We start from the raw sequence: 144,179 nt of genomic DNA on the forward strand, positions 1-144,179 counted from the left end.
TTTCTCAGTGTGTATGTGCCCTTCCTATCAAAATGGAACATGTTTCAAGACACACATCGATCTAAAAATGTAATGCCCGTATACATAAAAAAGAAACTAAGTGCTGATTGTTATTGATATTTCAATTATTAGTCTATGTTAAACATTTAATCTAGTTAACTTGAGTCAACAGAGAAAATATGTTGTTCAATTGACATCCTATGATATAGTTATAATTTGAGGAAGTATCAATAACAGCCACAGACAATTCATAGTGAATAATTGGAATTTAAGCAAATATTGTCATGAGTCAACTGTAAACATTGTGACATTTCATAGCGAAACTGGTTTTGAAACCCCCTGATGAAACGTAGTCCCCTTTAGGAAATCCACCAACTACTTCAATCAATCAATCAAATGTATTTATAGAGCCCTTTTTACATCAGCCGATGTCACAAAGTGCTGTACAGAAACCCAGCCTAAAACCCCAAACAGCAAGCAATGCACATGTAGAAGCACGGTGGCTAGGAAAAACTTCTTACGTATTGCTCTTCTGGACTCCCAGGCTTCCTATAAATTATTTACACTTTGAAAATCTCATAAAAATGCGGAGAAATTCTTTAACATTGGAATGTTATAATTGTGACAGGTAAAGACCTACTGAAGCCAGTCAATCTGACGGTGGACATATGGGACGGGGAGGCGACGTTGCTCTGGGACTCCCCTGAAGGGGCCCCACCACTGGCTCAGTACCAGGTGCAGATGTCCAGGTATACCCCACACTCCTTACTTCCGCCTAATTTACTCATCCCTTCGTTCTCCGACCTGTCACTTAGCTACCGCACTTGGCTACCGCATCCATTTCAGAGTACTCCCTGTCCACTCTATCCCCTTTACCCTCTTCAATCATTCTTCCATACCACCCTCTCCTTGTCTTTGAAGAAAGAATTATAATTAATCTAGCTACTTTCATGTGTCTTTCCTCAGGTATGTCAATAATAATTGGGCCAATGTGACCAGCTGTGACAGGACCCAGCTGACATATTGTGACCTGTCCTACCTTATCGCTGACTTCTTCATGGTCTACAAGGTCCGGGTTCGACTGGTCACTGAGAACAGCATCTCTGCATGGTCACGGTGGAAGAAGGTTAACCCCAGAGAAAGTAGGTCAAGTACAGCTAAGTTTTAGTGGCCGAGTTGAATAGGTTTTGCTCATTTCTTTCTAGTTTATCGTGACACAATGCCAAACGCTTGTCCATTGCTTACCTTTCTCCTCTACCCCCGTTCTCCCAGGTAAACTGCAGCATCCCTCCAGTACGCTGTTGGCCACCTCCAGTTCAGTAACAGTCAGAGTTCACAGGAAGCCATTACTAAAAAAAATCTTCCCATTTGGCCTGACTTATACTATCTACCTACGGGAAAGTGGGCAGGACAACAAGGTACTGATCATACGTGGTTTAAAAACAGTACTTCTAATATAATAAAATAAATAATGACGTGGTTCATCCAAGGTCATATTCAGGTTACTGTATTGACTGACATTTTCATTTATTTGGCTTGCAGACCGTTGCCATTCAATTGAAGGATGATGACGACGAGGACAATTCGGAAGTTCGGTTTACGTCGCTTCATTGGGGACAGGAGTACTGTGTCAGCCTCAAAGTTGCAGGCAACGGAGGAGAATTCACCAGTGAGGTCTCCCCTGAACAGTGCCTCCTGCTGCCAGAGCAAGGTAATACAACTCAGACTACACAGCTCTATACGGCCATATTCTGATATGTCATATACCAGCCTAATGTCTAGTCTTATTAACTAAACTCATTCGGCTAAACACAAGTTATTTTCTCATCAGAGTGGTATATCCTTGCTGTGGTGTCCTTCTCCATCCTAAGCGTGATGGGGGTCCTGGTCATGCTTGCCCTTTGCGTCTTCCTGAGGCGTCCTGAGAAAGTGCCTGTTGCACTGGTATGTTTCTTTGAACAGTCTCACTAATGCAGAACTGACTATGTCAATCACTTCAGGGAAAGGACACTTCTGAGAAAGGACAAAAACGCTTTATTCTAAAAGTGCAAAAAAAGAAGCACCACAATAGATAGAAGTTTCAAGTTTTATTAGTCCATATTTATGGGATACGCATGGTATACATCGTCCAATGAAATTCTTACTTGCAGGTTCCTTCTCGACAATTCAACAACAGTAAGAAATAATACAATATAAGGAGTACGAAAATAAAGTAAATGGCTCAGTAGAGGAATTCAGTGGTGCTCTGTTCGACAACATACATATACATTAATTTCCTGTAACTTCACCGATAGGGAAACACCATGCTTTTCAGAAGTCTCTGTTTAACTCTGATTATCTTAATCAAAACTAAAGGCCTATTCTATTTCCTGTTATTGATCACTTCCTCATTCTAGGAGTTGTTTATTTATAGATTAATGTTTTTTTTTGTCCTCTTTTACCTCAGAAATCCACAGGCAGTGGCTGGCAGCCTCTCTGTGTGGGAGATGTCCCAGTGGAGATCGTCACAGACAAAGGCTGGTTCATGAGCACCGCCAGAACTGATGCCATGGTCTGGTTGGCCGATGAAAGGACTTCTCTAGCAGGCAAGGGAGAGCAGGAAGAAGGAGAGGACAGACGGACGAGTCTGGACAGTGGGGCTTGCACTAAATCACACATTTCCGGGAATGGAAACGGAAGAAGTCCGGAAAAGCAAGAAGACAGTGGCTGTGGAAGCCTGGGAGCACCAGAGAGTGCCGTCAGCAGCAGGAGTGGAACTGGAGAGCCCCCCCTACTGGATAGGAGGATAAACATAGACATCAGCCTGAAAGAGGACAGTGGGGTGGGGCTGGGCTGCCAGTTAGGGTGTGCTGGGAGTCTACAGGGGGACGACTGTGGAATCTTGCCTGAGATGGTAATGGTCACAGGGGATGGCTACCGGAGCCAGAGTCCCTCTTCGGTGGACGCCCATTTTACTGAGACAGAGCAGAGTCTTCAACAAATCTCATGCGAAACAGTTATGGCTGATCCTGTTGTGGGATACAGGTCAGGTCACATGGCATGTGTTTGTTTGGGGGCAAGCCAATGTGTTTGGTGCCAGACAAGAAGACACTATGAGGTGAGTTTCGACGGACAGTCTGTAGCCCTGTTTAGTTTGACAGAGGAGCAACTAAACTTGGGCAGTCTCACAGGTGACATATGTGAGATGAAGTCGACATGCTCCAGCTATAAAAAGAACAATCTCCACATAGAAACGGTGGTAAACTTGGAGGACTCAGTAACCTTTTCCCACCTGCCTACATGCATCGGTGAATCCTTTCCACTCCTGACGGCTTTATCAGAGATGCCCCTAGTGGAGGGAGGACTGAACTGCAGTGTGAACACTATGCTTCCTTCTCTGGGTGATTTGGAAGTGACATTTGGTTGACATGGTCCACAAACTGAGGACACTGTGTGACACACAGAAGGGTTTGTTTAACAATGCAGATTGTGGGGAGTCATGCGATATGTCTACAAACCCTTTGTATGCCATTTCAAGTAAACAGTCCTTCCTAACTGAAAAAAAAATCAGCAACCATCATTCTAATTGTAGCTATTTAAGTAATTTTTTGGAGCCTTTTGTGAATAAATGACCATGTTTCTTCACTTCAGTTAACTCTGAGGAGTCACTTAAAGCAGTCACTGACATTGTCAACTGTTATTGACAAAGTTCTGTGAGGCAGAAAGAAAATTTGGGTTGAGCTTATTTTCATAACAGCACACAGCTGTTGGCTGTTGCTACTTGGTGGGTCTTTAGAGATTTGAGCAGGAGATGGGAAACCCCCTTTCTGACACCCCTTCACCCATTTCAACTGACAAGAAGCATTTCACCAGAAGTGAAACAAGTGTGGGAGGAAAAAAGGAGGGAAACGGTTTTGACTTGCTAGATGGGGCGACAGGGTGGATTATAACAGCATTGCAAAGTTCGTCGTTATAAAAGATCCTACGAGCACTCTGTGAAAACGCGTTTTACAAGTTATAATGTTGAGATATTTATCAATGTTGGTCAGACTCATCTGATGAGTTTTCCACAGAAAAGGCTCACATTTGACCACATAACCCCCACTATAGGTAGCTACAGCGTAGAAGAGGGAGTCAACACTGTGTGCACCACAAGCGAGAGATCATTTTAGCAATTGACAAACGAACAACCACATCTCTTTCTATCGTGTGTTTTGTAGGTCAATTATTACTAATAACTGCAGCTACGGAAAGTAAAACAGAATGTAGTTTGGATGTAGACTACATATGGGGTAGTCAGTAAATGTTTTTACTGACTACCCCATATGTGACTGGGTTTTCCTATATTTACTGGCCTTTGGACTTCCCAGCCATGTGTTCATTACACTTTCTACATGTGCACTTACACAAATATGTATTTATGAACTGTGTTAATCTGAAGTCATGTTGTATTTTGTCTCTTTTTTTCTTTTATCTTTTTGAAGTAGCACTCAATATCTGTATAATATACAGCGGAGTGAAAGTGTCAGTCAGTCAAAATGCTGAAAAAGGACAGAGTGGGACAGAAGATTAAACATCCTCCAGCATGACATGGCACATCACAGAGATACAGGAGGAATTCCACACATGCAAAAATAATGATACTGGGGAAATTCTGAATTAGTTGAGCGGTTTTCCAAATTAGATTCTCAACTAGATCAGCGGTTGCACAGAATAGATAGACACTTCCTCTTTCGGTCTCCCCCTAAGTCTCTAACACTACTCATAACATTTTTATCAGGGGAACACCTTATCAAATGACAAGCAGACAACTCCAACTATATTAATTAACCAACATACAACATGCAAATGTCATTTACACATTATATCCTTGTTTTATTGAAATTGAAAAGATCAGAATTGGGTACAGGTATTTGTAAGATATATTTCAGTTGAAGGCATTCAGTTGTACAACTGACTAGGTATCCCCCTTTCCTATTTGCACTTTCTCACTAAAATCAAGAGGATCACCCCCCAAAAAGACACTTGACATGAACAGAATTAATGTCGTCTTCACATGCTGAATTTTAACTGTCATTTCACATGTATCAAACACATGGAATATAATTTCTACATACTGTGAACCATCGCCCTGGTGGTAGGCCTATAGGCCCTATCTGTGACCTGTAGAGCAGCCATGAGGGTGAGGAGCTATTGTCTGCTCTAAAAGGGAGCAGAGATTATTATTTTTTAAATCTCCTCCTTAGATTACCTGGTATATCACCCGTGGCAGCATGCCCTGCTCTCAACCCACAGGGCAGTGTCACCTGTAATGCAAAACACACCGCCTTAAACTCTCACCATCACAAGAATATCCCTCCAACTCGCTCAACCACAGATAAAGAAAAGCCTAAGTTTTCTTTTCCATGTCTTATAAGGTTCTTTGAAACTCCCACAACACCTCGGTCAGGTTTCCCAATTGCCATGGGTTTCACAGAAAACAGCAGGGCGGAGGGGGAAATAGGCAGATGAAAATACATCGTGCTGTATGGCATTGGGACAGACCATTAGTATGTAAATGTATTGGTGACACGTACAGTAGTGCAAACAAGAAAAGTTGCTGTATATCAGAGACCATCTCTCTCGTCAGAGCAAACTGATGATCTGCCTACTGTGAATACATTAACCCTGATTATCAATATAGATCCAGTGTTCCACGGAGTTCTGTGCATGTAATGCGCTAGTCGGTCCCTGTTCTGTCACACACAGGGGAAAGGCCACAAGATGTTGGAGGAAGATAGCCAGTCAATATTAGAAAGGGAAATATTTTCAATAAAAATGTCAACTACACATACTGTACAAGAAACCAAGGCTTCAACGAAATATGTTTTTTTTTTTTTAAATATTACTTTACCCACACACAGTCACACATTTATTTACAAATGAGCGTTATCTGTCATGAACAAATACACTTGATACCATAACAGAACGGGCATGGAAACATATGAGAGAGATACGTGGGTGTAAGGGCTGTTGTCCTCCTCTTCCTCAGATGAGGAGAGGAGAGAAGGATCAGTGGACCAATACGCAGCATTAGGGAAATATGCCATCTCTTTATTTGACACGACGGCACACGAAAACAAAACACTTACAAAATTACAAAACAAGAAAACGACGTAGACGAAAACCTGAACATGAACTTACATAACTAAAACGTAAAACTCACGGACAGGAACAGACTACATCAAAACGAACGAACAACCAAACAGTCCCGTATGGTACATACATCGACGACACAGGAGACAATCACCCACAAACAAACAGTGAGAACACCCTACCTAAATATGACTCTTAATTAGAGGAGAATGCAAAACACCTGCCTCTAATTAAGAGCCATACCAGGCAACCACAACCAACATAGAAACAGATAACATAGACTGCCCACCCAAAACACATGCCCTGACCTAAACACATACAAAAACAACATAAAACAGGTCAGGACCGTTACAGAACCCCCCCCTCAAGGTGCGAACGCCGGGCGCACCAGCACAAAGTCCAGGGGAGGGTCCGGGTGGGCAGTTGACCACGGTGGTGGCTCCGGCTCTGGACGCTGTCCCCACACCACCATAGTCACTCCCCGCTTCTGTCTTCCCCTCCCAATGACCACCCTAAAACTAACATCCCCTAAATGAACGGCCAGCACCGGGAGAAGGGGCAGCACCGGGACAAGGGGCAGCACCGGGACAAGGGGCAGCACCGGGACAAGGGGCAGCACCGGGACAAGGGGCAGCACCGGGACAAGGGGCAGCACCGGGACAAGGGGCAGCACCGGGACAAGGGGCAGCACCCGGATAAGGGGCAGCACCCGGATAAGGGGCAGCACCCGGATAAGGGGCAGCACCCGGATAAGGACCAGCACCGGGATAAGGGGCAGCACCGGGACAACGGGCAGCACCGGGACAATGGGCAGCACCGGGACAAGGGGCAGCACCGGGACAAGGGGCAGGTCCCGGCTGAGGGACTCTGGCAGATCCCGGCTGAGGGACTCTGGCAGGTCCCGGCTGAGGGACTCTGGCAGGTCCCGGCTGAGGGACTCTGGCAGGTCCCGGCTGAGGGACTCTGGCAGGTCCCGGCTGAGGGACTCTGGCAGGTCCCGGCTGAGGGACTCTGGCAGATCCCGGCTGAGGGACTCTGGCAGGTCCCGGCTGAGGGACTCTGGCAGGTCCCGGCTGAGGGACTCTGGCAGGTCCCGGCTGAGGGACTCTGGCAGGTCCCGGCTGGACGGCTCTGGCAGGTCCCGGCTGGACGGCTCTGGCAGGTCCCGGCTGGACGGCTCTGGCAGGTCCCGGCTGGACGGCTCTGGCAGGTCCCGGCTGGACGGCTCTGGCAGGTCCTGGCTGGACGGCTCTGGCAGGTCCTGGCTGGACGGCTCTGGCAGGTCATAGCAGGACGGCTCTGGCAGGTCATAGCAGGACGGCTCTGGCAGGTCATGGCAGGACGGCTCTGGCAGGTCATGGCAGGACGGCTCTGGCAGGTCATGGCAGGACGGCTCTGGCTGGTCATGGCAGGACGGCTCTGGCTGGTCATGGCAGGACGGCTCTGGCTGATCATGGCAGGACGGCTCTGGCTGATCATGGCAGGACGGCTCTGGCTGGTCATGGCAGGACGGCTCTGTAGGGAGGAGAAGGAGAGACAGCCTGGTGCGTGGTCTAGGCACTGGCTGCGCTGGAGAGGAGGAAACAGCTGGAGAGAGAACCCGGAGAGACAGCCTGGTACGGGGGGCTGCCACCGGAGGACTGGTACATGGAGGTGGCACCGGGTATACCGGACCGTGAAGGAGGACACGTGCTCTTGAGCACCGAGCCTCCCCAACCCTACCAAGTTGAATGGTCCCCGTAGCCCTGCCAGTGCGGCGAGGTGGAATAGCCCGCACTGGGCTATGCAGGCGAACCGGGGACACCACCTGTAAGGCTGGTGCCATGTACGCCGGCCCGAGGAGACGTACTGGAGACCAGATACGTTGGGCCGGCTTCATGGCACTCGGCTCGATGCCCAACTTAGCCCTCCCAGTGCGGCAAAGTGGAATAGCCCGCACTGGGCTAAGCACGCGTACTGGGGACACCGTGCGCTTTACCGCATAACACGGTGTCTTACCAGTACGACGCCTTCTACCTCCACGGTAAGCACGGGGAGTTGGCTCGGGTATCCTACCCGGCTTTGCCACACTCCTCGTGTGCCCCCCCCCAAGAAATTTTTGGGTCTGACTCACGGGCTCCCAACCGCGTCGACGCGCTGCCTCCTCATACCAGCGCCTCTCAGCCTTCGCTGCTTCCAACTCCTCCTTGGGACGGCGATATTCCCCTGGCTGAGCCCAAGGTCCTCTACCATCCAGGATCTCCTCCCAAGTCCAGGAGTCCTTGTTGCTCTGTTGAGCATTCCCTTGCCGCTTGGTCTTAGCGTGGTGGGTGATTCTGTAAGGGCTGTCGCTCTCCTCATCCTCGGACGAGGAGAGGAGAGAAGGATCAGTGGACCAATACGCAGCATTAGGGAAATATGCCATCTCTTTATTTGACACGACGGCACACGAAAACAAAACACTTACAAAATTACAAAACAAGAAAACGACGTAGACGAAAACCTGAACATGAACTTACATAACTAAAACGTAAAACTCACGGACAGGAACAGACTACATCAAAACGAACGAACAACCAAACAGTCCCGTATGGTACATACATCGACGACACAGGAGACAATCACCCACAAACAAACAGTGAGAACACCCTACCTAAATATGACTCTTAATTAGAGGAGAATGCAAAACACCTGCCTCTAATTAAGAGCCATACCAGGCAACCACAACCAACATAGAAACAGATAACATAGACTGCCCACCCAAAACACATGCCCTGACCTAAACACATACAAAAACAACATAAAACAGGTCAGGACCGTTACAGTGGGACAAAGACAAAGAATATCATGTTTAAACGATCAAACTGATCTAAAATTAGACTTCAGAGGAACTTTAGCTCCAGCTTATAAGAAAGATGATGTGTGAGTTTCTGTGGTTAGCTTGTTGACTAGCCGCCAAGGCACCATTCTCCTTTTCGTCATCAGTACTCTTTCCTCCACAACCATCCAACCAACCAGAAGTCTCACACTTCTCCGTGTTTTCCGCAATCAATAGAGACACCCTAACACACCATTTTTTCTTCATCCAGAGAGGACAAAGCGTGACAGTTGAACAGTGGTTACATTTCTTATTTAATTTTCTATTATGAAAGAAACAAAATGTGGTTTTACAACAATGTTCAAATCAACTCCCCTGTCTGTATTAACTCTGTTTAAACGTGGGCCGGAAGAGAGAGTAAGTTGTTTGAGGTTTGTGTGGTGAGATATGAGTGAGAGAGAGAGAGAGAGAGAGCGTTAGAAACTTTGAAATAACTGATATGCTCCATCTTATGTGAGCGTACCAGAGCCATACTTTCAAACACACGCTCCTCCATTACTCTGCATCAGCCTACAGTGACATACTCATGGGACACAAAGGCTATGCTAAGTAAGTATAAGATAAGATACATTTTATTGGTCCACACGAGATGGACATTTGTCTTCTGCTTTTTATCCAACCCCTTGATATACAGTGGCTTCGGAAAGTATTCAGACCCCTTGAATTACAATTTCTTGGGGGGGGAGTACTTCTAACCCTTTTTTCTCCTCAATTTCATGATATCGAATTGGTAGTTACAGTCTTGTCCTATTGCTGCAACTCCCGTAGTGCTCGCTTCACCCGGAAGCCAGCCGCACCAATGAGTTGGAGGAAATACGTACAGCTTGCGACCGAAGTCAGCATGCATGCGCCCGGCTAGAGCGCGATGGGACAAGGACATCCCATTACTGGGCCAATTTTGCTCCGCCTCATGGGTCTCCCGGTCGCGGCCTGCTGCGACACAGCCCGGGATCAAACCCGGACCTGTAGTGATGCCTCTAGCACTGCGATGCAGTGCCTTAGACCGCTGCACCACTCGGGAGGTCAGACCTCTTGACTTTTTTATAGCCTTATTCTAAAATGTATAAAAATGTTAAAAAATCCTCAGCAAAATAAAAATCGGAAATACCTTCTTTACATAAGTATTCAGACCCTTTGCTATGAGTCTCGAAATTGAGCTCAGGTGCATCCTGTTTCCATTGATCATCCTTGAGGTGTTAAGGATTGAAGTCGACTTGTGGTAAATTCAATTGCTTGGACATGATTTGGAAAGGCACACACCTGTCTATATAAGGTCCCACAGTTGACAGTGAATGTCAGAGCAAAAAACAAGCCATGAGGTCGAAGGAATTGTCTGTAGAGCTCCGAGACAGGATGGTGTCAACGCACAGATCTGGGGAAGGGTACCAAAAAATGTCTGCAGCATTGAAGGTCCCCAAGAACACAGTGGCCTCCATCATTCTTAAATGGAAGAAGATTGGAACTACCAAGGCTTTTCCTAGAGCTGGCAGCCCAACCAAACTGAGCGATCTGGGGAGAAGGGCTATGGTCAGGGAGGTGACCAAGAACCCAATGGTCACCCAATGGTCACAGAACTCTAGAGTTCCTCTGTGGAGATGGGAGAAACTTCCAGATGGACATCCCGTCTCTGCAGCACTCCACCAATCAGGCCTTTATGGTAGAGTGGCCAGACAAAAGCCACATGACAGCCCGCTTAAGACTCTCAGATCATGAGAAACAAGATTATCTGGTCTGATGAAACCAAGATTGAGCTCTTTGGCCTGAATGCCAAGTGTCACGTTTGAAGGAAACCTGGCACCATCCCTACGGTGAAGCATGGTGGTGGCAGCATCATGCTGTGGGGATGTTTTTCAGCAGCAGGGACTAGGGGACTAGTCAGGATCGAGGCAAAGATTAACGGAGCAAAGTACAGCGAGATCCTTGATGAAAACCTGCTCCAGAGCGCTCAGGATCTCAGACTGGGGCAAAGGTTCACCTTCCAATAGGACAATGACTCAAAGCACACAGCCAAGCCAATAGGAGTGGCTTCGGGACAAGTCTCAGAATGTCCTTGAGTGGCCCTGCCAGAGCCCAGACTTGAACCCGATCAAAACATCTCTGGAGAGACCTGAAAAATGCATCAACGCTCCCCATCCAACATGACAGAGCTTGAGAGGATCTGCAGAGAAGAATGGGAGAAACTCCCCAAATACAGGTGTGCCAAGCTTGTAGCATCATACCAAAGACTCAATGCTGTAATTGCTGCCAAAGGTGCTTCAACAAAGTACTGTGTAAAGGGTCTGAATACTTATGTAAATGGGATATTTCAGTTTTTTATTTGTAATAAAATATTATTTTTTTCTCCATTAAAAACCAGTTTTTGCTTTGTCATTATGGGGTGTTGTGTGTAGATTGATGAGTAAAAAACCCCGAATGAAAACATTTTTGAATAAGGCTGTAACGTAACAAAATGTGGAGTCAAGTGGTCTGAATACTTTCCGAAGTCATTGAATATACACACGGTTGGAGAGGCTGGAGCAGAGGGCACCGACAGTGCATAGCCCAAAATAACTGTTTAGGGGGTTAAGTCCCAAAGGAACATTAGCAGTACGTGGCACCCCTCCGGTTGCTGGCCCGCTTCTCTAACCTCGAGGCTACTGCTGCCCCCTCTACAGAGACATACTGCACTATATTCACAGGAGACAGAGTATTACGTTCAAATACATGACTGTTAGATCAATATCAGAGAGCGAGAGAGGGAGAAAGAAAGAGAGACTCTAATCAACAGAGATGTTCTCCTGTGTGATGCAGGTCCTCTACTTCATAAAGCCACTGATGGAGAAGGGAGGGGGAGACTTCTTTTGGCCAAACTTCCTGTAAACACACACATCAGGTAATTGAATAAACAACACAGGTCTCACACACAGCTCACACAGAGGGAGTGCAGTTCTGTAGAGGAATGATTTACCACCATTACCATCCCCATTAGTAAACTGGTTGTCAACACACTCACTTAAGCACTTTGTCTTTCAGTGATGCCTCTGGAGAGAGAGAGAGAGAGAGCAAGAGAGAGAGCGAGAGAGAGAGAGAGAGAGAGAGAGAGAGAGAGAGAGAGAGGGTTGTGATTCTTTTGGGCAATGTGACGGCTCAGGTTCTTGATGCAGTCAATCATTGCAACAGATAAGCTACAGGTGCCAGCTAGCCAGCCAATTACTGGCCTTTGTATGTGATATTATAGGTACACACAGGAACAATAGATTCACACTAGATTGCTACATGACAGGTGTGTGAGGTCACCAGACAATGCCCAGACAGTGTGGCAGGCAGTTGTCATATCTTTTAAAGGGCAGGTGTCTTGGGGGATGATAGAGGTCCCAGGTAAAGCTCAGGTACAGCCCTGTGAGTGACGTAGACGTACCATTTTTCTTGCAGTGTTTCCTGCATTTCTTGCAGGATTGACTGCAGCAGAACTGCACAATGCCGATCATGATGAGGAGAGCGAGGAAGGTGCATCCCACAGCCACCCCGATCGCCACAGAGCTTACTTTGGCCTCTGTAACGCGGCCAGAAGAAACAGTATGGCCACAATGAGGCAGGGTCACAATGAGGTTACAGTCAGTACCGCAAGGCCAAGGTCAGGAGGATGTGGTAAATCTCACATGGTTATGACATGCTCGTGGAGATGGTCAGAGCCAAAGAGTCTCATGGAGGATGTTAAAGTTACAGTCAATAATACTGTATTATTATCATGGATCATTTTTTCCTGACCATCCAAATCGTCACCTGCTATCTTATTGATTCAGTACTAGCGGTCTGATGAAGTTGCAATGGAAAATCAATCATTTGCAATGTGTTGAGCAGACACACACACACACACACACACACACACACACACACACACACACACACACACACACACACACACACACACACACACACACACACACACACACACACACACACACACACACACACACACACACACACACACACACACACACACACACACACACACACACACACACACACACACACACACACAGCCCGCTCTCGTTTAGATCTGGTTGGAATTATTTGGTTAGGAAGACCAGCAAATTGACTCCCAAACACAACCATCTTCGTAGCTCCCATCAGTGTCTGAGGGGAGAAACACTGGACAGATAATACATTAACCACCCAACAAATTCATTATCTCCACATCAACAACTGTAGATGGGGAAGGACTCGAAGGTGCACTCTGAGTTACACTTTACTTACACTGTTCACTCACTGTACCTCCCAGGAGTCCCTCAAGGTTTCCCTATTGACTTTTAGATGAAGAGTTGAATGAGCTAGAGTTACAGAAGTGTTACATTAGCCGACGGTAGCTAAGCGTTTATGTTAGCGTTAGCAGTTAGCTCGAGACTGAGTAGCTTCTAAGGCTAACGCGTCACAGACACGATAGCAGCAGCTCAACTAATGGCTGTGTAATCCAGGAGACCTGGCAAACACAGGTAAAGCTCCTGTGCTCAAGCGATAAAGAACAATGAGCCAACAATCTCTCATTAAAAGTGCAAAAACTTGTGCGGTTTTAGGTCTCTCTGCTACTCTACAGGTATTACTAAACATGTGTAGAGTTGACAATTCAAAAGCAGTAAATCACCAACAGTATCCAACAGTCTTAGAACACAATGAGCTCAAAGTTTTGAGAGTGGCAAAGCTAATGTTAAATATAGTGGGCACTTTAGGCTACATACTGCAGTACAGGAAGTGAACACACACCACAGTCAACATTTGAACCATAATGTTCCTTTAGTAGAAGCAGCGGTTTAGTTTTTCTTACCTTCCATCGCTGAATTGCCAGGCTTTAAGTTTGGATGTCCGCCTCTCTCCCCTCCTCTTCTCCTTCTTCGTGAATGTTCTGTCAGTCACTTGATTCGTGTCGGCATGTCTGTCCCTTCTTTAAATCATTGTCATCAGATGTTCGCCACCAGAAACGTCTCCACTCTCACTAATGTTCTATCATGTGTCTTTCAATATCTTCCCAGGGCTGCATAGCTAGGATTCCTCTGGAAACTGGTCCATCTTCATTCTTTTAGCTGTTTATTCTCTGTGATGTTATTTAGCACCACATTCAGACGTTCTCTCTTCTCTCTTTCACTCTCGTTATTTTACGTCTTCTCTCAGTGAATGGGTAAGCAATGGCTATGGCATTCATTACCATACTATAAAAGTTCAGTTCACTTTAATCGGTCATTTACACACATTTCATTTTTATTGCTTGAGCACCACAAATTCACGTCACAGATCATCGCTGAAACAGAAGTTTTGACATGGCAAAAGCCTTGCAGCCATCTTAGAGCCTTGAGTAGCCTTCGGACTTAGGCCAGAAACACCTTACCTACTCTAATTTGAACATTACACTGTGCCTTGAAAATTCCCTATGCATGTATTCTCTCAACATAGTGACATCCTCTTCACATATACTATTTGTCTTAAGCAGGGGCGCAACTTTGGTTTTAGAAGTGGGGGGGGGCATAATTATATATATTTTTTTTTATCCGGTCGGGAAAACACTTCCAACAGCCTACCCGATCGCTCGGAGGCGTCCACATGGTCCTAAAGCACATCGTTGCCTCGTTTTGTATCACATTCCAATGATAAAACGGGGGGGGTGAAATGTCCCCTCCGTCCCCAGTGAAAGTTGTGCCCCTGGTCTTAAGGGCAGAGCAGAATTATGTGTCGTTCATTTCCCACTGTTGACAACAGGCTTCAATGGTTGGCCTGACACTCAGCTCTATACCTTCCACCGGTAAGCGGGGACTCCCAGTCTGCTGATAGTGAAACTGCGTGTTGTGCACGTTCATCTGTGATTTGATGTTGGAATTTCCATGATGGCATCCCAATAATCTCTCCTTTCTCCTGAAGTGTGCACTTGTTCACTACGCCCCACAGAGTTAAAAGCTTTGCATTGACGTAAGCCTGGGCTAGAGGGAGTTTCCATATGCCTGTCATTTCCTGTCAAACCCACGAAGGGGAGAAAGGAGAGATTACGAAGGGGAGAAAGGAGAGAGTGTTTTCCCAAGGAGGATAGGGTTTTAAGTTCCAATGCTGAACAAACACACACATGCATTTTGGGCCTCCCAAATACATTTCATACATTTGTTTATGAGCTTGGTTTTTAACTAAGATGTTGTTGTTTTTTAAACTCTGAGTTATGTCTTCACAGAACCTTTGTGTCACAAACCCCGACTCACCAAACCCATTAAGCTCTTGAGAATCAGCCTCTATGCTGTGTAATCGTCACCTTCTTCCTTCTGCATGTGAATCACTAGTCACGAACAGACACGGCCCAAATGATTGAGTAATCCTTGCACAACATCGTTGGAAAGAGTTGAAAAAAAATGTATTCATATTATTTGATGTTTATTGCCTTTGTGTATCTGTTTTATCCTTTACAGTCAGTGCTTGTAACAGCTGTCTCTACCAAAATGAGCTGCTTAGATGGGCACAGGAGGAACATAGATGTAGAAAAGAGGTATTGAAGGGTGAAGAGATGAGCTTGAGAACGAGGGAAGAGTTCCCCTCAGGAAGAAGCTTGTGCTACATGTTAATCGTCAGAGCATTTCCCCTTCTGCCTCATTTCTGGGTAAGGCTGCCAGTAAGGAACAATAGTGATTGACATCACACCAGGAAGGAAAACTTTTGGTAAGATGTACAATAACAAATGGAGAAAGGTGGGTTGAAAGACACATGAAACCTAGGTCGTATGATGAATGATTTCTATGAACTGGTTCCCGTCAACAATTAAAGAAATGTAAGTTAAAAAACACACAATATACAGTGCATTTGGAAAGTATTCAGATCCCTAGACTTTTTCCACATTTTGTTACGTTACAGCCTTATTCTAAAATGGATTAAATAGTTTCCCCCCCTCATCAGTCTACACACAATACCCCATAATGAAAAATCAAAAACAGGTTTGTGGAAATTTTTGCAAATGTATAAAAAAAAAATACTGAAAAATTACATTTACATAAGTATTGACCCTTCACTCAGTACTTTTTGAAGCATCTTTGGCAGCGATTACATCCTCAAGTCTTCTTGGGTATGACGCTACAAGCTTGGCACACCTGTATTTGGTGAGTTTCTCAACGCTGGGGCCCCTCAGGGGAGTGTACTTAATCCCCTCCTGTACTCCTTGTTCACCCAAGACTGCATGGCCAAACACGACTCCAACACCATCATTAAGTTTGCTGACAACACAACAGTGGTAAGCCTGATCACCAGCAACGACGAGACAGCCTATAGGGAGGAGTTTAGAGAACTGGCAGTGTGGTGCAAGGACAACAACCTCTCCCTCAATGTGAGCAAGACAAAGGAGCTGATCATGGACTACAGGAAAAAGAGGGCTGAACAGGCCCCCATTAGCATCAACGGGGCTGTAGTGGAGCGGGTCGAAAGTTTCAAGTTCCTTTGAGTCCACATCACCGACAAATGATCATGGTCCAAACACACCAAGACAGTCGTGAAGAGGGCACGACAAAACCTTTTCCCCCTCAGGAGACTGAAAAGATTTGGAATGGGTCCCCGGGTCCTCAAAACGTTCTACAGCTGTTCCATCGAGAGCATTCTGACCGGTTGCATTTCCGCCTGGTATTTCAACGGCTCGACATCCGACCGTAAGGCACAACAGATGGTAGTGCGTACGGCCCAGTACATCACTGTACCTATATAATAGGCGGTGTCAGAGGAAAGCCCATAAAATCGTCAGAGACTCCAGTCACCCAAGTCATAGACTGTTTACTTTGCTACCACATGGCATGCGGAACCGGAGCGCCAAGTCTAGGACCAAAAGGTCCCTTAACAGCTTCTACACCCAACCAATAAGACTGCTGAACAATTCATTAAATGGCCACCGGACTATTTACATTGACCCCCCCATTTGTTTTGCACACTGCTGCTACTCGCTGTTTATTATCTACAAATAGTCACTTCACCCCTACCTACATGTAGAAATTACCTCGACTAACCTGTACCCCCGCACACTGACTTGGTACCGGTACCCCCTGTATATAGCCTCATTATTGTTATTTTATTGCGTTACTTTTTAGTATTATTTTTTACTTTAGTCTATTTAGTAAATATTTTCTTACTCTGCTTGAACTGCACTGTTGGTTAAGTGCATGTAAATAAGCATTTCACAGTAAGGGCTACACTTGATGTATTCGGTGCATGTGACAAAGTTTGATTTGATTTGATTTCTCCCATCCTTTCAAGCTCTGTAAGGTTGGATGAAAAGTGTCACTACACAGCTATTTTCAGGTCTCTCCAGAGATATTCGAATGGGTTCAAGTCCGGCCTCTGGCTGGGCCATTCAAGGACATTCAGAGACTTGTCCCAAAGCCACTCCTGCGTTTTCTTGGGTGTGTGCTTAGGGCTGTTGCCCTGTTGGAAGGTGAACCTTCACCCCAGTCTGAGGTCCTGAGCGCTCTGGAGCTGGTTTTCATGAAGGATCTCACTGTACTTTGCTCTATTCATCTTTCCATCGATCCTGACTAGTCTCCCAGTCTCCCAGAAAAACATCCCCACATCATGATGCTGCCACCACCATGCTTCACCGTAGGGACAGTGCCAGGTTTCCTTCAGACGTCGCTCTTGGCATTCAGGCCAAAGAGTTCAATATTGGTTTCATCAGACCAGAGACCTTGTTTCTCATGGTCCTTTAGGTGCCTTTTGGCAAACTCCAATGGGCTGTCATGTGACACAATCCTGTCTCGGAGCTCTACGGACAAATAATTCAACCTCATGGCTTGGTTTTTGCTCTGACATGCACTGTCAACTATGGGACCTTATATAGACAGGTGTGTGCCTTACCAAATCATCCAATCAATTGAATTTACCACAGGTTGACTCCAATCAAGTTGTAGAAACATCTCAAGGATGATCAATGGAAACAGGATGCACCTGAGCTCATTTTCGAGTCTCATAGCAAAGGGTCTGAATACTTATGTAAATAAGGCGTTTCTGTTTTTTATTTTCAATAAATGTGCAAAAATGTCTAAAAAACATTATGGTTTGTCATTATGGGAAATTGTGTATAGATTGATGAGCAAAAAAAAGTATTTTATCAATTTTAGAACAAGGCTGTAGCGTAAGAAAATGTGGAAAAGGGGAAGGGGTCTGAATACTTTCCGAATGCACTGTATATAACACACAAAGTCCTATGTTATCTATTTTAGCCTTGATGTTAAATAATGTGAATAACATCATTACAGGGCATCATTTTCCCTGAACTGTTCCCTTACATCGAATAACTCTAGCACACAGACACAGGTGGTGCGTAATGTGAGAGTGAGGCAACACAACACACTGACCAGAAACTCGTCTGAATATGTTAATCATTTCCCTGGACTCATTCTCATTCAACCAAGCCAAAAGAAATCTAAAATTAACACAGAGGGAGAGAGAAGTGGGATCACATAAAAGGAATACTTTGAAGGCTGCTCCCGAGGGAGGCAGGCTCGAGCAACACTTCAAACAGAGAGAGAGGGAAGGAAGCAAGCGGAGAGGCTAGACTATGAGATCGAAAACGTGTGTATTTAACAGTGTAGGGACAGAGGGAAAGGCAACCATACTCAAAGCTCACACCTAGCTCCGCAGTCTTATTATAAGCATCCAGGTTGATCGCTGAAGACCACCAGGCAAACGCTGACCCCAACAACCAGAGACCACCAGGCAATCACTGACCCCAACCAGAGACCACCTGATCAGGACTGAGGGTACAGGACTGACAGGCAACAGGGACTGGTTAACCTCATGTAAGTGACACATTTTGGTCATGTCAATGTTGTCACATCGTCTATTGTTGAGTATGCTGGTGTCATGAAATCATTGTGGGGGGGGGGGGGGGGGGGGGGGCACCGTTGCTAGTGCAGACTAGACCTTCTTTCCACATGACAGTCTTGCGATTGAACGAGCTGTTACACAGCATCCAAGGGGTTAAACGGTTGTTGAACCTCACCAAGTTTGGTGTGTCTGTTCAACAGAAGCCAGGCCAGGTCGCTAATATTATCCGCAGTAATAGGTTTGTCAATGCCTCCGTTCAAAATGAGCTCGCAATGAGATCTAAGATACTGTTGGTGAGATACTCAAGGTTAGACATTGTGTTTCTTGGGATACAACAATAAACAACTCCACAGATCTAACTAGAGCAGCGAGGGTAACATTAGCTCAGCTGTATCAGTATGGTTAATATTTAACCCATCTCAGACTGTTCAGCACAGACTATGTGTGCATAGTGTACATGAAAAATGCACCCCGACGCCCCACGAATCGACCTCGTGGAAAGTGTGTCTGTTGTGATGGAGAGGAGGGGATGTTTGACACGGTCAGATTGTGTCATTGCTGTGGTTCAAATCTCTATTTTCTTCCTTCACATGTTTTACGAATCCCTAACTCACTATCTCGGTCTCCCTCCTTCCCTCTTTTTCAGCGTCTGAACATGTTAATCACATAGGTGGGTGACAATAACATGGACAATTAATGGTGATATGTTGATTACACTGTACTGTGTATCACCCATTTGTTATCTATTTCTGACAATTGGCCCAGTGTCGTCCGGGTTGGGGTTCGGCCGGGTTAGGCCGTCATTGTAAATAAGAATTTGTTCTTAACTGACTTGTCTAGTTAAATAAATGTTAAATAAAAATAATATTATGAATGTATTATTCAATAGACATCTTGACAGGGAGTCAGGCTCATTAAAGGAGGCCATGCCCTAGTGAACTTTAAAACCAATAGACATCTCGGCAACTGCATTACTTCCTCGTTCTGAAGAGGGAAGAAGTAGTGTGGTGAGAGGGTCAGGGGTCACAGCTCTTAACAGGTTGGGTCATCATAGATTACAATCAGCTTCTGTTCTCAACAGAGGACCAATCTCTTTTATCCTCTCATTTATCATCTCATCTCTCTCTCTCTCTCTCTCTCTCTCTCTCTCTCTCTCTCTCTCTCTCTCTCTCTCTCTCTCTCTCTCGTGCTCGGACAATACGAAACCACATAGGTCTGCAAAGTGGCTCATAGGAAATTAGGTTATTGAGTTATGAATCACTTACAGTATGTAATGGAGCCGTTAGTTGAAATCAAAGAGAAGTGGACCTACTGTATTGTTGACCATTGACTGGAAAGAAGGAAATGTTGAGAATCCAGTACAAGGAAACTGCCCGATCCTTTACTCCACTGGCACAATTCAAACATTTACAGGAAGTTCCCCCATGTACCACATATAGCCTGAGGGGTGGGGGGATATTGTATCAAGCTTTTAGCAATATGACTGTCAAATCCCCTAGTGAGAAGGGTTTCAAAAAAGAGGAGTTACAGTATAAACACGTTTCTGTCCCAAAATATTATTGTGATCACGTGTCCATTTCTGGGTTAAGAAGCATATGTCCTCTGGCTCAGAGAGCAACGCCAGACTGGAGCTCCAACTGATACCAACATGACAGGACTGGCCCACGACCTGACCTGAAGGCATCTCACTACACAAACTGGTGTTTGTGTTTGAAGGTGTGTGTGTGCGAGCGTGCGTGCGTGCGTGCGTGCGTGCTTGTTTGTCAGTCTGTGCTCGTGTGACTGTTCCTGTGTGTGTGTGTTTTTTTCTCATACATTCATGAACGAGAGGGAGAAGAACAGAAAAGGACAGAGCTAGAGCTACAAAGATCCACCGAATCAGGAAAGGCTTTTTGTGGGAGGAGAGAGAGAGAGAGGAAGTATGCAGGTAGAGAGACCAAGGCATTAGGTGTCCTATTACAGATACTAGTTGGGTGTCGTTTTGTCAGCAGGGGCTGGGTCATCCACAACAAATCCATGTGGATTTCAGCAGCACGGACACACACAGAAACACACCGGCAGTCACTAATACAGCAGCAGATTTTTACAGCAGCAGGACAAGTTAGGCGGCCTGCATGATTAGGCGGCTTGCAAGTTTCACTGCCTGTGAATTGAGGGACAACGAATAGGGTACGAGAAGGACGAGAGAGAAAGATAGGGAGACAGAATAACCATACGGACCGGCACAGAGTTGTGAGAGGTCGAACTTCTGAAGTAGAGGGAGAGAAGGCACAAGACAAGGGGAAGGGAGAGACTGTTGAAGGGAGTTTTACTTGATCCAGAGACCGAAGGACAGTGAATCCTCTATACCCTGTGATCTGGGCCAGCTGAGAGGGGACTTCTACACCATGAATGTGAGTAGAGATGGAGACTACAGTCTGGGAAAATAGGGGATCAGGCTATTCACTTGTGGAGTAGTATTGATCACCTGTCACTCAGCTCTTACTGTGGACGCGCACAGCGGTGGTTTACAGGTTCACAGTGATGGAACTTTAGGGAAAGCATATGGGATAACATGCCCATGTTTACCTGTGTATAAACGTACGGTCTGTGTGTTTTAGTGAACAATTGTTATACATGCAAATAGTCCCTTGCAAAGCAAGCGATCCTCAAGTGCATTTTAAAGTATTACCATGTTAAAGTATTACTGTGTCTCTGCTGACAATATCACATTTTTGTGAGTTCTACACTATCGGTCAAAGGTGTTATAACACCTTCTCATTCAAAGGTTTTATAACACCTTCTCATTCAAAGGTTTTACATTGTAGAATAATAGTGAAGACATCAAAACTATGAAATAACACATATGGAATCATGTAGTAACCAAAATATTGTTAAAAGTTCATTTGTAGAATTACTTTCCTTCTTAATGCGTTTGAGCCAATCAGTTGTGTTGTGACAAGGTAACGGGGTATACAGAAGATAGCCCTATCTGGTAAAAGACTATGTCCATATTATGGCACGGACATCTCAAATAAGCAAAGAGAAACGACAGTCCATCATTACTTTAAGACATGAAGGTCAGTCAATATGGAAAATGTGATGTTTTGATGTCTTCACTATTATTCTATAATGTAGAAAATAGCAACAACAAAAAAAGAAAAACCCTTGAATGAGTAGATGTTCTAAACTTTTGACCGGTAGTGTAAAAGTGTGAAATAGACATAGATTAGGGTTCTTGTGATTGTACACATCTGTCGTTGGTGGCAGAAATGCTAAGTGACCAGTGATCAGTTTGTGTAGGAAACTCGTGTGAAACTGGGTGCTCATGCAAATCTGTGTTGTTGGAGATCCATGCCTTTGATTACAACTCACGTGTAGCTTCTATAAAGGTCTTTGTTGCTTAATTATTATTATTATATATATTTTTTCCATTTACCAGGTAAGTTGACTGAGAACACATTCTCATTTTAGCAACAACCTGGGGAATAGTTACAGGGGAGAGGAGAGGGATGAATGAGACAATTGTAAACTGGGGATGATTAGGTGACCGTATGAGGGCCAGATTGGGAATTTAGCCAGAACACCCGTTTCACATCCCATCCAAAAGACGGCACCCTGCACAGGGCAATGTCCCCAATCACTGCCCTGGAGCGTTGGGCAATTTTTTTTTAGACCAGAGGAAAGGGTGCATCCTTCTGGCCCTCCAACAGTACTTCCAGCAGCATCTGGTCTCCCATCCAGGGTACAACCAGGACCGACCCTGCTAAGCTTCAGAAGCAAGCCAGCAGTGGTGTGTAGGGTGGTAAGCTGCTGGCACTTTAAAATACAATCCACAATGAAGAGAGAGCACCTTTTTATACACTAAAGCGAAACATGCCAATTGATTTTATCGGTTAAACCTTCTGTGACCCAGTTCTGCTTCCACAGATGCTTTCTCAATGCAAACTGGGTCTAGTCCCATTGTTCACTATCCGGCATGGTCCAAACGACCTGAACACACCTCTGTCTCGCTCCCTCACATATACATTTGCATACCCCCCCTCGCTCTCTCTCTCTCTGTGATTTTATTCAACCCGTGTTGTAAATTTATGCCAACTGTCTGTCAAAGTGAATTCTTGCACTGAGGTCATCATTGACATGGATTGTGTGATTCCAGTTCGGGTTGTGTCTCTGCCATTATATCATGTTGTTTTTAGATATCTTGTTGCAGAGTAGGCGATCCTCAAATAATATATTTCAGCAAATGAATGTGTGCGGCCTGCAGTTAGTGACCTATAGTTCATATGTGGTCTACAAATCACTAGGAGTCCCTATTTTCGATAGTTTGCTATGTACTGTATATTGCTGGTCAACTTTGATGAAACAATGCAGGTATTTTGGTTCTGTTTGGTACTGGTCAGTCAGCTGTCGGCTCCGAGATGTGTATAGTCACATTTTATGTTGAACTGGCTGACCTTCCTCTTCTCCCACCTCTGTACTCTAACATCCATTCTTTCTTTCTCTCCTTCTCTCTTTGTAACCATATTTCCTTTTCTCATAACCTGCTCATATTGACCTAGATTAGTTCCTGTCTACAGTACATCTACGTGGAGAGTTCCACCAACGTCTCCATGACTCATGCAAATCATACAGGAGCTTTCTCTGTCTGTCTGTCTGTCTGTGTGTGTATGTGTGTGTGTCATTCAAATTATCACTTACATACAGTGAGCACTGTTCCCTCTAAATTGCGCGCGTTCGCGGCCGCGCACCTCCTGCAGGACTACCTTACAGAAGAAATGCCATGCAGCGCAGAGACAGACCCAAGCGATTGAACTTCACTGAGTTCACCCTGTTAGTTTGCACTATATTATAGATCAACTTTTTTTCGGTGATCGAATCAACATTACATCAGACACTTTTCAATACACCAAACTAGAACAAATCTAACTTTGCAAGATTGATTCTTTGATTTTGTTGCAGGCAGAGCCAGAGCGCAATGGGGAAGATTTATACTGGTGGGTGTAGCCCCCGAGCGGTTTTTCAATCACCGGCGAGTGAACGCGTTTTTCAGATCAGACCGCAAAGCAGCAGTTAGCGAGTTATCGACCCATGCCTAGGTACAAATAAGTCAGCAATGGGGAGTTACTGCTTCCGACAAAAAGTTTTAGGCTACATGTCAAGCCGTATTTGAAAAGCCAGTCAGGTAAAAAGCTTACAGTATGTCTTGTTTTTTGTTGCTTTAACACTATACAGCTGATTCAAAAAAGACAAAGGCTTGATGATGAGTTGGTTATTTGAATCAGCTGTGTAGTGCTAGGGCAAACAACATGTTCCCCAGGGAATGTCTTCAACTGTTTAGGATTGTAGTCAGTTAAATGAACAGTATATGTATATCTCACTTCCCCTTTTCTCTCCAAGTTGAGGTTGTTTTGCTATTCTTCTCCTCTGTGTTTCTAGAACCCTCTGTTTTAGGTACCAATATTAGACCAGACTGTCTCCATGGAGAATAGACAGGAAGACTTCATGCGATGAAAGGATTTCACTCGCAACTGAATTGTAAAAGTGAAATTACGGGACACATATATATTTTACAATACCATTTGAGAATGGCTCACTATCGTATTGCTTCATGTCAACACATACAGACAAGGCTTTGATTTTGGGTTATATTTAACAAACTTGAACCCGTTTTGTTTCTGTAATGGTAAATCTGTGAACAAAAGCACTGACAACTCTAACTACAGAAGACCAACAGCAGTTAAGCACTGTTTTTACCCAGCCACCTGTCCCTCACTATAGCCACCACCTGTCGTGTCCCTCCGTACAGTATAACCCTCCATATCTGTTGGATGGTGTACTGTGTGGCGTTGTCCATGTTAGGAGAGCCTCAGTCTCAAAAGGACTTGGGTTCACTGTTGCTGAGTGTGTCAGACAGTCCGTAGACTGTACATGCAATGTATTAGTGTGGCGACAGATTTGTATAGTATTTGTGGACCAGTTGGCGAGATTGGACAGAATAGCCGATACTGTAGATGCCTAACAGACTGTTTGAGTCATTGTTATTTTGGGATGTTGTTGTTTTTGGTCGTGATGGCTGTTTCACCAGTGAGCAGGTTTCGTTCACTGAAGCTATGACTCATGACAGTTGTGATGGCGGGTACTTGTGCTTGCTGTGCACTTGAATGATTCTATCAGCATGAACACATTGTCATATAGAGAACAGTCAACCGAGCGTGTCTTCTATAAAACAATAGATTTGTAAAGCTGGGGGGGGCAGAGCTGTCAATTGCATAACTTGAATTAAGTGGTTTATAGCGTGCGTGATTAGAATGCTGTGTGTATAGCATGCTCCACCATTCAAGCTCTATTGTCCTTTAACGGAGTGGAATAACACAGTGTAAAGCAACTACACATTGAGCAGAGTACCACACCTGAGGATGTGTCATACAACTATCTCTGTCTTTGTGTCAGATGGGCCTGGGAATTGTGCTCACAGCATTAGGCTTGACAGTCACACACAACGTTGATGGGAGGCAGACTGTTCCGTGTGCGAGTGTTCCTGATCCAGTCTGTCATGCCTCCCCTCTCTTGACCCTAGGACCTCACAAACTCTTACACAATGTCCCACATTCTGCACCGAGCACAGTATGATCCCCTATCTCTCAATCTGTCGTCTCTCTCTCGCCAGACTGACACCTGCCTTGCTGAAGAAAGCAATATACCATTAAATCCTAGGCAACAAGGTAAGCCATTGTAGTGGAATTGATTAATTTTGCAATCATATTGTACAAGTATTACTTAATATGCAATAATATACGGTCCAAGTATGCTTTAGTCGCATGTGTCTGTGTTTTTAAATAGCTACAAAATCCTGATTGTTCCGTCTTCCTCTCCCCCAGTTGAAGTACGGCCTGGTAGGACACGAAAGCCCATGACGGCTCTGAACTCCCAGAAAGAGAAGTCCTCGTCGAGGAAGAGGGTCCTGATCACCGTGTTGATGGTACTGGTAGTGCTGGGGATCCTGGCCACGGCTGGCTACTTCAGTGAGTCCAGCTTCGAAACCCATCATATCTGCATCCCAGACGGCACCCTATTCCCTACATAGTGCACTACTTTTGAACAGGGCCCATAAGGATCAAGAGTAGTGCAGTCAAAAGTAGTGCACTATGTCGGGCATAGGTTGCCGTTTGGGACGCAAACCCACCTCTACACCCTCTCCTCCCCCTTAGCTAACACAAGACACACTAGTACTTCTCCCCTGTACAAATGCTCAATGATTCACAATGAAACCATAGCAACATTATGGAATTTGATTCCACAAAACTTTGGGGCTTTTTAAAAAAAAGTCAGCAAACATGATATTTGAATAACCTGTCCCTGTCTTCTCTCCTCCTTTCATCCCTCTTTCCCCTTTCCTTTCTGTCCTCAGTCGCGCAGCTGATCAACAGTAAGTACTTCTTCTGCTCCCGGTCAGTGAAGTTCATTCCCCTGGAAAAAGCATGTGATGGGATGGCAGACTGTTCAGGAGGAGAGGACGAGCTCACCTGTGTGGCCAGCATCACGGTCAACACTACCTTCCCAGGTAAACACACACACACACACACACACACACACACACACACACACACACACACACACACACACACACACACACACACACAGAGAGGTATGGACAGGTACTCACACGCACCACTCCATTCATATATCTTTATACATCTGTCTCTGTCACTTCTATATGTTTAATCTCATCTCTTTTTTTCTCTCTCGGTCTCTTACTTTCCTTTTCCTGTCTCTCTCTATTTGTGATGCGCACCTCTGCGTTCTCTCTCTCTCTGTGTCTGTCTGTCTGTCTGTCTGTCTGTCTGTCTGTCTGTGTCTCTGTGTCTCTGTGTCTCTGTGTCTCTGTGTCTCTGTGTCTCTGTGTCTCTGTGTCTCTGTGTCTCTGTGTCTCTGTGTCTCTCTGTCTCTCTGTCTCTCTGTCTCTCTCTCTCTCTCTGTGTGTCTCTCTCTCTCTCTCTCTGTGCAGTGCGTCTGGTCTCTGAGCAGAGGGTTCTCCAGATCTACAGTGCCGGGACAGGATGGAGGAGTGTGTGTAGTGAGAACTGGACCCAGCAGCACACAGAGAAAGCCTGTCAGCAGCTGGGCTACACCTAGTGGGTCTCCTCTCTCCCTAACTCACTCACTCACTGCTCACCCAGCAGCTTAGCTACAGTTTCCCCCTTAACATATTGAGCTTCTCTTAAATGTCTTGAAAATGTCTCTCTGTCTCCACTCGTTCCCACAGTAAACCCAACAGTAGTAGTATCTCAGTGGAGAACTTGTCCTCGTCCCTGAAGACAGGACCGTTCTCAGGGGTCAGGGTCGCAGCTGAAACCACCCCCATTTACCAGACTGTCATTGACCGGTAAGTATTAGAAGATGGGTCATATTGAGCCTGTTACTGTGGTGTTACGGTCTACTGTATTCTGATATTCACTCTGACACTTTCCAGCTATGAAAAGGGGAACGGAACTGGATCAGTAAAAAAATGTGCACAGTGTCTTGGTATCAATATGGTTGGATAATTATCTTGATCGGTGCAGTAAATGGAGAATTGAAACAAGTCAAAATAAATGTTACCCACTTTGGGTACTTCTGTCTGGACTTGTTTTATGATACTCGTCTTATTTTCAATTGTAAATAGTCATTCGTTCTTAAATTGACCTGCCTTGGAAAATAAAGGTTAAAAAAAGAAGTACATGACTACGTTGACCATGCCTGCATCACTGTCGTACTGTTTACTATGCAGTGTTTGTGTTGGTTCGCTCCCATCCCACAGCCACTGTTTGTAGTAAGATGCCAGTTTAGGCTCAGGCAGTTGTGACATGACGAATGGAATGCATGATGACAGATGGGATGGCACCGCCCTGTCTGTCTACTCTAAAACAGCACCAGGCACTGGAAAAACAGATTAACTGTCCTCGTTTTTCCTCCTTCTGTTACCTTTTCTTTGTCTCTACTTGTGATGTGCACCTCTGCGTCATCTCTCTCTCTCTCTCGATGTGTGTCTCTGACTGTGTCCTACTCTCTGTTTTCCTGACACAAACAATTTAGTTTCTGTTCTTCCCCCATCCTTGTTTCTGTAATTAGAGGAAACAAGAAGTACGAGTATTTTATGTCTGACAGAATCTGAACCAACACTGAAGATTAACTCTGGAATCAGACTCTTTTGTTTACCTATAATGTTTGGTAATTGTGTTTTGGGTGTGTTTCTTTGCATGCAGCACATGTGATGTGTCTATATACCATGTGAATGTACTGTGTGTTAAATTCCCCTCTCTGTGTGATTCCAGCCAGGTGTGTAACTCAGAATCCGTGATCTCCCTGACCTGCTCCGGTAAGTTCTGCCTCTGATACGCCACCTCACACTCTGTCACCTCCCTATGCCCCTCTATTAGACTCCTCCACTCCGACTACTCATTGGGGAAATCATCCAAGTTCTCTAGGAGTTGAATTATACAAAGAGAGTGAGACAGAAAGACTGAGACTCGGGAATGCAGGCAAACATGACAGGATCCAGGCAACAAGCCACTTTGTAATGGGTCAGTGGTAGCTTGAGTGTGTCACTTAACTGTCGGGTAGCAACGCTAACTGCCGAAGGGCTACTTTGAGTTTGCTTCCAGCGCTAATTCTACATTTACTCATCAACCTACCTTTGTGTGCCTTAGCACGTCACAAAACACTTCAGTGGAACTAAACTCGCTTTCCCCTGTGTGTGTGTCAGACTGTGGAGAGCGGGGGCGATCGGACCGTGTCGTGGGGGGTGTGGATGCGTCTATAGAAGACTGGCCGTGGCAGGTGAGCCTGCAGCAGAACGGACAACACACCTGTGGAGGGTCACTGGTGTCCTCACGCTGGGTCGTCACAGCAGCACACTGCTTCTCTGGGTCAGTACCACTGGACATCCAATACAAAATATATACATTGTAGAATACGAGTGAATATCTACTCTGGATATCGACAACTAGCTTAACCAGACATACGATATCTAACTCTGACCATCCAACGTGGAAAATCCCACAAGGTCTGCAATTGTATAATAGGCTTAAGCATCTGGTGATAGAGACCAAGGCCCTGCTGCTAACTTCTCTCTCCTGGTCCTACAGTAGTAAGAAGGAGCTGAGTCGCTGGCAGGTGGTGTCTGGGAGGACCTACATGGGCACCCTGGGAGGCTCATATGTAGACAGGATCATACTGAACGGAGACTACAATGCAGCCAGCAATGACTACGACCTGGCCATGATGAGGCTGACCAAACCCATCACTGTAGGAGGTATGTCACTTGCCCAATGTGACGTTTAAGCAACACACTGAATTTGCTGGACAATTCCAGTTTTCGCAAAGGCTAGACATAAGAAAAGCCCCACCTCCACCCATTCTGGTTTTGAATGACTTGCCATGAAGGACATTTCTCAGCCCTCTCAAAAATGAACGCTACAGCACGACACAATGATATGGAAACATGTATTTGTAAAAGCAGATTCTGGGAAGAGAGAATGCATTCAGGGTAGATTCTGACCTCTAGTGGCCAATTTATCAAACTGTCCATTTCAATGAGTTGCAACATGGGACATCCCTATCGGGAAATACTGTATATTTAGATTGTAGTCTGTGATGTATTTATGGGGAAGTAGATGTCAATAAAGTTCAGTTTCCTCCACCAGACTCTCGTCGGCCTGTGTGTTTGCCCCCTAAGAACCTGGGCCTGAAAGCAGGAGACTCTATGACGGTGACGGGCTGGGGCTACCTCCATGAGAAGGGTGAACATACAACAAACAAAACTACCCTTCCCTTTCGCTCACCCTCTTCATCTCTATCCAACAAGCACATGTACTCAAATGTTAATAGTCGATTTTCCCCTCTTCTCCTTCTCATCCCTCTGTCACCTTTTCTCTCCCCTCAGGTAAAGCGTCTCCTGTTCTCCAGAAGGCTATCATTCCCCTTATAGACAGTGATCAGTGCTCCAGTCCCACTGTCTACGGTGACTCAATTACTCCCAGAATGCTTTGCGCTGGTGACCTAGAGGGCAAAGTGGATGCATGTCAGGTACAGTGCCTTACAAAAGTATTCATCCCCTTGGTGTTTTTCCCATTTTGTTGCATTACAAACTGTAATTTAAATGTATTTGAATTTCATATAATGGATATAGACAAAAATAGTCCAAATTGGTGAAGTGTAATGAAAAAAATTACTTGTTTAAAAAAAAGAATATTAAAATAACGGAAAAGTGGTGTGTGCAAATGTGTGCACCCTTTTGCTATGAAGCCCCTAAATAAGATCTGGTGCAACCAATTACCTTCAGAAGTCACATAATTAGTTAGATTGCACATAGGTGGACTTTATTTAAGTGTCACATGGTCTGTCACATGATCTCAGTATATATACACCTGTTCTGAAAGGCCCCAGAGTCTGCAACACCGCTAAGCAAGGGGCACCACCAAGCAAGGTCAGGGACAAAGTTGTGGAGAAGTACAGATCAGGGTTGGGTTATAAAAATATATCCGAAACTTTGAACATCCCACGAAGCAACATTAAATTCATTATTTAAGAAATTTAAAGAATATGACACCACAATAAACCTGCCAAGAGAGGGCCACCTACCAAAACTCATGGACCAGGCAAGGAGGGCATTAATCAGAGAGGCAACAAAGAGACCAAAGATAACCCTGAAGGAGCTGCAAACTCCACGGTGGAGATTGGAGTATCTGTCCATAGGACCACTTTAAGCCATACACTCCACAGACCTGGGCCTTGCAGAAGAGTGGCCAGAAAAAAGCCATTGCTTAAAGAAAAAAATAAACAAACACGTTTGGTGTTCATCAAACGGCATGTGGGAGACTCCTCAGATATATGGAAGAAGATACTCTGATCAGATGAGACTAAAATGTAGCTTTTTGGCCATCAAGGAAAATGCTATGTCTGCCGCAAACCCAACACCTCTCATCACCCCAAGAACACCATCCCCACAGTGAAGCATGGTGGTGGCAGCATCATGCTGTGGGGATGTTTTTCATCGGCAGGCACTGGGAAACTGGTCAGAATTGAAGGAATGATAGATGGCGCTAAATACAGGGATATTCTTAAGGGAAACCTGTTTCAGTCTTCCAGAGATTTGAGACTGGGACGGAGGTTCACCTTCCAGCAGGACAATGACCCTAAGCATACCGCTAAAGCAACACTCGAGTGGTTTAAGGGAAAACATTTAAATGTCTTGGAATGGCCTAGTCAAAGCCCAGACCTCAATCCAATTGAGAATCTGTGGTATGAGTTAAATATTGCTGTACACCAGCAGAACCCATCCAACATGAAGGAGCTGGAGCAGTTTTGCCTTGAAGAATGGGCGAAAGTCCCAGTGGCTAGATATGCCAAGCTAATAGAGACATACCCCAAGAGACTTGCAGCTGTAATTGTTGCAAGAGGTGGCTCTACAAAGTATTGACTTTGGGCGGGGTGAATACTTATGCACGCTCAAGTTTTTTTGTTTCACAAAAAATATATCAAAGTGGTAGTCATGTTGTGTAAATCAAATGATACAACCCCCCCCCCCCAATAATCAATTTTAATTCTAGGTTGTAAGGCAACAAAATAGGAAAAATGCGAAGGGGGTGAATACTTTCGCAAGCCACTATAAAGTAGAATGTTTACTTTGAGAGAAACAGAAGAGAAACTAAGATAGCTTTTGGCGTGAATACATTCAATGCCTTGTCCTGTCAAAAAACTAATGTGAAGAAGACCTTAACACTTTATTGAGTATGGAATATCCACCCTCAAATGTGGCCTTTGTCATACGTGTATAGTGCGTAATTCCAGTGTACCTAATGCCACTGTTGGGTCATGTATTGTAGGGAGACAGTGGGGGTCCTCTGGTGTACCTGTCAGAACAATGGCAGCTGGTGGGGGTGGTGAGCTGGGGGATCGGCTGTGCCAGAGAGCGTCAACCAGGGGTCTACTGCAACGTGGACGATATGCTCAACTGGATCCACACTGTCATGGAGGTATGTACGCTCACACAGGAGAGGCAAGGAGCTAGTGTATTTTAAGAGTGTTTCTTTTGACTTTGTACTGTGTGAAGTCTAGATGTTGTATGCTGCTGCCCTGAAAACCAAGACTAATTTTTATTTTTTTATTTTTTTTATTTCACCTTTATTTAACCAGGTAGGCTAGTTGAGAACAAGTTCTCATTTGCAACTGCGACCTGGCCAAGATAAAGCATAGCAGTGTGAACAGACAACACAGAGTTACACATGGAGTAAACAATAAACAAGTCAATAACATGGTAGAAAAAAAAGAGAATCTATATACAATGTGTGCAAAAGGCATGAGGTAGGCAATAAATCGAATAATTACAATTTAGCAGATTAACACTGGAGTGATAAATCATCAGATGATCATGTGCAAGAAGAGATACTGGTGTGCAAAAGAGCAGAAAAGTAAATAAATAAAAGCAGTATGGGGGGTGAGGTAGGTAAATTGGGTGGGTAGTTTACAGATGGACTATGTACAGCTGCAGCGATCGGTTAGCTGCTCGGATAGCAGATTTTTAAAGTTGTTGAGGGAGATAAAAGTCTCCAACTTCAGAGATTTTTGCAATTCGTTCCAGTCGCAGGCAGCAGAGAACTGGAAGGAAAGGCGTCCAAATGAGGTTTTGGCTTTAGGGATGATCAGTGAGATACACCTGCTGGAGCGCGTGCTGCGGGTGGGTGTAGCCATCGTGACCAGTGAACTGAGATAAGGCGGCACTTTACCTAGCATAGCCTTGTAGATGACCTGGAGCCAGTGGGTCTGACGACGAACATGTAGCGAGGGCCAGCCGACTAGGGCATACAGGTCGCAGTGGTGGGTCGTATATGGTGCTTTAGTAACAAAACGAATGGCACTGTGATAAACTGCATCCAGTTTGCTGAGTAGAGTATTGGAAGCTATTTTGTAGATGACATCGCCGAAGTCGAGGATCGGTAGGATAGTCAGTTTTACTAGGGTAAGTTTGGCGGCGTGAGTGAAGGAGGCTTTGTTGCGGAATAGAAAGCCGATTCTTGATTTGATTTTGGATTGGAGATGTTTGATATGAGTCTGGAAGGAGAGTTTGCAGTCTAGCCAGACACCTAGGTACTTATAGATGTCCACATATTCTAGGTCGGAACCGTCCAGGGTGGTGATGCTAGTCGGGCGTGCGGGTGCAGGCAGCGAACGGTTGAAAAGCATGCATTTGGTTTTACTAGCGTTTAAGAGCAGTTGGAGGCCACGGAAGGAGTGTTGTATGGCATTGAAGCTCGTTTGGAGGTTCAATGCCATACAAGGTTTTGTATGGCATTGAACACAGTGTCCACAGTGTCCAAGGAAGGGCCGGAAGTATATAGAATGGTGTCGTCTGCGTAGAGGTGGATCAGGGAATCGCCCGCAGCAAGAGCAACATCATTGATGTATACAGAGAAAAGAGTCGGCCCGAGAATTGAACCCTGTGGTACCCCCATAGAGACTGCCAGAGGACCGGACAACATGCCCTCCGATTTGACACACTGAACTCTGTCTGCAAAGTAGTTGGTGAACCAGGCAAGGCAGTCATTAGAAAAACCGAGGCTACTGAGTCTGCCGATAAGAATATGGTGATTGACAGAGTCGAAAGCCTTGGCCAGGTCGATGAAGACGGCTGCACAGTAATGTCTTTTATCGATGGCGGTTATGATATCGTTTAGTACCTTGAGCGTGGCTGAGGTGCACCCGTGACCGGCTCGGAAACCGGATTGCACAGCGGAGAAGGTACGGTGGGATTCGAGATGGTCAGTGATCTGTTTGTTGACTTGGCTTTCGAAGACCTTAGATAGGCAGGGCAGGATGGATATAGGTCTGTAACAGTTTGGGTCCAGGGTGTCTCCCCCTTTGAAGAGGGGGATGACCGCGGCAGCTTTCCAATCCTTGGGGATCTCAGATGATACGAAGGAGAGGTTGAACAGGCTGGTAATAGGGGGTGCGACAATGGCGGCGGACAGTTTCAGAAATAGGGGGTCCAGATTGTCAAGCCCAGCTGATTTGTATGGGTCCAGGTTTTCCAGCTCTTTCAGAACATCTGCTATCTGGATATGGGTAAAGGAGAAGCTGGGGAGGCTTGGGCGAGTAGCAGCGGGGGGGGCGGGGCTGTTGGCCAAGGTTGGAGTCGCCAGGAGGAAGGCATGGCCAGCCATTGAGAAATGTTTGTTGAAGTTTTCGATTATCACGGACTTATCAGTGGTGACCGTGTTACCTAGCCTCAGTGCAGTGGGCAGCTGGGAGGAGGTGCTCTTGTTTTCCATGGACTTTACAGTATCCCAGAACTTTTTGGAGTTAGAGCTACAGGATGCAAATTTCTGCTTGAAAAAGCTGGCCTTTGCTTTCCTGACTGACTGCGTGTATTGGTTCCTGACTTCCCTGAATAATAGTGTATCGTACACTATGTAACGGTTTGACCATGTGCACTTTATTGTTCTAGGAAAACCCTTGAAGCCTCAACACATGACCAAAAGCCAATGCTCTATTGCGTTGGGTTATCCGAACGGATTTCAGCGGGTCTACATGGAGCTCTGCTATGGGAATAGAAGAGGAATCTTCTTCGAAGTGCAATTTAAAACACCTACAACAATACATAACTCAAACGCACACACACACATGCCCGCACACTCAGATAGACACGGATGCGAACACACTCAACACTCCTTCTTTACTATAACAGGTTATTTACGGTGTGACTTGTGCCATTTTCGGTGTCTCAGGGACCACTGACGTGGTAGTGTAACACTGTCGCTGGAGACGACAGTCGGTCTAGGGCTGCGTCCGAAATGGCACCCTTTTGCCTTTATAGTGCACTACTCTTGATCAGAACACTACGGTTCAAAGTAGTGCACTATCAAGGGAATAGACAGGGCGTTTGGGACGAAGCCTGGGTTTTCCACATGGCTGAGTACTTTGAGACAGGACTCTGCTGTCTTTTTGTCAATGAGGTTGCGAGAAGACCGCCATAACCTACTGTACTTGACCACGTTTTATAAATGTAAAGTCGTAATGTGACCACATGTTTATGTGAGTATTGAAATGCATTGCACAATGTTCAACATGTTCACCCAACTTTCCATGGGTTGAAATGTCTTAATGAAAATATATGTTGATGAAGTATATGTGCCATGCAGTTGAAAATCGCATTTTACCTCATGTTAAGTGATCCTCAAATACGGTGACGTGACCCTTTCTTCATATTATATGTCATTGGAGGGGGCATTAGCCCCCCCGACTTACCGTACTGTACATCCCGTCATGGATTCACTTTTACACTTTCAGGTGGTCAGAACTATTCACTGTGTGCCGACAGATTTCCAGTGGGCAATCGGAATAATCCTTACTTGCACAAGGTTCTAATTAATAGCGTGTCTTTTTTTTTTTATTGTGAACATTTTAGTGTTTCTTTAAATATTGTTTACTACGTAGAAATGGTTGTCTGTGTAAGATAGAAATGTGTCTGTATTTGTTGGTATGTTTGATGAAGGGATGCCTGTGTTCAATAAATTATCAGATTGGGATGATCTTTGAGTGATGGGATGTCTTGGCAGTGTCTGATTCTACTGCCTAAACCCTGTATCAATGACATGGAAGCCTGTGTCTTCAAGGGTGCTACGTAGGGAAGTTACAAGGTCGTAGTAACAATAAAGTTCATCCACAGCCTCAGCAACAAACGGACACATCCACAACAGTAACTCCTTTTATGCAAACCTTTATTTCCTGTGTATATATATCCTTTTTATTTTTCTACAATTCCAGAGGAAAAAAACTATTGGGGTGCATAGTTAATGAGAGGGGAGGACGTTGGACATTATTACAGAAACAGGAGTAGGAGGGGGGAGTTGCACATTCACTTTATAGTTCTTAAAGGAAGCATCACGTTGGAGACTGAGGGGGTTGAGTCGGGTCAGTCAGTGACCGCCTCACAGGTAAGCGGGTGTGTGTTTTGTTGGGTGAGAGGGCGAGCTGTTTTCCTCTGCACGAGCCACATTAGCCCTCATGCTCAGCTTGGGCTTGACAGTGGTCGTTACAATTTAGCAAGACATTATGGAAGTACAGCACTCTTTAACCCCAGTAACAAATAGCAAATGCACTGTACTTAGACATCAGTTAGGATGATACTGCCACTTGAGCCATTCGAGCATGGCCGTCTAGGGACTGCTACCCACAGACAGTAACCCTGTGGGTGAGGCCAGTGAGGGAGTGAAAACAGCCCCTCAGAACCCTGGACAGCTCCATGGAGTAGAGTAATCATGGGTGAAAACTGTAAGTGTGGTATGATCCTAACAGGCAGTAACCTGGCTACCTATGAGTTCAGAGTAAATTCCTATCTATTTGACTATAGAGTATACTGTGCTGTGGGTAGCTTCAGTTGGCTACACATGCACACCCATTGTAATAAGGATTCAAATAGATACAACTTTTTTTTTGCTTGGCCTTGGTGGGCTAAAACTTAGAAAAGGAGTTTTAAAATGCAGTTTGGCCAGAGGACCTGTACTGTACTGTACAGTATACTGCAGGTTGGAGCAGGGGGTGTTCTCTGCACTGGAATGTGGAAAGCAGAGAGCAGACGTCACAAACTCTTGGCTTGGCAGTGTGAGTAGGAGTCGCTCTGGCAGTGGGCCGCAGGAAACCCATATTAGTATCAAATCAGATGATTCTTACGTCTATTATATAAGAAGCAGAGAATGTGAGGACCGGATATGTTTATATTTCTGTCCCGACTTTCATTGTAGATCTTTATATTGAATACATACACCTTGTGGCAATGTAATCTACAATGCATTATTAGCAAATTGGAGTATTCTTATTTGAGCTGCAGAGAATTCATGGCATGTATTAGCGTTGATTGGATTTCCCATGGTAGATAAGTATTTTGATAACATTGAACGTGAGATATAGCTCTGTATCATATTCCCAGGTTTTTGCTGTAGTAGTAAAACAGTGAAACATCATTGAAGTCTTCCTGTATTTCTGTGTACTGTCATAACGTGCACAGGGTATCAATACCGACAGACACATGACATTTGTTTCATTTCATGGTTGTGCAAGTGTGATAAGATTGTATCAAATGGTGCTTAATAGTACTGTGCTGTAAATAATACTCGTAATACTACCAGTCATGCTGTTAGTCTGTGTTGCCTGAGACGCTGGTTCACAGGGTGAGTTGCCACGGTGATGCAGGCTTGAGCTGTTTGTAGCTTTTAGTCTATCATAACATGCGGTCCACAATGCATCACTGCGGCTATGCGACTGCCTCTAGACTAGAGGATCACTACACTGGGCATGCTCACTGCTGCAGCTCAGGCATGCACAATCAGGCTCAGAGCTTGTGGATCTCAGCTCAGACATGGCCAGTCGAGCTCAGAGCTTGTGGATCTCAGGTCAGACATGGCCAGTCGAGCTCAGAGCTTGTGGATCTCAGCTTAGACAGGGCTAGTCGAGCTCAGAGCTTGTTGATCTCAGTTCAGACATGGCTAGTTGAGCTCAGAGCTTGTGGAACTGCTCATACTGAGGGTCTTGAACAGCCAGTGTTCTCCTAGAGATACTGAAGCAGTGAACAGTGAAGGACAACTCTGTACTTACTAACACAAGAAATACTGATGGTATTTTTGTACATTGTCAGATCTGATTAAAGTTACAGAAGGGACAATGAATCTGCAAACAACAAGATACGGATACAATAACTAGCCTTATGAATAATTTTCTTCATCGACATGATTCTTCCGAATACATCAACAGAGGGCTTGATTATACAAAGACACTGACAGACAAGGATCAACTGAATAGTATTGCTTTTCTCCCAGAGGCAGGCTTTGTGTGCTTTTCTCCAATGTCAAAGGAGTAATGGTTCACTGACTACATGGAACCAATAGAGAGAGAGAGAGTGTGAGTGAGTGAGTGTGTGTGTGTGTGTGTGTGTGTGTGTGTGTGTGTGTGTGTGTGTGTGTGTGTGTGTGTGTGTGTGTGTGTGTGTGTGTGTGTGTGTGTGTGTGTGTGTGTGTGTGTGTGTGTGTGTGTGTGCGTGCGCGGGGATGTCTGTGTGTGTCACTGGTTTTCAACAGGGTTATACAATGGACAGGAGTGCCACCGTGGACCACATCAATACAAACATTCGGTACATCAGTGCATAAAGCAGGTCGCACATACCCAATATCTAGTTTCATGAGTTGGTTATTGCATCATCTGTTTTACTACCACAACAGCACATGAAAGTTGTCAATCTTATTACTTCCATTAAACATAGGTATGTGTGAATAGAATACAGAAACTGCAGTGATGGTAAATGGTGAACAAGGTGATCTATTGCCATCTCAACCTCTGTGATTCTGCAAGAACCTGCTGGAATGGTGTTGCGATATCATGTATGTTACCTTGTGTTCCCTAAAGCTAAGACATTACATGGCAAAAGTTAAGTCCAGTGCCACTACTACATCCATCAAATGAGCCTATAGGATTAAAATCACAACCATGGGATGTGGGTATGACAGTGCTCTGTCTGAAAGCACTCCCTGGCTCTCCATGTCACCAGGGCCCCTGGTAATCAAAATAAAAGGTACTGCAGGTCAAGTGATAAGGAAGACCTTTCCAAAGATGCTAACCTCAACATGGCGAGGGAATAGAAGGAGGGAGGTCTAGAATGGATTATCCCTAGACAGACTAGTTGTCCCGATCTAACTCGTTTTCTATCTTTCGCCACACACAATAAGGTTATGATCAACCGGGCAAACATCACCTTCCCTGCAAAGTCTACTAGCACATCGCTCTCTATTCCTCATATCAACCACATTCTAGATATTCATAAGGATACTCTACACGAGTACGGTTCCTATTAACACCCCTCCTAAGTCTACAGCACCACCCTCTCCCTAAACCCCTGTACATTTGACTGTCTCGGGACGAGGAGACGGAGATGGAGAGGCCTATTACATTTCCATCAGATGAGTGAACCCTACGAAGTGGACATTCATGTGTAGTCCCAGCTCTGCAACGACAATGATACTTTACACACACCTAGACGTATAAAAGGGTGTGGTCGTCACTTCAAACGGCACCTCTGAATTTGAACAAATGTGGATGTACAAGTAACACATTTGCTTTAGAAACACAGGTTGAAAATGAGATAGATACATTTCAACAGATAAGTTATGGCTTGGCCTGGTTTGAGATGCTCGCTTTGAGAATTGCATGTTTCCCATCGAGGCTATATGACATTCATTCTTGAGGGGGACGGAGTCATAAAGGAGCGCTTTGATTGCGGACAATGGACCTGTGTAGTACTAGAGGCATTGCATTCTGCAGCTCAAACCCATGCATGACAGTAGTGGGCCTTTTGGTTCATATGGCAATTGATTTGAATACGGGACACTGTAGGCTACACAAGGTCAAGGGGTAGCGATGATGAGCCAGCTTGGTAGTTGGCATCAGAGTCTGCAATGTTTTGCAGTATTGAATGGAGGGCATTATCATGTTATTGGCTAATCGCCACATTAACATGTTAGTGCTATGGGGGTTTGCATCAAAAGAAGTGGATGTGAATAAACTGCAAGTAGCCTACAGATCCACTATGCATACAGGCCAGGTGATGACAGAACACTAGACAGCAGTCGTTCCTGTGGTATGGACGTGTCGCATATATAAACAACATTCACATGCTAAGAAAATGCATTGGTTATTTGTTAGAAGCAGCATCATAAATGTTCATTCATTTCTACAGGGAAATGGGTTACTGGGAATTGTCTTTACTTTAGGTCTTGATCTTTTTATATTTTCTGTGTTTTTGATATTTTTTTTTGGTGTGTTTTTCATGGCGGTTTTAAGGCTCCCTAAAAGCGAAGGGAGCAGGAAGTGAGTACAGGCACCTGTGTTTCATCTAATGCAAAAATGAATCAAACCAGTTCCGGCCTGGATCTAATATACACTCCAATGACACCCTTCTTCCTCTTCTCCTTTATCACATTCCTTTCCTCCGCAGTGACATTGTCCTCATAACCAGTCCACTGCTTTGCCTTCCAAAGAACAGTATTTGTACTGTAGCAGTCGTTAATCATAGTGGTGAACATATTTTAGTTACTGTATATCCTATTGAATAGGCACAATTGATACTGTATGGAATTTGTTCTGGATCAGCTTTTAAAGGCATTACCTTTTTGTCAAAAATGGACTGTGAAGATTTACTATAGTTAAAGGAGGGAAGCTATTTGCTCCCCGTAAAAAGTGTGCAGAGAGTACAAAGAATCTCTATCGGGCAGTAGGCTACCATATATATGTCTCTTAATCAAAAGAGCTGTAGAGATGGTCAGATTATATTGTGCTGTTGTAGAGTATACAATGTGGCAGTTAGTAGAACTTGGCAGTGTGTGAGTTACTGTGTGTGTGTTTATTGGGATGAATATTGTCCTGGAGGCAGCTTTGCAGGGTGGTCACTAGCTGGTTTAGCCACAAAGTAAAAATCTGATTATAAACCAGAGGAGGCTGGTGGGAGGAGCTATAGGAGGACAGGCTCATTGTAATGACTGGAATGGAATGAATGGAAAGGTATTAAACACATTAAACATACGGAAACCACGTTTGACTCCATTCCATTCCAGGCATTACAATGAGTCCATCCTCCTCTAGCTCCTCCCGGGCAGCCTCCTCTGTTTTAAACCTAACCTTAACCCGAACCTTAACCACACTGTTAACCTTATGCCTAACCCTAATCTTAAATCTAGCGGAAACCGCTCAGCTCTGCCCCCAGGACAAGATTCATCCCAATAAACGTCAACCAGATGTTTTTACATAGTGCACATGAATGAGTAACTGGTGAGACATTGATGTTGATTCCAGAAATGTTCGGAAAGTAGGCCTTGCGCCGATTCAGATAAATACCTCAATAAACTCCGAATTGGATACACAATCTTTAGGGTGTGTCATTGGAGTGTCTGATCCAGCCCTGATCAGTTATCATGTTCCCCAAAATATCTAGCACAATTTAAAATATACATTTGACATACTATTTCACATTGGTTTATGTTATACTTTTGTCATTAGATAAAGATAAAACAGTTCATTGATAATAGCTTTCTTTCTATGCCTGTTCAATATATTTGCATGTGTACATATATACATGTACAGACATACAGTGGGGAGAACAAGTATTTGATACACTGCCGATTTTGCAGGTTTTCCTACTTACAAAGCATGTAGAGGTCTGTAATTTTTATCATAGGTACACTTCAACTATGAGAGACGGAATCTAAAACAAAAATCCAGAAAATCACATTGTATGATTTTTAAGTAATTAATTTGCATTTTATTGCATGACATAAGTATTTGATACATCAGAAAAGCAGAACTTAATATTTGGTACAGAAACCTTTGTTTGCAATTACAGAGATCATACGTTTCCTGTAGTTCTTGACTAGGTTTGCACACACTGCAGCAGGGATTTTGGCCCACTCCTCCCTACAGATCTTCTCCAGATCCTTCAGGTTTCGGGGCTGTCGCTGGGCAATACGGACGTTCAGCTCCCTCCAAAGATTTTCTATTGGGTTCAGGTCTGGAGACTGGCTAGGCCACTCCAGGACCTTGAGATGCTTCTTACGGAGCCACTCCTTAGTTGCCATGGCTGTGTGCTTCGTGTCGTTGTCATGCTGGAAGACCCAGCCACGACCCATCTTCAATGCTCTTACTGAGGGAAGGAGGTTGTTGGCCAAGATCTCGCGATACATGGCCAAATCCATCCTCCCCTCAATACGGTGGAGTCGTCCTGTCCCCTTTGCAGAAAAGCATCCCCAAAGAATGATGTTTCCACCTCCATGCTTCACGGTTGGGATGGTGTTCTTGGGGTTGTACTCATACTTCTTCTTCCTCCAAACACGGTGAGTGGAGTTAGACCAAAAAGCTCTATTTTTGTCTCATCAGACCACATGACCTTCTCCCATTCCTCCTCTGGATCATCCAGATGGTCATTGGCAAACTTCAGACAGGCCTGGACATGCACTGGCTTAAGCAGGGGGACCTTGCGTGCGCTGCAGGATTTTAATCCATGACGGCGTAGTGTGTTACTAATGGTTTTCTTTGAGACTGTGGTCCCAGCTCTCTTCAGGTCATTGACCAGGTCCTGCCGTGTAGTTCTGGGCTGATCCCTCACCTTCCTCATGATCATTGATGCCCCACGAGGTGAAATCTTGCCTGGAGCCCCAGACCGAGGGTGATTGACCGTCATCTTGAACTTCTTCCATTTTCTAATAATTGCGCCAACAGTTGTTTCCTTCTCACCAAGCTGCTTGCCTATTGTCCTGTAGCCCATCCCAGCCTTGTGCAGGTCTACAATTTTATCCCTGATGTCCTTACACAGCTCTCTGGTCTTGGCCATTGTGGAGAGGTTGGAATCTGTTTGATTGAGTGTGTGGACAGGTGTCTTTTATACAGGTAACGAGTTCAAACAGGTGCAGTTAATACAGGTAATGAGTGGAGAACAGGAGGGCTCCTTAAAGAAAAACTAACAGGTTTGTGAGAGCCGGAATTCTTACTGGTTGGTAGGTGATCAAATACTTATGTCATGCAATAAAATGCAAATTAATTATTTAAAAATCATACAATGTGATTTTCTGGATTTTTTTTTTAGATTCCGTCTCTCACAGTTGAAGTGTACCTATGATAAAAATTACAGACCTCTACATGCTTTGTAAGTAGGAAAACCTGCAAAATCGGCAGTGTATCAAATACTTGTTCTCCCCACTGTATATGTACATATACATAGGTGCACATGTTTCATGCCTTTGGTGTGGCTTTGTTGTCCGCTTTGGCTGTGTTCAGTCCATTTTCTGTGTTGTCCTGTCCTGAGCTCACAAGGCACTCTTTACTGTGAGAGGAGAGGAGAGGAAGAGAGAGAGAAAGAGAGAAAGAGAGAAAGAGAGAGAGAGAGAGAGAGAGAGAGAGAGAGAGAGAGAGAGAGAGAGAGAGAGAGAGAGAGAGAGAGAGAGAGAGAGAGAGAGAGAGAGAGAGAGAGAGAGAGAGAGAGAGAGAGAGAGAGAGAGAGAGAGAGACATTTTAAAAAAGCATGCGGACCTGATGGCATCCTAGATGAGATGCTCATACTCACTTGTGCAAAATTTAAATTGGCTATATTAAAACTGTTTAATTTGATCCTGAGTGTAGGTTATTTCCCTGACATCTGGAATCAAGGACTCATAACCCCAATCTTTATAAACGGAGACAAATTTGACCCTAACAATTACAGAGGCATTTGTGTGAACAGTAACCTGGGGAAGGTTTTCTGTAGTATTATAAATGTAAGACTTCCTTAATAAGCACAATGTCTTGAGTAAAAGCCAAATTGGATTTATACCAAAACATAGCACAACTGATCAAATTTACACCCTACACACCCTGATAGATAAACATGTCCACCAAAATAATACCAAAATATACGCTTGCTTTATCGACTTCCAAAAAGCATTTGATTCTATTTGGCATACAGGACTGTTCTACAAAGTTATTGAAAGTGGTGTAGGGGGTAAAACATAGGACATAATTAAATCAATGTATACTGGCAATACGTGCAGCATTAAAATTGGCAAGAAAATAACAGAATACTTTAACCAGGGGCGGGGCCTTCGTCAGGGTTGCAATCTGAGCCCTGCACTCTTCAATATTTACATCAACGAATTGGCCACTATTCTAGAAAAATCCTCAGCCCCTGGTGTCAGTCTCCACAATTCAGAAGTTAAATGCCTACTCTTCGCAGATGACCTATGCCTGCTGTCACCCACAGCACATGGCCTACAGCAGAGCCTGGACCTGCTAGAGCAGTACTGCCAGACCTGGGCCCTGGCAGTAAACCCCAAAAAGACAAAAATAATGATTTTCCAGAGAAGATCCAGATCTCAGGGAATTAGACCAAAGTTCTCAATTGGTACAAATTATATAGAGTACTGCACACACTACAATTACTTAGGTTTAACAATAAGCTCAAATGGACACCTTAATGAGGCAGTGAATGAACTGAGAGAGAAAGCACGCAGGGCATTCTACGCAATTTAAAAGCAAATTCAAATTGAAATACCTATTCAAATTTGGCTAAAACTAATTGAATATGTCATTGAACCAACTGCACTTTATGGCAGCGAGGTGTGGGGTCCACTTGCAAAACAAGATTTCATCAAATGGGACAAACACCCCATTGAAACCCTGCATGCTGAGTTCTGTAAGATTATCCTACATGTTCAGAGGAAAACTACAAACAATGCATGCAGGGCAGAATTAGGCCAATATCCACTAATAATAAAAACTCAATAAAGAGCAATTAAGTTTTGGAAACATCTAAAATACAGTGACCCCCTCTCATATCATTACCAAGCCCTGCAATGCCAAGAGCTGAGCAAAGAAAAGAGTCCCCTCATCCAGCTGGTCCTGGGGCTGTTCACAAACCTGTTCTACTAACACACTGAAGCCTCAGGACCAGAACATCCAATCAATCAGAATAAACCAAATTACAACACAGTCAAAACAAAATAAAGGCATGCATACCAATGTTCCATGACAGTTTCAAAGGGGGGAGGCTGTAGCCGAAGAGCTGTCGGTTCGAATCCCAGCGCTGACGGGAAAAATGTGAAGGGGGTGAGCTGGCAACCAGAGGGTTGCTGGCATTAATATCTCAGATGCCCTTGAGGAAGGCACTTAACTCCCAAACAGCTCAACGGGTGCCACTCTGTGGCCCTGTGCTGCTCCCAGCCTGCAGCCGCACACACTCATATAATACATACTAACTGCATACTCTGCCATCACTTATACACCTGAGTTGTGAATCACTTACTTCTTCTCTGCAGACTTTTTTAGGATGAGGAGCACCACCGTCTTTGTCACCATGACAACAATGATCAAGCCAATGACTCCGCCAACGACAGACACGATGATGGTGGTTACGGTATTGTCAACCACTTTCACTGGGGAGAGGAGGTGGATAACCAGAGAGCGGGTGGAAGGGAGGAAGGATTGGTGAGAGGATGAGAGGGTTCAATAAGATGAGTATTCAGCTGTTTCCCTATAATGACAGTCAGGTGGACGTTCTATCTGGGAGAATATGAAGAAGTCATTTGATGCAGATCTTTGACGTCATGCGTCAAAGATCTGGTGTATCTGTAAAACATTCAAGAAAAAACAAATTTGGCAAACATCTTTTACCAGGCGACGATGAGAGAGAAGGAGGGAAGGATAGAGGAGGTGTGGATCCGTCTCACAACCACAGCGCTGGGAGATCAATTGATCCGCTCATGAGGAGATAGGATACATTTCCATATAGCTTTTACCTCCAAGGAATCGATTCTAGTGCATACTGTGTATACGCTGCAAGCAACACATTCGGTTGGACAATAAATAGATGATGCTGCAACATAACACTTGACCATGGAACTGATATCAGGGTATTCTTGAGCCATTATACAATGTGGAACTTAGACACATGACAAATGAAGCAGATATTTACCCCTACTTCCACTTGAAGACATCAACAAGACTGGTGGCTGGGTGGCCTAAACCTAAAGTAGGAAGATGTCGCCAATGGGTATGTCGTATGCAATCAGGGAGTGTGCAGTGTCTTACATTCATCCACCACGAACAGGGTGAAGATGGCGCTGTGGTTGCGGTTCTTCTCCTTGGGGTTCCGGGCGAAACAGGTGTACTCTCCCTCGTCCTCGAAGGTCACGTTGAAAAGCAGGATGGAGATGTTGTTGTGCTTACTGCTGCCCACAAACTCTATCCGCTCCTGGTACACCTGCACCCGTGGTTCCACACCTTCTATAGGGATCACAGCCTCACACAGCTGGAGAGGAATAGGGAGGGGAGAGAGGAGGAGGAGAAGAGGAGGGAGTGGAAGAGGGATAGGGAGAACGGGAGGAAGAGAGAGAGGAGGAATGGAGAACAGGGGTGAGGGGGAGAGATGTTGAGATATGAGTGGGAGGTCACGTTGCTCATTGAGGGGGTGTTGGTGAGGGAGGTGACCGTGTCAGTCGGTGTCGTGCCTTCGCCATGGTGCCGTTGTCGTTGTAGTGCCAGTTGAAGTAGAGGTTCTTGATGCCAATGCAGCTGGAGTAGATGCAGGGTAACAGCACCGTGCTGCCGTTCATCGCCTCCATGAAGGGCACCTTCCCCACTGACACCTCCAGCGCCGAAGCACACCATACCCCTGGAAGGGACGGAGGAGGGAGGGAAGGAGAGAGAGAGAGAATATGATTAGATTTGTAAGTAAACAATTTGGGATTCAATGATTTGGCACACTGGAAGAGAGAAATTGAAATGCTCTACAGAGAGAGAAAGTGAGAATGAGGAAGAGAAAGAGTGATGACATCATTTGTTTTTCACCAACAGCAGAAGCCTACATGACTGTTCTTCTCTTATCTCCAGCTATTTTTATAGTGGCCTGGCTGTTAAACAGCTGTTAGTATTATCACTTACCCAAAGAGCTGACACTGGGGCACAATACACACAGGTGTGTACATACATACACACCTCAACTAGCTCTCACAGTCTCACGTCAGAATTAGATGTTTCTCAAAATTCAAAGTTGTTGCAAAGGTCAAATATCAAAGTATTTAAGGTTAAGTATAGGCATTAACTCTGAAATCTTAAGGTTAGGCATTAACTCTGAATGGTTAAGGTAAGGGTTAAGGTTCGGTATAGGCTTAAAACAAAAATCTCAAAAATGACTTTCTATTGCTGAATTTCAACTTGCAACGTGGAATCGCTCTAGCAAATCAAATCAAAACCGAAACCTTCAGCGCTCACTGTTGCCCCTAGCGGCCGGTTTCCACGTCGTCGCCCAATGTCCTCAGACATGGACGGATGTCGAATACTGATTTGTGTAAACGGGTGACCTGGCTGGTCAACCTAGGCCAAAATAGCCCTCATGTGTGTTTGTTTGTGTGTTTGAGTGTGTGTCCATCACGAGTCAACATGCCTCCCTAATCAAAGCATCCAGCGTGATCTCCAAAATATTTGAGTCCTTTCTATTCTACTACATCCAAATCAAGTAGCCTATTCAAGTATGTTTCCAAGGGAGAGCGAGTGAAAGAGTGGGAAAGCAAAAAGAGAAAAATAATGGACGGATGTGTGTGGGTGGGTGGGTTGAAGGAGGAGGGACAGAGAGAGAGAGGGAGAGAAAGAGAGCGATAGAGAGTGGAGGAGGAAAAAGAGACAGAGAGACAGGGCCAGTTGTTTTCTGTCTGGTCCTGTGGGCCATGCAGTGCAGCACGCTGCAGCATGGCGGGCGGTGGTATTCTCACCACGCGGCTTGGCGTCAGCGCTGAGAGGACTGCACAGGGGCTATTTTTAAATCCTCTCGTCCCATCTCAATATTTCATTCTGGGAAAGAGATAGTGAGTGTGTGTGCTGGGTGTATGGGCCTGTAAACAACCCTGTGGTACGAGTGAGTGTGTTGTTTGGACGGTAAATGACTGAAGACTGTAGTACTGCAGTCACACCAGCCTTGCTCAACATGGAAATAGATCAGATCAGGAGAACCAAGCAATCCCATCAGCCAATTACCCCAGCTCAGCCCAGCCCCTGCGTTACCAGTGGCTGGTAATTAAAGAAATGAATGTGTTTGTACTTGGCCAATATGTTAACACACTGTGATGTGATCATAACTGCCAATAGACGGGTGGGTTGGTAGCCTGGGTACCAGTCTGTTTCTGCTAACATTCCACTTCACACAGACGGAGTGCAAGGAGTGGAATGTCAGCAGAAGCAGACTTGCACCCAGGCTAGTGGGTTGGCAACGCCACGACAAAAAGGAAAAAGGCTCTGCATTGTTGTTACTCTGATCAGTCAGATAGCTAGCAACAATGACTGGAAGCATGAATGCAGATGGCTTGTTTCAGCTAGCTAATGGGGCGTGCAAAGCAAGAGCCCCCACGTTAAATCATCAACATACTTCTTCTCATTATATTTTTTCATTTGCACGCTATTCCTCTTACACCATTTAATCTAGAAATGTCATTCAAACTTCAAAACGTGCAGACTGGTCTGGACTGAGTTGCTTGTATAAAACGTTACGATATAATTTATACTTTTTAAGCTACAAAACTTTTTGTCTTTTCTTTTGTCCTCCATCCACTTTCAAAGGATTTCCTCCACATTCTAAAGGCCTCATTGTGACATCATCACTTTCAACTTTCCATTCACTGTAAATGCAACAATTACGAGGGCGTGTGGTATGGCCAATATACCACAGCTAAGGGCTGTTCTTAAGCACGACGCAACACGGAGCGCCTGGATACAGCCCTTAGCCGTGGTATATTGACCATATACCACAAACCCCCGCGATGCCTTACTGCTAGTATGAACTGGTTACCAACGTAATTAGAGCAGTTAGAAATACATGTTTTATCATACCCGTGGCATACGGTCTGATATACCATGGCTGTCAGCTAATGAATATTCAGGACTTGAACCATCCAGTTTATAATGCAATTTTTGACACAAATCAGCTACGTTGGCCACTTTGCCAAGACAACAACTGCTTTTCAAATCTGAAATTGGAACATAATGAACTGTTACCAATCTATCGACACCAATCTAACTGCCTTAATACATTTCCCCAAACTTTTTCCAAACTACCGCTTTGACCACTCCACCAACAAGTCAGACAAAACTTAGAGCATATTAAATCTTCTTCTACCTCTCTGATTTTGAAATCTGAAAACAGAACAGGAATAGCTGCTACCAATCAATATGTGGAGCTCTTTTAGTAACCCATCGACTGCTTTTATTAAAGATGCAGTAACATCAGAAGCTAGCAGATTCATTACTTATCAACAACAGCTGTAAATATCAATACAACTACATCACATTTTGAAATTAACTTTCCTGTCTTTGTCTAACAACAGCATTATGAATCTAGCAAAGCAGTTGTGTGGGTCAGAGTGCAGTATTCATTTAGTTCCATAGCACAAATGTTTGCTAGCATGTTTCTCAAACTGGCTTTAGCCATGGAGGGAGCAGGCCTGCTAAGGCAACTGTTGCCTAGCAACATGTGCCTCGGAGGGAGACAAACATCTACATGGCACAACAAATTCCCATGATTTGTGAATCTGTTTTGGACCGAACAGCTAGCGTTAAGATTTCTAATGCTTCCCTGGTCTGGGCGACCTGCAATGATACAGTGAAGATCTCGAATGCTCACTAGCTTCGTCCTCATTCTCAGGATCGTGCGCCGTGCTATAAATACCTGGCTAGTTTGCCTCTCTGTAAAGAGAATGGTGGGCTGTACGTTGATCCTTCTGCTCTGATTGGATAGAGCGAAGCTGTTACCACAACCACACAACTATTGACCACAACTACTGACCACAATTACTGACCACAACCACACAACTACTGACCATATCCACACAACTACTGACCACAACTACTGGCCACTACTGACCACAACTACTGAATAAAACTAACTGACCACAACTACAGACCGTAACTACTGACCACAACCACTGACCACAATCACATAACTACTGACCACAACTACTGCCCACTACTGGCCATAACAACTGACTAGAATTACTGACCACAACTACTGGCCACTACTGAGCACAACTACAGCTACTGAACCACACAACTACTGACTACAACTCCTGACCAAAACTACTGACCACAATCACTGACCACAACTACTGATCACAACCACACAAGTGACCACGCAATTACTGAAAAACCCAACTACTGACCACAACCACACAGCTGCTGATGACAATGTATTTGAAAGACAAAGAATTTATTTATTGGGTAAAATTAATGTATGCAGAGGAAAAATAGTTTATGTTGTCAATAATGAATTGATTGTAAGCCAACCCTGTCTGTTACGACAGGAGTGTTCACATTTCAGCGGGTGCCACGGCTCTGTGATCCACAGAGAGGTGATGATGATGCACAAAAATAAGATGTCTTCATGATGGGAAGCTGGGAGGGGGTTTTGTGTGTCGAAGGATGGTGGCTGCAGTGGTGGATGGTTGTGTTTGTGTTTGTAGAAAATGCATTCAACTTGTTAGTGGCATTGATCTATTTCCTTTTTCTATACTGAACAAAAATATATATGCAACATGTAAAGTGTTGGATCCCATGTTTCATAAGCTAAAATGAAAGATCCCAGAAACATTCCATACGCACAGAAAGCGTATTTCTTCAAAATTTTGTGCAGAAATTTGTTTACATCCCTGGTAGTGAGCATTTCTCCTTTGCCAAGATAATCCATCCACCTGACAGGTGTGGCATATCAAGAAGCTGATTAAACTGCATGATCATTACACAGGTGCACCTTTTGCTGGGGACCATAAAAGGCCACTCTAAAATGTGCAGTTTTGAGGGAAATTGCAATTGGCATTCTGACTGCAGGGATGTCCACCAGAGCTGTTGTTTAGATAATTTAATGTTAATTTCTCTACCATAAGCCGCCTCCAACGTAATTTTAGAGAATTTGGCAGTATGTCCAACCGGCCTCACAACCGCAGAGCACGTGAAACCACACCAGCCCAGGACCTCTACCTCCGGCTTCTTCACCTGTGGGATCATTTGAAACCAGCCACACGGACAGCTGATGAAACAGAGGAGTATTTCTGTCTGTAATTAAGCCCTTTTTTAGGGAAAAACTCACTCTGATTGGCTGGGCCTGGCTCCCCAGTGTGTGGGCCTATGCCCTCCCAGGCCCACCCATGGCTGCGCCTCTGCCCAGTCATGTGAATCCCATAGATTAGGGCCTACTTAATTTATTTCAATGGACTGATTTTCTTGTATGACCTGTTGAATGTTGCGTTTATATTTTTGTTCAGTCTACTGTAATTCATTGCAGATCAATAGAACATTTGCTGTGCCAATGAATGGCAATACAGTCTCAAATGACAAGATATTGACTGAAAAAGGTTGTTTAATTAAAAGAGTTGTCCTTGGCTGTGATTGATCAGCTATTTTAAAGCAACTTGCTAAGAAAAACAATTAACAATTCAACAGATCATTAATTGCACCGATTAACTGAGGCAATTACCACATTAGATCATACTTTATGAATATCCCATCTGAAATCTACCCCTAGCTCCTATCCCCTAGCCACTAACACCTAGTCCCTAGACTCTAGATATTTCAGTCCAAATAGTCTCGGTCATATTTAAATTGCATCTGAACTCTAACCCTGTCATCCGCATTGTGTAATCAATATGGTGTGAATTCCACCTAGAGGGCTAGTTGGAGCTATTGGCATATAGTTTATACCCATCCAATCCACTGTCACATCTTGACAGATTGTTCTTTTTACTGGGCCGCTGTGGTTGAGAATGACAGAGGTAGAGAATGACAAAGGCTAGCATCAATCACACTTCAGCAGAGGGAACTGACTGATGGAAGCAGAGGGAGAATGAGCGAGGGGTACCTGAGAGAAAGCTGGCGGATGCAAAACAAACTAAGCTCCCTATTTTGTACTACATGTTTGCCTTCCCTGGTAATCTCCCTTCCCCATTTCTAGGGATGCACATGCATAGACATACGGTGCACACAAACACTTGCATGCACACACACTTCCCTGATCAGCATCGCAATATGTCCCTCCCTCCCTTTCTCTCTCTCTCTCTGTCCTTTCTCTCTCTCTCTCTCTGTAATGCAGCAGAGAAATGCTGCAGCGGCTCAATATATCCTGGTTCTCTCTCTGCCTCCTCTCTCTCTCTCTCTTACTGGCACTCTATTTCCCTCCTCTTTGTCCCATACTCTCTGTTCATCTACTCCTCATCTTTACACAATTCATAGGAAACCGTTTTGTGGTGTTGTTGATGTTGGCCCTCAAGGGCTCTGAGGCAGCTATAAGCTGTGTGATGCCAGTGCTGGGCTAGCTAGGTTGGGGACAGCACGGCCGGTCAGTCACGTGTGTGTGTGTGTGTGCTGTGGGTCCCTGGAGGGCAGGACAGAACTAATCTCTCAGTGGTTTTGATTAAAGAACCACTTTTCTGCTCACCAGTCTCGACTGCCTGCCTGCTGCCTGGCAAATATATTACCTCCCATCACTTTGTCACACACACACACACACACACAATCTTTTCCTCTAAGAGAGAGAGAGAGAGAGGGAGAGAGAGAGGGAGGGAGAGAGAGAGAGAGAGAGAGAGAGAGAGAGAGAGAGAGAGAGAGAAAGAGAGAGAGAGAAGAGAGAGAGGGAGAGAGAGAGAGAGAGAGAGAGAGAGAGAGAGAGAGAGAGAGAGAGAGAGAGAGAGGCTTCCCGTGGACTGGTGTGTTGTTTATAGAGAAGGCGTGACTCCTCGTCCATTAGCCATGACTCAGCATACTGTTTAGTCTGTTGATGCAGTCAACTTGAAATTGTGGTGACACTGCTGTTACCGTAGTCTGAGAGTTTTACATTCCTTTTTTACAACCATGTGATATCCATCGAATGAAGAATATTTCTGCTCACCTGATACGTCTTATTTGCCTTGAAGTTTAAGAGCTAGTGTCTACCGTGGTGCTCATATCATGACTAAGCACATTTTTTGTGCGTCTAAATACTTAAACTTGCCTGTCTGCGTATCGGTGAGGGGTTTACTTGTTTGTACTCTAAGATACATGTCTAGACTAGCAACCCAAACTCGCAGCCTCTCTGTCCTCTCCTGATTCCATTAGTGGCCCTTGTGAATGCATCACAGATGTGATACCTTATGCTAATCTCAGATTAAATCAAGAACAGCTGTCCTCGACCCCCCCCCCCCCCCCTTTCCCCACCCACCCACCCACAGACACACACACACGAATACACACATCCGATAACCAAGCGGAAATACCAGTTGCTAAAGTTAGATCAGTTTTTCCAAAAATGAGCCACAAAGGCAGAGGTTTGTGTGGGTACAAGGCCGGATTATATTCCTAATCTCATCCTTTTGGCATTTTCCTCTCGTCCGGGGACTGATGACTGATATAAAGTAACTGCTGACCTGGAACTTCCTGTCAGATGCTCCATTCAAACTTCTGTTGTAATTTCTATTCCAAGGAAGTTGGGAATAGAGAAAGGTCACCCTTTTCCAAAACATCCCCAACTGAACTGCATGTTCACAACCCAGGAAGTGGCCATTGGAGTGATGCATTCTCAAAAGAACATGAGAAGGAGCTCACGTGTGATATCTCACAGCCCTCCATTGACTTCGCTATCCCCTATTTATCGTTCTTAGTTGAGTAATTGACTCCACCTGTCCCTTCCCCTCTCTTCCCCATCTCAACCATTCTGCCTCTCCTGCCTCTTTTACCTCGGAGCCACCATCACTCAGAATCTCTATCTAACTGTTCCTCCTCTCCTCACCCCTGCCCTATGCATCCCTTCATTGCATTAAAAACTCAAAGTCGGTTAATAATTAATCTGCCCTTGGTTCTCCCTTTTCCTCTAGTCTCTCCTCCCCTCGTCTCCCTCTTCTTCGTTGCAGGAGTGCCCGCCACGTGTCTCTACAGGCTTGGTCAGACACTGGGGAAGACTATTTCCACTCAAACTTTTATTTATCTGTTCTTTCATGGGAGCTCCTAAAGTAACTAAGCTCTGGTACAGTGCATCTATTTCTGTAGTCTCTCCATCCCTCTTCACGTTCCTACTTCTTCACTGAGTTAAGCCTCTCTCCTTCAATTTCTCTGACCCTCTCTTCCTCCATCTTCCTTTCCGTGCGCATTTACTAGTGGCCGCCTGGCCTTAGCCTGGCGCTTGGTTATCCAGCTGGTCCCTTCAGCCCTCCACTTAGTGACTACAGGAGTAGGCATCTCTATTGCATACGGAAACGCATCCGGCGGTTTTATAACGCAGTCAGACAGAAACCTGTGACCTGAGAATGAGCCTCAACCTCAGCCTGAGTAGAGCAGTGAAGTACAATAAGTACACTCAGCCTGTGCAGCAGGCCTCTCTCTCTCTGTCTCTTTTGCCCTCTTACAGGCATACTGCTCCCCTCAGTTACAGCACACCAAAGCACAGTGCAGAGTGGAGGTCATTATTCTTGGATCACTGTGGGTAACATTGCTTCAGCTACACTGGCGAAAGACAAGGAAACGAAGAAACGAACCTAAACAGCAGCACCACATAACGACATCAGACTCCCATTAGAACAAGAACAGAATTTGGATTTCTCCAATTTCCCAATATATGCCCTCCCTTTGGGCATTGCCACTTTGGGAAGAGTCAATCGAGGTTGCCAAGTCTACCTTTAGCTGCGATCTAACTTAATCACAGAACACTGAACGCGGAGCACAATGGTTTTGGATGCCATTATAGAGATCCTTTATCCAAGCATTTTTGTTGAGAGCATCATCCATTACCATTATCTTTAGAAATGGTTTCCAGTTCCAGTGGGACTGTCGTACTGCGTTAGCACACGAGGCATTGTTCAACTTATTTAAAAACAGGAAGACACAAAAATTCAAGTCCACAATAGACCCATACACCATAGCAAGCATCCACCAACCCCAGGGATAGGAATTCATTCAAACATCTGCCTTCAATCAACTCCTCAGCCGTGACCCTTCGGTGTATACCTTCTATGTGCTGCATTCAGGCTCTCAATTTACAGGCATAACTCATTTCCCTTGTAACCTACATGGGAAATCTCTTGACGATTACTAGAATGTACCCTTCATACAAAAGGAAAATTGAACTGCTATAAATGTCTTTCTGGTTCATTTGGACTGTTTTTTTAGGAAATATCCAAGAAAAACATTGGTGCAGTCCTAGTTAAAATAAATTATAATCGACCTTATTCTCCCAAGGTACCTTAATTCATGAAGTCATCAAACATGCACCTCATAACCTTGACATACATAATCCTCCAGTAAATCTAAATGGCCCAACCATGGCCCAACCACCTGTGATTTTAGTACAGCAATTCAACCCATCACCTCGGCAGGCGTGCAATACAAAAACAAGTGCCACTGTAGTGTTTCAGTCGAACATTATAACACAGCAAGGAGTCTATTGTTACACGCTAATCCATGGACTTCAATGTCGCTAACCATGCCCGCGCATGGTGTTAGTATTACAACACATTGCTATGTACAGGCCGTCAGCACGGTGCAGTAACACTACACAGGGGAGGAGTGCTGAGTGTCCGTGTGTGGTCTGGGGAGCACATATCTGTATGTGGGTGAGGGTTGATGACATTCAAAACTGTGTGCCACTCGCTCTCACTCTACCTGTGCTTGCCTGCCTGCCTGTGTGTGTGTGTGGGGGGGGGGGGGGGGATTCTTACGGTTTTGGCAGGGCTGTAGTAACTATTGGGCCTGTAAGAGTGGCGTGTGTCCGAAGAGGTTATGACATCAGACCGGGGTGTGGATGTAGGTATTGGCAAGGGTAGCTTAAGACGAGTACGTCCTGTGTGTGTACATGATTTGAACGGCTTAAAATCAACTGTATTTTTAGCTACGCGACAGACATCCAACAGATATCCACCGGGGTAGTTTACATGGCTATTTCAGAGATAAAGCATCACTACCCCTCCAGGAATTCAATGCCTTGGTGATGGTCAACGTTATCTGATAGCAGACCCAACCACATATCCACCCAGTCTGATCCTGCAAACTTGACTTTCATATAGGGAGCTGAATGCAGCTTCAAGTTACACGCTTAGAATTAAAAAAAAAAATCTAATCAAATCCAATGTTCTTGGTCACGTGCAGATATTTTGCAGATGCTATCGCAGGTGCAGCGAATAGCTTGTGATGCACAGAACAAAACAGTACAAACAGTACAAAACCAAACATTGAAATTAATGAATTAATAAATATCAATACGACCAATGTCAGAATTTAAATACATACAATACCAGTCAAAAGTTTGGAGATACTCATTCAAGGATTTTTCTTTATTAGTTTTTCTTTATTTTCTTTATTTCTTTCTTTATTTTCTTCATTGTAGAATAATAGTGAAGACATCAAAACTATGAAATAACACACATGGAATCATGTAGTAACCAACAAAGTGTTAAACAAATTAAAATATATTATATACAGTGTTTTAGATAGTAGCCATCCTTTGCCTTGATGACATTTTTGCACACTCTTGGCATTCTCTCAACCAGCTTCATGAGGAACAGTTGTGACGAATTTCCCACACATACTGAGCACTTGTTGGCTGCTTTTCCTTCACTCTGCGGTCCATTTCATCCCAAACCATCTCAATTGGGTTGAGGTTGGGTGATTGTGGAGGCCAGGTCATCTGATGCAGCACTCCATCACTCTCCATCTTGGTTAAATAGCCGTTACTCAACCTGGAGGTGTGTTTTGGGTCATTGTCTTGTTGAAAAATAAATGACAGTCCCACTAAGTGCAAAACAGATGGGAGGGCGTATAGCTGCAGAATGCTGTGGTAGCCATGCTGGTTAAGTGTGGCTTGAATTCTAAATAAATCACTGACAGTGTCACGATCGTGTAGAGAGACGGACCAAGGCGCAGCGGGATATGAATACATCTTCTCTTTATTTTTAATGATGAAGATGAACACGAAACGAAACACTTACACAAACTATACAAAACAACAAACGATCGTGAAGCTAAATAACGTAGTGCACACACACAGGCTACAAACGTTCAACATAGACAATTACCCACAAACATCTAAAGCCTATGGCTCCCTTAAATATGGCTCCCAATCAGAGACAACAATAACCAGCTGTCTCTGATTGAGAACCAAATCAGGCAACCATAGACTTTCCTAAACACCTACACTCAACCATAGACAATACTAGACACATACACTCCACACAAACCCATACACTAAAACCAACACCCCCTTTACCATAATAAACACCCAAAACACAAACATACCCCATGTCACACCCTGACCTAACTAAAATAATAAAGAAAACAAAGAATACTAAGGCCAGGGCGTGACAGACAGTGTCACCAGCAAAGCACCCCCACACCATCACACCTCCATGCTTCAAGGTGAGAACCACACATGCTGAGATAATCCATTCACCTATTCTGCATCTCACAAAGACACGGTGGTTGGAACCAAAAATCTCAAATTTGGACTTATCAGACCAAAGGACAGAGTTCCACCGGTCTAATGTCCATTGCTCATGTTTCTTGGCCCAAGCAAGTCTCTTCTTCTTATTGGTGTCCTTTTGCAGCAATTTGACCATAAAGGCCTGATTCACGCAGTGTCCTCTGAACAGTTGATGTTGAGATGTGTCTGTTACTGGAAATCTCTGAAGCATTTATTTGGGCTGGTAACTCTAATGAAAGTATCCTCTGCAGCAGAGGTAACTCTTGGTCTTCCTTTGCTGTGGCGGGTCCTTGTGGCTGTCAGTTTCATCATAGTGCTTGATGGCTTTTGTGACTACACTTGAAGAAACTTTAAAAGTTCTTGATTTTCCCATATTGACTCACCTTCATGTCTTAAAGTCATGGTGGACTGTCATTTCTCTTTGCTTATTTGAGGTGTTCTTGCCATAATATGGACTTGGTATTTTACCAAATAGTGCTATCTTCTGTATACCACCCCTACCTTGTCACAACACAACTGATTCGCTCAAACTCATTAAGAAGGAATCCTAATTGGGGTCGGGGTGTGGGGTCGACGTCGTCGATGCACTTATTGATGAAGCCGATGACTGAGGTGGTATACTCCTCAATGCCATTGGATGAATCCCGGAACATATTCCAGTCTGTGCTAACAAAACAGTCCTGTAGCGTAGCATCCGCGTTATTTGACCACTTCCGTATTGAGCGAGTCACTGGTTCTTCCTGCTTTAGTCTTTGCTTGTAAGCAGGAATCAGGAGAATAGAATTATGATCAGATTTTCCAAATGGAGGTTCGGGGAGAGCTTTGTATCCATCTCTGTGTGTGGAGTAAAGGTGTAGAGTTTTTTTCCTCTGGTTGCACGTGACATGCTGGTAAAAATTTGATGAAACTGATTTAAGTTTGTTTGCTTTAAAGTTCCTGGTCACTAGGAGCGCCGCTTCTGGATGAGCATTTTGTTGTTTGCTTATGACCCTATAGAGTTGGTTGAGTGCGGCCTTAGTGCCAGTATCGGTCTGTGGTGGTAAATAGATGGCTACTAATAATATAGATGAGAACTCTCTTGGTAGACAGTGTGGTCTACAGCTTATCATTAGGTACTCTACCTCAGGCGAGCAATACCTTGAGACCCATTTAATATTAGACATAATATTAGTTATTGACAAAAAGACACACACACCCCTCATTTTACCAGACGTAGCATCTCTGTTCTGCCGGTGCATGGAAAATCCCGCCAGCTTTATATTTTCCATGTCGTCATTCAGCCACGACTCGGTGAAACATAAGATATTAGCAGTTCTTATTGTCCCGCTGGTAGGATAATCGTAATCGTTGGTCATCAATTTGTATTTTCCAATGATTGAATGCTAGCAAGTAGAACAAAGGCAGAGGGAGTTTACTCGCTCGCCTACGGATTCTCAGAAGGCAGCCCGATCTGCGTCCTCTAATCCTCCATCTTTTCTTCACGCAAATGACAGGGATTTGGGCCTGTTCCCGGGAGAGCAAAATATCCTTCTCATCAGACTTGTTAAAGGAAAAGGCTTCTTCCAGTTCGTGGTGAATAATCGCTGTTCTGATGTTCAGAAGTTATTTTCGGTCATAATAGACGTTAGCAGCAACACTATATACAAAATAAGTAAAAAATTAAGTTACAAACAACTGCAAAAAAACTAACAAAATAGCACAATTGGTCAGGAGCATGTAAAACGTCAGCCATCCTCTTCGGCGAAACCTTAGTCAGCGCCATCAATGTTGTTTCCATGTCATTTCAATGAAATTACGTTGAACCAATGTATAATAGACGTTTAATTGACATCTGTGCCCAGTGGGATGAAACTGGTCTGAGAAATTATTGATATGTTTAGCAAGCTCAGACTCCATGTCCTCAGATAAGACCTTATGTGCCTCTGCTACTCTATCATAGCCTCTCTTTCGACCAGGTATGTTTGTTTTATTTTTTGTCAATGTACCCCTTCAGTGTCATTCAGTCTATTTTTTCATCATTTGCTGCTGCTCGAATGGTCTTCTTCCCTTCTCTCCTTTCCTTGGCTGCACTCTCATGAACCTCAAGGGGGGCTAAACCGCTGCCTGTTTTACATATGCATACACAGGGCATGTCTGTTCTGTACCAATACAAAATGCACTATCTTGAGTTCATATGCATGTTATATTGCAAAAATACTATGCATATTATGCATAAAACTGAACAAATATAATCATAATTTGTATGTGGTATGGTAGCCATTGGCTCAACTTGCCCCTTGGCATCCTGCCCTGTACCCTGCCCTGAACTTTAGTCACTGTTACTTAGAGACTGCTGCCCTATATAAATGACATATAGTTATTGAACACTGGTCACTTTAATAATGTTTATGTACTGTTTTACCCACTTCAGATGTATATACTGTATTCTGGTCAAGGCTCATCCTACAGAACGACTGCTATTCACACCTTTTCTATTCCTATACTCTCCATACTGTCTATACACACCATCATATACATACAGTACCAGTCAAAGGTTCTACATTGTAGAATAACAGTGAAGACATCACAGCTATGAAATAACACATATGGAATCATGTAGTAACCAAAAAAGTGTTAACAAATCAAAATATATTTTAAATTTGAGATTCTTCAAAGTAGCCACAGACACCTTAGCCAAATACATTTAAACTCAGTTTTTCACAATTCCTGACATTTAATCCAAGTAAAGATTCCCTGTTTTAGGTCAGTTAGGATCACCACTTTATTTTAAGAATGTGAAGTGTCAGAATAATAGTAGAGAGATGTCACGTTCGTTATATTGAGTGGACCAATATGCAGCGTGGTATGTTTCCATCCTCTTTATTTGGAAGAGAAACTCAAAGAAAAGACAACAAAGCGTAAAACGAAACGTGAAGCTCAAAATGTAGTGCTCACAGGCTACAATACCTAGACAAGATCCCACAAAGCACAATGGGGAAATGGCTGCCTAAATATGATCCCCAATCAGAGACAACGATAAACAGCTGCCTCTGATTGGGAACCATACCAGGCCAACATAGATAATGGATATCATAAGGTGAATGCACCAATTTGTAAGTCGCTCTGGATAAGAGCGTCTGCTAAATGACTTAAATGTAAATGTAAATAATTAATCACCTAGATAACCCACCCTAGTCACTGTCACGCCCCAACCAACATAGAGAATAAACAGCTCTCTATGGTCAGGGCGTGACAAAAGAAAGATTTCTTTCAGCTTTTATTTCTTTCATCACATTCCCAGTGGGTCAGAAGTTTACATACACTCAATTAGTACTTGGTAGCATTGCCTTAAAATTGTTTAACTTGGGTCAAACGTTTCGGGGAACCTTCCACACGCTTCCCACAATAAGTTGGGTGAATTTTGGCCCATTCCTCCTGACAGAGCTGGTGTAACTGCCCACACATTTTCTATAGGGTTGAGGTCAGGAGTTTGTGATGGTCACTCCAATACCTGGACTTTGTTGTCCTTAAGCCATTTTGCCACAACTTTGGAAGTATACTTGGGGTCCTTGTCCATTTGGAAGACCCATTTGGGACCAAGCTTTAACTTCCTGACTGATGTCTCGAGATGTTGCTTCAATATATCCACATACATTTCCTTCATCATGGTTCCGTCTATTTTGTGAAGTGCACCAGTCCCTCCTGCAGCAAAGCACCCCCACAACATGCTGTTGCCACCCCGTGCTTCACGGTTGGGATGGTGTTCTTTGGCTTGCAAGCCTCCCCCTTTTTCCTCCAAACATAACGATGGTCATTATGGCCAAACAGCTCCATTTTTATTTCATCAGACCAAAGGACATTTCTCCAAAAAATACAATCTTTGTCCCATGTGCAGTTGCATACCGTAGTCTGTTTTTTTATGGCGGTTTTGGAGCAGTGGCTTCATACTTGCTGAGCTGCATTTCAGGTTATGTCGATAAAGGACTTGTTTTACTGTGGCTATAGATACGTTAATTACCCATTGGTCTTTCTGAGGCTGAGAGTTGTTTTTCTCCATTAGACTTACAGGAAAAATAGATGAAGTTTGTAATGATGTTGGCTATTTCACCTCTGCTCTCTCACTTCTAGCGCAAGCAAACACACAGATGAGAAGGGGCTTGGTTTTTCATCAGGACTGCACAGCCCTTAGTAAAGATGCACTCCAGGATCTTAAAGGTGCAATATGCAGAAATTTCCCTGCCATTTCCTCATTGCAAAAATTCTAATAGTTCGCATAATTTCAGTTTGTGACAAAACAAGCATTCAGAATGTAGACAATTGTCGTGTCATTGACTATCATTAAATGTGAAGACTGTATATTATAAAATCAATTGGAAAGCGGCCGCTGTCATCCCCCTCTTCAAAGGGGGAGACACTCTAGACTCAAACTGTTACAGACCTATATCCATCCTGCCTTTCTAAAGTCTTCGAAAGTCAAGTGAACAAACAGATCACCGACCATTTTAAATCCCACCGTACCTTCTCCGCTATGCAATCTGGTTTCCGAGCTGGTCACGGGTGCACCTCAGCCACGCTCAAGGTCCTAAACGATATCATAACCACCATCAATAAAAGACAGTACTGTGGAGCCGTCTTCATCGACCTGGCCAAGGCTTTTGACTTTGTCAATCAACGTATTCTTATCGGCAGACTCAACAGCCTTGGTTTCTCTAATGACTGCCTCGCCTGGTTAACTAACTACTTCTCAGATAGAGAAGTGTGTCAAATCGGAGGGCCTGTTGTCCGAACCTCTGGCAGTTTCTATGGGGGTGCCACAGGGTTCAATTCTTGGGTCGACTCTTTTCTCTGTTTATATCAATGATGTCGCTCTTGCTGCGGGTGATTCTTTGATCCACCTCTATGCAGACGACACCATTCTGTATACATCTGGCCCTTCTTTGGACTCTGTGTTAACACACCTCCAAACGAGCTTCAACGCCATACAACACTCCTTCAGTGGCCTCCAACTGCTCTTAAATGCTAGTAAAACGAAATAAATGCTCTTCAACCGATCGCTGCCTGCAACTGCCCAACTGACTAGCATCACTACTCTGGACGGTTCCGACTTAGAGTATGTGGACAACTCTAAATACCTAGGTGTCTGGCTAGACTGTAAACTCTCCTTCCAGACTCACATTAAGCATCTCCAATCCAAAGTTAAATCTAGAATCGGCTTCCTATTTCGCAACATACTACCCACCACTGTGACCTGTATGCTCTCGTTGGCTAGTCCTCGCTACATATTCAGCGCCAAACCCACTGGCTCCAGGTCATCTATAAGTCTTTGCTAGGTAAAGCTCCGCCTTATCTCAGCTCACTGGTCACCATAGAAGCACCCACATGTAGCACGCGTTCCAACAGGTATATATCACTGGTCATCCCCAAAACCAACACTGCCTTTGGCCGCCTCTCCTTCTAGTTCTCTGCTGAAAATGACTGTAACGAATTGCAAACATCACTGAAGTTGGAGACTTATATCTCTCTCACTAACGTTAAGCATCAGCTGTCAGAGCAGCTTACCGATCACTGCAGCTGTACACAGCCCATCTGTAAATAGCCCATCCAACCAACCAACTACCAACTACCTACCTTATCCCCTTATTTGTTTTGGTTTTTCTGCTCTTTTGCACACCGGTATTTCTACTTGCACATTCTCATCTGCACATCTATCACTCCAGTGTATATTGCTAAATTGTAATTACTTCGCCACTATTGGCCTATTTATTGCCTTAGCTCCTTACTTAATTTGCACACACTGTATACAGATTTTTCTCTTGTGTTATTGACTGTACGTTTGTTTATCCCATGTGTAACTCTATGTTGTTTTTGTTGCACTGCTTTGCTTTATCTTGGCCAGGTCGCAGTTGTAAATGATAACTTGTTCTCAACTGGCCTACCTGGTTAAATAAAGTAAATTAAAACAATTCTCTATGTGTAATTCAATTACGCGATTAAACTAATCATGTAACTTTAATTTAATAGAATGTTGGGGCACCACAGATTTTTTTTTGTTTGTATTGTGTCATTTTCCCAAATACAACTCTTCAGATATTTTCATATATTATCAAAACAGTCGCTTATTAATGAATTGTACGTCATCAGTTTCATTAGTGAATGTCGCAAACCCTTGGATATCTGCACGAACCCTAGCATAGAATCATGAATCAGCGATATACAAATTGGCTTAATTATTTATTTACTAATCAACTTAATCAATCACAGAAATACATGATAAACACACCATTAGTTATGCATTGGGTACTAAACATGACCCAAGGAAAAGTCCCTAGTGGATGAAACCGATATGACGGCTTGGTAGACAAAGGAAAGGGGGTGTGGCCCGTTCAAGAGTTGGAGACTCATAGCTGATAACTACACTCATAGAAATTGCTAATACTTTGAATATGAACAACCGCTCATTCGAAAAGAAATTGCAATTTACATATTTACGAGTGTATGTCTTGTTGTCTCTCTCTGTGGTTGCTGGTCCATCTGCTGGAGAGAGTCAACAGAAAAGTCTCTGGTTGCGTTCCTAATGGATACGTCAGGCGTACCCATGTTGTCGCATAGAATAGATGTTTCGGCGGTTGTCGTATTCTTCGTCCTAGGCTACGTACATTTCCAGCTGCAGACTGAAAAGGCCTCGTCTAAGATTTGCTCCTTCTGTGGAAATGTTTTAGAGTTTCACAATTTCTAGCCGTGTACCAACGCTACATGCTGTATGGTCTCCTCGGCCTATAGAGTTGTAGTTCTTAACCATTTCACATGTAGCTACCACTCCATACTTTTCTGGTCTCATGGCCTATCGTGTTGTAGTCATTTCAACGTGGGGACTGTCTTGGCATTCTCTGACTTTAGTTTGGAGATTTCTTAACCATTCCAACATGTAGCCACCGCTTCATGCTTTTCTGGTCTTGTAGTTTTAAACCATTTGTCAGCCGTGTAGCTACCGCTGCACGCTGTCTAATGTAAATGTTGTCGGAAGTTGGTTTTATAGAAGAAGGTGCGTTTCCATGATGCCTAATGTAATTTCTGGCGTCACGGGAGCGTGGCCACTGACTAGTTAAAACTTTATACCTAAACAAGATCTTGTTTAAATGGTCAACATCACATTACATCTTCTCGCAAATAGTTTCATATTGAATCATATATTTTACACAACATTCAGGTAGAAAACTAATAACTGAGGAATGTACACTTCCAGAGATATCGTTATCTTGTCCTACTCCCTTTCCTGATGTCACAAAATAAAACAACTTTGACATTAAATACCCACGGACCATTCCCACATTCTCAAAATTAGAAATATTGTTTAATTCTGAAATGTTGGGGATTAGGAGTTTTGGCAAGAGAAGCTCTTTAGTCTCCCAGAGGTTTCTTTCCCCTCAATATTCCATGGCAGCAAAGAGAGTGACCGTTGTAAAACCTGAGGTGGGAGAGAGAGTGGGAGGGGGGGAGCCACGATATACACCCAAAAGGGTCACGTCGTGACACAAAAAAGTACCATCTAAACTGCTGTGAAATATTTGTTCAATAATCCCCCCCAAAAAATGTTTCAGCTGTTTCAAGCTGGTGTAGAGAACCGAAAGTAAAAGACGAAAAAACTAAACATAAGAACAGGTAGCACATAACAGATCTACCGCTTCTTAGACTTGCTTTCAACGAGAATGACAGATCTCACATTTCTATGTGAATTTGGTCAGGTCGCCCAAAAAGTTACATATTGCATCTTTAAGCACAACAAATGTGTAACACATAGTACAAATTGGATTTGTAACTTAATACGAATTGCAACAAAAAAAAACGTACAAATAAATTCAGAACGTAACGTATCATACGAAATGGATGACATAGTACACAATTGGATGACGTAGTACACACAGAACGGGGACCACAGTTGGCTCATGAGCACCACTTTCAAAGCTACTGGCTGAAACTATACTGAAGTTTGAGAGTGCATCTTTAAGCCTCATATTGTTGTGTTTGTTTGGCTACATTCTGATGTGGAACTAAGATGTCCTAATTCCCTGACCTTCTATCCATCACCTGATGTAAAGAACAAGTCTAACAGCTAACATCTCTCATACTGTAGTCTAGTAGTCTCTCTCTCCACTCTGCCAATGTAGAATGACCACAGGATCTAATGATATTATATGGGACATATAGGCACATAAACATGCCAACAACATTATAAATCCTTCCCTGGTCTCTGATGGATGGCTCGAGGGGGTGTTGGCTTGCCCTACTGTAGGCCTGGCTGGTCGACATGTGAACCCAATCTTTTTTGTTGGAGGTTAAACCCTCCACTATACGCTAGAGGTTTATATACGAACATGAACATTAACCCTTCGCCACCCCCCCCCCCCCCAGCTGTAAAAAAATGACCTGTCGTAGTATTATAGCCTGTACTTCACCTTGACACAGAGCCAAGGAGAGCCGCCAGGCAGAGAATCCAGAGAAAACTGGCCATGGATACACACAGACAGGCGTGGCTACTTATCAGGGACGTCTTATAATCTCATCTAATATCATGTCACATTCCATCTCAAAGAAATATGCAAATGACAAGCCCATTTATTATCGGTAGATCTCTGCTGTGTTAGCCTCCTTGGAATTCTATGCTAATTTAGATTCAAAAACTTGCTTTAAGATGTTTTGTGCAATCTTGTGACCTTGCTCTTATTTGTTTGGTGGGTTGATGTCAGTGCCAATAAGGCACTCACCTCAAAAGATGCTGAGGAGTCTTAGGTTACCCCCACTAAGGATTGTGTCCATTTTACAGTAGGTGCTAACAATTAGCGATAACAAACGGATATGATCATGTGTGGATTCTCAAATACGTAGGGTTTAGTTGGTCTAAAGCTTGAGTAACTATATTGTATTAGTGTACATTATACAGCACTATGTGTTGAAAACAGTCAGGTACTCTACTACAAAGCAAACCTATAGAGCAATGTGTATCATGATATATCATATCACCCAGACATACAAATGTAGGGTACCATGGGGTTGTTGGATCATTGTTAGTGGTCACACTAGTCTGTACATAGCTAAACAAAACATGTTAAAAGGATAATAAAAAAATTGAAGGAAGAAAACTGAGGAGAATGAGAATGGATGGATATCCTATGATTTAGGTAGTTATTGATCCAGCCTGCTCATTATCTGACTTTAAAAAAAGATGGATTAAATATATTTTCCCCCAAAAATATATATTTCCCAAAAATATATTTCCCCCAAAATTAGATATTCCTCCATATATTCCTATACACTTCCCTCACTGTATTAAGACCTTACACTTCATCCCGTCAGCTGTATAAGTAAAATATCTCCCTGATTAAGTGATATGTGTAAATGTACCGTGACAGAATGAAGTGCGTAGTTGAATCTGCATCGCTGGTTCCTCTGATGAGAAGACAGTGTAAAGGGCGGTCTTTTGACAACTACACTGTGTTCCTCACATGACAACTTCCATCCCCACTGCCTCATCTAGATGAATATTCTCTTGTCCCATGGATCATTCTCCCCATTCCCCCCTAAAGATGTAAACATTGGACATTATCACACTCATTGACTTGGCAGGGTCCATTGGCAGTGCCCATAATTCTACTTGCGCTAAACAGGATCCATTGTTACCGGCATCCTCTTATTGACTCTGGATCTACACCTTGCTATCTCAAATTCATCCCCTCCACTCACTCTCTTAGTGAAATAGCAAGATGCAGCACTTGCTGCCCTGACCTGGCTAAAACACATGACTCTGAGTCTCCCGATATAGAAAAGCATGAGCCGTGTAAGCAAATAAACCCCCGCCTTACAAGCAACAAGTAAATGAGCGTGCAACCCTGTCCTCCGGCGTCAGACACATTTCTGCAAGCTCGGCAGAACCTGCAGTGATTTGGCTGGCACCCCAGGGGTAGGATGGAGGGAGACGGGTGCAGAGAGAGAGAGAGACAAAGAGATAGAGCAAGAGAGAGTTTGAGAGAGAGAGAGAGGAGACGAAAAATGCCAGTATAAAGTCAGCTTTTGGACTCACCGAGCAGAAGTGTGACGACAACACTGGCATGGACGGTGTCTCCTGAGCGCAAAAACCTGGACATAGTGAACCTGCCGCTTCCTTTGGACTCCATATCCTACTGCGTCCTTCTGGCAATCTGTCCGTCCGTCTGTTTATCTGTATGTCTGTCTGTCCTCCCCTGGATACACACTCTGGGTGGGTGTGTGTTGGAGCAAGCAGGGGTGCGGGTGGGATAGAGGGGAGGGGTAGGCTGAGGTGGGACGCAGAGCGAGCAAAGAAATAAAAAGCAAGACTTGTCAGTCTGCAAAGTCCTGCTGTGAGTGTCTCCCTCCTCTTCTCCCTCCTTTGCGGTGAGTCCCAGAGAAGGAGAGTGAATTGATGGCTTATTCCTGGATTATGAGTCCTGTCTACCCTTCTGTATGTGCCAGGCTGAAGACAGACTGAAAGAGAGAGTAACAGAAAGAGACAGACGAAGGGAAGGCTCCTGCACCTGATCCAGGCTTTCTCTCTCTCTCTTTGCTTCAGTCGCTCTCTCTCACTCGCCGACACACTGATTATCTGCTGAATCCCTCAGCCTGAGAGCTAGAGCAAGCAGAGGAGAGGAAAAAAACTCACTCAGAGAGAGCGAGCATCTGCACCGCAGAGCAATGGAGCTGTGGAGGCAGTCGGGGGATGTCAGCGTTGCCCCTTACGGAGAGCTGCATGTGGGGGGAGGGAGCGGAGAGGACAGCAGAGCCTGGAGCTCAGACAGACAGGCAGCAGGCAGCAGGCGGTATGTGTCTCCCTAGCCGGTACAGGGAGGAATGAGCGGGGAGGGAGAGCCACTGCAGCAGAGGCATGGAGGACAGAGTGAGCGAGCGGGAGGGAAAGAGGGGAGGGGGAGGGATGGGAGAGGAGAGGAATTGAATGGGGGCCTTCAGCCTGATTGCATCTGGGGGCTATCTCACACTAGAGGGTCCTGCAACCCACCCTGTCTACCACTGCGCCCGCGGCCGGGTTTAGGAGGGTTTCTCTGGGTACACTGCCATCTATACCCCCCTCCATCCTGGATCACCTCCCACCACTCTCCATCAATTTTCCATATATTTTAGAATAATGACTTTTTCCTTGAAAGCTGTTATTATTTCACTCAGCCACACACTTGTGTTTTGTCTCCATGACTCATCTAATTCCCCCTACATGTACCATTCCACGACTCATCTAATTCACCCTGCATGTACCATTCCATGACTCATCTAATTCCCCCTACATGTACCATTCCATCAGTTCATGTTCAATCCAGTTGGATTTCAAACAAAGATAGTTCATTTGTTTCTCTCTGTCAGTTTTAAATCCGAGGGGTTCCTGTAATGCAGGCTGTAACCAGGGAAGTCACTGAGGTCAACTACCAGATCAGATGCAACGCGTAGATAATCGATGTGCATACATGCACAGTAACATGCCGTCATTGATACATGCTCAGATTGTATGGGTCTTTATAGTCCTGCTAAAACATCTCTGCCGCAGCATTGACGATACTTTATCACAAACGTGTTTCACTCTATCAACAAACTCTCCAAATAATGATGAAATCAGAAAATACCACTAAAATAACCAACGTTTTAAGAAAGGCTAGCGTAATCGCAATCACGTTGACTGATTTCCCTGTGCACGCACAGCATGTCCTGTACATGTTGCTTTGAACTTGACTGCCCATGCCTCGCTCTCTGCCTCTCTCCCACCCCCACCCCCGCCCTAACCCTGTCACCCATATGATTGAGGGGCCTGAATACGTGACCTCCACCACCTGTCACCGGTTGAGTGGGAGTAGGTGTCGGGTGACCCATCAAGCACCAGTGTCGGGTGCTTGATGCCTGAGGAGGGTGTGTGAGATAAGGGGTGTGGGTGTGTGAGAGGGGTGTGGAGATGAGGGGTGCTGCAAGGTGAGAGGTACAGAGACCCCTTAAAAAAAGTCACCGTAATTGACCTATGAGGGTTCACATGACAGAATCCAGAGGGGCAAGGGTCAATGGTTATGTAAATGATGATGCCAACAAAAACGCTAAATATTGAGTAATATTGTAGCCGAACATCCCCACTTTGATAAAGGCACTGCCATACACTCCACCAGTCCTTCCAACTACTAGTCTTGAGTGTGTAAAGGGGTGTGTGTGTGTGCGTGTGTGTCTGTGTGTGTGTGTGAGAGCTGCTCTATATGAGGTGATTGATGCTTGTCATTCAACATGATGTAAACCTTAATCTGAGAACAGCTGTCACCCTGGCATGGGAAGTGTGTGTGTGTGAGTTTGTCAGTGCACATGTGTGCATGCTTCCGTGCTTGCATGTGTGTGGCACGCAATGCAGGGGTCTCCCGGGGAAGGTGACTCCATCATTAGTTTGTAAATGAATCTTTCGATGATTAATATATAGAGAAAACTTTGCCAGGTGCAGTCCAACAACAGAGCAGAATTCACAGCAATAATTAATATAACTGTGTGTGTGTTAATTGAATTGATTCTTTTGAAAACACTAGTACATTCCTCATATAACACATTACATTAGCACATCAGCAGTGGATCATCTTCTTGAATTATTAATTGTTCCATATAAATAAAACCACCTTGCTCACCACAATGAAATTGTTTTCACTGATGACGGGCGTAGGGAGCTTCATGAGTGGTTAGATACGTGCATCTTCACTGAGGCAGTTACAGGGCTGTAGAAGTGACATGTTCCTGGCGGGATCGACGGATTTATGATTCTGCACCTTCCCACCACACACACACATAAAACACATGTGCACGTACACATGTATACACACACACGCAGTCCTTCTGAATTCAGGACGATGTGACCTTGGGCTACATATTGCAGCATCGTGTGTGTTGAGGAAGAGGGGTGGGGGGATTGGGAAAGGAAGCAATTCCCATGATGTAGTCTGCAGTATAGCGCTGGGCAGAGGACGGAGTGCAGGTGTGACTGCAATCAACTGAGAGAGATATGAAATAGGGGAGAGAGGAAGGGACGGAGGGAGGGAGGGGAGTCGGACGGTCGAGACGGGATAGGTGAGACCATGGCGGGAAGGTTGGAAGGGCGATAGGGTATAAATGAAAAGAGTTTAGGGAGTATATTTGGGGGAACGGACAGTGAAGAGAGTGGCTATAGTGGATGATACGTGCCCTAGTATCTATAGCGCTCATGACTTGGAGCAAGGAAAACAACACAGAGTACCCGGGATTCTGAACTCTGTCATTGTGCGCTGTCGCTGGACTTACACGGGACATACGTAACATTTGGATTTCTGAAGCACACAATGGAGCCCTATGGAGTATGAGAAAGAAACGCATACAGATGCCCCTCACCTGGAGACTGAGCCAAGAGTAAAGCACTGGGTGCTGAGGAGAGGGAACCATAGTGATCCTAGGAAATTACTGTCTGTAATTCTATGGATGGAACAACATGGCGGTGGGACGGACAAGAAAGGGATTGCTTCCCTGTACTACTGTAACTGAGGGGAGCATGATGAAGCAACACTCTTTGGCAGAGTGAGAGAGCAGGGGAGGGTTGGGCAGCAGAGGGATGCAGAGGGGAGGGGAGGGGAAGCGAGGGAGGACACGATTGGAGGACAGCTGGAGGGGAGACAGAGGAGGGAAAGTCTTCAGAGACATTTACGCATATAGAATGCTCAGCACTGACCTAGCATTCACTCTCCCTAGTCTCTCTCGATCATTCCTTCCCTCTCGGTCTCTGCCTTCACTATGTCCCCTCCCTTTGAAAAGGTAAAATGGTGCATCGAGCCTCGCCTACCTGAGATTTAAAACTGTGACCTTAGCCATCCCAGTAAGAACTCAGCGAGGCATAGAAAGGAAAGGAGGACAGAGCTGCTCTTCTCCGCCCCCCTCCCTCACCATCCGCCTCTCCCTACCTTCCTCCCGTCCACCCTCTGCTTCTCCCCCCTCCCTCTCTCTTTCACACACACTCACGTTCTCTCTTCCTCGTAGCAGCCCGCGCATGTACAGAGCTCAGAGTAAGGCCTGTATGCGAGGACACGGATGAAGATAGGTTGGGCCGTAGTTCTCATTTTTGCTCCTTGGTTTACTCTTTGGTTTTGCACGTGTGGTGTCAGTGAGATTGTTTTATTCCTTTGTTTTCTGCCACGGGGACCTTGACAAGGTGAGTGACCGTCTTGTCTGAAGTTTTGAACCACTGTGTTGTGGCAAAGGTGAACTGTTGTAGCCACGCATTCCTGATTATAGTTCTACTACTGCACGTTCAGTGTTTTGCGTCGTGTGTTGGTAATCAAATGTGTGTGCGTTTGTATGGGCGATTGCTATACGTGTGGAGTAAAATAAAATGATGAGCGGTTCTGAAGGTTGTTCATCCAAATGATGTGTTCTTGTGTAACGGCTGGCAGTGACACCATTGCGTAAGGAGCAATACTGTGCGTACCTGTACGTTCTGATAGAGGTATTACTTGCTTTATTGCAGTTAGCTGTTGAACGGGCAGTGTTGCACATGTCGAGAATTAGGCCCCGAAAAACATAAACTTTGTATTCGTACGGTAAGCAATTGTAAACTGAATCTTCTCAGGTGACCCCTCATGATAACTTCAGCTTGTTAATTGTCAGCACCGTGTGGTGTGCTTTCATGTGGGATAGTAAGAGTTTCCATGGAATGTTATTACCATAGTGTAATGTATGTCAACTGCATTCAGCCGATAACCTCCGTTTGTGGCATCCGTCATTGAAAAAGACCTGTCTCAAGTGAGATTGACAAGTGTGGCTACTAAGAGCTCGAGAAACGTACTGTTCAGTGAGATGGACTGCAGTGTTCACGTTGGTGTATTGAGAAGTTGGAGTCAGTTTGACTGTTGTGGAGCAAATGGAGTACAGTATGTCAGAAAAAAATGGTTTCCGATGATTTCTTTGGGGAGGGCAACCATTGACCCAAACATCTGATGATTTGACTGACGTAGAAATGTGACTGGTGCCTGATTGATGCCAGGATCAACATGTTTGATCTATCTTGGTACAGCACTAAATTAAAACATCTGGGCTGTAAGAGTCGCAGCTTGTTTTCCTGATGGACACGATCCGTTACAATTGGACGCAATCTTCGCATGGGCACAATGCATTTTTGGGGAGTCCTCTGTAGACATAATCTTTTTGCAAGACAGGATGTACCACTAGATGTCTTGTCATGTCATCATGGTGGATTCGAGCTTTTACGCTTGTGATGGGTAAGTTGTTATGTGCATTGAGGGCTAACCCACTAACCATTTGATAACACCATAATCATCAAGATAGACAAGTAAAGATACACTGATGTGTTTGTTTTAAAGCAGTTATCAGTATTATTCTGAGGTGTTCGGAAGTCCAGGTTGCTGGTTTTGCTTCAACGCTGCAGTCAGATGACTGTGTTAAATGGCTGGGGTCCAGGTGGGATGTGTCCTCGACAGTTCCAGCATCCACCACCATGATCTCTAGGGAGGCTTCCTCAGACCTGCCCAGGGCCTTGGTACTCTGGGGAAGAGGAGTCGAGGACTCATGTAGGGTTGACTATTTTCATGATCAATTGCGACTGGGCCATTTCTTCACGAACCAGCCAGAGTAATCCACAACGGAGCTGAACTTATCAATAGGCCACGACATGGAGTTTTCTCAAGTGGGTAAGACTCATCTTGTCTAGCACTGAGAAACAACAGTCATGTATCTGGCGCTGCGTGTCTGGGTAAGTTTGTAACTATTAAATGTTTTGACGCTCATTGTTAATATTTCTCAAGAGCGGTTTGAGGAAATAGTACTTTCCTCTGAGACCGAAAAGTACATATATTTTTTCAGTTTGTGAAAATAATAACTTAAATTCATCATTGGGCTTATTATTCAGTATGTGGCTCTCATCAGACCCAGTTCTGTTGAGGTATGTCTTTTATAATCAGCATGACTAACAGGAACTAAATATAGGCTTCAGAGAGGGAGTCCGATTTTCAGATAAGCTCTATTTCTCTTGATCAGGATTTCACGGAATTGAGAGGAGGTGTTTTAAAGGGAGCGGAGGAAAGAGAAAGAGCGAATAACTCCAATGGGATGATGACTTAAGAGCTGAGGAACTGGAGAGCTGGAGGAATTAGAACTATTGTGTGTTATGTAACGCAGTTAAGATCCCAATAGAGAAACGAATAAATAGCTTGGCTATGGTCTTCCGAGTTCTATATTCTGAGACCAGATTAACTGACGGCTATTTAGGAGTTTTAACTGTTTCAGTAATGCACTCCTGGCAAAATACTCCAGCTTTTAATGTTGGCTCCCTCTCCTTCCACAAATACACACCTCCAACACACACACACACACACACACACACACACACACACACACACACACACACACACACACACACACACACACACACACACACACACACACACACACACACACACACACACACACACACACACACACACACACACACACACACACACACACACACACACCTATACCTAACTGACTCTAGGGCAAACGGCTAAGGTGATATAATTGCTGGCACTGGACAGCAGCTGCGGCATTTTTGACCTAGTATGTCTGAGTAGGATTTGACCTGTGCAACGGAGTACGTGTGTGTGTCTATAACTGAGTTTGTTGAGCATTCGTTTGTCCCCTTCAATCCTGTCTGTGCCGGAGACCCCTCAGTTGGCTTATCACGCCACACTCTGCAGTGACCTTTTGACCTTGCTGTGATCTAAACCCGTGCCAGGCCTATTTATTAAGAACCCGCCCACTGAGACCCAGATACCTGCACTACGTGTATTACACATTTATCCTCTGTCCCTCTCCTCCTCTTTCCCTCCGCCTTCCCCCCCTCCCTTCTTCTCCAGGGAAAGCCGACCTTCCTCCCTCTATTTGTCTCACTTTAAGAGAGCCAGAGGGAGAGAAGAATGGAAGTGTAGAGCGAGAGAGAGAAAATCTATCTGCAGCTTGAGTCGCAGTCGTCGTCCCCCCCTCTGCCCAGCAAGATTAAGTCTTTGAATGTTTCTACAGTGCTGCCCGATGGTAGTAGCTACACGCAGCACGCTGGTGCATTGGCCATAACCCAGCCTTACAGCCTCCACACTTCACCTGCTATCATTAATCACCCCTTCTCACCAGTAGTAGTTCCACGGCGCAGTTTTAGAGCTAATTTGCCAGGGCTTAGTAAAAAAAAAAAGAAGTTAATTTGCTGACAATAAAATGCACACTGTAATATTTATGTACTCATTTTTATTTCAAAATACAATATTGATTACAGCTCATTTTTAGAGACACAGTGCAGTGCAAGCATTTCTGGTGTTCGGTGCGAGAGGGCCTGGATAGAGCCATGCGTCACAGAGGAACACTGCAGTAAAAACATGCATGATCACACAGAGACAGACAGGGAAAACTCCGGGACCTCCGCTATCCCAGCTAGCTACCCAGCATTCAGGACTCCAGCGGAGATGTCAGAGTGAGTGACAGGAGAAATGGAGGTCATGTTGATTTCATTAGGCTACACATTTTATTTTTTCCCCGGAACATGTGCTTTGTCCCCTACCCATCGGTAGCACTGTGTGTCTGTGTGTGTGTTCGTGTATAAAATACAGTACAATCTAAATTATATGTTTTTTTTTGGTTAATTCTTGAGGTACCATCATTACTTTGGAAATTAAGTCTGATTGTGACCTAGAGATATATTCTCTGGTTTTGACAACAAGCTTCACAGACTTCTAACCATGCATCTAGCTGATGTCTCAGACTCCATACAAACGGATTAACACCACAGTCACAATTGCACAGGAGTTTAATGAATTCATATAGTAATTAGTAATTAAGTCCACAAGTCTACACCCTACAAGTGGAAATCAGCATTGACCTTCCACTGTTTACTTCATGATCTTTCAGTAGTGAGCTCCCCAAACTCAAGCCAACTTACCAAAGACCAAGTAATGATGGCTACCACAACGTCAACAGCTAGGACAACCACAATGTCACATCATAAAGTACAAATTACACAACTACGTGGTACAAAATTCAACAATGTCAAAATACAATACTCAATCAAATGAAATCTAAACTAGGATGGATAGGATCTGAGGAGACAAATAATAAGAAACAAAGTATAAAAGAAACAAGCTTTGGCAGTGAATAACGTAAAGGCAGCCTATGAATGCAGTGCCCATTGCAGAGACAGGGAGAGACTGTCTCCAGATGAGGTAGGGCACTCCTGGGCACAGAATCAGCGTGGCCCCAGGCTTTAGGCCTTAAAACCACATCAGACAACACCAGAGGCACCCAGTCATATTCTGCCAACCTACAGTCACACTCCCATAGGCTATCTGCTCCCCCAAAACTGTCTGTTGGAAAATACAAAGCCAAGACGTTTAAACACAAGGAGCAAATGAAGATAACATTTTACAAATTTTGACAAAAATAAATAAATGTTACTATTTTACGGTTGTGATATTGTTTAGCAAATCCACAGTTTATCTGTGCTTTTGGCTACTTTGTGTGATCCTTCACAGACGTACATACATTATAATACTTGTGTGATAATGTAACGTAAGCCCTACATCTGTGAAGGTCGTTTGAAATTCAATGGGTGGAAAGTGGAATGATTGATTGTATATTCATTTCAAAAGTAGTTGCTGCGTCAACTTGGACATCTCACGTTGTCTCCCAAATACATTCACAACCAGTGCAATACTAATATAGCTAAACAAGTAACATCCAAAGAACATCCAAGATCAATTACCTCAGAGGAGAGAGGCCTCATACATTCAAACATTGATAGTTTAAGACGGTGAGGACCACAAGTAAATAGCGACAGCAAGCAAAGCACACCTCTAGAGTACAGCTTGGTAATTGGTCAAAACGTATAAATATATGTATCTGATATAAATTGTTCTCAATTGTACTTTTTTCTGTTTTCCCTGAAAGTGCTCAGCTTTTATGTATGTGTAGGCCTCAGCGTGTGGACTCCTGATGTGCAAAACAGCTACACGGCTGTATGTGGTGTTTGAAGCTTATGTGTTGGATGACGTATAGTCAATGTGTCTGTGTGCTCATTTGAGTGTCGACGACCAACTAGGGCCGGACATTCAGGTGTTGTGTAAGGGTTACTGCACGTGGACAAAAGGGGGACATCATTTGGGGATTGGGTTTTTTGTACAATGTCAGTTAGTATATAATGTCAGACCATTAATGATCCATCCATTGTAGACAGAATTGTGCCTGTCTTAATGTATGCAAAAAATGTCATGCTTATGTATGATATTGTACTAGCTTCATTCATAGCAATACAAATATGTGTTGTTTCGATGTATGAGCAAGCAACACAGGCTAACATATCATATTGGAGGTGAAGCAAGGGTTCAGAAGAGTTGACTACTGATAAAATCATGCCTGGCTTCTCCATTGAGGGAGACTCTGAGTTTGAAGGAAAGACACTCGGACACTCTAAGGACACTCAAACACATTCTCAAATACGCACGCACGCACGCACGCACGCACGCACACACACACACACACACACACACACACACACACACACACACACACACACACACACACACACACACACACACACACACACACACACATATTCACACACGTGTATACACCCACACTGCTCGTAGTTACATCTGAAGGTCCTTCACAACTTATACCCTGTACATAAAAACTAACACACACAGCCAAAAATCCACCCACACCATTCTCACACAGAAAGGTATAATTTGGACACACACACACTAGCTGTCAGAAAAAAGGGGAACTTTTTTGCCCCAGCCATTATGCATCGCTAAGTAATGTGATAGAGCAAGAAAATTAGAGCGAGAGAGAGCGAGAGAGAATTATATGATTTGGAAGTAAATCATTTGTTATCCAATGGAGTGGCAAGTTAGAAGACAACATTTTAAGAGAGCGATACAGAGAGAGAGAGAGCGAGAGCGAGAGAGAGAGAGAGAGAGAGAGAGAGAGAGAGAGAGAGAGAGAGAGAGAGAGAGAGCAGGATCTTTCCCAGTAATCACGGATGTCAAACCATCCATTTACTCTACAGATGTAGGATCTTAATTTGAGCCAGTTTTCTACAGCAGGAAAATAGTCCTGCAGCAACAGGAAATGTGAATGATTATGTGGATTAGAATGAATTGATATTTTTCTAAGAGTTGATGCATTTTTCATAAGGGAAAACTTCGGAAGCCTTTTTAAACCTCCAATACAGTACACATTTGAAATGTCCTGCATTGTAGGAAAGTCATGCTGCTACAGGGTGATCAAATTAAGGTCTTAAAAAAGAGGAATGTCTTTTGGAGACTGCCGTCCACTAGTCTCCTACACCTTTTGTGGCTCCCCGTCAAAGAAGAGAGGAGATACGACTGACTGCAGATAGAGGCAGGGGTGGCGTGGGTGGCGTGGCTGGTGGCTGGGGCTTCCCATAACTGCAATCTTGTTTGGATGCACAAGAGGAGGGAGGGAGGCGACGTGGGGCGAGGCAGATGCTGGACGAGGATTCAAGCAAGGGTGACTATACATCTTCAGGCAGGAATGCTTTCCTGAAGGTTATGGTTCATCGGAAACAGAGAGGCAGGGAAAGAAGAGAGCAGAGATATATATATATGAGCTCAGCGATACAGTACATACAGTACATTAAATCCACCTAACAAGGAAACAACACCCCTAATACCAACACACTAAAGAGATGTCTCACAGAATGGACGTCACATAAGAGTAGAAGACAAGATAGTTGAAACATCTAGGTCAGTGCTTCCTGAAGTAGGCACTGGTTGTCTTGCCAACCTGACTTGTTTCTAATCTGATTTCCATGCTATTGTTGTTGTACAGTATTTACATCCCACTGTCGGACCAGTGGGAAATGTTGGGACATATACTAACTTGTACAATCCCATACATCAAACACAGACTGCAACACACACACCCATCACCATATCACATTGGCTAGGACCACAATGCAAACACATCAATAGCTACTGTGCAGAAACAGGAGGGGGTTAATATCTCATAGAGTTAGTGTGGAAAATGTGTTAGCTACTAGTAACTCAAAACCTAGTTAAAACGCACAAACACATTGACCTGAGACATGGCTGTAGATTGCTATAGCTTCAAAAAAAAAAGAAGCTATGACACACACATTTGGATAGTCCCTTTGTAGATGCTCTACATACTATCTACAGACATTTCAACTAACTATCTACTAACGCTATCCCTATCTCTAACCCTAACCTTAGCTCTTATCGTAACCCTAAACTTAACTGCTTACCCCAATCGTAGATCTAACCTTAACCCTTAACCCGTATTCTAAACCTAAACCTAACCCTAACCGTAACCTTAGCAAGAGGTTTCTTATCAACAGACAGTTTCTTGATAGTATGACCATGAAAATCGGGACTATCCAAATAAAGCGGGACCTAGCCATGTGTCAGGTCAAACAAACACGAGTGCAAACTAACGGACGAACTCTAACTTGAGATGCAGTGAGCACACGTAACTTTTCCTTCTCCGATGAATCATGTTAGACAACAAATTTGTGCAGACAAGTTCTGTGTTTGTATCTGAAGTTAGGCTTGAGCCCTACAGGTATTCAGAATCAGAACTGATCAGATCTAAGGCCTGGAAGAGAGATAATCAGGTAGAAAAGAGGTTGAAGGTACTGTAGAAGGGAGAGCAGACCAGAGGGGGAAAGGCAGGATAGGATTGACCGTTGTATTAGATGAGATCAGGACTGAGGTTGAGAGTGAGAATGTGTCTCAACAGTCCTTTCCATGTCTCCTGTCCTTCATGACCACTGACACATGAGATCACGTTGATTTAATCTATCGTCCTTTCACATCTGTGGTCATGCAGGAAAGGATAGACTATTATTTTGAGATTGTCAGGACAGAGCCTCATTTTTAAATATCAAACAGAATTTGAAGTTCCCATCACCATGGTAATGAGAGAGAGGGATGAACAGCAAGGTTTGGGGAAAAGGAAAAAGGAAGAAGGCCATAAGTGGCCACTTCTTCTTGGCTAACTGGGGTCACATGACCAGCACAAAACACCAATCACAGATTGTTACCGGCGTGAGGGAGGAGGTTGGGCTCCAGCGAACCTTGGGCCTCCAGGACCATGCAGGCCGGTTATAGCTGCCTGGCTCATGGCAATATACACACACATACACACACACGCACATGCACACACACACCCGCAGGAACACACATTCAACATACACACAAATAAAACAAAGAAGAATAAAAGAAGGGGAAGAGGGGATATTTGTCAGCTTTGTTCAACCATTGCCAGGGTGGTTTTAAAAGAAACGTACGAATCCACTTATACATTACACCGGACGTATAACCATAACATCTATATTTTGTGACGTTTCTGGGGTTATTTCCAGAATGTTGTGGCTTGTTAGGTATAAAGTATGGACCACCCTGTCAGTGCACATACTATGTACAGCTGAAAGAGAAAGATAATTGGAGTGAATTTTAAGACTCTCTGGTTTTGCCTCAAGAGCATTGCCTCAAGTAGATGAGAGAGAGAGAGAGAGAGAGAGAGAGAGAGAGAGACAGAGAGAGAGAGAGAGAGAGAGAGAGAGAGAGAGAGAGAGAGAGAGAGACAGAGAGAGAGAGAGAGAGAGAGAGAGAGAGAGAGAGAGAGAAGCAGCAAAGAGAAAACAAAGAGAAGGAGAATAGCCTAAATCAGGGGACACATTATTATAATTTCCCAACCTTGAGAAAAAGTTATAGAGTAAAACAATATACAGATGTAGGATCTTAACATGATCACCCTGTTGCAGGATAACTTTCCTGCAATGCAGGACATGTTACACTTATTTGAGGTTTAAAAATGTTTCTGAAGTTTGCAATTTCTACTTAGAAATTTCAGAATAGATTTTTCCTTACAAATGTGTAAAATCTCAGAAAAATTTCCATTAATTAGAACACACATAATAATTCACATTTCCCGTTGCTGCAGGATTACTTTCCAGCTGTAGCAAACTGGCTCAAATTAAGATCAGACATCTGTAGAGGTATCGAGGAAGAGATAGACGTTTAGAGGGGGATGGGTAAGTTAAAACAAAGAGGGGATCTCACTTGGTTCCCTCCTCGGGGCACCCCTCTGCATCCAGCTTGCCCTCTTCCTCCATCTTCTGCTCGTCAGAGATGAGCTCTTGCTTCTTGTGACGCCGTATACACTTCACCACCACCATGGACAGGATGAGCAGAGCCAGCGCACCGCCGACTGACGCCCCGATCGCCACCGCTATGGTCGAGTCCCGCGGGGGAGGCACTGTGGAGGGGGAGAGGAGGAGGGAGGAGGAGGTGAGATAGTTCTGTAGATAGAGTGTATAGTTGGCAAAGGGCTGATTAAACCACAGTGTGAGGAAACAAAAAAAAGGACAGCAATGCAGAAATGGCCTTTTATGTGTGTGTGTGTGTGTGTTTGTGTGAGTGTGTGTGTGTGTCATCATGCGTGTATGTGTGTGAGACCAGCATTTGTGAGCGGCAATGATTCTGAGGTGAGCTGGGTTGGCACGCCCATCAATATTTGTATTAAATTTTTTTATTTAACTAGGCAAGTCAGTTAAGAACAAATTCTTATTTACAACGATGGCCTAACCCCCCCGGGAAAACCCTCCCCTAACCCCGACGACACTGGGCCAACTGTGCGCCACCCTATGGGACTCCAGATCACAGCCGGTTGTGATACAGTCTGGGAATGAACCAGGTTCTGCAGTGACGCCTCTAGCACTGCAATGCAGTGCCTTAGACCACTGCGCCACTCGGGAAGTAAATAAGTAAAAAGCTGTATAGTGTTGAGTCATCACGTCCTGGGCTGAAGGAAGGTTGAGACCAAGGGAGAACAGAAACACAACCAGATGAGGAACTGAAGGATGGAGGGATGGATTGGTGAGTGAATGGATCGATGTGTGGATGAATGGCAAGGCCAGGGTACATTTATTAATGACATGCTAGCACACAAGGCCAGGGTACATTTATTAATGACATGCTAGCACACAAGGCCAGGGTACATTTATTAATGACATGCTAGCACACAAGGCCAGGGTACATTTATTAATGACATGCTAGCACACAAGGCCAGGGTACATTTATTAATGACATGCTAGCACACAAGGCCAGGGTACATTTATTAATGACATGCTAGCACACAAGGCCAGGGTACATTTATTAATGACATGCTAGCACACAAGGCCAGGGTACATTTATTAATGACATGCTAGCACACAAGGCCAGGGATGGGCTGGAAAGGGTGGATGGACCAGTTGACCACAGATTAGTGCTGAGCGATTAGTGCTTTTTGAGGTCGGTTCGGTTTAGGTTTTATTATAAAAAAATTATCACGGTTTTCGGGTTTCAACTTTTTTTAAAAAACATTAACTACACAATGCTTTATGTGGGTTGAATGCTGTAACAACACAGAATAAAACGGTTAATAAAAGTCCTATGATGGTAGTGACGGCCCATTACTGCTTTTCACTTATTAACCATCATTTATTCACATCACTTTACTTTAATAAAATATTTGTTTGATTTGGTGACTTTATTATTATATTCCAGGTTACCACCTCATCTCTATAGAGCTGCTGCCCATGCGGTCTGACGCAATCACGATGTTCGTAGATCTTCAAAGTACATAAGGCATACTTTTATGACTGCTGAATACCAACTATCAATCACTGAGATCAACTCTTTTCGGGCTCGCGAAGCGACCGCTAAGTAACTTGCCCCCTGTCCCTCTTATTGCTCCCTGCCTTTCCCCCTGCCCTTACATTCTGTGACGACAAACATGTTGATGATTCCGTGGCCCTGGATGCGGTCGGGGGGGTTACGGATGTAGCAGTTATAGACGCCCTCGTCCGACAGCTGGACATCAGAGAGGGTGATGGACAAGTCGTTCTTTTCCAGGTTACCCACAAACTGCACCCGGTCACTGAACTGGTCTGTCCGCAGGGGCATCATTCCTTTCTTATAGGTCATGAACTGGAAGAGAGAGGAGGAAGAGGGGGATTAGTAGAAAGATAGACAGGAAACATGTTGTTTGTTATTGAACCCAGGACTCCCTGGAAAACAGTGGCAATTGTTACTGAGTACAGATGTAGGACCTTCATTTGATTACTCTTTTGTTGCTGAGAATTTTCCTGCACTACAGGAAATGCTTTGTGTCAAAAGCTTGGACACACCTATTCAATCCAGGGTTTTGCTTTATTGTGACTATTTTCTACATTGTAGAATAATAGTGAAGACATCAAAACTATGAAATAACATGTGGAATCATGTTGGAAGCAAAAAAAGTGTTCAAGAAATCAAAATATATATATTACATTTGAGATTCTTCGAAGTAGCCACCTTTTTCCTTGATGACAGCGTTGCACATGCTTGGCATTCTCTCAACCAGCTTTATGAGGTAGTCACCAGGAATGCATTTAAATTAACAGGTTTGCCTTGTTAAAAGTTCATTTTTAAAATTTCTTTCCTTCTTAATGCGTATGAGCCAATCAACTTTAAGAGATGAAGGTGCGTCAATCCAGAAACTTTGAAAGTGTCTTCGAGTGCAGTCACAAAAACCATCAAGCGCTGTGATGAAACTGGCTCTCATATGGACTGCCACAGGAAAGGAAGACCTCTGCTCCAGAGGATATGTACATTAGAGTTAACTGCACCTCAGATTGCAGCCCAAATAAATGCTTCACAGAGTAACAGACACATCTCAACATCAACTGTTCAGAGGAGACTGTGTGAATCAGGCCTTCATGGTCGAACTGCTGCAAAGAAACCACTACTAAAGGACACCAATGAGAAGTAGAGACCTGCTTGGGCCAAGAAACATGAGCAATGAACATTAGACCGGTGGAAATCTGTCCTTTGGTCTGATGAGTCCAAATTTTAGATTTGTCTTTGTGTCTTTGTGAGACACAAAGACTCTGTGTCTTTGTGAGACGCAGAGTAGGTGAACAGATGACCTCCGCATGTGTGATTCCCACTGTGAAGCATGGAGGAGGAGATGTGATGGTGTGGGGGTGCTTTAATGGTGACGCTGTCTGTGATTTATTAAGAATTCAAGGCACACTTAACCAGCATGGTTACCACAGCATTCTGCAGCGATACGCCATACCATCTGGTTTGCGTTTAGTGGGACTATCCTTTGTTTTTCAACATGACAATTACCCAACATACATCCAGGCTGTGTAAGGGCTATATGACTAAGAAGGAGAGTGATGGAGTGCTGCATCAGATTACCTGGCCTCCACAATCACCCGACCTGACCCCAATTGAGATGGTTTGGGATGAGTTGGACCAGAGAGTGAAGGAAAAGCAGCTAACAAGTGCTCAACATATGTTATATTTTTATATATATATAATATATTTAAATTTGTTTAACACTTTTTTGGTTACTACATGATGTGTTATTTCATAGTTTTGATGTATTCACTATTATTCTACAATGTAGAAAATAGTAAAAATAAAGAAAAACCCTTGAATGAGTAGGTATGTTCGAACTTTTTTACATTTTACATTTAAGTCATTTAGCAGACGCTCTTATCCAGAGCGACTTACAAATTGGAAAGTTCATACATATTCATCCTGGTCCCCCCGTGGGGAATGAACCCACAACCCTGGCGTTGCAAGCGCCATGCTCTACCAACTGAGCCACACGGGACTCGGGACGGGACTTTTGACTGGTACTGTTGACTGGTACTGTCATCGAAATGTTTTATGTAAAATACTTTTGTCCAGCTCATAGTCTAACCACTGATCAAGCAACATTATGGACAAAACGTTCAAATCCTGTTGCGGCAGGATTATTTTGCTTCGACAATACTGGTCAAATTAAGATCCTACATCTGTAGACTTTCCTGGCTAAATAAATAAAGTGAAATGAAACACATTGAAATAGATGGAGAAAGCATGGCATTAAAAAAGCAGAATGAGAGAGGAGAGAGTGTTGACAGGAAAGGTAAGGAGGAGGGAGTATGCAAAAGAAAAAACAAGATGAATCTTACTGTATATCATGGCAGAGTCAGGAGTATGGTGTCCATTTTAGCCATACACCTTACCCCTCCTTGAGTCAGTCCTCACCTTACTTGAGTCAATCTAAGGCTGAGGGTGTCCTAAAATGGACACTGTGCATCGGCCTGACATCGACACAAGACAAGGGCAGACACACGGTCTGGTCCCTCACCATCTCCTCAGTCTCGTTGGTGTTCTCCTGGTAGGTCCAGTTCATGGCAAACTTATTGACGTCCATCTTGTAGCAGGAGGTGAAGGTGCACTGGATCCTCACCATGGTGCCGTTCAGGACGTTGATCTGGTTATGGACCAGCACATCCATACTGGACGCAGGGCAGGCTAGGAGACGGAGGGATGGATGGAGGGGATTGGTCAAGAAACATAGATGTGCTACACATGGGAAGTATGGGTATTGTTGCATACTGTTTCGACGGGAAGTAGTGAGTTCATTCACAAGAAAGATCATTCTGATTACACACATATGTACGGAGATCATCACTTAAACAAACTGCTATCTATTTCAAAGGTAATTTGTTTCTGGGTCAGGGAAATCCATCAGCAGAAGGTGACCGTACAATTGGATGCTGCTTTAGCAGTAGTGCTATGGACGCTAACGATCCGCACAACCTGGGAGGCATTGCGCAGCACAGAACGGTACTGTAGTAACATCTCGGAGTGACTCACTCCTGCACCGGTTACTCTTAACGCAGCTCTAGACACACCCTATACAGCACTCCCTCTGCAGTGCCCTGAACCATACTGAAGGAGCTGCATGCGAAACGAAATGCTTAGGCAGCACTTTGAACAGCCAGAGCGGTTGAAGCGGTGGTTGAGCTGTAGGCACAGAGGAATTCAGCCCGGTAATTCTGCCCCGTAATCATTCCCACTCATATTTGTAATGGTAATCGTTGTTTGCAGATTGGCGTTTACTGCGGCGATGGCTTGTCCATGAGTACTGGCTAAAGCGTCAGAAAAAGGAGTCTGACTGAATCTCCTGAATGTGTAACTCATTGAGGCATTGAGGCAGAACTGTGCTGTGTACCTGTGCGTGCCTATAGTGTTGTGTTTGTGAACTGCGTAAGATGACATTGCACAGTATCATCTGTTTGTGCGTGTATGCGTGTGCGTTTGTGTGTGTTGTGTGTGTGCAGGGCTGGCACCAGAACAAATCAGTTGGATGGGCCTTTGATATCCATAGCATGTTTTTTCACTGGACCTCCTATTTGTGCACACTCTTGTGTTGGAAAGATTTTTCAAATACTGAGGAACACTACTGACTCAACACTGTACACGTCAGCTACTACAGCGACTGAAATGACTGCAACACTTAACAAAGAGCTGCAGTTAGTTTCAGACAAGGAATAAATTAGTCCTAAATGTTTCCAAAACTAAAAGCATTGTATTTCGGACAAATAATTCACTAAAACCTAAACCTCAACTAAATCTTGTAATGAATAATGTGGAAATTTAGCAAGTTGAGGTGACTAAACTACTTAGAGTAACCACGGATTGTAAACTGTAATTGTCAAAACATATTGATACAACAGTAGCTAAGATGGGGAGAAGTCTGTCCATAATAAAGCGCTGCTCTGCCTTCTTAACAACACTATCAATAAGGCAGGTCCTACAGGACTAGTTTTGTCGCACCTGGACTACTGTTCAATCGTGTGGTCAGGAGACTTAGGAAAATTGCAATTGGCTCAGAACCGGGCAGCACGGCGGGCCCTTAGAAATACACAGAGAGCTAACATGAATAATATGCAGGTCAATCTCTCCTGGCTCAAAGTGGAGGAGAGATAGTTTTCATCACTACTTGTATTTGTGAGAAGTATTGGCAGCAGATAATGGGGATCCATAATAAATACAAATACAAGGCGAGAGCACCAGTCTCTGCCATATGGACACATTGATACACTGTGGTCCATTGGCGGCTAAAGAAACGAGGGCATAGAACTCAGAGATATCCTATAGCAGTAGGCCTATAACTGCCATCGTCGACTAAAATAAAATACATAGGACAGCCGACAAATAAAATGTATAGAAAATATCCAGGCTGAAAAGGCCGGTTCTTTCAATCAAATTAATCTCGCTACTACGCCTTCCTTTGACTTGAGTTATTGCTAGTGATGTGTAACATTGTATCAAATCATCAACTGGGTCCGGCTACGAACTTGTAACATTGTATCAACAAGCCTATTTCAGGACGTAGCCTATTTCCCGCGCCAGTGAGCTTGGGACAGACAGCAGTTTTTATGAAGTTTTATGAAGTGTTGGAAAGATGTTTCAAATACTGAGGAAGTATCATTCGCAATGGATGTAAAACATATATATTTTTAAACTGACTTAGTTTACAACGTGTGAGGTGAAGAAAGAATTACTGAGAAGATCAGCTTATTAGTGGTGGAAATGGTGAGTTAAGACAATCAGAATGCAGCAGGCCAGGTAAATTACTGTAACGAATACATGCATTAATAGAAATTATTGTAATTGTAATGACGGGGGATTAACATTACATTTGTTGGCCTACTGGTGACATACAGTCGTGGCCAAAAGTTTTGAGAATGACACAAATATTAATTTTCACAAAGTTTGCTGCTTCAGTGTCTTTACATATTTTTGTCAGATGTTACTATGGAATACTGAAGTATAATTACAAGCATTTCTCAAAGGCTTTTATTGACAATTACATGAAGTTGATGCAAAGAGTCAATATTTGCAGTGTTGACCCTTCTTTTTCAAGACCTCTGCAATCCGCCCTGGCATGCTGTCAATTAACCTCTGGCAAACATCCTGACTGATGGCAGCCCTGACTGTTGGTACCATTCTTTATTCATGGCCGTGTTCTTAGGCAAAATTGTGAGTGAGCCCACTACCTTGGCTGAGAAGCAACCCCACACATGAATGGTCTCAGGATGCTTTACTGTTGGCATGACAGGACTGATGGTAGCGCTCACCTTGTCTTCTTTTTTTCCGGATTTCCGGATTCTTTTCCGGATGCCCCAAACAATCGGAAAGGGGATTCATCAGAGAAAATGACTTTACCCCAGTCCTCAGCAGTCCAATCCCTGTGCCTTTTGCAGAATATCAGTCTGTCCCTGATGTTTTTACTGGAGAGAAGTGGCTTCTTTGCTGCCCTTCTTGACACCAGGCCATCCTCCAAAAGTCTTTGCCTCACTGTGCGTGCAGATGCACTCACACCTGCCTGCTGCTATTCCTGAGCAAGCTCTGTACTGGTGGTGCCCTGATCCCGCAGCTGAATCAACTTTAGGAGACGGTCCTGGCGCTTGCTGGACTTTCTTGGGCGCCCTGAAGCCTCCTTCATAACAATTGAACCGCTCTCCTTGAAGTTCTTGATGATCCGATAAATGGTTGATTTAGGTGCAATCTTACTGCCAGCAATATCCTTGCCTGTGAAGCACTTTTTGTGCAAAGCAATGATGACGGCAAGTGTTTCCTTGCAGGTAACCATGGTTGACAGAGGAAGAACAATGATTCCAAGCACCACCCTCCTTTTGAAGCTTCCAGTCTGTTATTCGAACTCAATCAGCATGACAGAGTGATCTCCAGCCTTGTCCTCGTCAACAATCACACCTGTGTTAACGAGAGAATCACTGACATGATGTCAGCTGGTCCTTTTGTGGCAGGGCTGAAATGCAGTGGAAATGTTTTTGGGGGATTCAGTTAATTTGTATGGCAAAGAGGGACTTTGCAATTAATTGCAATTCATCTGATCACTCTTCATAACATTCTGGAGTATATGCAAATTGCCATCATACAAACTGAGGCAGCAGACTTTGTGAAAATTATATTTGCGTCATTCTCAAAACTTTTGGCCACAACTGTACAGGAAATTGATAAAAAAATAAACAATCAAAGGGCAAAAAATGCACACAATGTATCAATGAATGCGCAAGGATTGGCAGGAGACAACTGAGCGCATTCTGGAGAGTTGAGTGCATGCATTCTGGAGAGAGACGAGCCATATATTTTCTGCACACCCCTCCCCTTCTTCTTGTTGCAACATTTTAAATTATACTCAAGACACATTATCTTCACACATATTTCAGATGCTTTTCACTGACAGCCGCAACTCAATCAGCTAGACCTATTGACACGCCCACTACCCAAATTGCGGGCTTCCCAAATAGTCATAGGCCTACACACTTGTCATTTAAAACAATCCACAGTTCTTTTTTATTAAAGAGGCTAATGATCCTCTGTGGCTAAGTCATGCTCTCTGGTGAAGTACTTTGAATGCTTTTATTTAGACAGGAGTAAATATGTAATTTTGCAAAACATACATTTTATTTTAAGGGAAGCCATTATCCTAACAGAACACTGTGCACCCGCCAAACATTCCTTTCCAATTCTCAAGAGGCTGAAACCAGAGATTAGTATATAATGACAAGATGCTCATGTCTCCGCCCTCACCATGGGAGTCGTTGTCTCAAAGGCGACAAGGCAGGCGACAAGCTTAGGTCTGCATATTATGCGCATAGAAACGCATTGGTCTTACTCTTGACAGATTTTGGCGAGAGTGAGCTCTCTCGCTTCACCTCTTCCTCTCTGCTGAAACTCCACCGGATAAAGCATCCGAATGAGCGAAACAGCGCCCCTCTGTCTCACTATATGTAGCCCATGTATCTGATGCTGTCTGGACCAAAAGAGTATGGCATGTCATACTATTTCTTTCCAGACAGCATCAGATACAAGGTCTACACATACTGAGACAGAGTGGCAGTGTTTAGTTCGCTCGGATGCTTTATCTGAAATTTATGTATTTTTCTGTCAGCACACGTCTCGGTCAAATAAATGATCGATATTTCAATGCTTTATTTGGGCGGGCAAGGAGGATGGGTCACGCCACCTAAGACCCGCCCATAACGACGGCCTTGTGTGTGTGTTCTGTGAGTGCCTCAGTGGGATGTGTGTGTGTATTGGTCTGAGTGTGGCTGTTAGTGAGTACAAGCACGTGCTTGATGGCCGGGGTGGGACGGGTGTGTTTGCTCGGCTCTGCACCAGTCTGCCGAGTTATGTCTTACTGGACAAGTTCCCCCTGCTGCTGCAATCACTCTTCATCGTACCGGGTCTCTGCAGCAGCTAGACCCTCTAATCATTCCCTCCTATCTCTCTCTCTGTTTCTCTCTCTCCCTCTCTTTCTCTCTCGTTCTCTCTCTCTCTGTTTGTGTGCTGTAGTGGTGCAGTTAGAGTCCTTCGGATCACTCACATCCTCCCTCTCCTCTCTCCCTCCCTCCCTCCCTCCCTCCCTTCCTCTCTCTGAATCAGGTGTCATCTGGAAGTACCGCAGTACAGCACCTGCTTAGAGAGGAGGGAGGGAGGAAGGCTGACAAATAGGCTGACATCCCACAATATACATACAAGCATGACGCATCCCCCCCCACACACACATATGTGCTCACATATAGACCTATAGCTACACATTGGCAAACATATGCACACCCTGTACGTCACACACACACACACACACACACACACACACACACACACACACACACACACACACACACACACACACACACACACACACACACACACACACACACACATGCAATCAGCACTCAGCAATGCGCACTATTCTTTACTGATGCTTTGTCAGTGTCTTCACAGCCTATGCCTATTCCCATTTATCTATATACAGATGTAGGATCTTAATTTGAGCTAGTTTGCTACAGCAGAAAAGTTATCCTGCAGCAACAGAAAAATCAAGACCAACATTTTAAAGAGGAAATTACAAACTTTAGAAGCCTTTTTAAACCTTGAATACATTACAAGTTTGTATTTCCTGACATGCAGGAAATTCTCAGCAACAAAAGAGTGATCAAATTAAGATCCTACATCTGTACTGTATCTAGTGCATCTGTAGGGTGAGTACATTACCACACTGAGGAGGGAGTTACTTTACAGTATGTCCATCACATCCTTTAATAAACATACACAATCAGCTAATCCCATTCACACTTAATCAGCTGAAATGTCTTAATGACAATCAAAGTCTACATCTCCAATGTAATGGGAAGCAATTGGAAGCTACTGTGGCTCACTGCCAATACTAAGAGACTAACTAACCTAACCTGAGTAGCATCTGGTTCTGCAAGGGGAGTCCAATGAAAGTCCCCTCTATCTTTTGTGCAAGAGGCTTTGGTTGGGAACGTTACATCACGTCAGTAGCGACCACATGTATGATGAGTCAACGTTTATCATACATGACCATTGCCTTGAGCTACTTTTTACCCACTTCCACACTGCTGAAGGTACTGTAATCTCTGGTAATATGCGGAAAAAGAGTCAAACTCTATCTTGAACAATTGTACATGTATGCTATCTGTACATGTCACTGGGAGTTAAGAATATGTCTGATGCTAACGTCATTGTCTCGAACTATAGGCCTATAAACACATGTACTGAACTATACTAGGACAATATGTGTAGCATTCTGAGAGATTCTCTCATCCTATAAGGCAAGTATGTACATGGTTTTAAACACCCATACGAGCCAATGCTTTTGCTGCACCACTCGAGCCGCTATTACAAGGCAGGAAATACTGCAGTGTACCGCCCTCTCCCTCCCCCCGTCCTTCTTCACTCTCCCGTACTCTCCTCTCCCTCCCTCAGCACACCCCATATCTCCCTCCTCTCTCTGTCTTTCAGCTTTTTCCTTCTGAGGCTCAAGGTCATTGTAAAAGACTAGGGTTGTGGCGGTCACAACATTTTGTCAGCTGGTGATTGTCAAGTAAACAACTGTCGGTCTCAATGTAATTTTTTGTCAATTAACATAAACATATTGAGCATCTTTTAAAATTTTATTTAACCTTTATTTAACTAGGCAAGTCAGTTACGTAAGAACAAATTCTTATTTACAATGACGGCCTACCCCGGCCAAACCTGGACAACGCTGGGCCAATTGTGCGCCGCCCTATGGGACTCCCAATCACGGCCCGATGTAACACAGCCTGGATCTCCTGGCTTCCACACATAGCCTGCAAGTCAATTACACCTACATTTGAAAAATTCTAAAGAATCCATGTAAAATAGCTTACACCTTCACAATAAATCCATTATTTATTTTAGACAGGTCGAAATAAGCATGATATGAAGAAAATGTAGTCTATTTCAGTGGCCGTGGGGCCCTTGGCCCAGAGTGCTGCGTTGTGCTGTATGGTTCGAAGCACCTCTCACTCACATGGCTCTCCATCACGTGATTGGTTCTCGACACATCAGGGACGCAACTGCGTGCGTCCTTATCCAATTCCGAGGTGCGTATTGAAGATATTGGAAGCACTGTCCACATTTACTTTTCGTCAGCCAACAAGATGAGTAGGCCTAACGAACAGCAAACGCACTACCTATGTCAATCTATTATCCCCCATAGTACAAAAGTTGACCTATGCTATTCTGTGCGAGAAATAAATAAACATAACCTGGGACAGTTGTGGATTGCGATAGATCCCAAATGAATACAACCAGTAGCATCAAAAAAACTTTTTAAGGCAATGTGGCTGAGGCAACAGATCAGAACGTTTAGCTTAAAATGTTGATTAACTATAAGGCTATTTTTTTCACATTATAAGCGCACAATGCGCACACGGCAGTAGACTATAAGTGCAAAAGTTCCATTAACGGGAAAACACCATTATCAAAAGTGACTGCAAATGCGATTAGGCATTTAATGCTTTTATTATAAAGGCGCATTTTAATGGTGAAAATGATCTTGCCCAAACTCACGCCCTGTTTATGTATGCCAGTTAGGCTCTACACCCCTTGTAAAGTGGATAAATGTGCTTAATTTTAAAAAGTTATTTGGCCACTTTACTTGTGATACAAACCTTATCAAAGCATACAGGCCTATGGGCTAGGCTAGATGAGGTTTGCGACTATGATTAGAAAAAGTCACACAAAAAAGGCTTTGTTGCGATACTCTGGGCATCATTCACAAGTGATAGGCTAATATTGCCACCCATCAGACTATTCTTGATTTATTAATCTTGTCTTTACATATACTATATAATGTATATGTGAACTTTGCTTTGATTTAGAATGGACCATTATCATGCACCTGTCTCGAAACAGGGCCAGGGGGAAAAAATACATGTCATCTATGCACTTAAATAGCGAATGGAGGACGCTTTTTCCGTGGTTCATTTTCATGCCAGGTAGGCTATACTCCTGTTGCAAAGATAAGCAATGTGCTTAATACTAGGAAAGTTGAGAAATAAATATAGTAGCCCTAGCCTATAGAAAACTGATGGGATCCTCCTCTTTTTAATAGAGGTCATCACTCTGTTTTCTCGCACAATTGCATAGCCTATAGAAATGTTGCACAACATGAGCTGATGGGTCTCATGAAGTGTTTGTTTCGATTTTCAAATACATTTGCATTGATGTCAAGGTCATTAGAGGAATAGTAGAGTGCTGAGTACCAGGCAGTTAGCAAGTTTGGTAGGCTATTAATGCACAAAATTGCATTCTCCATCCGATGCCATTCTCCAAATAATGCACTCTCTCATCTCATACGCAAAGTATAAACCCATTATGCATGAATAAGCACACACACACACACACTCTGCACCAGGATTTGTTCTCTACAGTTAACATCTCATATTGCCAATACTAAGTCCACACTCTTAGAAAAAAGGGTTCCACAAGGGTTCTTCGGCTGTCCCCATAGGTGAACCTTTTTTGGTTCCAGGTAGAACCCTTTTTGTATCCAGGTAGAAGAACCCTTTTGGGTTAGTGGTAAAAACCCTCATTGCAAAAGGTTGTACATATCAAAACAAAAAATCGAATCAAATCAAACTTTATTTGTCATATGCGCGGAATACAGCAAGTGTAGACCTTAACGTGAAATTCTTACTTACAGGCCCTTAACCAACAGTGCAGTTCAAGAAGAGTTAAGAGAATATTTACCAAATAAACGAAAGTACATTTTTAAATTAAATAATAATAAAAAGTAAAACAATAACATAACAATAATGAGGCTACAGGGGGTGCCGGTACCGAGTCAGTGTGCGGGGATACAGGTTAGTTGAGGTCATTTGTAGGTAGGGGTAAAGTGACTATGCATAGATAATAAACAGCGAGTAGCAGCAGTGTACCGCTTGCCGTGCGGTAGCAGAGAAAACAGTCTATGACTTGGGTGACTGGAGTCTCTGGCAATTTTAGGGGTTTTCCTCTGACACCGCATATTATATTGGTCCTGGATGGCAGGAAGCTTGGCGCCAGTGATGTACTGGGCTGTACGCACTACCCTCTGTAGCGCTTTACAGTCAGATGCCGAGCAGTTGCCATACCAGGCGGTGATGCAACTAGTCAGGATGCTCTCAATGGTGCAGCTGTAGAACTGTTTGAGGATCTGGAGACCAAAGCCCAATCTTTTCAATCTCCTGAGGAGGAAAAGGTTTTGTCGTGCCCTCTTCACAACTGTCTTGGTGTGTTTGGACCATGATAGTTCGTTGGTGATGTGGACACCAAGGAACTTGAAACTCTCGACCCGCTCCACAACAGCCCCGTTGATGTTAATAGGAGCCTGTTCGGCCATCCTTTTCCTGTAGACCACGATCAGCTCCTTTGTCTTGCTCACATTGAGGGAGAGGTTGTTGTCCTGGCACCACACTGCCAGTTCTCTGATCTCCTCCCTATAGGCTCTTTCATCGTTGTCGGTGATCCTACCACTGTTGTGTCATCAGCAAACTTAATGATGGTGCTGGAGTCATGCTTGGCCTCACAGTTGTGGGTGAACAGGGAGCACATGAGGGGACTAAGTACACACCCCTGAGGGGCCCAGTGTTGAGGATCAGCGTGGCAGACGTGTTGTTGCCTACCCTTACCACCTGGGGGTGGCCCGTCAGGAAGTCCAGGATCCAGTTGTAGAGGGAGGTATCTAGTCCAGGGTCCTTAGATTAGTGATAAGCTTTGTGGGCACTATGGTGTTGAACGCTAAGCTGTAGTCAATGAACAGCATTCTCACATAGGCGTTCTTTTTGTCCAGGTGGAAAAGGGGGTTGTGGAGTGCGATTGAGATTGCGTCATCTGTGGATCTTTTGGGGCGGTATGCGAATTGGAGTGGGTCTAGGGTATCCGGGAGGATGCTGTTGATGTGACCCATGACCAGCCTTTCAAAGCACTTCATGGCTACCGACGTGAGGGCCACGGGGCGGTAATAATTTATGCAGGTTACCTTTGCTTCCTTGGGCACAGGGACTATGGTGGTCTGCTTGAAACATGTAGGTATTACAGACTCAGTCAGGGAGAGGCTGAAAATGTCAGTGAAGACACTTGCCAGTTGGTCTGCGCATGCTCTGAGTACATGTCCCGGTAATCCATCTGACCCCGCGGCTTTGTGAATGTTGACCTGTTTAAAGGTCTTGCTCACATCGGCTACCGAGAGCGTTGTCACACTGTCATCCAGAACAGCTGATGCTCTCGTGCATGCTTCAGTGTTGCTTGCCTTGAAGCGAGCATAAAAGGCATTTAGCTCATCTGGTAGGCTCGCGTCACTGGGCAGCTCGCGTCTGGGTTTCCCTTTGTAGTACGTAATAGTTTTCAAGCCCTCCACGTCCGACGAGCGTCAGAGCCGGTGTAGTAGGATTCAATCTTAATCCTGTATTGACGCTTTGCTTGTTTGATGGTTCATCTGAGCGCATAGCGGGATTTCTTATAAGCGTCCGGATTAGTGTCCCGCTCCTTGAAAGCAGCAGCTCTAGCCTTTAGCTCAATGAGGATGTTGCCTGTAATCTATGGCTTCTGGTTGGGATATGTACGTACGGTCACTGTGGGGCCGACGTCGTCAATGCACTTATTGATGAAGCCGATGACTGAGGTGGTATACTCCTCAATGCCATTGGATTCATCCCGGAACATATTCCAGTCTGTGCTAGCAAAACAGTCCTGTAGCGCAGCATCCGCGTCGTCTGACCACTTCCGTATTGAGCGAGTCACTGGTACTTCCTGCTTTAGTTTTTGCTTGTAAGCAGGAACCAGGAGAATAGAATTATGGTCAGATTTGCCAAATGGAGGTTCGGGGAGAGCTTTGTATCCATCTCTGTGTGTGGAGTAAAGGTGGTGTAGAGTTTTTTGCCTCTGGTTGCACATGTGACATACTGGTAAAAATTTGGTAAAACTGATTTAAGTTTACAAGCATTAAAGTCCCCGGCCACTAGGAGCACCGATTCTGGATGAGCATTTGGTTGTTTGCTTATGGCCTTATAGAGTTGGTTGAGTGCGGTCTTAGTGCCAGCATTGGTCTGTGGTGGTAAATTGACGGCTACGAATAATATAGATGAGATCTCTCTTGGTAGATAGTGTGGTCTACAGCTTATCATAAGGTACTCTACCTAAGGTGAGCAATACCTCGAGACTTCTTTAATATTAGACATCGCGAATCAGCTGTTTTTGACAAAAAGACACACACCCCCACCCCTCATCTTACCAGACGTAGCTTCTCTGTTCTGCCGGTGCATGGAAAATCCCGCCAGCTTTATATTATCTGTGTCGTCGTTCAGCCACGACTCGGTGACACATGAGATATTACAGTTCTTAATGTCCAGTTGGTATGGAGTAGAATGTCCCGTTGTTAGGGGATACATAGAACCAAAAAAGGGTTCTACCTGAAACCAAAAGGGTTCTCAAAAAGGGTTGTTAAAAGGGTTCTCCTATGGGGACAGCCGAATAACTCTTTTAGGTTCTAGATAGCAATTTTTTTTCCCGAAGAGTGTAGATACAATACTGTACTACAGTACTACACCTTTCATTTCAGACTCAGCTGTGAAACTAGCCAAAACACTAATAGCATGGAAGAGACTGCAAGCTTTTATTGAGTTTCTACCATACCTCCTTTACTAATCTCTGAGTGTTTTGTGGGGAGGGTGGGGTTGTAGTTTCCTGTGGTTTCTTAGCCAACAGGACATTGTCAGCAGAATGTTTGTGCAGTGTGTATACAAAGACCAGACTTAATGGTTCAATAAGTGTGTGTGCGTTTCTGCGTGCGTGTGTGTGCTTGCACGAGCATACTTGTGTGCAAAGGACTTTTTAAGGTGGTAGATCAGTATTGGGAAAGCTCACTAACTAACAAACAACAGCAATCCACTGAGAATGTGGCTGTGGCTGTGACTCTTTCACCTGGTTCAAGACTAGTTTGGAACAGAGACATGTATTTTGAGAGTTGGGTCAACTTTTAGAATTTGGAATATTGCTCTAATTCTAGACATTCGGTTACATACAGTTGGAAGTTTACATACACTTAGGTTGGAGTCATTAAAACTCATTTTTCAACCACTTCTTATTAAAAAACTGTATTTTTGGCAAGTCAGTTATGACATCTACTTTGTGCGTGACACAAGTCATTTTTCCAACATTTGTTTACAGACAGATTATTTCACTTAAAATTCACTGTATCACAATTCCAGTGGGTCAGAAGTTTACATACACTAAGTTGACTGTGCCTTTAAACAACTTGGAAAATTCCAGAAAATGATCTCATGGCTTTAGAAGCTTCTGATAGGCTAATTGACATTATTTGAGTCAATAGGAGGTGTACCTGTGGATGTATTTCAAGGCCTACCTTCAAACTCAGTGCCTCTGCTTGACATTATGGGAAAATCAAAAGAAATCAGCCAAGACCTCCACAAGTCTGGTTCATCATTGGGAGCAATGTCCAAACGCCTGAAGGTACCACGTTCATCTGTACAAACAATAGTACGCAAGTATAAACACCATGGGACCACGCAGCCGTCATACCGCCTCCTAGAGATGAACGTACTTTGATGCGAAAAGGTTAAATCAATCCCAGAACAGCAAAGGACCATGTGAAGATGCTGGAGGAAACAGGTACAAAGGTATCGATATCCACAGTAAAACGAGTCCTATATCACCAGCAGCTCAGCAAGGAAGAAGCCACTGCTCCAAAACTGCCATAAAAAAGCAAGACTACGGTATGCAACTGCACATGGGGACAAATATCATACTTTTTGGAGAAATGTGCTCTGGTCTGATGAAACAAAAATAGAACTGTTTGGCCATAACGACCATCGTTATGTTTGGAGGAAAAAGGGTGAGGCTTGCAAGGCGAAGAACACCATCCCAACCGTGAAGCACGGCGGTGGCAGCATCATGTTGTGAGGGTGCTTTTCTGCAGGAGGGTCTTGTGCACTTCACAAAATAGATGTCATCATGAGGATGGAAAAGTATGTGGATGTATTGAAGCAACATCTCAAGACATCAGTCAGGAAGTTAAAGCGTGGTCGCAAATGAGTCTTCAAATGGACAACAACCCCAAGCATACTTCCAAAGTTGTGGCAAAATGGTTTAAGGACAAGAAAGTCAAGGTATTGGAGTGGCCATCACAAAGCCCTGACCTCAATTCTATAGAACATTTGTGGGCAAAACTGAAAAAGCGTGTGCGAGCAAGGATGCCTACAAACCTGACTCAGTTACACCAGCTCTGTCAGGAGGAAGGGGCCAAAATTCACCCAACTTACTGTGGGAAGCTTGTGGAAGGCTACCCAAAACGTTTGACCCAAGTTAAACAATTTAACTGCAATGCTACCAAATACTAATTGAGTGTATGTCAACTTCTGACCCACTGGGAATGTGATGAAAGAAATAAAAGCTGAAATAAATCATTCTCTCAACTATTATTCTGACATTTCACATTCTTAAAATAAAGTGGTGATCCTACCTAACCTAAGGCAGGGAATTTTTACTAGGATTAAATGTCAGGAATTGTGAAAAACTGAGTTTAAATGTATTTGGCTAAGGTGTTTGTAAACTTCTGACTTCAACTGTAGCCTTATTTAAATATTTGACCATGTAAGGTAACGGGGCGTTAGGTCTGACATGGCTGACGTATAATTTTTAAGTGTCATATAAATGAATCATAATGCAGAAAACTCAGTGGCACAAGTCTCTAGACACATGGCTCTGGTTTGAACCAGAAGCTGTTGTCTCCTTCTCTACCAGTGGCTAAGATGTCATCTCACCCCCATGTCGATTCCATTTCTCACCCTGTAGGTGGGTGATTGCAGCCCAGGACGGTTCATACCCGGGTTGCCTGCTGACAGGGCAGGTGTTGACTGGCTGATGGATAGGCCGACCCAGGTGGTTGATGGGAAGGTCTTCTCATAGACCTTGACCGCCTGTAACCTCTGAGCCCATTAGCTGCCCAGTGATCCATAGCCTTGAATAAAGGTGATTGCCAATGTCCATGGTCCTGTGTGTGTTCAGTGTGAGTGTGAGTGTGAGTGTGTGTATGTGTGTATGTGTGTGTGTCTGTTTGTTTTGCTGTGGGCAGTGGCTCAGCATACTCAATGACTAGTGGGTTCAATAGGGGAGGAATAATATAGTATAATACCTTACTGAGGGACCTTAATATGGCGGTCATAATGATATTACGTTTGGCTATATGGAGGTAACAGTGTTCAAGACTGGTCAAATATACTGGATCTCTGTCTGATGACTGAGGTATGTGTCTTTGATATGACACAGGGCACGTTATTAGGTGAACCTGCTGACAGGCAAGGTCATTATGCAGGCTATGGGACTACAGACTACACACAGTAGCCTTTACCTTACAGCTCAATCTAAACATGTGCCCTACATTATCCCTTCCAGGAGGAAGCAGCTACTCCTCCTCTCTACTTCGTCACATTCAAAAGGAGCAGCCTGATTACACCATCCGGAGAATGAGAATTGATGATCTATCCCATGAAATCAATGCTGCCAGCTCTGAGTTTAACTGCTGCATAGCCACAGTAGTCTACAGACTGCAGTGCGGGCTATACAGTGGCAGTGGATGTGGATTAGCCTGCCCCCTAGTGGATGACATATAAAAGTATACTCAAAGATCCCGATACCAAATGGACATCACAATTACTGTTGGTTGTTAGTCAGCACCCGGTGGTCATCGAGTGTAGACTAGTCCTCTATATCAATACTAGTCCTCTATATCAATACTAGTCCTCTATATCAATACTAGTCCTCTATATCATCCATACTGATGTTAAATAGCATTTGTGAGCTCCTAGAAGTCTACAATTACCAACTGCTCCTTGAAATAGTATGAGAGGATGTATGTGAGCTTGCCAGCATTGCCTATTAGACATCATCGCTGCTGGTCTAAAAGGTAGACCGTCTGCGTGGCACTGTCTCCCCCTAGTGTAAAAGTCTAGGAGGTGCAGCATCATGACAATACCTGATTGTTCTAAAATGGTGAACGTTTCAGAGGCTTGTGTGGTATTAGTCATCTCTTCTGCTGCACACTGCACGGTGACCAGACAGTGTGAACCAGGCGTCATCACAACAGTTTGAAAGTGATAGACTACAGCCACTGCATGGCAATGATATTTTTTCCAATATATATTTTCTACATTTTTAACCTACCTTGTATTTGTATTATCCTACAACATTACGATAAGACAGATATGAACAGACATATGTGGAAAATACAGGTTTAAGCTACTGTATAGGCTTAATGGTGTCATGGCATCAAAATCACAGATCGAGAAATTCATCTCATGAGCTGTCATTACGCACCAGTAGCCTGTTGCCAAGCAGGCCTTTGCTGAGCACAAAACAGCGCTCTCACTATCCATCTTTATCTCAGTGTTCTTTGGGATACGAATAATAAACTGTAAGCTATGTGAATAAACGGGAAATATAACCTACACTAGTGAGGCAATGTGAATAGATAAGTGTATCCACCCAGATGCGCTAAACTCAGTATAGTTTGGCTTCGTCATAGCCAGCCGACCGCGGCAAAGCAAGCTGCCAGTCACGCTTCGACCCGCTATTATTAGAAAGCAAACACTATGACAATTTCTTTATTTGTAATTGAGGAGAAACGACAATTTATTTCAGATTCAAGGCCTGTTTACAAATAGCCTGAACGCAAGGCGATGTTGCTAGCGATGCGTCTCTAGTGCAGAGATGATGGAGATACGCGGTGTCCGTGCGTCAGCGTCCATCCACTCCACGCCACACCTGCATCAGTAGAGAAAGCATCACTGGACCTGCCTGAGCCCTGATACTTAAACGACTGTTCCACATTCTGAATAAGCTATAGGTAGAGAGCGGGCCAATAATAAATACCCACGTTGTTTCGGTTTAGATCAGGCGTTGGGACGCTGGAATGATGCTTTTTGTGATTCACTGCGCTTTATCTCTGGATAAAAAACAACCGCACATCGTTTAGCCAACTGTTTTGGTTCCTTGACTGAGTCTGTTGACATAGCCTAAAGTGTTAGGCTTAGAGATGATGAAGTTGGCAATTTACAGTGATGGCAAGCGGCGATTTTCGTGGGCCACCAGTCTATTAACTAGGTAGCCTACAATAATCATACAGCATTTCAGGAATATCTTAATTTTGCTCATTTACAAACACACACACACACACACACAATCTTACACAACGCGCGAGGAAACGGTGCACATTTGATCCAAGCTAGTAAAATTGCGTCTCTGTCACTCATCTTTCAAAATTACGATCCGCTGTTACATGAGACGTTTCCGTTATAGCCTACTTACCCATAATATAAACCACCAATCCCACGATGCTTAAATTGATAGCTGGCATCCACGTCTTATTTCGCTTTTGTAATGTAAAATGCATTGTATCTCCTTGTAGTAAAACGTCACGCTATATGATTAAAATACAAATATCGTCAAATCTTCTGTTTTACTTTAAAAAAAGCTTAAAATATGTGTTATTTTTTCAGTGCTATGATATGGCTGGCAGTGACTGTAGCTGTAGAAATGGTTGATTATATGGTTGTGGGTGTCTCTCAAAAGAAGGCAGGGAGGTTGGAAATGGAATAAAATCCTCCACTCTTAGCTCCCTCCCTCTCTATCCCTCCATTTACCCTTTTCATATCTCATATTTCAATGTACAATTATTCAATTTACATTTACTCGCAACGATCTACAGTTTCAACTTAACAATCATGGAAAAGCACTTGAATTTCGTAATTCACGGATGCCCTTAGATAAACTAATGAGATTTAATCATATAATACTGTCTTTTGTTGTTTGTTTGATCAGGCTCAAAATAGAATCACATCACATGTGTTGACTATCATTTCCCCATGCAGCAGACTATGTGCGTGTATCGTGCTGTCAGTATAGGTGATAAATATAAATATGGAATAGAAATAGGCTATAGGCTAGCTAACGGAATCAATTATATTGATCTCTAATTATCTCTGTGTGTCCTAGACCAGGGATTTTCCAACCTTTCCTTGGGGGACGTGAAACCGTTCCATGTACTTGACCTATTCCACAGTTATTAACACACCTGATTCAACTTGTCAACTAATCATCAAGCACTTAAATAGGTCAATCAGGTCAGCATAATTGTGAAATGTCTGGGGGCCCAGAGAGGTTTGAAAACCGCTGTTTGTCTCTGTGTGTGTGTGTGTTTTTGTCTGTCTGTCTGTCTGTCTGTCTGTCTGTCTGTCTGTCTGTCTGTCTGTCTGTCTGTCTGTCTGTCTGTCTGTCTGTCTGTCTGTCTGTCTGTCTGTCTGTCTGTCTGTCTGTCTGTCTGTCTGTGAGTGAGAGTCTTTGCATTGGACTGTGTTTTAGTCTTTGTGTGTTGTCCCTTTTTCTTTTCACTCCTGCATCCCTCTCTCCCTCTCTCTCTGTGGTGTGTGTCGTGTGGGACATCTGTGTGTGCAAGTGCCGAGCTAATCCCGTCAAAGACAGTGCTGTGGTCTAGCTGGAGAGAGAGAGGCCGTGTCAGTAGAGCAGGTCATGTTTCCTCTTGTCTTGAACACACAGAGACAGCCTGACCATTGAATAAAGGACAGGAATATTTTCATTACATCATCCTGAGACGAATGAATAAAAAAACATTGTTTGATTGCGGTCATGGAAATAGATTTTGAATTGTATATTTGCACTGTTTTTGACAAGTGTGTCTAAAATGAGGGTGCAGGACAGTCGGACACAAATTGAGCTTTGAATGGCAAGTCGAACGTTGTCCCCCCTTATTTTTACATCAAAGTTACGGCCCTGCTTTGTGTGTGTGTGTGTATTTGTTTATAGAGTTTCCACTTAACGAAATACCCTGGGCATTTTCATGAGTATAGGATGTTAGTTGTCAATAATTGATGTCCTGATTAATGACCGAGCAGTCGGACTGCTATACACACGAACAATAACCTATAACACTGACAGAAACTGTCTGGGATTGAATCTGTAGTGTGTTCACCGACAAATGCATTGCTCTTGTTTAGGTGACGTCAGAGGTGCCTTTTCATCTCTGAAAGTCAAAGCCTTTGGCGTTTACTACTATGGCCCATAGAAACGCATTGAATAACACATTTATACAAAGACAGTAAACATTTGTATCATAAGGTATAAGGTTTTGAGGTCTTTGTCCTATATCTAGGAGATATAAGCTCAGGAAATATTTTTTGGACACATATTTAACACTTTTTTTGTTGGCACAGAACTTCCTCCATACTTCCATTTATTTGTATGGGACACCTTCAGACAAGTCCCATGACACTTGTGGGGGTCATGGAGCATCTCATCTTTCCATAGAGTGGTGTTAGTTAGTAGGCCAAACCATTCGGACTCTACAGACATCTTCATGAGAAGACCGATGTTTTGGGATGTCTCCTGGTCTGACAAACAGCACTGTAGCTCTGACACTTTCCACCGCAGATGCTGCCAAAGTAGGTGGATGTGGTGGATTGAGACGCAGCCCATGCATAAAACTGCTACGTCTACCTTGAACAGACACATTTTATGGATGTTTATTTTTGTTTTAGTTAGATTGACGCACGGGTGGTAATTGACACTTGAGCTGACATTCCCAGCGTTTACCATCTCCACGAACGTTGGGGAAATTCCCTTTAAAAGGCATTGTTGGTAGTTCAGTGTCCAGCGGTAGAATGCACTTTCGCAGTGGTAGAACACGATTTGAATGGATATTGGCCATCTTCTAACATAGCCTGTGGACAACAGACCTCCTGGCTTTTTAGACTGAACTCAATGGGATTATAAAAGGTATCAGAAAAGCTTCCAAGAAAATTATAGACGATCTTGAAGGTAATGTAATTCTTAACATTTTAAAAGTGATATCTCTACAAAGGGTCATAGGCTGAACAGAGAAATCCAAAGACAAAGGATGAAGACGTTTAATGAGCACTGTCTCTCAGTTTCCTGGGAGGAGGAGTTTGGGAAGTCTGTGAAAAGATAATGTGAAGAACGAAGCAGTCGTGGTAGCCAAACAAACAAAATTTTCAACCTGCTCTCAGCGAGACCCGACCCCTCCCTTTCTGTTCATCAATAGCAAGTGCAGGAATAAAGAGGTACCTAGGAAGAAAACAAGGGAGGAAGGGAGCTCTAACATGGATGTTAAGGGATGGGGGGATGGGGGGGAAGAGATAGATAACAGGGAAAGAGTGGAATGTACTGTGAGCTCCAGATGAACGGATGAGGATGAAAAGATCAATACTGACAAAAGAGAGATTTCGGTATTAAAGCCCTCACTGATCAGTCAAGCACAATGGAACTACCCACGAATAGCTACTGCCGAGGAACATAGAGGGAAATGCTAAAGATAGAGGATGAAATAAATAAAGTGTGACAAATATAAAAAAGGATGAGCAATTCCTCATGGAAATATTGTGAGACTGGATATAATCTTGTTAAGTACAACCTTATTATTCTTTGTAGAACAGCAGCATAACCCACAGGGTACTCAGGTATGCTACTCCAGTGGTGATCATGAGTGTAAAGGACTCCACGGCTCTAGTATGGCCATTCCAACAGATTGTAGTGTGTGTGTGTGTGTGTGTGTGTGTGTGTGTGTGTGTGTGTGTGTGTGTGTGTGTGTGTGTGTGTGTGTGTGTGTGTGTGTGTGTGTGTGTGTGTGTGTGTGTGTGTGTGTGTGTGTGCCCCTTGGGAGAAGGCATCATTTGACAGCAGGCAGTGCCATTTGGCATAAACCTTCACATAGATGAGAACGCAATCATTCTGGGGATTCAGGGGATGAGTCGAGAGGCTTTAGAGCAGAAACAAATAAATAGACAAGGATGTTTACACATCGCACTGGAAAAGGGCAGAGAGATAGAGAGACAAAACAAGAGAGGGAACGGTAAGCATTAGATAAACAGTGGAGGAGATTGACAGGAAGATGAAGCAATATAATAAAAAAAAATGTTTACGTTATTATGCTCCATCAGTGGTGTAATGATATGCATTCCAAAGTTGTCTTTTTAAAGTCTGCTGTCGATGGTCATCGATGACATTGATCTGTATTGAAACTGAGCTGCGCAATAATGTTGAGCAACAAGCGTTCAGCCACACCTCTGAGAGAGGAGCACTCTGGGATTAAGGGATAAGGACACATTGTGTAATGGTCAAGTCATTCCAGATGGGACATGACCTATTTCTAAAGGCTACATCAAATGTTGCTCCCCAATCGGATACATAGCAAATCAGCTTACCAATAACAGAGCTAGTATGCGTGTTGAATAATCAAACAAAAACACTCTAGCATCTCAACACAAGTGGATGTGAAAGTATCTACCTATTTCTCTAACGGTCATGTGCAAGACAGGCAAGACAGTTTTGAAGAACAGTTTTAGCCAGTTTTAGCAAAATAGTTGTTTATTTATTTTCTACTAAAATACTTCACACCGAGACCAAAGAAAAAAACTAATCACATCCTTGCCAAAGTACCTAAAGGCCACATGTAATGGATTGTCCTGTGCACGGTCTGTGAATGTTCTGTACATATATCCTGTGGAATGTCCCCGGGATAATTGCGACAGAGAGAGCCAGCTGGTGGATGAAACCATGCGCAAGATAATCCCTCTACCCACTTCCTGTTTTTTTAAAACCTCTACCTGTCAAACATAATAACTGTCCATCTCTGTTTGGGTTACACTTAAGAGCTGAGAGGACTCCTCTGCACCCAGGGGACCATTAGCAAGAAGGGTGGATCTTCTAAGTAATAGTAATACATTATATTTATATAGCTAAATTATAGGAATCTTAATCAATAACCACTGATTATAGTGTCTGAGATGAATGTCGATATAAGTGGTTCTGGATTCTCTTCCAAAATAACAGACTTTTACCCCTTCTGAAATGACTCAAACACAGTGGTTCTTCGGGCAATGTCACAAAGGAACAATAGGAGATTTGGTCATTCTCTCCATTTGAAATAGCCAAGCTACTAGCCGATCACCGATAAATCCACTATAATTGAGAATTTCCAAAGCCAATTCCCCCTTTGGCCGCCTCTCCTTCCAGTTCTCTGCTGCCCTTGACTGGAACGAACTACAAAAATCTCTGAAACTGGAAACACTTATCTCCCTCACTAGCTTTAAGCACCAGCTGTCAGAGCAGCTCACAGATCACTGCACCTGTACATAGCCCATCTATAAATAGCCCAAACAACTACACCTTCCCCTACTGTTTTTATTTATTTATTTTGCTCCTTTGCACACCAGTATTTCTACTTTGCACACTCATCTACCGTCAAATCTACCATTCCAGTGTTTTACTTGCTATATTGTATTTACTTTGCCACCATGGCCTATTTATTGCCTTTACCTCCCTTATCTCACCTCATTTGCTCACATTGTATATACACTTATTTTTCTACTGTATTATTGACTGTATGTTTGTTTTACTCCATGTGTAACTCTGTGTTGTTATATGTGTCGAACTGCTTTGCTTTATCTTGGCCAGGTCACAGTTGTAAATGAGAACTTGTTCTCAACTTGCCTACCTGGTTAAATAAAGGTGAAATAAAAAAAATAAAAAAATAAAAAATGAGCCTCAACACAGCAGTTCCCTGTGTCTGAGTCTTTAGGGAGGGTTGGGTTGGTTCTTGACTCTATCCCAGTGGAAATACTTGAATTGTTTAAAGGACAAAAAACACCACTCTTATTTGGAGGTGTTTCACTGAAGTGTTGGGGCTTTGTGGATATTTCCCGCTGCAGCCACTGCTCTGGGAGAGTCTTTCTGCTGGGGTGAGTCTTGTGCTGGGAATGTACACCTGGAGGCCCAGCGAGAGTGCCGTGCTAGATGCAGGGAGGAGACGTAGGAGATTACTCTGATACATCACAAACACGCATACATGCACATGAGCTCACGCACACACAGGCCCACGCGCGCACATTCATTCGGTCAAGTGGTCAAACAAAAAACCTGTGTATTATCAAGGACTGTATTGAGTGTAAGAAAGGGCTGTATGATCATCTCAAAATAGATGAATTAAAGCCTCTGCTCTGTACACAGTGTGCTCACCATGGTAACGTGGATGCCCTCTCGTCTAGATAGTGTGGGAGGGGGCGGGGCCCTGAGCCTCTGGAGTGTGACATAGCAGCTTGTGTCCTGTGTTGTGTTAGAGTGAGCAGGTACGGTCTGTCTCAGGATGGGTTACATCAGGTTAATTGGAATCTCCTGGGAAACTCCTGTGCCGCCCTGGGAAATCAAGGTGCAAAGGCGAAAGATAATCTGTCAGTCTGATTTGAATAGCACAAGTCCTTTATCCGCGTATACATGTTGATTATTATTATTCGTTTTTACATAATTGTATTTAATGCTTAGTCAAACTGTTATCTTTATAAAATAAAGTGTATACCTGATCTCTCCACCACTCTGAGCTGTGTGTGACTCTAATGGATGTCTGGATTGCCAGGTGGAGGACACAGGAGACACAGGTAGGTGCCACTACGTTGGACTGTCACCGACAGCAGCAGGAGCGAGAAGTCACCTTCAGAGATGTTTCCGGACCAGAAACACTCTTGGTTCAACGGTGACAATTCGGTCTCGGTAGTGGTATATGATATGGTGACGGTTTTATCCATTAAGCCGTTTTACTGTGCACTTTGTCATTGTCTAATCACGGCATGTGGTTGTTCAATGACAGACATGTATTTGTTTAAAATCTATCTCTGTTTTCATTTCAGAGAGACAGATAATCATGGTTTTATTAGCAAAATGCTATATATCCTCCTCACTCTCAGAGAACAGTCCGAATATAACAAATAACTACATTTTTAATAAAGAACAGTTGAAACGATACATTTGTGACATCAATATTTAAAAAGTGCATCAATGCAGATGAGATCTGTATGTAAAACATTTACATTTGACATTTTAGTAATTTAGCAGATGATCTTATCCAGAGCAGCTTACAGTTAGTGTCTTCATCTTAAGATAGCAAGGTGAGACAACCACTGTATCAATATACAGGACACGAACATTTCATTCCAGGTAAACAATGGATATATGCCATTTTACACACACACACACACACACACACACACACACACACACACACACACACACACACACACACACACACACACACACACACACACACACACACACACAAACAAACATTTTCTTGCACATCTGCACATCTAAAATCTATTAATAAAACATCTGAAACAACAGTATTAAAACATGTAAACATAGGCAATCATTTCTGAGGAAAAAACACAAATGTGAAAAAGTTGTGGACATAGCGTTTTGAAAATAAACTCTTCATTTAGACTTTTACCGCAGTAGAATGCAACTAGCATACAATTGCAAACATACAGTGCCTTTGGGAAGTATTCAGACCCCTTGACTTTTTCGACATTTTGTTACGTTACAGCATTATTCTAAAATGTATTAAATAAATGAAAGATCCTCAGCAATCTGCACACAATACCCCATAATGACAAAGCTAAAATAGATTTTTAGAAATGTTTGCAAATTTATAGAAAAAAATTATATAAATACCTTATTTACATAAGGACAGTATTCAGCCCCTTTGTTACTTGACTCGAAATTGAGCTCAGGTATATCCTGTTTCCATTGATTATCCTTGAGATGTTTCTACAACTTGATTGGAGTCCACCTGTGGTAAATTCAATTGATTGGACATGATTTGAAAAGGCACATACTGGTCTATACAAGGTCCCACAGTTGACAGTGCATGTCAGAGCAAAAACCAAACCATTTCTGCAGCACCAATCAGGCCTTTATGGTAGAGTGGCCAGACGGAAGCCACTCTTCAGTAAAAGGCACATGACAGCTAGCTTGGAGTTTAACAAAAGGCACCTAAAGACTCTCAGAACATTCTCTGGTCTGATGAAACCCAGATTGAACTCTTTGGCCTGAATGCCAATCGTCACTTATGGAGGAAACCTGGCACCATCCCTACGGTGAAGAATGGTGGTGGAACCATCATGCTGTAGGGATATTTTTCAGCGGCACGGACTGGGAGACTAGTCAGGATCGAGGCAAAGATGAACAGAGCAAAGTACAGAGATCCTTGATGAAAATCTGTGCTCAGGACCTCAGACTGGGGTGAAGGTTTACCTTCCAGCAGGACATCGACCCTAAGCACACAGTCAAGACAAGGCAGGAGTGGCTCGGGACAAGTCTCTGTATGTCCTTGAGTGGCCCAGCCAGAGCCCGGACTTGAACCCGATCGAACATCTCTGGAGAGACCTGAAAACAGCTGTGCAGCAACGCTCCCCATCCAAACCTGATAGATTTTGAGAGGATCTGCATAGAAGAATACAGGTGCGCCAAGCTTGAGCATCATACCCAAGAGGACTCGAGGCTGTAATCGCTGCCAAAGGTGCTTCAACAAAGTACTGTGTAAAGGGTCTAAATACTTATGTAAATGTGATATTTCTATTTTTGTATGTTTTATAAATTAGCGAAAATATCTACAAACCTGTGTTGTCTTTGATATTATGGGGTATTGTGTGTAGATTCACGAGGTGAAAAAAACGATCTGATCAATTTTAGAATAAGGCTGTAACATAACAAAATGTGGAAAAAGTCAAGTGGTCTGAATACTTTCCAAAGGCACTGTACACAATGATTCAACATGTAAATTGCACCAGTCTGCCAGTCATTTAATATAAGTGTGTCTCCTTCACAGATAGAACTGCCATGTTGCCAATGTGCCAACCGTTATATTTCCATGTTCTTGGGTGACCAAAAGTTTCAATAATGTTCCTTACTTACATTTTAACATGACCATTATCTTACCTATTCTTGACTCTGCGATGGATTACATATTGATTTATCTGGTTGGGCTCATGACGATGAAAGGCAGTCCACCCTGGTCTCTATGGTCAATGTGCCTCTTCACTTTGAACACTGTGGAACTGCTTACAGCTACAAGCTGCAAAAAGTTACAGCAACATACTGGTGGTTCACCGTCACTAAACAGCGCGTGTGTGTGTGTGGATTGGAAGGGGGTGGGGGGGAGGCAGTTTTGCACGTCTGTCCGTGGTCGAGCTCTTTCATCTTGGAGGAAAGAAGAAGAGAAACACACCCCTCAATAAAGTGTCTGAGATGTGACATTGTCATTCCTCCGGTATGCCCACGCATGCTGTTACGAAAGGCGCTGTCATCAAGGCAAAGGGAATCTCCAAATCTAAAAAATATTTTGATTTGTTGAACACTTTTTGGGTTATCTACATGATTCCATATGTGTTATTTCATAGTTTTGATGTCTTCACTATTATTCTACAATGTAGAAAATAGTAAAAATAAAGAAAAACCCTTGAATGAGTAGGTGTGTCCAAAACGTTTGACTCGTACTGCATATATTATTAAATCACATGTGTACTGTATAGGAAACTCAAAGAGCAAACATGTTACTTGTCAGAAGTCTCTCTGTTGCGGTGGATATATAAAATGAGTCCAAGTCAAACCAACATACACAGCGCAGGGTAGACAGTCTGAATTTCTGAAGCATTGGGTGATAAGCACATATCTTTGTAGCTTCCTGTTCTTTGGCGGGACATTATCTATACTAGAAAGTGTGTGCCCTCAGGCCTGGAGGGAAGCTAAAGTCATTCCGTTACCCAAGAATAGTAAAGCACCCTTTACTGGCTCAAATAGCCAAACAGTTAGCCTGTTACCAAACCTTAGTAAACGTCTGGAAAAAAATGTTTTTGACCAGATACAATGTTATTTCACAGTAAACAAATTGACAGACTTTCAGCATGCTTATAGGGAAGGACACTTAACAAGCACAGCACTTACACAAATGACTGCTGATTTGCTGAGAGAAATGTATGATAAAATGATTGTAGGGGCTAACTTGTTTGACTTCGGTGCAGCTTTGACATTATCGATCATAGTCTGCTGCTGGAAAATGTGTATGTGTTATGTGTCACGGCTGTTGAAAGGAGAGGACCAAGGTGCAGCGTGGTGAGCGTACATTTTCTTTTATTTAATCAAAATGACGCCGAACAAAACAATAAACACTACAAAAACAAACCGTGAAGCTCAAAGGCAAAGTGCCCTGAACAAAGTCAACTTCTCACAAAGACAGGTGGGAAAAAAGGCTACCTAAGTATGGTTCCCAATGAGAGACAACGAGAGACAGCTGCCTCTGATTCAGAACCACACCCGGCAAACACAAAGAAATACACAACATAGAACATAGAACATAGAATACCCACCCCAACTCACGCCCTGACCAAACCAAAAATAGAGACATAAAAACAGATCTCTAAGGTCAGGGCGTGACAATATGGCTTTACACCCCCTGCTATAATGTGGATGAAGAGTTACTTGTCTAACAGAACACAGAGGGTGTTCTTTAATGGAAGCCTCTCAAACATAATCCAGGTAGAATCAGGAATTCCCCAGGATAGCTGTTTTAGGCCACTTGCTTTTTTCAATCTTTACCAACGACATGCCACTGGCTTTGAGTAAGGTCAGTGTGTCTATGTCTGTGGATGACTCAACACTGTACACGTCAGCTACTACAGCGACTGAAATGACTGCAACACTTAACAAAGAGCGGAACGGGTAGCAAGGAATAAGTTAGTCCTAAATATTTCCAAAACTAAAAGCATTGTATTTGGGACAAATCATTCACTAAACCCTAAACCTCAACTACGTCTCGTAATGAATAATGTGGGAATTGAGCAAGTTGAGGAGACTAAACTGCTTGGAGTAACCCTTGATTGTAAACTATCATGGTCAAAACATATTGATACAACAGTAGCTAAGATAGGGAGAAGTCTGTCCATAATAAAGTGTTGCTCTGCCTTCTTAACAACACTATCAACAAGGCAGGTCCCACAGGCCCCGGTTTTGTCGCACCTGGACTACTGTTCAGTTGTGTGGACAGGTGCCACAAAGAGGGTCTTGGGAAAATTGCAGTTGGCTCAGAACAAGGCAACACGGCTGGCCCTTAAATGTACACAGAGAGCTAACATTAATGACATGCATGTCAATCTCTCATGGCTCAAAGTGGAAGATAGATTGACTTCCTCATGACTTGTTTTTGTAAGAGGTGTTGACATGCTGAAGGTACCGAGCTGTCTGTTTACAATACTAGCACACAGCTCGGACACCCATACATACCCCACAAGACTTGCCGCCAGAGGTCTCTTCAACAGTCCCCAAGTCCAGAAAAGACTATGGGAGACACACAGTACTACATAGAGCCATGACTACATGGAACTCTATTCCACATCAAGTAACTGATGCAAGCAGTAGAATCGGATTTAAAAAGAAGGTAAAAATACACTTTATGGAACAGCGGGGACTGTAAAGTAACACAAATATAGGCACAGACACATGCGTACACACACATGATAACATACGTACTATACACACACGTACACATGGATTTTGTGTTGTAGATATGTGGTAGTGGAGTATGGGCCTGAGGGCACACACTTAGTGTGTTGTGAATTATGTAATGAATGTATTGTTTAAAAAATTGTACAACTGCCTTAATTTTGCTGGAACCCAGAAAGAGTAGGGGATCCATAATAAATACAAACACACATATACAATGACGCAGGTGCAAGCTGGTTTGCAACACAGGATGATACTCCCAAGAAGTGAAGATTATAACAGGACAGTTTCACAAGGTTAGTCACACACTCAGTTATGTGGACGCATAACATTTAAATGTCCCATTACTCTCTCTCTCTCTCTCTCTCTCTCTCTCTCTCTCTCTCTCTCTCTCTCTCTCTCTCTCTCTCTCTCTCTCTCTCTCTCTCTCTCTCTCTCTCTCTCTCTCTCTCTCTCTCTCTCTCTCTCTCTCTCTCTCTCTCTCTCTCTCTCTCTCTCTCTCTCTCTCTCTCTCTCTCTCTCTCTCTCTCTCTCTCTCTCTCTCTCTCTCTCTCTCTCTCTCTCTCTCTCTCTCTCTCTCTCTCTCTCTCTCTCTCTCTCTCTCTCTCAGTTTCCCCTTCCCCAGAAGACCCACTGACTAAACCACATTGTGTGTTCTCAGTCTTCTGATTCAATTCATGGGCATTTTAAAGGCTGTTTTAAACACGTTTTTTTTTGTTCCAGTTAGAAGGATAAAAGAAAGTAGTAATATCTTCTCACCATATGTAGTTCCTTTGATAATACTCTCAAATCATTCAAACTCTTCCTTCAGTGGGGCTCCTGCAGACTGTAGAGTAGCCTTTAGCGCCCTCTGTCTATGAGGAGGTGAAGTAGAGCTGCTGTTTCCATGGAGATGAAGCATCCCCTTTGACTTTCTGTTCCACAGATCTGGGGTGTATTCACTAGGATCCAAAGCAAATAGAGTCAAACGTAATGCAATGGGGAGTGACCTACTTGAATTTGTCCAATAGAAACCCTTGTTGCGGAACATTTTGCTATGGTGTTCACTAATGATTACAATCTGCCTCAGGTGAGAGGTCTGTCCTCTTCTCTGACTATGATGAATGAGGCTCATGATGCACACCTCACAGGAGTAAATCAAAGCTCTCTCCTTCACAGACTCTCTGAATGATCTAATTGAAGATTCTCCGAGCAGATAGATATGGGATAGAGCAGCTGCAGAACCCATGGCCCTCAGAGTAGGCCTATGCTGGTTACATTGTAGCATTTCAATCAAATAGAGATGGAATCTGTAAATTGCACACCAAACACACTAACGGGTCAATTCATTACCTAGCAGACACAGAAAAACAACAGGATAAACAGGTACAGCTGAATCATGAGCCCCCAATAAAAGCATAATCAGGAAGTGAACTGATATGGTCTTCAGAGGGACTGTATTTGTCGATCACAGTAAATTCCTCCCCACGCTGGCAGCGTGGTACTGATTTAATTCTACTAGATCTCAAAATGGCGTCATATCACACTCCTCTGGGAGGTCAAAAACAGACGAGCACCACAATGTGTCGTATCAAGAATTCATGCGCTTTCCTCTAATCAGCTCATGAATATTCATTGAGACCACACACACTCATAAAATCTGAGATACGCCACAGTCCGGAGATAGGAGAGAGGAGCCGCACATCGGGCCCATCCCACTTCATCATGTGTCTAATGTCTCCTAAGTATAGCCTCAGGGTAAGGTTGGATCCTGGCTTGTAATGGGCACTGGGATGGCATCAAGGATACAGGTCACACTTATCAGCTTTTGGGGGTTTTGGAACACACTAAACAAAGAACAACACAAAGAGCTATCTATCCAAAATGGAGATGTACGGATAAACCACTTATCCAATCTTTTTGGCCACATAACAAAGAACCAAGAACAACAATTTTTAGATTATCATTTACCAGCTATTAAATACTATCAGCTATTAAAGACTACCAGCTATTAAAGACTACCAGAACCCACTGGATTATCCAATTACATTGGATGAGTACAGGACCAAATACAAACCCTCCAACCCAAAAAGGCCTGTGGTGTTGATGGTATACTAAACAAAATTATAAAATATACAGAGCACAAATTAAAATGGGCTGTTCTCACACTCTTCAACACTATCCTCAGCTCTAATATCTTCCCCAATATTTAGAACCAAGGTCTGATCACACCAATCCACAAAAGTGGAGACAAATTTGACCCCAATAATTACTGAATCTGCGTTAACAGCAGTCTTGGAAAATTCCCCTGCACAACAGCAGAGTCCAACATTTCCCCAGTGAAAACAATGTCCTGAGCAAATGTCAAATTGGCTTTGTACCGAAATACCATACGACAGACCATGACACTTATTGACAAACAAACAAACAAAACAAAATAAAAGCAAAGTCTTATGCTTTGTTGATTTTCAAAAAAGCTATTGACTCAATTTGGCGTGAGGGTCTGCTATACAAATCGATGAAAAGCGATGTTGTGGGGGAAGCATGCGACATTATAAAATCTATATACAAAAAAAACAAGTGTGCAGTTAAAATAATCACATATTTCTTTCCTCGGGGCCATGGGGTGAGAAAGGAATGCTGCTTGAGCTCCACCCTCCTCGACATCAATGATTTGGCAAGGGCACTAGAACAATCTGCAGCACCCGGCCTCACCCTACTAGACTCAGAAATCAGATGTCTACTGTTTGCAGATGATCTGGTGCTTCTGTTCCCAACCAAAGAGGGGCTACAGCAGCACCTAGATCTTCTGCACAGATTCTGTCAGACTTGGGTCCTGACAGCGAATCTCAGTAAGACAAATATAATGGTGTTCCAAAAAAGGTCCTGTAGCCAGGACAACAAATACAAATTATATTTAGATACTGTTGCCCTAGAGCACGCACATATACTGAACAAAAATGTAAAAAGAACATGTAACAATTTCAACGATTTTACTGAGTTATAAGGAAATCAGTCAATTTAAATAAATTCATTATGCCATAATCTATGCCAATCCGAATCTGTTTTTCCCCACAAAAGGACTTTATCACAGGCAGAAATACTCCTCCGTTTTATCAGCTGTCCGGGTGGCTGGTCCCAGACGAAGATGCCGGATGTTGAGGTCCTGGGCTGGCGTGGTTACACAAGGTGTGCGGTTGTGAGGCTGGTTGGACGTACTGCCACATTCTCTAAAACAACGTTGGAGGTGGCTTATGGCAGAGAAATGAACATACAATTCTTTGGCAACAGCTCTGGTGGACATTCCTGCAGTCAGCATGCCAATTGCATGCTCCCTCAAAACACATGTGTTGTGTGACAAAACTGCACACAGTAGCCTTTTATTGTACCCTGCTCAAGGTACACCTGTGTAATGACCATGCTGTTTAATCAGCTTCTTGACAGTGGTGGAAAAAGTAACAATTGTCACACTTGAGTAAAAGTAAAGATTCCATAATAGAAAATGACTCAAGTGAAAGTGAAAGTCACCCAGTAAAATACTACTTGAGTAAAAGTCTAAAAGTATTTGGTTTTAAATATATTTAAGCATCAAAAGTAAATGTAATTGCTCAAATATAATTAAGTATCAAAAGTATAAATCATTATATTAAGCAAAACAGACGGCACCATTTCCAGATAGCCGTGGGCACACTCCGACACTCCGACATCATTTACAAACAAAGCATGTGTTTAGTGAGTCCGCCAGATCGAAGGCAGTAGGGATGACCAGGGATGTTCTCTTGATAAGCGTGTGAATTGGACCATTTTCCTGTCAAAATGGAACAAGTACTTTTGTGTGTCAGGGAAAATGTACGGAGTAAAAAGTACATACTTTTATTTAGGAACGTAGTGAAGTAAAAGTAAAAGTTGGGAATAATATAAATAGTAAAGTAAAGTACAGATACCCCCCAAAACTACCCCTTATAGTACTTTCAAGTATTTTTACTTAAGTACTTTAGACCACTGCTTCTTGATATGCCACACCAGACAGGTGGATGGATTATATTGGCAACGGAGAAATGTTCACTAACAGGGATGTCAACAAATTTGTGCAAAACCTTTGAGAGAAAGAAATAAGCTTTTTGTGCATATGGAACATTCTGGGATCTTTTATTCTAGCTCATGAAACATGGGACCAACCTTTGACATGTTGCCTTAATATTTTTATTCAGTATAGATCATTCGGAGAGAGTTTGTGAAGGAGAGAGCTTTGATTTATTGCTGTGAGGTATGCATCATGAGCCCCATCCATCATAGTCAGAGAAAAGGACAGTCTTCCTCTCACCTGAGGCAGATAGTGGACACCACCAGGGATGTATTCCATTACTGCACACCGTAGCAAAACGTTTTGCCGCGGAAAATGTTTTGCAATAAAAACAAGAGTTTCTATTCTACAAATTCAGTCACTCCCGTTTCAATCTGTGTGCTTCTATTTGCTTCCGATTCATTCCTACTGTTGTGAATACATCCCATATCTTCTCTAGGACAGCTGAAAAAAGTGGTGGAGCTGATATCTGGAGGAGCTCAAATTATGAGGGAAGATGGAGCACTTTTTCAAAGGTTTGAATGAACTTGTGAGAATGAGCTGTTGATGTGTAGGGGGACATCAACGTGTAGGACTTCAAGAACCCTGCTGTGATCGTTGGAGGGTCGTGGCACTTCAGAAAGAAGGTCATGTGTCCAGCTTCACCCGGGAGGAGTTTGCCCGCCTGCTGCAGTTCACCCCCGGCTCCTCCCAGCTGCCCACCGGGGGTTTTGACACCCACCCTCTGCCCCTCATTCCAGGTCATCGCTGCTCCTACACACAGCACCCTGCCCACTGCACACCTGTTTTAACCAGCTGTGCCTTCCCACCTATGACTCCTATGAGGAGCTGCACAAGATGCTGAAGCTGGCCATCAGTAAGGGAAGTGAGGGCTTCAGGTGGCGCTATTCCTGGAGGTCTTTTACCTGGAGTTCACCCAAAGACCCCAGACCCAGGTCACAGTCGGTGGGGTCCAGCTCATGCAAAAACCGAGGAACATCTAAATGCAAAAGCAGCCTACACAAAGTGTGGAGAAGCTGTTCACCCCATAGCACTTTGGCCTTACCTGATCAGGGAAGGATGTGTGTCAGTGGAGGCTGGTGGGAGAAGCTATAGGAGGACGGGCTCATTGCAATGGCTGAAATTGAATAAATGGAACGATATCAAACAAACCACGTTTGACTCAGTTCCTTTTATTCCATTCCTGCCGTTACAATGAGCCCGTCCTCCTATAGCTCCTCCTACCAGCCTCCAGTGATGTGTGTATATAGTACAAAAAGTATGAAGATATATGCACTAACCACTGTAAGTAAACTTATCAACATGAATTTGGGTATTTAGAGTACTATGTAGGTACAGGACATTGAAAGAACAAGGCTATCTTATCAACATAATTTTGACAAAAATGCAGACAGAAGCTCTCAATATCTCTGTCAGTAATATATTACCCACGACACTGGTCCCAAGTGATTCTGTTGCCATTTGTCTATTTTTTCCCACATTATAACTGTTTTGTTTTGGTATAGCTGGCATCATCAATGCTTAAATGGCAAATGTGAGAAAGTACAGACATGAATATACATAAATATACACATTTCTGGGATTCTGAGAATATGGCAACCATGTTCTGGGTACTTTTCTATCAGAAGCTACCACCTGGGCCATGTTTCTATCAGAAGCTACCACCTGGGCCATGTTTCTATCAGAAGCAACCACCTGGGCCATGTTTCTATCAGAAGCTACCACCTGGGCCATGTTTCTATCAGAAGCTACCACCTGGGCCATGTTTCTATCAGAAGCTACCACCTGGGCCATGTTTCTATCAGAAGCTACCACCTGGGCCATGTTTTCGACAACAAATGAGCGCTGTTCCAGATAGAAATGTAGTGACGAGAGCTGATGGGACTCCTTATTGGAGACATTCTGCGTTTGTTCTGCATGGTATATGTGCTGTGGATTTCAAAAAGACGATAGATAGATGCTCAGCTATCTAGAATTCTACCGATTCTCATATTTCAATGATAAACTAATTTGAATTAGATAAGATAGGTGTGTTGTGTAACTGCTGCCAGATAATGACATTAATGTACTTGTACAGTGCCTTCAGAAATTATTCAGACCACTTTACTTTTTCCACATTTTGTTACGTAACAGCCTTATTCTAAAATGGATGAAATCGTCCCCCCCCCCAGGAATCTACACACAATACCCCATTCATTAGTATTATATCAACTATTCTTATTATTGTCACTGTTTTTTTTCATACTTTCTAAGTGTATCACATAAGGGACAGAGTTTTACTGTGTGTGTGCTGCAGATGTATTTCTTGCACTTGATGCATGTGTACTCTGTCTCCCTGTCCTTCTTGCGTCCACACACATTGCAGCGCTTCTTCTTGTTGCTACTGGCTGCAATCTAGAATGAAGAAAACACTTAGTTCAGGAATTTTACTAACATCTCACTCACATACTGTATATAGTTACAGCAGGCCAAGCTAGTAGTCAGACACACACACGTGCAACAACATCCCCCACACTTACTTTCAGTACTGGAGTTGTTTGTTCTGTGTTTCAGCTAATCAGTTGTGTTGTGGCAAGGTAGGGGTGATATAGGCCCTTCAGCACCCCTTCAACCTCAGGAGGTTGAAGAAATGCAGATTGGCCCCTAAGACCCTCACAAACCTTTACAGATGCACAATTGAGACCATCCTGTCAGGCTGGATCACCACCTGGTACCGCAACTAAATTGCCAGAGGGTGGTGCAGTCTGCCAAACGCATCAACGGGAGCACACTGCTTGCCCTCCAGGACACCTACTGTACCCAATGTCACAGGAAGGCCAAAAAGATCATCAAGGACATCAACCACCCGAGCCACGGCCAGTTCACCCCATCCAGAAGGCGAGGTCAGTACAGGTGCATCAAAGCTGGGACCGAGAGACTAAAAAACAGCTTCTATCTCAAGGCCATAAGACTGCTTCTTAAGGATCCAACCCTTTTTTTTTTATTGCCAAAAATGACATACCCAAATCTAACTGCCTGTAGCTCAGGACCTGAAGCAAGGATATGCATATTCTTGAAACCATTTGAAAGGAAACACTTTGAAGTTTGTAGAACTGTGAAATGCATGTAGGAGAATATAACAGATTAGATCTGGTAAAAGATAATACAAAGAAAAAACATGCATATTTGTTCCTCTTTGAAATGCAAGAGAAATGCCATAATGTATTATTTCAGCCCAATTTAGATTTTGGCCACTAGATGGCAGCAGTGTATGTGCAAAGTTTTAGACTGATCCAATGAACCATTGCATTTCTGTTCAAAATGTTGTATCAATACTGCCCAAATGTGCCTAATTGGTTTATTGATACATGTTCAAGAAAAAGTGCACTCTCCTCAAACAATAGCATGGTATTATTTCACTGTAATATCTACTGTAAATTGGACAGCGCAGGTTGATTAACACGATTTGAAGCTTTCTGCCCATATCCGATATGTCTATGTCCTGGGATTTTTTTTTGTTACTTACAACGTCATGCTAATCACATTAGCCTATGTTAGCTAAACCGTCCCACCGATCCCGTAGAGTTTAAATAGCCATTACTAGCCGGCTACCACCCGGTTACTCAACCCTGCACCTTAGAGGCTGCTGCCCTATGTACACAGACATGGACTCGCTGGTCACATTAATAATGGAACACTAGTCACTTTAATCATTTTTACATTCTGTTTTACTCATTTCATATGTATGTACTGTATTTTAGTCAATGCCAGTCCGACATTGCTCGTCCTAATATTTATGTTTCACAATTACATTATTTTATTTGAGATTTGTGTGTATTATTGTGAAATGTTAGATACTACTGCACTGTTGGAGCTAGGAACACAAGCATTTCGCTACACCCGCAATAACATCTGCTAAATATGTGCATGTGACCAATAGCATTTTATTTTATTGGATTTATCAAGTGACATCAATAAGAGATCATAGGTTTCAACTGTGTCATGGAAAGAGCAGATGTTCTTAATGTTTTGTATACTCAGTGTATATCTCAGTTTTAACTAAAGAGCTCTGTTGACCACAAATTGACATGCACAACGGCCCCCCCCCCCCCCCCCCCCCAACGCACCTACAGACACATACACACTGTCTTGTGTGTATGCAAAGTGTTCAAAGTGACGAGGCACATTGACAATAGAGACGGATCAGAGTGGACTGCCTTGAGTCAAAATAGAGACATTAACATTAATATACAGGTAAGATCATGTCCATGTTATAATGTACATAAGGAATATTATTGAATGTCGTTTCTGCTATGCATGTTTAGTTTTGTGTGTGTGTAGTATTAGTAGTAGTATTCACAGTGTGTAGCACTCCAGGTTGTGTGGGTACCAGCCCAAACCAGACAGTTGAAGCAGGCTCTAACGTCCATCTGTCCTGCCTCCTCACTCAATGTCTGAGAAGTCTGGGACATCACCATCTCCTTGTGGAGTGGGAGATAACTAACAAGGTAAACCCTTCAAACAATATTATGTCACAGCACATTTCACATGCAGGATTTTCTACATGACTATTTTGCAATAAAAAATGTGTATTGCCAAAAATGGACTTATAGATATATATCACGTACCTGGAGTAATCTGTGTATTTGTACTAGAAATGTGTTCATCTGTATGCAATAACAGGGCTGGCTGGATAAAGAGCTGCACCCTCTCATCTACCATTACCAAGACCGGACTGTGCCTGTTGAAGCCAGAGTGATTCTGGTCAGGGACATCTCTGAAGGTGACTTCTCCGTCCAGCTGCTGTCAGTGACAGTCCAAGACAGTGGCACTTACATGTATCGCCTGTGTCCTCCACCCAGCAATCCAGACATCCATGAGAGTCACACACAGCTCAGGGTGGTGGAGAGATCAGATGCATTCTTTATTTTCAAAAGATAACAGTTGGATTTTCAAAGTATTTACTGTACTCACCGTAATTAAATAGAAGGGAAATATATGATATAAAATGTATAAAAATCAATGCGTATCTGCCAAAAAGGAGTCGGGCTATTTAAAACGAAATGACAGATTATCTTTTGTCTTTACATCTTAATTTCCCAGGGCGCCACAGGAGTTCCCCAGGAGATTTCCATAAACCTGATGTAACCCATCCTGATTGGGTGTTGCCTCTGGCGTGTGCTGGTTTTGCTGTGCCTGGTGGACTGAGTCACACCGGGAATGTGGGCGTGTCGTAGGAGGTCACAGCGGTGAGACGATGCGGAGAGAGACCAGCAGGTGGGCATGAGAGAAAGAAGAAGACAGGGAGAGAGTATAGTCAGGAAACACACACAAGAAATGCCTATTTTAGAGGCACAGAAAATAGGGCAAAGGTAATGAAAGGCTATAATAAAACGAATGAAAAACAAACAATCAGTAAAGAGTTTGTTTAAAGCTCTGCTTCAGTGCTAAGTCTTAGGCATTTCACATGTTGAACGGGTGGGAGTGTGGTTATCTGAGAGTGGAAGATTCTTTGAAATCAATTATCCAGCGAATGAGCAGTGTCTTTCAAATAATTGTTATGATGTTGACGGATGTTGACGGCGCAACGCTGATGATGATGACGCTTGATGATGAAGATAGGTATGAAAATGATGACACAATTACCACGATGAAAAAGAGGAGATGGTGGTGATGATGACGAGAAAGAGGAAATGGTGATGATGCAAGAGTTGATGTCAAAGAGCAAGATGACTCCAACAACAACAACGATCCCGTTCCCTGCTCACAAAAACAACTTCAGATGCTAGGACATGACACGTTGTTATGAGCCAGAATCTGACACACAATCGATAAGCCAGCCTCCATTTCTCAGCCCCGGTATCCTTTGAGAGGGTTAGAGGATGTGTCTGGCACATTCCCTGTGTCTTGTATAATATATCAATCTGTTATGTTTGTAGGAAGGGTGGCTGTGACACGAACACTCTGATGTCATTCCCAGACTTCCCTCTTCTGCAGGTCCAGGAGGACCTGGCCTTGATGTCAGTGATCCTCCACAGAGACGAGGGAGAGATGGCTCACGCCAGCATCCAGCCGGACTAGGAGGCCAGGAGGCAACTGAATTCTCCCCATCCAGGAGACTGTTCATAAAGTAGCTACAGATTGTACACCAGATAATGTGATATAACCAAAGATTTTTGGTATCCATTACTGGGCATTACAGGTTTGCCTATACAAAACGTTGCCATAGATTTTTCGACTAACCTAGAATTGGCGATACTATCTTCGTTCTCGATTCGGCCGAACATGTATCTTCTGAAATGTCAGTGTCCAACTGCAGGTGGTTCGTTTGAATTGAATTCTACGTCTGGCAGAAATGAGTGTTTGATATAGTGTCTCACATTACGACCGCCAAAAGGACCAATCGCACGGACAACCGGTAAAGTACGTTAAAATATAATTAAATTCAACATTCTTGCTTGTAGAGGCTGTGAGAGGAAACTTTCCTGATTCAATGCAATTCAGCATTGGTTTACAGGCGAAGACATGGTAGACTATCATATATCTTGCCCAAAGCGCCAAAGCTCTTTGAAAGTTTCATCCTCAGATTTGTCGCCTTAACAGGATTTCTAAAGTCTGACGGAGGACTTGAGACAGACACCTTGCAAATTACAAAGAAAAAAGAACCGCAGTGCTTGGATCCAATTGGTTAAACTGCTCTAGGAAGTGGAAGAAAATCCCACAATCCTACAAGCTCTATCTCCCGCCGGGCTGAACATCCACACCTGCTCTCATACATCAAACAGATACAGTATCAGTGGTCCTCCTCCGAGGCCTTTTCAAGGTGCAGGGGAGTGCTTAAGCCATTTGCCGATCCATCTTTTCCCTCAGCACAGGGTCAACCAGTGCACCCACCCACCCCGGCCCCTCACAACGAGGCTGGAGGTAGTACTACTACTACCACCCTCTCACTCGCTACAATTACATGGCTACCTCACTTCCAACCAACAAAGCACATGGGGCCTGAGATCTCAAACAAAAAAGAGCAAGCAGCTTAAACCACTGCAGTTTGAAGCATAACTATTAATCCGAGCACAGGCCGAGTCCAAAACCGATGGAGGATATGCATGTGAACGACTTTTCTTTTACAATCCTCTCCTAATCTAGGGTTCATTCGGGAAGTTGTACATCAACTTTACCAAAGGGTATGGGCAAGGGATATTGCAGTTTGTGCAGCTGTCATTACTACCAGTTGTTGCAAGAGTGTAGATTGCTGAAGTGTGGAAACATATTCTAAAATAAATCTGTGAGTCTCTGAAATCCAACCGAGCAGAAAGCCGTGCATGTGCCAATAAACGCGAAAAGACTGAGTATAATCCCGATGCAGACACTGCAGAGTAGAGGTGGACTCATTGTACCAATAAACTGCAAAATAATCCCTTGACAGTGCCTCACAGCAAGCCTATAAGCCCCTGTGTTTTGTGCATGTACAATATTTAGCCTTTACGATGATGAGACTGAGACTAGGGGAATGGATGGCACTGAGCAAGTATAGTCAGAGTGAGCAAGATAAGGAGGAAGGGAGGGAGAGAGTTACAGAGGGAGACGATGAGAGCAGTGAGTGAATCAGAGGAGACTTTAGAGGAGTTGAGTGGAAAAATAGCACATGGAACCGGTGGAAAAAGGAGAGAGTGAGAGAAGGGGAGGTAGGGAGTAGAAAGACAAGGCTGGAGATGGATGCATGACTTGCAGAGTGAAAAGGTTTTGACTGCACAGAGGATGAGAGAGTGAGTGATTCAACGAGAAAGAGACTTGCATAGAGAGCTGATGAGGAGAGGAGAGGAGGGCGGTGCGGTGAAAGATGACATGTAGCCTAGACAGATGATGGGGGAACTAAGGATAGATTGGGAGTTGCAAATAAACAATTAAACATCCTGAAAAGACAAGTGGTTGCATTCACCAAGGAATCTTTTCATGAATGAGGTGGTATCCTGCTATGACTTCAGGATTTAAAAAAAATATAAACTTTATTGTATCGATTATTTGTGTGATTGTGTTTATAATATGTAAATTATATTATATCACCTTACTAAATAAACATGTGTACTGTGTAGAATACTTAAAGAGCAAACGTATCACTTGTCAGCATTCTCTCTCTCTCTCTCTCTCTCAATTCATTTCAGTTCAATTCAAAGGGCTTTATTGGCATGGAAAACATATGCTTACATTACCAAAGCAACAGGCTCAATATATTATACCGCCTCCAACGTTCTAATTTACTTCCGATCGGGTTGATGACTTCCGGAGCGAGTTCTGCTATTGTTTTTATCATTAGCTTACTAGCTATCGTCGATGCATTTCTGACTGAAATAATTCGCAATGACTACGTTTAAATTACAGCCCCGCGAAGGAGGTGCTAATGAACATTGTTCAGTGCCTCTGTGTTCAGTTTCTTCCAAATGTAATGGTATTGTGAGCTTCCATCGTTTCCCGGTCGATGTAACGTAGAGCTCAGAAAAAGGTGGTTGGTGGCAGTACGTCGTGACAACTTTACTGTCACCAAACACACAAAGGTGTGTAGTACACATTTCGTCGAAAGTGACTTTGTTGAGGGAAAAATTGGGTGGCGACAATACCTAAAAAGGGTGTTGTTCCTACTGTCTTCGCGTGGAACTGGCACATTAAAAAGAGACCTGGTGTTTGGGAAAGAAGACTGAAACCTGAAGAACAAGGTGCGCTGCCTATGGACTGTGCCGTTTCTGATGCGGCCCAGACCCATCATGGCAAACCATGAGCACGTAAAATAAATTGAGGAGCTTCGAGCCAAGCTGGAGAAACTGTTCGCCCAACACAGTTTTGGTCTACAGCGATTTGCTGGTTCTGACGAGGATATACGTTTTTACACAAGGTACAGTAAGGATTTATTATTATCCAGCATGACTATTGTTTATTATTTACTATTAATTATTAGTATTATTATCCCAAAGTCCATCTTACCTTTAATTAAGTACATGTTCATTGTTATTTGAAACTAGGCTAGCATATCTTAGCCTAAGTAGGCACATTGAATGTATATTGTCTTTACATTAGTTTTCAGTTAACCCCCAAAAATGCTCCCAGGTCGTTGCTTCAAATAAGATTTGGTTCTTAGTCCACTTTCCAGGTTAAATAACAGAACATTTAAAACAAATTCACTGCTGTGATGATAGCTGCTGTGAATTACAGTACGAATTGCAGTAACAAGAAAAACAGGCTACAATAGCAGCTAGATCATGTCTAGTGCTACTTGATGCTTAGAGAAGATGGGCAATAACAGTAATGAGCTTTTTTTGGTATTCAAATACTCTGGGTCCATCTTCAGATTTGCAAACTACACCCATCTGATGGCCTTCTGGCACTTGATTGAGCGGGCAGCAGAAACCAAGTTAATAAGAGTCACACGCACCAATCCATCTGAAACAAATGTTACTCGAAGAAAACCGGTAAGGGACAACTTCATTAAATACTTGAGTATATTATTTGATCTTACTGTAATTGTTAAACATTATTTACTTTTTGATATGGACCGAATATAAGGACTATTGTACTAAAACGGTTTTCTTTACGTTCAGACACTGCCATCAAGCGACGAGTTCTTCTTGTTTATGACTCATCTGTCGCTGGGTCTGAAGCAGAAGGATTTAGCCCATCGGTTCAGCCTCCACCAATCGACAGTGAGACAGATTATGATCTCTTGGGCCAACTTCCTCTACTGTCTGCTTGGATCAGCATGGATATGGATCCCCAAGGAAACCATCAAAGCCCACCTGAGTTCAAGTACTATCCAGACACCCAGGTAGTGATCGACTGCACTGAACTCCGCTGCCAGACACCATCTTCACTACTACTGCAGAGTGAGGTGTTCTCTTCCTACAAGTCACACTGTACCTTTAAGGGCATGTTGGGAATGTCACCACATGGAGCTGTCACTTTTGTGTCATCGTTGTATGCTGGATCTGTGAGTGACAAGGAGATCTTCAAGCAGTCTGCAATTATTTCCTTACTCACCCCTGACATGGCCATTATGGTGGAGAAGGGCTTTCTCCTAGATGACATTGTTCCGTGCAAGGTCTACCGGCCAGCCTTTCTGTCAAGACGCACACAGATCCCAGGGCATGAGGTTAGGGAGACCCAATCCATTTCCAGGCTGAGAGTGCATGTTGAAAGAATGATCCGCAGAGTAAAGGAGCTGTTTGACACAGTCATCCCCCTGACCATCTCAGGTAGCATCAACCAATTATTTGCAGTGGTGTGCCTGTTGGTCAACTATCAAAACGGACCTTTGGTCAGAGCATGGGCCAAACCAGTGTAAATGTACATGTGTTTATTTGCTAGCAGCAAAATAATAATGTGTTTATATATGACATGATTGATATGTATCAATCATTTGTGTTGTAGTGAATATCAGTTTGTGTAGAGCTTGTATTGGCTTTAATTAGGCAATGAGTAACAGGGGTGGGGGAAAGAAATCAAGTAAACACAGATTAGCCAGAATGCAAGATTAAATACAATGTCAGAGATGTGTAATTGATTAACTGAACTGTCGAACATTTGCTGAAATATATTTTTTTTAACAAATCTATTCTACTGTAGATTTCTTCACAAGAACATCAATACTTATTTTTCATAAAACCACTCAACTTGGCACCCATGCAGGGGATCCATTCAGGTGCGAGATAAGACACTTCTGCAGGTAGTGGTAAAAATAAATGTGGTCAACCTTCTCTCTTATAGTTTTTGAAACCTGTAGATCTTTATATATCCTTTCAACTAGGATGTCCTCCTGTGCACAGCTGACAAAGTCACACCAGTTACAACCTGTGAGAAGGATTTGACCTGGCACCTGCCAGTAGTAAGCATGAGATCTCTTCAACTTCAGCTCTCCATTCTGTATCTTCAGGTAAGGGCAGTCAACATAACTTGGTACATTTGGGCACTTGACCTCTAAGAGTCCAAAGTGTGGTCTCACACTGGGATTAAATATGATGCCATCTGGAGAGGATCCTAACCACGGGGCATCTGGGTGCACTAGCAAGCATAACTTAACCAAGCTAACGAAAATACACACATTCTCAGGTAGATTCTGTCAAAGTTACGTCATTTTACGAAGTAACTAGCTAGCTACAGTTAATAGTTAAATTAGCTAGCTAATGATTGTAGCTGGCTAACGTTATATCTGTCACTGACTTGGTACTCACCTTCATAGTTGTCTTTGTAGCTTCCTATATACATCTTGAACCCCTTTTCATTCTTGCTAGCTGGAGTCTCGGAGGCTGGTGTAACAATTCGATGTACATCATTAATATTAATTTGAGGCAAGTCCTGAAGACACCTAGTAAAAAACTGCGACATAGTGGTAGTAACGTTATATCGTCGATAACAACTAGATTGACCAGAAATTTCCAAACCGATAGGAAGTGTGTTTAGAACGTTCGATCATGGAATGTGCATAAGGGCTATTGGAATAGACAATAAACAAAATGGAAAAGAACAAAGGAAACATTAACAAACATTATATTCACAAAAGTTTTTCAAATGCTATATTATTGGCTATGTACAGTGTTACTATGTACAGTAGTAAAGGTTTTAAAAAATCAACAGAAACATATAGGCTGTATTTACAATATTGCTTGCGTTCCACTGGTTGCCCTTTTCTCATGGCAACTGTCCACAAATCTTGCTGCTGTGACAGACTGTATACTCTCTGTGTCACGTTCCTGACCTGTTTTCTGTTGTTTTGTATGTGTGTGATGGTCAGGGCGTGAGTTTTGGGTGGGCATTCTATGTTGTGTGTTTCTATGTTGGTTTAGGGTTGCCTGGTATGGCTCTTAATTAGAGGCAGGTGTTTTGCGTTCCTCTAATTAAGAGTCATATTTAGGTAGGTTGTTTCACTGTGTTCGTTGTGGGTGGTTGTCTCCTGTGTCAGTGTTTGTCGCACCATACGGGACTGTTCGGTTTGTGTTGTACATCGTCATTTTTATGTGTAGGCTATTTTCCCTGTTCGTGCGTTCTCGTGTTTAATGTAAGTTCGTCGTTCAGGTCTGTCTACTCCGTTTGTTGTTTTGTTAGTTTATAGTGAAGTTCGTGTTTTCGTCTTGTCTTTAATAAATATTATGTGTTCACAACCCGCTGCGCCTTGGTTCCCTCAATACTCCTCATTTTCGGTTGAAGAGGAGGAGGACCACCGTTACACTCTGTCTAGGGCCAGATAAAAATCAGAGTTGCTCTGTTTTTGGGTTGCTTCTGTCACACCCTGACCTGTTTCACCTGTCCTTGTGCTTGTCTCCACGTCCATCTTCCCCATTATACCCTGTGTATTTATAACTGTGTTTTCTGTCGACCAGTTCGTCTAGTTTGCCAAGTCAACCAGAGGTTTTCGCCTAGCGCCTGGTTCCCCCCCCCCCCCCCCCCCGTCTGTTTTTTCTCGTCCTCCTGGTTCTGACCATTGCCTGTCCTGACTCTGAGACTCTGAGCCCTGCCTAACCAGTCTGCCTGCTCCTGACCTCGAGCCTGCCTGCCGCCCTGTACCGTTTTGGATTCTGACCTGGTTATGAACCCCCGACCTGCCTTTTGCCTACCCCTTGGACTATAATAAATACCAGAGCTCAAACCATCTGCCAAACCCTTTTCTGCATCTGGGTCTCGCCTTGTGTCGTCATAGATTCTTTCTAGTGTGCCAAATAGTTTTCTTTTTGCTTTCTCATGATTTGGTTGAGTCTAAATGTGTTTCTGTCCTGGGGCTCTGTGAGGTCTGTTTGTGTTTTTGAGCAGAGCCCCAGAACCAGCTGGCTGAGGGGACTCTTCTCTAGGTTCATCTCTCTGTAGGTGAGGACTTTGTGGTGGAATGTCTGGGTATCGCTTCCTTTAAGGTGGTTGTAGAATTTTAACATCTCTTTTCTGAGTTTTGATAACTAGCGGTATAGTCCTAATTCTACTCTGCATGCATTGTTTTGGGTTTTGCGTTGTACACTAAGCATATTTTTGTAGAATTCTGCATGCCGTCTCAATTCGGTGTTTGTCCCATTTTATGAATTCCGGGTTGGTGAGCGGAACCCAGATCTCATAACCATAGAGGGCAATGGGTTCGATAACTGATTTAAGTATTTTTAGCCAGATCCTAATTGGGATGTTGAGTTTTATGTTCCTTTTGATGGCATAGAAGGCCTTTCTTGCCTTGTCTCTTAGATAATTCACAGCCTTCTAGAAGTTACATGTGGTGTTGATGTTAAGGCTGAGGTACTGTAGGTGTAATTTTTGCGTGCTCTAGGGAAACATGTCTAGATGGAATTTGTATTCGCTGTCTTGGCTACTGGACCTTTTTTTGGAACACCATCATTTTGTCTTACTGAGATTCACTGTCAGGGCCCAAGTCTGACAGAATCTGTGCAGAAGATCTAGGTGCTGCTGTAGCCCCTCTTTGGTTGGGAACAGAAGCACCAGATCATCTGCAAACAGTGGACATCTGATTTCTGAGTCCAGTAGGGTGGTACTTCAGGCTGTTCTAGTGCACTCGCCAATTCATTTATATAATGTTGAAGAAATGAAAAGTAAACATTGCCCTCACAGGTTTGAAATAGATAAAGACATTTCAAGTGTTATTTTATCTGCTATGTACAGTGTTTTAGCAATGTGCAAATATCTAGGGGAAGGTAAATTAAAAGAGAAATGTTGGTGGCATTTACAATGTTTGTGCTGCACTGGTTGCCCTTTTCTCATGGCAACAGGCCACAGAGCTTACTGCTGTGATTGCACACTGCGGTATTTTGCCTAACAGATACAGTATGGAAGATTATCATCAATGTTTGATTTGTTTTCAAATTCTTTGTGTGTGATCTGCGGGAAATGTGTATCTCGAAGGTGGTCATACATTTGGCAGGAGTTTAGGAAGTGCAGCTCAGTTTCCACCTCATTTTGTGGGTGTTTTCTAGAGAGCCAGGTCTGCCTATGGCAGCCTTTCTCAATAGCAAGGCTGTGCTCACTGAGTCTCTACGTAGTCAAGGATTTTCTTAATTTTGTGTAAGTCACAGTGGTCAGGTATTATGCCACAGTGTACTCTATTCAGAGCCACATAGAATTCCAATTTGCTCAGTTTTTTAGGTTGACTCATTCCAGTGTGTTAAATATACATAAAAATATAAATGCAACATGTAAAGTATTAGTCCCATTTTTAATAAGCTGAAATAAAACATCCAATAAATTTTCCATACGCACAAAAATATTTCTTTCTTTCAAATGTTGTGCACAAATTTCTTTACATCCCTGTTAGTGAGAATTTCTCCTTTGCCAAGTTAATCCATCCACCTGACAGATGTGGCATGTCAATAAGATTATTAAACATGATGATCATTAACAGGTGCAATTTGTGCTGGCGACAATAAAAGGCCACTCTAAAATGTGCAGTTTTGTCACACCACACAAGCATGCAATTGGCATGCTGACTGCAGGAATGTCCAACAGAGCTGTTGCCATATAATTGAATGTTAATTTCTCTACCATAAGCCGCCTCCAACGTTGTTTTAGAGAATTTGGCAGTACATCCAACCAACCTCACAACCGCAGACCACGTGTAACCACGCCAGCCCAGGACCTCAACATCCGTCTGAGGAGGGGGGAGGGGGTGCTGAGGAGTATTTCTGTCTGTAATAAAGCCCATTTGTGAGGAAAAACTCATTGTGATTGGCTGGGCCTTGCTCCGATGCTCTCCCAGGCCCACCCATGGATGCTCCCCTGCCCAGTCATGTAAAATCCATAGATTAGGGCCTTATGAATGTATTTAAATTGACTGATTCCTTCTATGAACTGTAACTCAGTAAAATCCTTACAATTGTTGCATGTTGCGGTTATATTCTTGTTCAGTATAATTGAAGATACTCTGAGCAGGTAGATATGGGACAGTGCAGATGCACTGTCCCATAAGGCCCTCGAACAGTGTAGGCCTATACTGGTTCCATTCTAGAATTGTAATCAAATATCAGAGATGGAATCTGCATATTGCTAACCAGGTAAATGATATCTCTGGCACATCAAAGACACAATTCATTAATTAATTAACTCATTAAAATGAACTGGTCAATGAATTACCAGGTAGAGACAGAAAAACAATAGGATCTGGACACATCATCAAAAGGACTGGACACATCATAGAAACAACTCTAAAAAGATAGGGTAACTCTGAATAATGAGCCATCAATAAAAGCATAATCAGGAAGTGAACTGATAATGGTCATCAAAGGAACTGTGTTTGTCCATCCCAGTATATTCCTTCCCATTCTGGAGACGTAGTACTTATTAAATTCCACCAGATGTCAGTATGGTATTATATCAAACTCTGGGAGGGAAAAAAACGAACAGAAGAGCTCATCCATGTGCCATAAATTAGTTAATAATTTATCAAGAATTAATAAGCTTTCCTCTAATCACCTCATGAATATTGCATGAGACCACAGTTGGAGGAGTCGTAAATCAAGCCCATCCCACTTTATAATTTTACCCATAATCATTGCCCAGGTTGGACCATATGTCTCTAAGTATAGCCTCAGGGTAAGGTTAGATCCTAGCTTGTAATGGCCATGAGGTTGGCATCAAGGATACAGATCACACTTATCAGCTTTTGGGTTTTTTATCTCCTCTGAGCTTCCATGGTGAGAGAGAGCCGACAAGGGATTTTCCATGTTGCTAAAGCAATGCTCAATAGATTCAAAGCACATTGTTTGCTACTTGAGTTCTCTAAACTGTACACATGGTTATTTAGTAGGGTGATCTATCTGAATTTGATTAACCACAAAGGTTAAAATAAATGATTAGCATATTATAAACACAATCACACCAATAATCAATACAATTCAGTTGACATTTTTTTAAATCCTGAAGTCATAGCAGCACAATTCTCGCCCATACCACCTCATTCATTAAAAAGCTGCTTGGTGAATGCAACCATTTGTCTGTTCAGGATCTTTTATTGTTTATCTGCAAGTCCCAATCTATCCCCCCCCCCCATCATCTGTCTAGGCTACATGTCATCTTTCCCTGCCCTCCTTCTCCCTCTCCTCTCCACTCCAGCTCTCTACGCAAGTCATCTCTTTCTCATCACACCAGTCACCTCTCTCTCCCCCTCAAAACCTTTCACTCTGCAAGTCATGCCTTTCACTCCGTCCATCTCCAGGCCTCTCTTTTCCCTACCTCCCCTGCTCTCACTCTCTCTTGACCGGGTACATCCAGGTGGTTACATTATTAATCAGGGTATTTATGTGTAAAAAAAATAACCTGCAAGGGATGGCTTGCTCAGGGTCGACTTCAGACTAAAATACGTTTCATCCATTCATTCATCCCAGGCTACAGAGAAGCTGCAGACACTGACCCAGAGCCAGAGGACTCTGGTTGCAGAGGCTATGGACCAGGGCAGCCCAGCCCAGTCCTCTCTAGGGGTGGTGGTCATCTACATTAGAGAACAGACCTACAGGAGGATCCCCTTCTCAGGCCACGCTAGAGACGCCAGTCTGCAGGAGAATGCCGCCGAAGGCAGGAACAGGGGATTCTTCTATGATTCAAAGGAAGTGATATTAAGGTGTATATTTTCTGTTGGGAGTCTGAGGTGTGTGTAATGTAAGTAATCAGTGTGAGACCGTGGTGTGTGTAATGTAAGTAATCAACGTGAGACTGAGGTGTGTGTAATGTAAGTAATCAGTGTGAGACCGTGGTGTGTGTAATGTAAGTAATCAACGTGAGACTGAGGTGTGTGTAATGTAAGTAATCAGTGTGAGACCGTGGTGTGTGTAATGTAAGTAATCAACGTGAGACTGAGGTGTGTGTAATGTAAGTAATCAGTGTGAGACCGTGGTGTGTGTAATGTAAGTAATCAACGTGAGACTGAGGTGTGTGTAATGTAAGTAATCAGTGTGAGACCGTGGTGTGTGTAATGTAAGTAATCAACGTGAGACTGAGGTGTGTGTAATGTAAGTAGTCACTGTGAGACTGAGGTGTGTGTTCAGTGCCATCCATTCCCCCTAGTCTCAGGCTCATCATCGTAAAGGCTAAATAATGGACATCAACAGAACACAGGGGTTTATAAGCTTGCTGTGAGGCACTGTCAAGGGATTATTTAGCAGTTTATTGATACAGTGAGTCCTCCTCTATTCTGTAGTGGAATACTTTTGGACAGTGTCTGCACTAACGCTGATTGTCAATTCTGCATTGGACTACACACAGGGTTTTCATGCTTATTGGGACCAGAGGAGGCTGGTGGGGGGAGATATAGGAGGACGGGCCCACTGTAATGGAATAAATGGAATGGTATCAAACACATCAAACATATGGAAACCACATGTTCCATTTATGCCATTCCAGCCAATGCAATGAGCTGATTGGATTGCAGCTCAGTCGTCTGTGTAGCAGCCTTTACTACCAGTCGTTTCAATATTCTGCAGATTGCAGAAATGTGGAACCATAATCTAAAATTTATCTGTGAGTCTCTGGCAAACTGCAATAAATCTCGCCTATACACTATGGTAAAACCTCTGTTAAACTTCAGAATTAACCCTAGATTATGAGAGGATCGTAAAAGAAAAGTCATTCATATGCATATCCTCCATCGGTTTTGGCCTCAGCCCGGGGTGGGCATAGTAGTCATGCTTCACAAAACGTATTGGTCAGTGGCTCAAGCTGCTTGCTCTTTATTGTAGAGGGAGAGGGTGAGGAGAGGGACCCTCCCACCTAGTTGTGAGAGGCCGAGGTGGGTGCACTGGTTGACCCTGTGCTGAGCTGTCTGTCTGGGGAAAGGATGGATCGGCACGTGGTTTAAGACCTCCACTGCAACTTGAAAAAGCTTCAGAGGAGGATGACTGATACTGTATTCTGTGTTATGTAGGAGAGCAGGTGTTCAGAGCAAAGTGAGATAGAGCAAGGGATTGTGGGATTTTGTACCACTTCCTTTTTTTCCTTTTTTCTTTTGACTTTTGAAAGTGTCTGTCTCAAGTCTCCCATAAGACTTTATGAATCCTTTTAAGGCGACAGATCTTAGGATGAAACCTTCAAAGACAAGTGTTGTGTTGGCAGTATGGGCAAGCTATTTGACACCATGTCTGTGGCATAACATCTCTAAAGATGGACATGAAAAGAGACACACAATTTAGACCCTGCTGTGTGTAACATCACAAAATGAAGTAAAAACTGAAGACAGCGCAGCCAAAGCCAAGAGAGGAAAACATCAATAAGTGTGATGTTTTTTTTAATTCTAGAGTTCTTCCACTGTAACCAAACACTTTATCTACAATGTCAGAAAGTGATAATCAAACATGAGGGAGGAACGTCCTTATTGAACAGTCTCCTGGATGGGGAGAATGCAGTTGCCTCCTGTCCTCCTGGTCCGGCTGAATGCTGGCGTAAGCCATCTCTCCCTCGTCTCTGTGGAGGAACACTGACATCAAGGCCAGGTCCTCCTGGACCTGCAGAAGAGGGAAGTCTGGGAATGACATCAGAGTGTTCGTGTCACAGCCACCCTTCCTACAAACGTAACAGATTGATATATTATACAAGACACAGGGAATGTGCCAGACACATCCTCTAACCCTCTCAAAGGATATCGGGGTTGAGAAATGGAGGCTGGCTTATCGATTGTGTGTCGGAGTCTGGCTCATAACAACGTGTCATGTCCTAGCATCTGAAGTTGTTTTTGTGACCAGGGAACGGGATCGTTGTTGTTGTTGGAGTCATCTTGCTCTTTGACATCAACTCTTGCATCATCACCATTTCCTCTTTCTCGTCACCGTTACCACTGGTACACTGCCATCATCCGTCAACATCATCAAACATTTTTTAAAGCTGGTTGCCACTGCCCATTCGCAGGAGAATTGATGTCTCCACATAGCCACACTTTCTGTCAGCCTGTGCGTTGCAATGGCACGTCTATTGTTCTGTTCCAAGAGTCTACATTTTTTGACATGTTTGTGTCCTCCTGCTGGTCATTTCCTATAAGCAGTTTCTTCCTGTAGTGACCTTGACCTTACCTGTCATGTGACCATAGTAAACAGGATGTGTGTTCAGTAATGGAAGATTATCATTTAATTCCATGTACCTGTGGAGGCTGCTGAGGGGAGAACGGCTCACAACAATGGCTGTAAGAGAGTAAATGGAATGGCATCAAAAACATGGTTTTCATATGTTTTACACCATTACATTCACTCCGTGGTACTTCACTCCAGCCATTATTATGAGCAGTTGTCCCCTCAGCAGCCTCCACTGCTATTTACAGTACCAATGCAATCTCCATTAATCCGCAGGTGTCTTATGTCTTTCATAGCGTCATTGTTATGTAACATTATTTATTAACTACTTACCAGATGATTATTTTGGTGCACTTTGTTACATTTCAGTGATTATCTATTTTTTTCAGTTTCACCATTTCCCAGTCAATAAACCCGAGTACAAACAGGTATCCTATCTCCAAAGTCTCTACATACACGGAGGACAGAATATCTATACGGTTTCTATGGAGTGGTCGCCGGTCGTTACCCACGGAAGATTTAATGGCAGGAAAGGACATCAGACATCTGTCAGGTATTATGCCCCGTTCAAAACAACTGGGAACTGGGAAATCTCAGAAAAATCGTTTTGAATGGTCATCCAACTTGAAATTCCAAGTAGGAAACTCGGGCCTTTCTGGAGCTCTGACTTTCTGACCTGAAGATCACGTTCCCATGTCGCGTTCAAGGTGTAGTCGGAACTAGGAAACTCGAAAATGTCCGACTTGCTAACTGGTTGTAGTTACACACGTTCCATATTCAACCAGTTAGCAAGTTGAAAATGTCAGAGTTCCCGACTAGCACGTGAACGCGGCACCAGTTGTCTTGAAAGCACCATTATGGGGATGACAGGATGGGACAGGTCAGTTTCAGGCATAGACTTAGATAGACATCGCATCATTGTATCTGTTCCATTTGGCATCTGTGAGAGCATGGGCAGCACCATTGAGGTCATCTCCATTTTTGAAGTAGTACATTTTCTTCTTCTACTACTTGAGTTGGCAAACAAACTGAACAGGCTGCATACTGCTACACAGTGTGTTGTTTGAACAGGCACAAAGCCAAGGTTGGTGATTTACTGCTACCTGCAGTTATTGAGTGTTTGCTCATGAGTATAATTCATTGGCTGTTCCCTCCTGATGACCCAGATGGAATCATGTGATCCTTCCTTAATCTATAGGAAGTCCCACCCAGTTGACTACTTCACAATGATTAAAGTCCTCAATGGATCTAACCATGCTAAAATGGGCTTTTGGGCACTAGAGTCCTCTATCTACAGTATACTGAACAAAAATATTAACACAGCAATTTCTATGATTTTACAGTGTTACAGTTCATATAAGGGAATCAGTCCATTGAAATACATTCATTAGACCCTAATCTCTGGATTTCACATGACTGGGCAGGGGCGCAGGCGTGGGTGGGCCTGGGAGTGCATAGACCCACCCACTTGGAAGCCATGCACACCCACTGGGAAGCCAGGCACAGCCAATCACAATGTGTTTTTCCACAAAATAGGGCTTTATTACAGACTCCTCGGTTTCATCAGCTGTCTGGGTGGCTGGTCTCAGACGATCCCACAGGTGAAGAAGCTGGATGTGGAGGTCCTGGGCTGGCGTGGTTACACGTGGTCTGCAGGTTGTGAGGCCGATTGGACGTACTGCCACATTCTCTAAAACGACATTGGAGGTGGCTTATGTTAGAGAAATTAACATTACATTATCTGGCAACAGCTATGGTTGACATTCCTGCAGTCAGCATACCAATTGCATGCTCCCCCAAAACTTGAGACATCTGTGGCAGTGGGTTGTGTGACACAACTGCACATTTTAGATCCGCCTTTTATGATCCCCAGCACAAGGTGCAGCTGTGTAAAGATCATGCTGTTTAATCAGCTTCTTCATATGCAACATCTGTCAGGTGGATGGATTATGTTGGCAAATGAGAAATGCTCACTAACAGGGTGCACAAGATTTGAGAGAAATAACTTTTTTGTGCATTTGGAAAATGTCTGTGATCTTTTATTTTAGCTCATGAAACATGGGACCAACACTTACCATGTTGCGTTTACATTTTTTTGTTCAGTATATTTCTATGGTGACAGGTGACATAATGGTTCTGGCGGATGACCAGGAAGATGCCTGACCTCATAGTGGGGGTCAGAAAGGACATGTGCTGTTCATAGTGTGGGGTGCTGATTCAGTCACTCATTATTAAATCCATAAATAGAGCATGTGTTCAAGCAATGCGAATTCGTAACGGAATGGTCGGTGGTGCCGGTTTGTTTTGGAGATCAATTGCAAGCCTCCATATATGTTCTTTACCTTTCTGCAGGCAATGATCTGACGGTGTTGCCTAAACTGGTAGAATACTTCCATCGATAAGTGGTAGCAGAAATTTGAAATCCACCGGTGTGGGTAGTTATTGCCGGTCGTGAGTTTGTTGAACACAGCGATTAGCAATCTCAATGAGCTGATTATCTGACTCAACTCTTCAACACCCAGTGTCTCTCAGTGCACAGCGGACTAGAGGCTATCAGATAAAAAAAACCTTCACATTTAATCCTGATGACAACACAACTTTTGTCCATATATTAAACAATGGAGCTTTCCCAAATATTTCCTGAGGCGAAAGATGTTCTACTAATGAACAAATATAAGAAACTTCAGACTTGTCTGACGATGTTTGAACTGACTGAGAAGTCTCTTTTTCTTTTCATTTGCATATGAGAACGTCTTTGATGGAAGTGAGAGATAAGCTCCTGAGAGTTCAAAAGGCCATCTTAATTGCTATAAAAAAATGAACAATTTTGTTTCTTCTGCTCTTTCAATTATCTTGTTATTTGAAGTTTCTTGACAGTCTGTTGAAATGTATTTGCTGTACAATAATGACACTGGTAGGTATTAATGTTGCAAATAAGCCAAAGAAGACACAACATTGTTTTTTATGATTAATATAAAAAACAGGTTTATTCTACAGATTGCTACAGATACCTGTAATTTGAGTGTGGAGACTTGCTTCAAATATGTAACCTCAGTGTAACCTATTTGTCAATGTGGAGGCATTCAATTTATCTCACCCCTGGATGGTCTGGAAGAGGGGGATGGAGGTTCCTAATGTAAAAGCCAGTGTCTGATCCCAGCTTCACAGAGGTGCCCTCTGCAAGAGCTGGCCTTCAAAGCATTAACAGCTAGCCACATCAGCCCACTGTAGACTCCTCAGTTATCTATCCATATTGCTCCATGATTAGGATCTGATGTAAGTACCAAAGTAGGTTGGTTTGTGAACTTTGAAACCTGTCCAACTCAATCACAAAGCATTTCAGTGGAAATTGGAGTTGAAAACAGTGTTTCAATGTAGCTGGCCCTAAATGATAACAGCAGCAACACTGTAGTAATTAATGAGGGCCCAGGGCCCTCCAGACACCATTGTCTTGTGGGACATGGACTTACCATCCCTGAACAACTCAGCCTGCTGTGACTCTAAGTCACTCTGGGCCGTGGCATTGTTCTGGTTTTGAATAATCAGTCCTGCGAGAACAACAGAAAAGCCTCAGACACCTGCCTCTGACCAAGGTTAAGGGGAATTAATATGAATAATTTATTAAATGGATACTAAATCATCCTTATCCTTAGTGATTAGCAAAGTGATACGATTGGTGGAGGCATCAGGTCATTAGAGCCCTGTCGTGTTAACATCTAGCATGACATGACTTCTTGTAATTAACCCAAATCTCATCTAGAGGACACAAATCTGGTCTCAGAGGAAGAATAGACGTTCTTACTTTGAATGCTTAGCTTGCAAGAGTAACATCAACAGCTTTCCTCTGGTTATTAGAGATCAGTCAGCATACCCTCCAGTCAGAAGAGTGTGCACGCCGGGCAATGGGCGCCAGGCGATGCCATGTAGACGGCCGCTAATGAGGTGGCATGGCAGCGCTCCGTTTCAAGAGGTCCCAGTTCGTTAGGAACGCACAGGTTGGTGACCCGCATTTCGGAACCTCATCCGAGCGCGTCCAAATGTTAATGAGTCTTGGATAAGGTCAAGGAGCGGAATGAATTAATATTGAGACAACCCAGAGAGGGGAGGGCAGTCTGGAGAGCGCTGGCATGGATCTAACGACAACTGCCTTGGGTGTCTGGGAGACGTTGCTTTTCAAATCAAAACAGGTAGTTTAGTTATGTTATTAATGCAGTGTTGTGTTTCGGAGTTCCTGTTATATTGGGTATACTGAATGTGCGTAGATGGCTAGTATTTGAGGGAATTCCATACACACCCACTGTGGACTCTCTCAGAAGTAATTTGACACCTTCGTGGTGCTCACTTTGGAGCAGTTATCACAGTCTCTTCATCTGTCTCTAATTTCATCCCTTTTCTTCAATAAATGGAGAACACTTTGAAGTGACAATATGAAATGTGCTATGAAATCATGAAACATTAAAACATCTGTCCTGAAATTGTACGATTCATTTGTGGTTACACAATGTTATATTCATTAAATAAGTGCAGGTAACGCACGCGCGCACACAGACACACACACACACACACACACACACACACACACACACACACACACACACACACACACACACACACACACACACACACACACACAGTAACTTTAAAGCCCCTATGCTCCTTTGAGACCTCTCTTTCAAAGTCACTGAGATCTCTTCTTCTAACCCTGGTGGCCAAATGTATGAACAATTGGGCGCTGTTATGCCCCTAAACATGATGGCATGTTAATTGCTTAGTTAACTCAGGAACAAAGCACCTCCTTTCAATATACTTTGTATCCCTCATTTACTAACGTATTTCCTTTATTTTGCAATGACCTGTATTTCTGAATATGAATGTAATGCAACACAAATGACAAGGGACAAATGACCTTGGTTTAACCAGGAGAAAGTCCACGCAAGACTATAGCTCCACTATGCAGTGCAGATGCCCTCTAATAGTCCATGTTAAACGCATCCCAAGCGGCCTGATGGGAAAAAGCCATCACTGTCCAATAAGATATTTTATCTCAGGGACAGATATTTGCATTAGGGTTGTGGCTCGCCAGACGAGGAGGACATCTCTCTGGCTTTGTGTTTGTGCCTGACCCAGATGTGATCCTATGTAATGATTTCTGTCTTCTGCCACCGTGTCTCAGCCTCGCCTCGATCCCCAGAGAAATAAGAGAGGCGATGATGGTGTCCTCTGAAGGGCCATCCGTCCACCATCACCCATTGTCCTCCTCTGTTCTCACGGTTCGCATGACTTACGGCTGAGCTGTGTACCACGTGTAAGCGTGTAAGTCTCGTGTCAATTACAGCCCTGACCATAGATGATTATGTGTAGATAAACCACACACACTGATTCATTGAATATGGACCTAGTGAATGGGAGATATTGTATGTTAAACACTAATGATTATTGTGTGTGTGTGTGTGTGTGTGTGTGTGTGTGTGTGTGTGTGTGTGTGTGTAATATGCGTGCCTGCACACACATTATTATTATTTTTTTTTTTTTTTTTTTTTTTCTTTTTAAATTTTTATCCCCCTTTTCTCCCCAATTTTTCGTGGTATCCAATCGCTAGTAATTACTATCTTGTCTCATCGCTACAACTCCCGTACGGGCTCGGGAGAGACGAAGGTCGAAAGTCATGCGTCCTCCGAAGCACAACCCAACCTAGCCGCACTGCTTCTTAACACAGCGCGCCTCCAACCCGGAAGCCAGCCGCACCAATGTGTCGGAGGAAACACCGTGCACCCGCCCCCTCGGTTAGCGCGCACTGCGCCCGGCCCGCCACAGGAGTCGCTGGAGCGCGATGAGACAAGGATATCCCTACCGGCCAAACCCTCCCTAACCCGGACGACGCTAAGCCAATTGTGCGTCGCCCCACGGACCTCCCGGTCGCGGCCGGCTGCGACAGAGCCTGGGCGCGAACCCAGACTCTGGTGGCGCAGCATAGCACTGCGATGCAGTGCTCTAGACCACTGCGCCACCCGGGAGGCTGCACACACATTATTAACCACTCAAACCCTTTTGTTGCGTGATAACTGTCAAGTGTGGTTGAGAGGAGGAAGAAGAGAGATACCTCGTTCGTCAAAAATCATCATGCGGTCTAAGATTAACTTGTAAGAAATGGGTTAGTGAGGGAGAGGAGAGTTACTTGATTGACCGACTTGTAGATGTTAATAGGTTGGACATGCTGATACAGATGTTTGGGGACGGAAGACGAGACAAATACACACTGAATATTGACCCATCACTTCAAATTGAACAAGGTAAAATGCGTAACCATAACTGTCAGTCACTGGCTCCACTCATTTGAAAGCCATGGCTTTTCACTTGAGATGTTGAATCCATAGTTCCACATTGTTAATGTTGTGCCTCTGCTAACCTAGCGTATGGTTCCCCTGCGCGGAGGCGTGTGTGGAGTCTACAAGGCTATCGGAAGTAAAGGGAAACCGCATGATGTAAATAAGGAGAGAGGGAATGAATCAAACGCCGTAATGGAAATTGTCAGGGCAGCCTTCCTTTCTTCTTCCCTATGTTTAAACACTGGTTCTCATCCTCTCTCCTCCTGCTCTCTCTCAATATATCTCTCCACCACATTATCCAGCAGAATTTGCATGGGAACAAAAAGTGTATGTAAATCACATTAACACTTTGAGGGGGATGTGAATTAAAACTTTGCCCTTGTCTGGATTACCAGACCTCGTTCAAGTAATATTAATTTGAACTAATTCAAAATCATAATATGTGAACATTAAGCAGTTCTCTGGCAAATTATTACACATTGTTCAGCGGATGTCTGAACAAATTTAAGAGCGTGTCTTTGTCCATGAAGTATGGGTAGGAGATGGTGTGGCGCGGAGGAAGGGGCGTTAGTATTGTGTGTGTGTGTGAGGAGAGTGCTGCTGGCTTTGTACGAAAGCAGACTATCTTCCTTCCCAGACGTAAGCCAAGGACACGGAAAGAAATGAATATAGGAGAATGTACGAGCCATTTGAACCAAAAACTAGCCATCGCGTAATATCATTTCATAATCGCTGCTCGACTTTCAATCAATTCTCATGGCCTTCAAAGAAATTGTAAATCATTCAAATGCTTCACTGATAATGAATCAGGTGGGCGGTTACGCAACGGATGAATTCAGTTCTCCCCTACATGATAACGTACTTTGAGCACCTCGAGGAATTAAGAAATCGTATAGTGTATAGCTGTAGTGTTATTGTGTATTGTTTTCCCACATCATCAGCAGGTTTGTAGGCCTATTACTGTGTTAATCTTCACTGTTTGATGCCTTAACATATACAGGAAACAAGCAATGGAAGTAGAACTAACGTTAATGGTATGAGGTGTCATGAGTAACCATCTGAAAAGGTTCAATTGTACCCCATGTGGCCAGCTAGACATATGAAACATTGATTCGTCATTTAAAATTCCACTGTACCAAATAACGGACGAAATGAGATGAGATCAATGGCATCGATTTCTCGTCTATTGCTCTGTGAGAGACATATTGAAGCTGCTCGGAGGGAGGTGCTGAGGACGGAGTTGACTCAAGGTTGGGACTTTAAGCAATCAAGGAGTCAAACAGTGCAGTGTCAATACTTTTAATCGTGCAAAAGGACTGTCAGTTACTCAGAGAGTCAGAACGTCACGGAGTGTCTAGCCAGCAGTGGGACACCCTCCAATATTGATCCACCCCCCTACGGGGTCTTAGTTTGGGCACATTGACCATGCCTCACTTCACTCGGGTAAAGTAGACTTCAAAGTACAGTATAAAAACAGAACTTTAGGCCAATTTACAAATTGACTTACCCATGGAAATGTGTGACATGAAACCCAGATACTTTCAGTTGTAGGTGGGTGGTTCCAACACATCAAAGATGCATTTTTACATTCCCGACCCCGTACCACATTCTAATTTCACCTCCATCTTCCTTCTCTATAATTCATGGCTCTACTTTTGACTAAGTCACCATCAATATGGATGAAGCCTCTCACTGAGCATCCAACCAGATTAGTGCTCCTCCTATGTGTTGATGTTAAACAGGTTCTGATGTGTAGCCCACTGTTCTACATACCTGCAGGAATGGCAGATGGCAGCAGCCTAGCACCTCAGGACGAGAATGCCTCTCCCTCTTTTCCTCCGTGCACATCTCATCTCTTCTTAAGCATATAATAATTCTACATCAGGATGTGTTAGTGGCCAATTTCTGATCCTCTCCCGATGGGCACAGACGTCATTTCGACGTCTAATCCACATTCGCTCAACATCATTTCATTGAAACGAGGTGGAAATAACATTGATTCAACCAGTGTGTGCCCAGTGGGCCCTGTCTAAAGCCACTCTATCCTGAGCCCTGTCTTCTTGTGTTTTACGACGTAATCTTGGCCTGTCGTTGCATTTGGCCATTTTATCTTCACCCTGATCATGCTCAGCCATCGTTGAGTATTCCATTCTCCCTGGGCACATGCTTTATACTTCAATTTATTTACCTATTATTCTGCCACTGCACAGTCCCAGGAATCTTCCTTCTCCTCATCCAGAGTGCACAACATATCTCCCAGCTGAGGTGTCAGCAAGTTGTACTTATTGCAAGGCCAGAGACTTTTTTATGCCTTAATCTCCGAACACAAGTGTTTGTCATTGGAATATTTATGTGGCTCAGTTGTAAAACCCACAGATATACTGTGCAGTGCTGTAGATGCAAATCTACTCCAAAGGACGGGGGTGGAGGGAGACATAGTTTGAAGAGAGAAGTTGATGTCAAAACGATTTAATTAGTTAGCTGAAGTCCTTCGGGGATGAACTGTTAAAGAATGTAGTCGAAGCAAAAAGTAATTGGATAGCTCTCAGAGATTTCTTTCTTAGTTTGGAAAAGAGGAATGAATATTCTCTTTTCTCGATTCTTCTGTTCTTTTCCTGTGCGGCATATACATACAGACATCTGCCTATTTGATTTGGAGAAAGGGAGAGTTGATGTAAAGGGGAGAGTGCAGCCAAGAGTGTCTTACAAGATCAGATGCGTTTGACATTTCTCTGAATCATTATGTGACTAGAAAGAGACCTATGCCACCTATACTATACACGAGATTTGAGGATGATCAGGCCGTCTAACCGTACCCCATCCGGGTATTCATGCAACCCCTCTGCTGTATGCTGGTTGGCTAGTCAAAGTTGGGCTTGGGATGCAGGGAAAACCAGACATTCTCCTGATATGAGCTTTGCAAATCACAGAATGTCACTTTTATCTTAGTGTGACAGAGAGGATCCCTGAGCTCTGGCGACATGCTCTGACCAGCCTGATCGCCTCTCATTATATCTGCACCAAAACCAATCCCTGATGTCCCCCATATTGTGGGATTATGGCTCTGTCACAGCCTCCCACTTAAATCTGATCAAATGTGAGAGTTTGTACACAGTCTGTCTCCTTCAGTGCAGATGGAGTTTATTGTGTAGAAAATATATTTAAGCAAAGATTTGAGTTTGTTTTTGGTTATTAACATTTACATTTATGGCGTTGATGACATGGGGAACTTTTTTGTTGTTGTCCAGACGCGGTCTGAGCGATTTGAATCAAAGCCATGACAGTGAGAAATACATGCTTATCTTAATTTCACGCCCTTCACACTTACATGCAGCATTTCTATTTGATGTGCCTAACACCAAGGCTCTGCAATCTGA

The 144,179-nt window shown here is 43.6% G+C and overlaps 4 protein-coding genes and 1 long non-coding RNA gene across 12 annotated transcripts in view; 3 read left to right on the forward strand and 2 right to left on the reverse strand.

Annotated features, from left to right (window-relative positions):
- LOC139547724 (uncharacterized) overlaps nucleotides 1-3,629 on the forward strand; it is a 4,193-nt gene extending 564 nt beyond the window's left edge. The window contains exons 2-7 of the mRNA XM_071356744.1: nucleotides 629-749; nucleotides 967-1,142; nucleotides 1,273-1,418; nucleotides 1,543-1,711; nucleotides 1,832-1,944; nucleotides 2,447-3,629. Of these exons, the coding sequence (XP_071212845.1) occupies nucleotides 629-749; nucleotides 967-1,142; nucleotides 1,273-1,418; nucleotides 1,543-1,711; nucleotides 1,832-1,944; nucleotides 2,447-3,406 (1,685 nt within the window). The 3' untranslated portion in view covers nucleotides 3,407-3,629. The remainder of the gene's footprint in view (nucleotides 1-628; nucleotides 750-966; nucleotides 1,143-1,272; nucleotides 1,419-1,542; nucleotides 1,712-1,831; nucleotides 1,945-2,446) is intronic.
- A 14,761-nt stretch (nucleotides 3,630-18,390) lies between these two features.
- LOC139547734 (transmembrane protease serine 4-like) lies at nucleotides 18,391-35,337 on the forward strand. 5 transcript variants are annotated; one of them, XM_071356760.1, is made up of 13 exons: nucleotides 18,391-18,750; nucleotides 25,428-25,482; nucleotides 25,639-25,782; nucleotides 26,169-26,321; nucleotides 26,766-26,892; nucleotides 27,024-27,143; nucleotides 28,072-28,115; nucleotides 28,503-28,665; nucleotides 28,885-29,051; nucleotides 29,443-29,538; nucleotides 29,682-29,824; nucleotides 31,624-31,773; nucleotides 34,242-35,337. In XM_071356760.1, exons 3-13 carry the CDS (start codon nucleotides 25,671-25,673, stop codon nucleotides 34,251-34,253), a joined length of 1,287 nt encoding a protein of 428 aa, XP_071212861.1. In that variant the 5' UTR covers nucleotides 18,391-18,750; nucleotides 25,428-25,482; nucleotides 25,639-25,670; the 3' UTR covers nucleotides 34,254-35,337. The 5 variants fall into 5 exon arrangements, with proteins under 5 accessions (XP_071212861.1, XP_071212859.1, XP_071212862.1 ...); XM_071356758.1 differs by lacking the exon at nucleotides 18,391-18,750 and adding an exon at nucleotides 20,644-21,171; XM_071356761.1 differs by lacking the exon at nucleotides 18,391-18,750 and adding an exon at nucleotides 23,496-23,590.
- Nucleotides 35,338-35,497: 160 nt separating this feature from the next.
- On the reverse strand, nucleotides 35,498-67,619 carry LOC139547735 (sodium channel regulatory subunit beta-4-like). 2 transcript variants are annotated; one of them, XM_071356764.1, is made up of 6 exons: nucleotides 66,829-67,618; nucleotides 45,808-45,971; nucleotides 45,389-45,608; nucleotides 44,604-44,733; nucleotides 42,530-42,650; nucleotides 35,498-40,921 (listed from the first exon to the last, which is right to left on the reverse strand). In XM_071356764.1, the coding sequence occupies exons 1-5, from the start codon at nucleotides 66,920-66,922 to the stop codon at nucleotides 42,560-42,562; spliced, it is 699 nt and encodes a 232-aa protein (XP_071212865.1). In that variant the 5' UTR covers nucleotides 66,923-67,618; the 3' UTR covers nucleotides 35,498-40,921; nucleotides 42,530-42,559. The 2 variants fall into 2 exon arrangements, with proteins under 2 accessions (XP_071212865.1, XP_071212866.1); XM_071356765.1 differs by lacking the exon at nucleotides 35,498-40,921 and adding an exon at nucleotides 44,318-44,384 and having other exon boundaries at nucleotides 42,549-42,650; nucleotides 66,829-67,619.
- Nucleotides 67,620-74,022: 6,403 nt separating this feature from the next.
- Nucleotides 74,023-100,613, reverse strand: LOC139547736 (sodium channel regulatory subunit beta-2-like). 3 transcript variants are annotated; one of them, XR_011669594.1, is made up of 6 exons: nucleotides 100,367-100,613; nucleotides 84,003-84,169; nucleotides 81,592-81,802; nucleotides 79,895-80,090; nucleotides 78,874-78,944; nucleotides 74,023-77,350 (listed from the first exon to the last, which is right to left on the reverse strand). XR_011669594.1 is itself a non-coding variant. In XM_071356766.1 (5 exons), the coding sequence occupies exons 1-5, from the start codon at nucleotides 100,449-100,451 to the stop codon at nucleotides 77,323-77,325; spliced, it is 687 nt and encodes a 228-aa protein (XP_071212867.1). In that variant the 5' UTR covers nucleotides 100,452-100,613; the 3' UTR covers nucleotides 74,023-77,322. The 3 variants fall into 3 exon arrangements, 2 of the variants coding, with proteins under 2 accessions (XP_071212867.1, XP_071212868.1); XM_071356766.1 differs by lacking the exon at nucleotides 78,874-78,944; XM_071356767.1 differs by lacking the exons at nucleotides 74,023-77,350; nucleotides 78,874-78,944 and having other exon boundaries at nucleotides 79,891-80,090.
- A 23,138-nt stretch (nucleotides 100,614-123,751) lies between these two features.
- Nucleotides 123,752-127,605, forward strand: LOC139547725 (uncharacterized). Its single transcript, XR_011669592.1, has 3 exons — nucleotides 123,752-124,347; nucleotides 124,801-124,921; nucleotides 125,051-127,605. It is a non-coding gene; the product is annotated as an uncharacterized lncRNA (long non-coding RNA).
- The last annotated feature ends 16,574 nt before the right edge of the window (nucleotides 127,606-144,179 follow it).

The sequence above is a fragment of the Salvelinus alpinus genome, chromosome 21, assembly GCF_045679555.1.
Source record: "Salvelinus alpinus chromosome 21, SLU_Salpinus.1, whole genome shotgun sequence".
Taxonomy (NCBI): Eukaryota; Metazoa; Chordata; class Actinopteri; order Salmoniformes; family Salmonidae; genus Salvelinus; species Salvelinus alpinus.

Coding starts and splice junctions, on each gene's coding strand:
- LOC139547734 (XM_071356758.1), top strand. Junction 25,783..26,168: donor GGCCACGGCTGGCTACTTCA/GTGAGTCCAGCT, acceptor TTCTGTCCTCAG/TCGCGCAGCTGATCAACAGT. Junction 29,052..29,442: donor CAAACCCATCACTGTAGGAG/GTATGTCACTTG, acceptor TTCCTCCACCAG/ACTCTCGTCGGCCTGTGTGT.
- LOC139547735 (XM_071356764.1), bottom strand. CDS start 66,922: ATGGAGTCCAAAGGAAGCGGCAGGTTCACTATGTCCAGGTTTTTGCGC. Junction 45,972..66,828: donor TGTCGTCACACTTCTGCTCG/GTGAGTCCAAAA, acceptor CGTCCCTTCCAG/GGGTATGGTGTGCTTCGGCG. Junction 45,609..45,807: donor ACAACGGCACCATGGCGAAG/GCACGACACCGA, acceptor ATTCCTCTCCAG/CTGTGTGAGGCTGTGATCCC.
- LOC139547736 (XM_071356766.1), bottom strand. CDS start 100,451: ATGCATTTTACATTACAAAAGCGAAATAAGACGTGGATGCCAGCTATC. Junction 84,170..100,366: donor ATTGGTGGTTTATATTATGG/GTAAGTAGGCTA, acceptor TCCGTCTCCTAG/CCTGCCCTGCGTCCAGTATG. Junction 77,351..79,894: donor TGCCCCGAGGAGGGAACCAA/GTGAGATCCCCT, acceptor CATAACCTTCAG/GAAAGCATTCCTGCCTGAAG.